Consider the following 144,179-nt stretch of genomic DNA (forward strand, 5'->3'; position numbering starts at 1 on the left):
ATTCTTGACCCTTTTGCAAATAGAAAACAGTTTTTCCTCTTTCTTTCTGTCAATATCCTTTGTGACTGTAAATACCTAAATCAGATCCGCTTGCGGCCTCCTTTCCTCCAAGAATGAGACCACCTTCTCCAGTCTATCCACATACAGAAAGTCCCTTATCCTTGGAATCACATTAGTAAATCTCTTGTAGACTCAGGTAGATGGGCAACAAAATACAAAAGCAAAATATTTCTGTTGGAAGTCCAAAGAGAAGATCCTAGAACCCTCAGTTAGATTTATGGAGAAATAGATTCAACAATACACGTTAATGATCTTTGGTGGTAAAAAATGAGGGTGAAGTAAACTTTAACCATTCGAAGGGAGAAAAGGGGAAGCAGAAACAAACAAAAGGGATGATCTGAAGCATGTGTACTTGGGAACAGCAGACGGACCTGAACTTGCAGCTTGGAAATGCAAATAAACCTGATCCTGCCAAGAGCAAACATTTATTCGCCTTCCTTTCTCCCATCCAGTACAGATTTAGCATATTAGCTTTGCAGTGCATTCAGGCATCATTTGAGAATGTAAATGAGGCTTCCTTTGAGGGCAAGATAGAGAGTCCTGTCAAGTAAAATGAGGAAGTGATTATAGGAAGTGAAGGTTCTGTTAAGTGCATTTAACTACATAGTGCCTGTTGAAGAGACCCAGCCACTGAGAGACTCGCAATGGAAAAGCCTATTAAAGAAGGGATACTTCACATACAGCAGTACAAATTTGGGAAGGTAAGTTCCTTTGTCTTTGTGTGTAAGTTCTTGGTATTTGCGTTCTAAGTTTTGAGAGATTTGAGCAATAATTGAGATGAGATTAGATCATTAATGTATCAAGTCTGGACTCAACAGCAATTTCCAGTAACAAAGTTCCCTTAACATATTACAAGTCACTAAATAATAGACCATTACTGATCAAAATCTAACACCTGGCCACAGAAAAATAAAAAAAGGCATTTGGCCAAGAGCTTGGTGGTAGATAGACCTTAAAAGGAGGGGAAAAACTGACCAGGTTTAGGGAGGGAATTTCAGAGTTTAAAGTCTAGGTGACTGACACCATAATCACTAAAACTTAATTTAGTGAATCGATAAAGCTTATTCAAGTATCGAGGGCAAGAATAAAATGATAGCTTGCAGAGTCACCAAACTACACAGGCTGAAAGAAATGTCCTTGTTTAAAGGTGGATGTTGTGAGGTCCTCCAGTCAAATTGTGGTGGAACACCATGATCGGCATTTAAAATTGTTTTCAAGCTCTCAAGTCTGTGGGGTCCCAGTGTGTTCTCAGATTCTAAGCATTCCTAATGATTTAAGAATTATAATTTATTCATTCAGTGAATCATTTCATCTGGAGATTCTTTCCAAATCCTTTTTAAATATTGGAACAAAGCGCGCTTCTTTTTCAGACCAGCGAGCAAAAAAATTTACAAATTCTGGTATGTACGTTTCTTTACAAACAACTGTTGATAAAAAAGTACTTCCCCTCAAATATAAACACTTGTGCATCAGACTATGATTAGATAGGACGTAGAAAAGTACAGCATAAGAACAAATCCTTCAGCCACAATGTTGTGCCAAACCAGCTAAAAATTAAATTTGAAAATCCAAAAACAAATCCTTCCTGCCTACACAATGTCCATAACCTTCTGACTTCCTCATGTTCATGTGCCTATCTAAACACCTCTTAAAAGTCTCTAATGTATTTGCCTCTACCACCAAAACGGGCGTGATAACACATGCCCTTTAAAACAGGTAGCATCCTGGTAAACATCTTTGTCACCCTCTTCAACAGCCTCAACATCCTTCTTATAGTGGGGTGACCAGAACTGTATGCAATACTCCAGATGTGGACTAACCAAAGTTCTATAAAGTTGCAATGTATTCTCCTAACTTTTGAACTCAGTTCCTTGACTAATTAAAACAAGCATTCCACAAACCTCTTAACCTCCCTATCGACCTGCATAGCCACTTTCAAGGAGCTGTGAACTTGGACCCCAATATCAAATTGCTCAGCAACACTGTTAAGGGTCGTGCTGCTAAAGTATACGGTCTGCTTGTATTTGCACTACCAAGGTGCAACACCTCACAGTTATCTGGATTAAACTCTATTTGCCATTTCTCTGCCCATATCTGCAACTGCTCTATATCATTGTGAATTCTTTGCCAGTCTCCTACACTATCCTCAACTCCACCAATCTTGATATTATCTGCAAACATACTAACCCACACATCTATATTTTCATCCAGGTTATTTATATACATCACAAAGAGCAGAGGTCCCAGTACAGTTCCCTGTGGAACTCCAGTAATTATGGACCTCCAACTCAAATAAATCCCTTTGACCACCACCCTGTCTTCTATGCGCAATCATGTTCTGAATCCGAACAGCCAGTTCACCGTGGACCCCATGCATCCTAATCTTTCAAAGGTCCATGAGGGGTTTTGTCAAATGCCTTACTAAAATCCATATAGACAACGTCCACTTCTCCACTTTCATCAATCTCTCTTCTCACCTTGTCAAAGAACTCAATGAATTTGTTAAGACATGTCTTGCCCCACCAAAAAAAAGCCATGCTGGCTCTCCCTAATTAGGGAAAATGCCCATCTATCTTATCCTATCCCTAAGGATTGCTACGTTTTCATCTTGGTGCATATTAGAGGTCTTAACAGCATGAAAATTGGCCCTTCAACCCATCAAATCAGTGTGAACTACCAAGCAGCCAATTCCACTCATCTCATTTCAATCCTCCTCAGCGACTCCCCCCCCCAAATTTTACCATTACCTGCACACTAAGGACAAATTACAGAAGCCAAATAACCCACAGACTTGTACATCTTTATATGTGTGAAGAAACGGGGGCACTGAAGGGATCCCACATCATGACAGGCAACATGCAAACACCCCTCAGACAGCCCCGAAGATCGGAATGGACCCTGATTGCTGGAGCTTGTAGACCCAGAACCAATCGAAGTGATATTTTCCTCCATTTCTTTGCAATAGTAGATCAGTTTCTATTAACTAAACAAATGGGAGATCCTATTACAAAACAACCTGAGGTAGATATTCACAAACAAGAGAAAATCTGCAGATGCACGAAATCCAAACAACACACACAAAATGCTGAAGGAACTCAGCAGGCCAGGCAGCATCTATGGTTGAGAGTAGGAGTGTCGGGCTTTGGCTTGAAAGAGATGTTGGTTCTGAGTAAGCTTCTGTTAAAGTTCCCTTTTATTTCTTTAACTATATCTAGTGTAGTAAATGACCATTGTGAGATCTTCATGCCAGATGCTGGAGTCTTGGGAGACCCAGAGTCTCTGAGGGAACTACATCCGCTTGAAGTGCATCTGGCTGCAGCTCCTTGAAGACCACGTTAAGGATCCAGCTGGATGACCTTCAACTTGTATGGGAGAGTGAGGAGATAATCCATCAGAGTTTCAGGGAAGTAGTCACCCCTAAGTTGCTGGGTGACTGTCAGGAGAAATAGAAATTTGAACAGGCAGTTAGCACAGAGCACCCCCATGGCCATTCCTCTCAATAGTAAGTATACCGCTTTGGATACTGTTGTGGGGGATGACCTCCCAGGGGAATGCCTTGGAGACCAGCTTACTGGCACTGAGCATGGGTCTGTGGTGCAGAAGAGAAAGAAAGGGAAGAGGGGAGAGGTAGCAAGAGAGGGCTCAGTAGTCTGAAGAACAGTCAAGAGATGTTTTGAGTGTGAACAGGACACCTGGATGGTATGTTTCCTCCCAGGTACCAGGGTCAGGGATGTTTTGGATCGAGTCCACAGCATTTTGGAGGGGGAGGGAGAACAGACAGATGTCTTGGTACATATTGGTAAGAATAACATAGGAAGGAAAAGCAAAGAGGTCCTGAGGAGAGAATTTAGAGAGCTAGGCAGAAAGCTGAGAAGCAGGAACTCCAGGGTAGTAATTTCTGGATTGCTCCCTGTGCCACGTGCCAGTGAGGGTAGAAACAGGATTAGGGCTTCAGATTCTTCAATCATTGGGATCTCTCCTGGGGAGGTATGACCTGGACAAAAGTGATGGGTTGCACCTGAACCTGAGGGGGACCAACATTCTCACGGGATGGCTTGTTAGAGCTACTGAGGAGGGTTTAAACTAATTTGGCAGGGGTGGTAAGAACCAGAGTGAGGGGACTCAATAAAGGATGGATGGTTAAAAAAAAGCAAAGATAGTGTTCAGTCAGGCTGTCAGGAAGGGCAGTCAGAAGATAGGACAAAATTGCAGCCAGCAGGGTGAGTATCAGTGTATTAGGGATGCAGAATCTAAAAGGGTAGCAAATGCAGCACTCAAAGTGTTATACCTCAAAGCATGGAGTATAAGAAATAAGGTGGATGATCTTTTGCACTATTATAGATCGTCCAGTATGATGTTGTGGCCATTACTGAATCATGGCTGAAAGATGGTTGTAGTTGGGAGCTGAATGTCCAAGATTACAATTGTGTCAGAGTGATAGGAAGGTAGGCAAAAGGGGTGGGGTGGCTCTACTGGTAAAGAATGGCATCAAATCATTAGAAAGGTGTGACATAGGATCGGAAAATGTTGAATCCTTGTGGGTCAAGTAAAGAAACGACAAGGGTAAAAGGACTCTGATGGCATATATAGGCCTTACAACAGGAACTAGAAAAGGCATCTCAAAAGGGCAGTGTTATTGTAGTCATGGGAGATTTTAACATGCAGGCCAATTGGGAAAATCAGATTGGTAATGGATCTTGAGAAAGTGAGTTTGTTGAATGCCAAAGAGATAGCTTCTTAGAACAGTTTGTCATTGAGCCTACTAGGGGATCAGCTATACTGGATTGGGTGTTATGTAATGAACTGGAGGTGATTAGGGAGCTTAAGGTGAAAGAACCCTTAGGAGACAGTGATCACAATATGATTGAGTTCAACTTGAAATTTGTTAAGGAGAAAGTAAAGTCTGATGTAGCAATATTTCAGTGGAGTAAGGGAAATTACAGTGGTATGAGAGAGGAGTTGGCCACAGTAAATTGAAAGGCAATGCTGGCCGGGATGACAGCTGAGAAGCAATGGCGTGAGCTTCTGGGAAAAATGAGGAAGGTGTGGGACATGTGTATTCCAAAATTGAAGAAATGCTCAAATGGCAAAATAATACAACCGTGGCTGATAAAGGAAGTCAAAACTAACATACAAGCAAAACGGAGGGAGGGCATACAACAAAACAAAAATTAACAGGAAGATAGGGGACTGGGAAGCTTTTAAAAACCTACAGAGAGCAATGAAAAGAATCATTAGGAAGGAAAAGATGAAATATGAAAGCAAACTAGCAAACAATATCAAAGTGGAGAGTAAAAGCTTTTTCAAATATGAATAGGACTGCAAGAAAATGAGAAATAATAACAGGGACAAGGAGGTGGAAGATAAACTAAATGAGTATTTTGCTTTAGCCTTCACTGTGGAAGACTCTAGCAGTGTGCCAGATGTTGCAGGGTGTGAGGGAAGAGAAGTCAGTGCAGTTATGATAACCGGGAAGAAGGTGTTCAACAAGCTGAAAGTCATCTGGACCAGATGACCTGCACACTTGGGTTCTGAAAGAGGTACCGGTAGAGATTGTGGAGGCATTAGTAATGGGCTTTCAAAAATCATTGGACTCTGGCATGGTGTCAAAGGACTGGAAAATTGCAAATTTCATTCCACTCTTTAAGAAAGGATGAAGGCAGCGGAAAGGAAATTAATGACCAGTTAGCCTGATCTCAGTGGTTGGTAAAATGTTGGAGTCAATTGTTAAAGATGAGGTTATGGAGTACTTGGTGATACAGGACAAGATAGGACAATGTCAGCATGGTTTCCTTAAGGGAAAATCTTGCCAGACAAACCTGTTGGAATTCTTTGAGGACATTACAAGTAGGATAGGTAAATGGGACGCAGTGGATGTTGTTATTTGGATTTTCAGAAGGCCTTTGACAAGGTACCACACATGAGGTTGCTTACCAAGTTAAGAGCCTGTGGTATTACGGGAAAGTTACTGGTTAGACCATTGGCTGATTGGTAAGAGGCAGTGAGTGGGAATAAAAGGATCTTTTTCTGGTTGGCTGCCAGTGACTGGTGGTATTGTGCGGGGGATCAGTGTTGGGACTGCTTCTTTTTATGCTGCGTATCAATGATTTAGATGATGGAATAAATGGTTTTGTTGCCAAGTTTGCAGATGATACGAAGATTGGTGGAGGGGCAGGTAGTGTTGAGGAAACAGGTAGGCTGCAGAAGGATTTAGACAGATTAGGAAAATGGGCAGGAAAGTGGCAAATGAAATACAATGTTGGAAAATGCATGGTCATGCACTTTCATAGAAGAAACAAATGTGCAGACTATTTTCTAAATGGGGAGAAAATCCAAAAATCTGCAATTCAAAGGGATTTGGGAATCCTTATGCAAAAACAACCTAAAGGTTACCTTTTAGGCTGAATTGGTGGTGAGGAAGGCAAATGCAATGTTAGCATTCATTTCAAGTGGTCTGGAATACAAGAGCAGGGATATGATTCTGAGGCATTATAAGGCATTGATGAGGCCTCACCTTGAGTACTGTGAACAGTTTTGGGCTCCGTATCTAAGAAAAGGTGTGCTGGCATTAGAGAGAGTTCAGAGGAGGTTCATAAGGATGATGCCAGGAATGAAAGGGTTATATACAAGGAACGTTTGATAGCTCTGTGTTTGTGCTCGCTGGAATTTGGAAGGATGAGTGGAGGGAGGAATCTTACTGAAACTTTTCTTTCTTTCTTTTCAAATCTTTTATTATTTTTATTATTATTATCCAAAATAACAAGAGTACACTGAAGCAGGTAACACTTGCAATGTCTCAAAGGGGAAAAAGCAATGTTTTAAAGATTGAAGAATGTGGTAACACAAAAAGAAGAAAAGGAAAAAGAAACCCTACTAAAGCAAAGAAAGGTGAGAAAAAAAGAACACCCATTAGTATTCAACCCTGGAGTCATGCGTCATTCAAAAAGCTTCTAAAGCTAAACATCAAACCACAACAAAAATAAATTATACCAAAATTTACAATTAGATCGTGGAGGAGATCAATCAATTAACTCAAATGATAGTAACGAGCAAATGAACCCCATTTTTCTCAAAATCAAACATAGGTTCGTAGGTTCGACTTCTAATTTTCTCCAAACTAAGACATAACATCACTTGAGAGAACCATTGTGACAGAGTGGGAGCCAACGTATCCTTCCACTTCAACAGAGTGGCCCTCCTAGCTATCAATGTAGCAAATGCAATAACATGTTTGTCAGGCCAAGGAATACCACAGATATTTTGAGGAATTATTCCAAAGAGCACAGTTAATTTGTTAGGTTGTAAATTAATTTTAAGTGCTTTAGAAATTGTAGAAAAAATTGACTTCCAAAACTGTTCCAGTATAGAACAAGACCAAAACATGTGTGTCAGTGTAGCTGTCTCAGTTTTACATCTACCACAATAACTATCAACATTAGGAAACATTTTAGACAATCTCTCCTTCGTCAAATAGTAACGATGTACAATTTTAAATTGAATCAGTGAATGACTAGCACAAATCGAAGAAGAGTTAACCAATTTCAGAATCCTCATCCGGTCCTCCGTCATAAAAGTCAAATTAAGTATTGAAACTTTTCAAATGTTGAAAGCCCTAGACAGGGTAGATTTGGAAAGGATATTTCTCATGTTGGAGGAATCTAGGACAAAAAGGCACAGCTTCAGGTTAGAGGGGCATCCATTTAAAACAGAGATGTGGAGAAATTTCATTAGCCAGATGTGGGTGAATTTGCTACCACGGGCTGCTGTGGAGGCCAGGTCTTTGGGTGTATTAAAGGGAGAGAGTGATAGGTTCTTGATTTGGACATGGCATCAAAGGTTATGAGGAGAAGGCTGGGGAGTGGAGCTGAGGAGGAGAAAAGGATCAGCCAAGATTGAATGATGGAACAGACTCAATGGGCCAAATGGCCTAATTCTGCTCCTGTGTCTTATGGTCTTTTGGTCTATAAGAGTAAACAGTCGACATTTCAGACTGAGACTCTGTTACAATTGTCTGACATATCCATGAGGGCCATGTATTCAAACAATCAGGAGTCTCCAGCTGACTCTTTCAATCACCTTAAAAACACCCTGTTTAATGGCATAATGTAATAGTTCTTGAAAAAAAGACAGATGGAGGTGGAGGTAAAAGAGGGAGTGGAGTTGCACTACTTATCAGGGACAATACCACAGCAGCACACAGAGGAGATGTATTGGAAGGATCAGGCACTGAGTCCATGGTGGAATTCAGAAATAGGAAGGGTGCAATCACACTGAACTTCAGCCCCCTAATAGCCAATAGGACATTGAGGAACATATATGTAATCAGATTAAGGGAATATCTAATAATAATAGCGTTGTTGTCATTGGGGATTTCAACTTCCCTAATATAAACTGGAACCTTCTTAGTGTAAGGGGATAAGATGAAGCTGAATTTGTTACGTGTATACAGGAAGGCTTTTAAGTCAATATGTGAATGGTCCAGTGAGAGGAGGAACCATTCTGGACCTGGAGTTGGGTCATGAGCCTCGCCAGGTAACTGATCTTTCAGTGGATGAACAGTTATGGAACAGTGACTGTAACTCCTTAACTTTCAGGATAGCTATAACTAAGGACAAATATGGTCCTAAATCGGAGTAGTACAAATTATGAGGGCAATATTAACAGCGACAAGGAGATGGCAAATGAACTAAATGAGAATTTTGCGTCAATCTTCACTGTGGAAGACACTAGCAGTGTGCCAGATATTGAAGGGTGAGAGCATAGAGAAGTGATCGCAGTTACTTTTACAAGGGAGAAGGTGTTCAAAAAGCTGAAAGACCTAAAGATTCATAAGTCACCTGGACCAGGTGAACTGCACCCTAGGCTTCTAAAAGAGGTAGCGGTAGAGATTGTGGAGGCATTAGTAAAGATCTTTCAAAAAAATCATTGGACTCTGGCATGGTGCTAGAGGACTGGAAAATTGCAAATTTCACTCCATTCTTTAAGAAAGGATCAAAGCTGCAGAAAATAAATTATAGACCTGTTAGCCTGACCTCAGTGGTTGGTAAAATGTTGGAGTCAATTGTTAAGAATGAGGTGTTGGAGTACTTGGTGACACAAGACAAGATAGGACAATGTCAGCATGGTTTCCTTAAGGGAAAATCTTGCCTGACAAACCTGTTGGAATTCCTTGAGGAGATTACAAGTAGGATAGGTAAAGGGGATGCAGTGGACATTGTATATTTGGATTTTCAGAAGGCCTTTGACAAGGTGCCACACATGAGGTTGCTTTCCAAGTTAAGAGCCTGTGGTATTATGGGAAAGTTACTGGTTAGAGCATTAGCTGATTGGGAAGAGGCAGTGAGTGGGAATAAAAGGATCTTTTTCTGGTTGGCTGTCAGTGACTGGTGGTATTGGGCAGGGGGTCAGTGTTGGGACTGCTTCTTTTTATGCTGCGTATCAATGATTTAGATGATGGAATCGATGGTTTTGTTGCCAAGTTTGTAGATGATACAAAGATTGGTGGAGGGGCAAGTAGTATTGAGGAAACAGCTAGGCTGCAGAAGGACTTAGACAGATTAGAAGAATGGGCAAGAGAGTGGCAAATGAAATATAATGTTGGAAAATGCATGGTCATGCATTTTCGCAGAAGAAATAAATGTGCAGACTATTTCCTAATTGGGGAGAAAATCCAAAACTCTGAAATGCAAAGGGACTTGGGAATCCTTGTGCCAAACAACCTAAAGGTTAACTTGTAGGCTGAGTTGGTGGTGAGGAAGTGGTCTAGAATACAAGAGCAGGAATATGTTGCCAAGGCTTTATAAGGCACTGATGAGGCCTTACCTTGACTACTGTGAACAGTTAGGGAATAGTGACCACAACTCCTTATCTTTCAGTGCATTAAGCAAGAATGAAGAAGGGTTAATTAGGACCACCTTTTCTCTGGCAAGTCCATATCAGACATGTGGAGGTGTTTAAAGATCAATTACGCAGAGAACAGGAAATGTGTGCTTCTACTGGAAGGAAAGACAGGATGGAAAGATAAGAGAACCTTGGATGTTCAGAGAGGTGATGAATTTAGTCAAGAAGAAAAAGGAAAGGCATGTAAAGCTTCAGAAGTCAGAATCAAATGAAGCACATAGGATTATAAAGAAGCCAGAAAAGAACTAAACAAGGCAATTCGGAAAGGCGGGGGTGGGGGTGGGGGTCAAGAAAAGTCTTTGGTAAGGTAGGATATATATATGTACATCAAGAGTAAAAGGATAACAAGGGAAAGGATAGGACCACTCAAGAGTAAAGGGAACATTCACTTGGATGCAGAGAATGTGAGTGAGGTACTTAATGAGCACTTTGCTTCAGCATTTACCAAGGAAAATGATATGGAGGACCAGGAGGTCAGTGCCTAGGATATAAATACATCAGGGCATTTAGAGGTCAAGAAAGAGGAATTGTTGGGCCACCTAATGAGCATTAAGGTCGATGTCCCCAGGGCCTGATGGGATGTACCCCAGGTTATTGAAAGGGGCAAGAGACAAGATTGCTGGGCCCTTGGCCAGTACCTTTTTGTCCTCTCTAGTCACAGGCAAGGTCCCAGAGGTCTAGCAATTGGCAGAAAGTTATACCTCTATTTAAGAAAGGAACAAAGAAAATCTTGAAACCTGTAGACCAGTGAGTCTCACATCAGTTACAGGGAAATTTCTGGAGAGAATTCTTAGGGAAAGGATTTATGAGCATTTGGAAGCCCATTGCCTAATTAGCGAGAGACAGCATGGCTTTGTGCATGGCAGGTGGTGCCTTACCATCTTGATTGAGTTTTTTGACAAGGTGTTAAGAGGGACTGATTAAGTTAGGGCAGTGGATGCTGTACAGATGGACTTTAGTAAGGCATTTGACAAAGTCTTCATGGGAGGCTAATCCAGAAGATTAAGCTGCATAGGATCCTTGGCAAATTGGCTGTTTGGATTCAGAAATGGCTTGCACAGAGAAGATCGAGGGTAATGGTTGAAGGGATTTACTCTAACTGGAGGTTTGTAATTAATGGAGTTCCACAGGGATCAGTGCTGGGACTTCTGCTGTTTGTTATGTATATAAAGGAGCTGGAAGAAAATGTAGAAGGGTGGGTTAGTAAATATGTGAATAGGTGAAGTGGTGGATAGTGTAGAAGTCTGGCAAAAAATACAGTACAACATAGGCCAGTTGCAGATATCAGCTGAGAAATGGCAGATGGAGTTTAACCCAGATGAAGGTGAGGTGTTGCACCTCAGTAGGGCAAATGCAAGGAATCAGTACACTGTTGAGGGCAAGGTCCTCAACAGTGTTGCTGTGGAGAGACAATGGGCTCTAAGTTCATAGCTCGTTGAAAGAGGCTACACAGATTGATAAGGGGGTTAAAAAGGCTTATGGAATGTTTGCTTTTATTAGTGGAGGCATTGAGTTCAGCATTCAGGAGGTGAGCTTGCAATTTTATAAAACACTGGTTAGGCCAGATCTGGAGTATTGTGTACGGTTCTGGTTGCCCCACTATAGGAAGGATGTTGAGGCTTTGGAGAGGGTGCTGTAGAGGTTTACCAGGACAGTGCCTGGTTTAGAGGGCTCGTGCTATCATGAGAGACTGGATAGACTTGCATTGTTTTCTCGGGGGCATCAAACACTGAGAGGAAAAAATGGTGATACAAACCATACTCTAATGTACAATTCACCTGGTGTAGGGTAGTAGTGCTGATGAGTTGGTGGCCAAGGTGTTAAATGACACAGAATATTGCAAAACACATAATACGTGTACTGATGACATTGGCTTGTTTTTTATGTTGAGGAAATCATGTTTTTATTCATTGCCTGGGTAACCTGGCTCGCTATTATTTTTGGAGAGGTAGAATCCCAGTACAAAATGACAGCTCACTCCAGATTAGACCCATTCACAGTGTGGAACATGTGCACAAATATCAATTTGACTTCATTTGGAGGTTGGATTTAAACTGGTAAAGTACTTATGACTTGGAAAGGCCAATATTCTTCACCAGCAACTGGTGAAATCCTTCACCCTAGTTAATCCTCATTAATCACTAGTTATGAGTCTTGCCAGGACTATTGGTCCCTGTATAATTCAGGTGGAGTCTGTCCTATTGGAACAGCTCCCTTCCTTCCCAATAATAGCCAATATCTCACGAATTCAACCCCACATCTCCCACACCCAGTCTTTGAGCCACACAGTTCACTCTCTGATTTATTAACACCGTGCCAATTTCCATGTGGCTCAGTTAACAATCCAAAGATTATTACCTTTTTGAATCTGTGGTTTAATTTAGACTATTCAACTTCCCTTGGCAGAACCTCTTTCCTTGTTCTTGCTGTATTCATATGGACCACAATAATGGAATCATCCCCCTCGCACTCCAAATTCTTCTGCTGATCAGATGAGGTGTCCTAAACCCAGGCAAAAGGCAGTCAACACAGCCTTCAGGGCTCTCGCTCCTTACAAAAGAGAATTATGTCTATACCCCTGACTACACTTCCCTCAATTACAACAAAATTTCTCTTCTCTCCCCTCTTTTCAAGGGCTCCCTGAACCATGAGCCACAGTTCAAATACTCAGCCTTTCTACAGTCCCCACTCTCATCCTCATCAGGAGCAGCAATCTCAGACCTGTTGGGCAAGCTCAAGGGCTGAAGCTCCACCAGCATTACTTCTTGGATACCCCCACCTACCTCACTTGCAGTCACATCCTCTTGTCCCTTGTCACAGACCAGTTTTGAAGTGTTGTAGTTAATCTAATGGATGTAAAATGCCTCCTGAAACACAGTGTCCAGGTTACTCTCCCCCTCCCTAATGCACTACAGTGTTTGGAGCTCAGATTCCAGGTCATAATTTTGCTGTGTATTGTCTTAATTTTGAGCCTGAGTTCTTCAAGTAACTAACACTTCCTTCAGATATGATCACCAGAAACCACAACAGAATCTGTCATCTCCTTTTTCATGCAACTGCAACACATCATCCTTATTTTATCTACGTTTGTAATTTGTTGTAATTTGGCACCTTTCTAGTTATATAAAGCTTACCTGTTACTCACCTGTGCCTACTTGTTGAAGCCGTTTGAACCAAAGATTCAGAACTTAGAGCCCACTCATACAATGGCCAATCCAAAATGGGCTCTGCCTTTTCTTACTGAAGCCTCTTGGGCCAAAGCCTCAGTTCTGCATGCTAATGCTGATCCACTCCAGCAATGGCTGCCCCACTTTAACTTACCTCCTTTTTATTAGCTCAAGTGAAACTCACATGTAACAGGACCTCCTGTTTCTACTGTTCCTAGTCTTTGCAGATCTTGTTATCTCTGCTCCAAAGTGAAACTTACACGAAACCAGACCTGCCATTTTTAATGATTCCTGCTCTTTCCTTTTAAAATGGACTTGAAAGGCAGGTTTATCCTGCAGAGGCTGGTGGAAATATTAAAGGAGCTGCCAGAGGAAGCGGTAGACTGAGTAAATTATGCCTCACCACCAGAACTCATCAATAGTTCATTTGGCTGGCAGTGAGCTGCATCATCACAGTCAGATTCTTACTGTACACGTGACATATCATCCCCAATGCACACTGCACTTGAGACAACTACAGTGGGTAAGAGAAAGTCAGCCACCTCTTTGCAAACTGCTGATTTACTAAGAGCATGTGGAGAAGGATGCAGGGATCCCAACAGCTGCATAATAGAGGACTCTCTGACCTATGGGCAGACATCAAGTGCTGCTGGTAGGCGATCAGCTCAGTGAAGGACATCAGTTGGTCTGCCCAAAATTTGTTTCTCTTCCAGCACCGCAAGATATCTGTCAGGGAATGCTGCAGACTGGCACAGGCTAGGTAAGCTGAGGTAAGCACTGGAGCTTCGTGTGGCCAGTGCAAAGACTCTGATGAAGGGCCACAATATGGACTCCTTCCACTATTGCACACAGAGGGACTGAGTTGAGAGGGGGGGCAGCCCCTCAATCACTGAAATAGTGTATCATGACCGAAGGTTATATGAGTGGTCGGAGGGACTGAGTTGGGGAGGGAACCCCTCAAACCTTAAAATGGTCTATCATTATCATGCCAGGGGGCCAAATGAGCAGTAAAAGTGCTACAGTTTAAATCATAACTTTACATTACTGATTGTAATTACCTTGAATGGAAAAGTTTTGTACTGCTTCTTACTTTATATAGATTTTAAAAATTACAATTAAAGTTAATTTTGAAATATAAACAAAACTGTCCATTTGCCTTCACAGACGCTGCCTGATCTGCTGTATTCCTCAAGGAGCTTGTTTTTGGCTCTAGATTTCAGTGTCCACAGCTCCTGGCATCTCTCTCCTCTTCTTGGTTCCCTCCCCCTTCTCCTTTTCCTCAGCCCCTCTCTTCTTCCCACCTCTTTCACAAATCCATTCCCCACCTTCACCCCAATCACTTCCACTCTCACCCACCTCTTTTTCTTTCTCTCCCCTTAGTTTATCCACCTCACCACTGTCTTCACCCCCTTCTCCATGATTGAGCATTGTCCATTGAAGTTTGAGTTGCTTGGCCACCTTAATCGATAAGGAAACAGGCCCCTAGATAGTAGGTAGGGACAGTGGGAGTATTGTCCATCCATTCATGCATGTCACTAATTAGTTGACCAGGCATTTAGCTATAAGATACACATCAGCCAGGAGCTGACTGAGTGCACATTTCGCAGATTTATGTGTGGCGTCCATTGTTGACCAATGAGTAGGTCCCTACCCTAGCGAAGAAACGGTACGATGCCAATGCTTCGGCAGTCCAATCAGGGTGAATTATAAAATAGCCGATCTTGATTACTCTTATTTAAGATAATGCCAACCTTGTGGGCTATGAAGCAGCGTCCAATTAGAATAGTAATAGTGAACGTGAGTGAGGGTTGTTTAGACTTTTTAACATTGGCATGACTACAAACACGGTAATGATTCTTTGTCGTGAATTTTACTCTGTATGTCTGCCTTCCTTGGACAAGCCATGGAGGTATGACACTAGTTGTAGATCTTTCCAGGCTACCAGTCTATCACTTATCCCTGATGTACTATGACTGGCCCCATAACATCCTAAAAGTCCATAAATGTTTGTAAGATGTCCATTGTTAGCCATATGGTCAGTCTGCAAATGTCCTTCACGAACATCTTAAAGCCCTTGATCCCTAGGCCCGCATGCCATCAGTCTGTTATTTTTTTCCTCCCAGAGAGCTCTCGCTCCCACCACAAAACCCAAGTATTGCATTGTGTTCACCCCTGTTAACTCTTTAACTTGCTGAGACAGGTGCTTGTATTCATCCTCCTTCTCCTTCCAAGTCTTTTTGAGGGACTGCTAGTTGTCCTCATACTTGATAGTTACGTCTACTACAACTGCTCTTCTTTTCTTCATAAAGACAAGGTCAGGTTTCGAAAACAATCGGTCCTCTGCCCTTAAATGAGGTTCAACAAACATTTCCCAACAACTGTTCCCTGCTTTCTCTTTCAATTTATCCACGATCTTGTTGTTCCTTTTGATTCTAAGTTCTTGACAGATAGACACCACCCGGAGATGTGCGCCTGAGTCTCGTTAGCTATACCACATCTCCTACTGGTTTTCACTCTGTCTGGCCTTCCCTTATTCCTCGTGCATCTTGTAGGGTACTGGCCACATTTTCGCAGAAAAGCATGAACTAGCTGGTAGCCCTTGGCTAAAACTGTCGATGTTGACCAAGTTCTCTTCCTGAGCTAGTTCCATTTGTTTCAATGTGGCCCTTATCCCTCTAAACTAGTGATCCATAGACCCCTTGCTTAGTGGCATTGGGTCATGACATTAAAAAAAGGGAGGGAACTCCTGCTCTAAACCTTTTCTAACCAAGAACTTGTCAACTGTTTTAAACTGTTGTAGTTTACCCACTCTCCCACTTCATCTGGCAGCTTCTTCCATATAGCCTTCACCTGCTATGCAACAAACCTGCCCCCCCCCCCAAGTCCATTTTAAATCTATTCCTATAGTTTTAGACTGACTTTAAATCTGTGCCCTCAAGGTTTAGACTTCCCTACCTTGGGAAAAAGTCTGAGACCACCCACCTTACCGATGCCCATCATGATTTTATAAATCCCTTGCTGGTTTCAGACAAAATGATCCCAGCCTACTCAGACTCTCCCCATAACTTAAGCTACCCAACCCTGGCAAGGTTCTTGTGAATTTCTGTTGTATTTTCGCTAGCTTAACCACAGCTTTTCTATAGTACAACAACCTGAACTGCACTGACTACGCGAAGCGCAGTCTCACCAATGCCTTGCACAGCTGCAGCGTGACTTCCCGACTCTTATACTCGATGCCACAACTAAGTATGCTATACACCTTTTTCACCACCTTCACATACCTACAGTATGTTGTCAGCTTTGTGAAACTATCTACGAATACCCCTAGGTCTTTGTTTTACAAAGTGCTCTGGGGCCCTGCCAATTATTGCTTAAGTCCTGCTTCGGTTTAACTTGGTAGAGCTGCATGTTTGAGTGCTCGAAGGGGGCGCTGATGATTTTTTTTGCTGGTAGGGGAGGGGAGATCGTTGCTTTGCTGCTGCTTATGCGTGGGGGGGGAGCTGGGGGGGACTTTGGGGTCCTAACATTTAACTGTCATTCATTCTTTGGGGCACTCCTCTGCTTTCGTGGATGGTTGCTGCATGTATATATGTCTGGACATGCCTCTCTGCTGACTGCTCCTGTGGCTCGTCCCACGGATGCCTGGATAAAGGTGATTGTGTCACTGCTCCTCCCACAGTCATCCAGCATGGACGTGCTCTGTTTTACTGCTAATAAAAGCCTTTCAGTATTTACTCTACTTCCAGTCTTTTGGAGTTATTGATAGTGAAGAAAAAGAATTTCAGAATGTATATTGTATACATTTCTCTGACATTAAATGTACTTTTGAAACCTCTGAAACTTACTGAAATGGATCACTTCACACCTGTCTAAATTAAATTCCATCTGGGTTTCCTACTTTGAGTTCAGATATTGTGTTAACTTCAATTAGTCCTGTTCAATGTCAATCATATAATCAATTTTGGCATAATACTATACATAAAGATGAGCTTTCTGTATTCAGTGCACTCGGAAGATCAGATTTTCCTTCATGCTCTGGTGTTGATTGAACTCCTTTTGTAATTTCAGAAAGTTTGGAAGAAAAGTTGGTTTATGTTGTATCCAGGGAGTTCACAGAGCATTGCCAGGCTGAAACAATCTGACATAAAAGAAAGCGGCATCTCCTCGGACAAAGCTAATTCTAAAAAGGTGGATAGGATTATTCGTCTGTCCAACTGTGTCAGCATCAGTCAGATTCAAGGGGAAAACACTCCGAAAGACATGACTGCATTCTGCATTAACACCATGGATAAAAACTGGACATTGGCAGCTCCAAATCATGAGCTGATGGAATGGGTCAACTCCCTCTGTGATCTGGCATTTGAGGTAGGTAAAGTACAGAAAGGCAAAACTTAAATCTCTTATGATTAGATCTACTGATGGCGCAATAAGTACAGTACTTTGCTGCCATTTTTAAAAAATGGTGGAATTCTATAACTCTTGAAATAAATCAAAATAAGAAAGATTTAATTCGAATTCCCCTCATAGAGTTCATTCACCTCAGGGGCAACTAATCATTTTTATCACTAGGATTCTGGTTCCAACTCAATCTGTACTGAGGGGGTAGAAAGACCCTTTGTTTTTGGTTGTAAGGATTCTGTGATTCAATGTGAAATGTGTTTAGGAATTCTCAGTTAGATTGATAGTCATATGGCTATACTAGAGAAATTTTCCCCTTAAAGCATCAATTGGCAAAAGGACGGTTGTTGGAAATTCAAGACTACAACTGCAATATTGTGCAAAAGTCTGAGGCATGTATTTAGAGCTCGGGATCCTAAGACATTTGCACTGTACTGTAATATTTTAATCTATTGCACTGTATTGCTGCAGCAAAAAAAACGCATTTCATGACATATGTGAGTGATGATAAACCTGATTCTGATATGGGTCTGTACTGTGGACTGAGAGTGGGAAGCGGGCAGGGAGAGGGGAATCATGGTTGGGAAAAGAGGAAGGGAGCAGGAACCGCCAGAGAGACTTTCTGTAATGATCAATAAACCAGTTGTTTGGAATCAAATGACCTTGCCTCAAGTCTCAGGGCAGAATGAGTCTTTACCCGCACCACCCTTCAACCCTGGCACTCCTTCTCTGCCAAATGCCCCACACCCCTCCCACGCCATTCCCAACACCCTTCGTTCCTGCCAGATTTACAGACGTGCTCTTTGCTCCACATTGACAAATGCAGCACCCGAGCTAAGGCTGCCTAAGACTTCTGCACAGTAATGTACATGCACTGCATATGTGCTCTTCCAAAGATGGTACAGAGTGTTCCTGTAGCAGGAAGAACAGAGTGGAGGGAGATTCTCTCTGCATCTTGGCCATGCCACATTGGAACCAAGAGCACTGCATGTTAATGAAATATGCAAGAAAAGGGATGAAAGAATGCCTTCCAATTATAAAATGCCTTTCATGTTCCATTCAGGGCACCAGCACTTCACTTGTCAATTAAATCCATTTTTTAGTGAAGTCACAGTTGTAACAACAAACTTAAAACAGAAGATTCCTAGGATTGTCTTTACAACATTGCTCGTCATGTAATGTTGCTAATGTCAATATACATATCAGATTACCCATAAAGTTTTACAAAAAAAATGAAAAGAGGAGGAAGTCCTTTCCACAGATTAGAGAATCTGTGGGATTCGCTGCCCAGGGAAGCAGTAGAGGCTACCTCATTAAATATATTTAAGGCACAGTTAGATAGATTTTTACATGGCAGGGGAGTTAAGGGTTATGGAAAAAGTCAATGACCAGATCAACCATGAATGGTGGAGCAGGCCTGATAGGCCAGTTTGTCAACTTCGGTTCATACTTCGTATGTTCTTGTGTATGCTTGTGCAATAATCAATTCCATTGTTGCATTGGTAACTTTACTGGATAGCATATTTAAAAAAAACAGCATGTGTTATCTACAATGCACCAGGTTGCTGCTAAGCACCAGGATGAAAATATTCACAGCAGTCAGCCTTGGCTGTACAGTACCCTGGGCTCACTCCAGGATTACCCTGTTACAAAGTGGATAGCAGTGCAGCAATATTATATAGAAATAGAAACTTACACTCAGCCTTAACTTTTGTTCTGATCTATTTGTTTTGATGGCTGTATGTTGCCAGAATGCCAACCTGAGGAAGGCCAATGAAGATCTTGCCGCAGCTGGTTCCACATTATCCAATGATACATTTTCAATGAAAGAAAATGAGCTTTACTCAACGATAGCACAAGGTCTGGTAATACATGTGTTATCTACTGTAACGTTATGTAGAGCATATAACAAAGATGTCATTGTTGTTCATGCTAGCATTGCCTAATCATAGAAAAATGTTAATAGCTTTGTAAACTAGATTTGCAGGCGGGTGGGAACTGAAGTGAAGAGGCAGAGGATAGGGCACAAGTAGAGACAGCTTGTGAGGAGTTTGTAAGGAAGGATAGGCAGATGATAGAGCAAAGATACACAGCCTGATGGTTTGAGATGTATCTATTTTAATGCAAGGAGTATCATAACCAAGGCAGATGAACAGAGCATGGATCAATACGTGGAACTATGACATTGTGGCCATTACGAGACTTGGATGTCTCAGGAGCAGGAATGGCTTCCGAGTGTGCCAGGCTTTAGATGTTTCAAAAAGAACAGAGAGGAAGGCAGAAGAGATAAGGTATGGCATTGCTAATTAGGGATGGAGTCACGTTTGCAGAAAAGGAGGAAGTCATGGAGGGTTGGTCTGCTGAGTCAGTGTGGGTGCAAGTCAGAAACAGGAAAGGGGCTGCGTGATTCTTATAGACCCCTCCCAATAGTAACAGGGATATCAAGGAGCAGGTAGGGAGGCAGATTCTGGAATGGTGCAATAATAATAGGGTTGTTCTGACGGGAGATTTTAACTTTCCTCATATTGATTGGCATCTCCTTAGCGCAAGGGGTTTAGATGGGGTGGAGTTTGTTAGGTATGTTCAGGAAGATTCCCTGATGTAGATAAGCCAACTAGAGGAGAAGCTTTTCTTGATCTGGTATTGGGAAATGAGCCTGGTCAGGTGTCAGATCTCTCGGTGGGAGAGCATTTTGGAAGTAGTGACCACAACTCTGTCTCCTTCACTATAGCGCTGGAGCAGGATAGGAGCAGACAATTTGGGAAAACATTTAATTGGGATGGGGGAAATAGGCAGGAACCTTAGAGCAGATGTTTTCAGGGAAATGCATGGCAGAAATGTGGCAAATGTTCAGGAAACATCTGCATGAAGTTCTGCATAGTGTATGTTCCATTGAGGCAGGGAAAGGATGGTAGAGTTAAAGAACCATGGTAGCAAAGTATGTAGAAAATCTAATTAAGAAGAAAAGCTTATGAAAGGTTCAAGAAACTAGGTACTGCCATAGCTCTAGAAAATTACAAGGCTGCTAAGAAGGAGCTTAAGAATGGAATTAGGAGATCCAGAAGGGGCCATGAGAAGACCTTGGAGGACAGGATTAAGGAAAACCTCAAGGCATTCTACAAGTATGTGAAGAGCAAGAGGATGAGCTGTTTGAGAACAGGACCAATCAGGTGCAATTGTGGAAACAAGTGCATGGAGTCAGAGGAGGTATTCCCTTAGTGAATACTTTGCTTCAGTATTCACCAGGGAAAATGACCTTGGCAATTGTGGGATGAATTACAGTGGACTGAAATGCTTGAGTATATAGACGTTAAGAAAGAGGATGTTCTAGAGCTTTTGAAAAGCATTAAGTTAGATAAGTCACTGGGACAGGATGAGATATAACCCAGGCTACTGTGGGAAGTGAGGGAGGAGATTGCTGAGCCTCTGGCGATGATCTTTACGTCATCAAAAGGGATGGGAGAAGTATCAAAGGATTGGAGAGTTGCAAATGCTGTTCCCTTGTTCAAGAAGGGAGTAGAGATTACCCAAGAAGTTATAGACCAATGAGTCTGACTTCAGAGGTGGGCAAACTGTTGGAGAAAATCATGAGAGGCAGGATTTTTGAGCATTTGGAGAGACATAATCTGATTAGGGATAGTCAGCATGGCTTTCCCAAGGGCAGGTCGTGCCTTACGAGCCTGATTGAATTCTTTGAGGATGTAATAAAACACATTGATGAAGGTAGAGCAGTGGATGTAGTGCATATGGATTTCAGTAAGGCATTTGATAAGGTTCCCCATGCGAAGCTCCTTCAGAAACTAAGGAGGCATGGGATCCAAGGAGACTTTGCTTTGTGGTTCCAGAATTGGCGTGCCCACAGAAGGCAAAGGGTGGTTGTAGATGGTTCCTATTCTGTGTGGAGGTTGGTTATTAATGGTAAGACTCTCGGCAGTGTGAAGGATCTGAGAGTTCTTGGGGTCTGTGTCGATAGGACACTCAAAGCTGCTGCGCAAGTTGACAGTGATGATAAGAAGACGCATGGTGTGTTGGCATTCATCAACCATGGGAGTGACTTCAAGAGCTGTGTGGTAATGTTACAGCTATATAAGACCTTGGTCACACCACACTTGTCCCCACGACCCCATTTGGTTAGACCATCTGTGTTCATTTCTGGTCACCTCACTACAGGAAGGATGTGGATACTATAGAAAGGGCACAGAGGAGATTTATAAAGATGTTGCCTGTATTGGAGGGTGTACTTTATGAGAATAGGTTGAGTGTACTTGGCATTTTCTCCTTGGAGCAACAGAGGATGAGATGTGACCTGATAGAGATGTATAAGATGATGAGGGGCATTGATCATGTGGAAAGGCTTATTCCCAGGGCTGAAAGGGCTAACACAAGGGGGCATAGTTTTAAGGTGCTTGGAAGTAGGTACAGAGGAGATGTTGTGGGTAAGTTTTTCACACAGAGTGGTGAGTGTGTGGAATGCACTGCTGGCGAGGATAGTGGAATCGGATACATTAGAGTGTTTTTAGAGACTCAGATATGTACATGGAGCTTAGAAAAATAGAGGGCCATGTGGTAGGGAAATTCTAGGCAGTTTCTAGAATAGGTTACATGGTCGGCACAACATTGTGGGCTGAAGGGCCTGTAACATGCTGTAGATTTCTATGTTCTATGTTCTAATTGCTATAAGATATTAGAAGTAGATTGTATGACTGCTCTGTCATTTATTAGGATCGTGGCTGATCTGGCCATGATCCTAATCCTGCCTGTTCCACTTTCCTGCCTGTTCCCCATGACACTTGACCTGGACAAGCTAAAGTTGCTTTGGTTTAAAGAAGGTTCTTTTCCTTCTTCTTGGGCCATTAGCTCCCAATGGAGCATAGGTCATCCATGGCCTCCCATCTCCATCATCCACAAAGTCGATGGTACGGTTGGAGTTCATCAATGTTTCTGTAATCCATTGCATCCACTGTATACGGGATTGGTGTATGGAGCTTCACCAGAGCCCTGTTGGCCAGCCTGACCTGTTTCCACCTCTCACAACGGGGACGGAGGGTTGGAGTTTGAGAGGCTTAGAAAAGGTTCAGGATGCAGAAAATTATGATGGGCCTAGGTAAAACAGCTAGGAGGGTCCCATTGCCCTTAGTGGTGAGTTAAAAAGTGGAGAGTGGAGGTTTAAATTAATTGGTAGTTGGATTAAAGGAGAGAAGCTTGGATACACAGAGAGGGTGAAGTTGGGACGCAAATTACTCCCCAAAAAAGTGGTAGAGGCTTTGAACTGTAGCGAACCCTTATCACATTTAAACAATATTTAGATGCATAGTTGAAGAGCTATGACTTCGAGGTAGCTCAACGTGTTAGAGCTGTCACCCTTAGATGCCTAGTCAGTTCATAGTGTTTCTGATGCTGGGGAGTCAACACTCCTGTCAGGCTTTTTAGACTAGCACCCCTTCCCTCTACTATCGATGCATTATCAACATTATATACTGGGGAAAGGCAGAAAAGTGGGGTTTAGAGGCATAATAAGTCAGCCAATGCTGAATGGGAGAGCAGACCCAGTGGGCTGAATGGCCTTATTCTGCTCCTCTTGCTTATGTCTTATACAGGAGTGCTGTGGCTATTTGGAAAAATGCATAATAAGAGTTAAAGTTCTGGCCTGTTGCCAACAGAATACATGCATAGATCGTCGGGTCATGTCCTGGAAACGGAAGCAATGTGAAAATGCTTGTTACTCAAAATCACAAGCCTGTATAATCAATAACTGAACCTCAGAACTATTATTTGCAATCACATAACAGGTTAGATTTATTTCATTGATATTAAAGCTTTATATCAAAAGCAATAAAATCATTAGTAGTATTTTCCACAGCTACGCCTGATAACCAATTCACCGTGACCGTGAAGAAGACTGTTGCTTCCACCAGATGCAATCTTCAAGGAAAGTACATGTTCTTCGTTGAGCAGGACAGCCTGATCTTGAAAGATCCTGTGACTAAGAAAGTTATTTATAAGTGGCCTTACCAACTTCTGCGGAGATATGGAACAGATGAGGTGAAGTTCTTTTGCATTTTTATCTTCATTTTACCATGTATTACATTCTTGCCCTGTTCTGTTTGTAAGCAAATTGCAAGGGCTTTTCTGAAATAAAATGTGCCCAGACCAGTGCGGTGCGGTGCAGACTCGAGGGGCCGAATGGTCTACTTCTGCACCTATTGTCTATTGTCTATTGTATCAGCCAGTTCCAATTGAAATCAATTTGATATACACAGCTTGAGATTAATTCTTCATCAGTGCAATGGTCAGTACAGAGGGCAGAGTAATCGATATGATTGGTGTAAAAAGCATAGTGCTACAAAGTGGCCACTTTGTAGTAGATAATATTGCCCATGGTTTTAACATCTGACTATTTCAGAATGAGCTGAAGGTAACTCATCATAGTGCTCTCATATCCAGGCCATTTTAACACCAGATGTTATTTATATAACCCTGGACTGTCTGTTGGAACTGGCATGTTTGATGTTGGAACACGATTTAGGGAGCCATGTTGGGAGTTCTAGGTTTTTGGATCATTGTGGACGTTAGATCTCTGCCTGTTGGGTTTCACTTTCTGATCATCATCTATCGAAGGGTGAGGAGCAGTCATCTTATTGTCTTTCCAGAGAATAACCCACTTCCTGACCACGTGCAGTTTTGTTATGCCTGTTATCTCCCAAATCAAATCTTGATGTGGCTGCATCAGTAATGGGCTCTGTGTGAGTGAGGAGGGACCTTAATGTCTGCACGGAAACATGCAGCACCAGGAACAGACTCTTGTAGCCCTGCTCATTCACAACAGCCAAGATGCTTATCTGTACTAATTCCATTTGCCCGCATTAGGCCTGAATCCCTCTACATCTTTCCTATCTGAGGACCCATTCAAACATCATTTCAACATTGTCATTATATCTGCCTTCAACAACAGCTGCAGCAGTTTATTCCAGATATTCACCACCTTCTATGTAAAAAAAATTACCCGTCAGCTCGCCTTTAAATTTCCCCTCTCAGCTTCGAAATTCCCCTGCTCAGAAAAAAAGCTTTTGACTGTCTATCCCATATATCCCCTTTTAATTGTAGAAACTTTTATAAGGCTCCTCCTCAGTGAGAAAGCATTCTGTCCAATCCTTTTCTGTAACTTCAGCCCACATTCTAGGCAACATCCTCATGAACCACTTCTGCATTCTGGTGCTAAAACGTCCTTTCTGTAGGTTGGTGAGTGTTCCCAATAAGCAACTCACAAAATGCTGGAGGAACTCAGCTGAGTCCCTTCTCCAGGAGTGAGAAGGAAAGGGGAAGATGCCAGAATAAAAAGGCAAGGCGGGGAGGGAGGCTGGCTGGAAGGTGATAGGTGATGCCAGGTAGGTGGGATAAGTGAAGGGCAAGAGAAGAAGAATCTGATAGGAGAGGAAAGTGGACCATAGGAGAAAGGGAAGGAGGAGGGGACACAGAGGGAAGTGATAGATAGGTGAGAAGAGGTAAAAGGCCAGAGGGGGGAATAGAGGAAGATGGGAGGGTATTTTTTTACCGCGAGGAGAAATTGATATTCATGTCATCAGAAAGGAGGCTACCCAGACTGAATATAAGGTGTTGCTCCTCCACCCTGAGGGTGGCCTCATCTTGGCACAGGAGGAGGCCACAGAATGACATGTCGGAATGGGAATTTAAATGTTTGGCTACCGGGAAATTCCACTTTTGGCAGATGGAGTAGAGGTGCTCGATGGATCGGTCTCCCAATTTATGACAGATCTCACCATTGTAGAGGAGGTAAAGGCAGGTCTAGTGGTGGAATACCTTTGGAGATGGCAGACGTTGTGGAGGATGATGTTGGATGCAGAGACTGATGGGGTGATAGGTAAGGACAAGGGGGACTCTATTATTGTTAAGACGGTGGAAAAATGGATTGAGTGCAGAGGAGATGCGGATGAGGGCAGCACCAATAGGCGAGGGAGGGAACCCCCATTCTTTGATGAAGGGGGACATCCCTGATGTCTTGGAATGGAAAACCATGTCCTGGGAACAGATGCAGTGGAGACAAAGGGACTGAGAAAGGGGAATAGCATTTTTATAGCAGATAGGGTGAGAAGACGTATAATCGAGATATAGGAGATAGGGAGGGAAGAGGCATAGTTGAGATATAGGAGATAGGGTGGGAAGCGGTATAGTCAAGTGTAGTCTAACCACAGATTTGTACAACTGCATCATGACATCTTAACCCTTAAATTTGATACCATCAATGGAAATTATTTCAAGCCAAATAAGGCCAGTTTGGCCTCTCTTGTATTTCATTGTAGGCTGGTCACAATCTATTAGTGAATGCTTACTAGTGTTTCAGTGCACAGTGAGTACTCTAACATCAAATGGACAACCTCTTCCATTTTTACAAGCTTGCCTAATGTGCCATTTCGTATCATCCCAAGTTACCTAGTGCTGACCACACCTGGTGTATGGAAATAGTCCACCCAATGCTGCACAGTCTAAACTGAAAAGCAGATGCCTCCTCTTAACCGCATCAAAACCCTGCGTTCCAAGTGGTAGAGGTAACCTTCTACGCCCTATCTGAGGGTTCCCATCCATCTTGCTCTTTACCTTAATTGTGAGGGAGTGTAACATTCGTAAGTACACACTGGCAATCTCCCAATTTCTATGAAGGCTTTTGTGTGCTTTAAGGGACACCTCATTCTGCACTATATTGTTTCCATTCGCCTACCACAGCTTTTTGTCTTGTGGAGTCTACCCTCTAGTCGGAGGACCAACAGCTTATATTCCAGCTGGGTAGTCTCCAATATGATGGCATTAACACCAAATTCTCGAACTTCCAGTAATTGCTCCCACCCCTTTCACTATTCCCCATTCCTATTTCCCTCTCTCCCCTCATCTCCTTTCCTGCCTATCACCTGCCTCTGGTGCTCCTCCCCTCTCCCTTTTTCCCAAGGCCTTCTGTCTTCTTCCATCAGGTTCCCCCTTCTCCAGTCCTTCATCTCTTTCACCAATCAACTTTCCAGCTCTTTACTTCACCCTTGCCTTCTCCCGCTTTCACCCCTCACCCCCACCTTCTTACACTGACTTCTCATGTCTGTTTTCCAGGTCTGATGAAGGGTCTCAGCCTGAGACGTTGACTGTTTACTCTCTTCCATATTTGATGCCTGGCCTGCTGCGTTCCTCCAGCACTTTCTATGCATTACTTCTCTACAACAAGCTTCTTCTTTTCTGAGGTTCCTCTAGAACCTGTACAGAAGCAGTGGCAAATGATACTGAGACTCCCTAAGTATAGAGATTACTTGGTAGCTTTGTCTGTAAGAATTTTACTGAATAATTAGTGTGGCATGCTACTTTGTACATTCCAAATATTGTCACAGTGTAACTGATGATTAAACCTACCTACTGATACCTTACTATGGCTTGTCCTAGTCCCCAGTCTCTGATAAAATGAAACCCCTAGACCCTTGACTTCTTTTAGAGCCAAGCTGGTGAACTATCTACAAGCTTGTATTGGGTAAGTACAGGACATGGCATTTGGTATCAGTAAGGCTTCAGTAACAGTGACCTGGAATCAGGATAACAAGCAACTTTGATTTGACATGGTTTCAAGTTCAAAGTTGCCTCCTTTTTTAGTTTGCTGGAAGTGGGAACAACACATGCAGTTGGATTTGTTACACATGATAGACCTAAAATGTGATGTATATTTCTATAATATAATATAAACCAGATATAGCTTTGTGAAGTTCTATAGCATGCCAAGGTCTGACACAAATCTTCTTTTATGCAGGATTCATTCATGTTCGAGGCAGGCAGAAGATGTGATTCAGGAGAAGGGGTTTTTTTATTCAACTCAAAAGAAGTTGGAAAAATTTACAACAAAGTTGACGCAGTTGTTAAAGCAATAGAATCAAACAAAGAACATCAGTCAATGAAATCCAACTCTGAGACTTCCACAGAATCCGTCAGAAAACAATCAAACATAGCAAGCTTCTCTCAAGACTTGTTCATCCAAACATCTCAAGGTGGAAGTGGGCATGCATTGAAGATTGATCAAGACACTGAGAAAGTTTTGAATACATCCAAGAGTAAATCAAATCAAGAATGGAAAGGCAGTAGCTCAGCCTGTGGTGTTGAATTAAATGTGGAGTTGGGTGGGAAAAACAAAGGTATTTCTGCAGAAGAAAGAGAACAAGTAGTTTATGCCACTGTTAATCACTCTAAAGGTAGATCAAAGAAAGAGAATACGGAAAACATAACACATGATCCTATGGAATACAAAGAAATTGGGAAAGATCATGATTCTGAAACAAGTCCAATCTATGAGAATATTTCTGATAGAAAATTCTCATTTTCCTTCAATATGGAGTCATCTTTCCCCAAAGACATAGAAAAGCCAATTTGCCAAAGTTCAGGGAAGAATATTGAAGATCAGAATGAAGATCCTGACTCAAGTTATGAAAACATTGCACCTGAATGGAGTCAGCAAGTTATGGAAGATGACCAGAAAAATAGTCTAGCCAATCAGAAAATTGATGTGTATGCAACAGTTGATCAAAAAAAGACTAAGGAAAGAGGGGCTTCCCCAAACAATGAAATCTCAAAGCTCACAAAAGAAAAGTTTCCTCCTGGCTTCCATGAGATGCTTTCTGACCTATATGCTGTAGAATTGAGTAAAACACGAGAAGGCAAGGTAGAGAGTGGTGGAAAATTCGACAGCAACAGGGGAAGAAAAGGACAAAAGATTGTGAGGTGAAAGGTGGACATGATACTTAAGAGAGAAGTAATCTCCAAAGTATCCCTGAAGTTACTTAGGCATTAAACATCTGTAATATTCAAAATATTTTCTATTAAACTATAATTAAGGTTTATGACAGACCCAAAATAGAACTGGGCCTATTTCTTTATGCTTAGAACTGTATTATTGTTAACAACAGGCAATTACTCTAAGCCACTGTGGGTTCATGTCAATCAAAAAAGATTTCCCTTTCACACAAATTATTTTTGGCTTATCAGACAGAAGACACTCAGAACCCAATAATTTTGTGAACTGGTACATATATCCTTCTGGTCATCAAAATCATCTGAAACAGTTTTGCTATTTGCCCTTTGTTTGTCCATGGTACAATCTTGGAGATGTTCTTCAGTGTGCACAGAAGATCTGTCCTCCACCGTCAGCAGAATAATGATCTCCTGAAAGGTACATATGACTTGCTCCCGGACTTTGAAGTTGGACCCCACGTGGTATAATCAGCCATGCTTTCAATGGATATCCCTTCAGCCTGCATCATATCAGATCAGAGGGAACTGCTGAAGAAGACCATGAGAAGAGACTAGCAATCATACTCATGATGAACTTTGTGTGGTTGTGCATCATAAATATGTTAATGGAGCGTAAGTCTCACCCTCGATGAGATCTTCCAATCTGATGAGTACATCATTGTCACGTAGTGCTTAAGGAATTAGCCAGAGTCATCGACTCATGTGCCCCCTCATTCTGACAGGCACCATCACAGGAAAACTGCAATGTGAAAAAATATCAAATGACCAAATAAAACTTCCTCAAGCTTATTCTATACAGGATCTGCAATAAGTAAACCTCTTTCATCTATCTCTTACTAATTAAATTCTCAGAGGTACATATTCGATCCTTTGCCCTATTCATTTCCCTGTCCCAGTGTCTGTTTCTATCATGGAATGAGGATGGTGTTGATATTAAGGACCAGATTCTAACTAAGGTCCTACAGCAGTGAGAGTGGTCTTAAGCTAAATTTTAACACTAAATTACAACTATATCACTTATACTGTGCGCATCAGAATATTTGTAAAGTGGGTATATTTCCCAGTGAGTTGCCTGCATAAGGTAAGATAGGGTAGTGTACTTACCTCATAGTTAGTAGGTCAAGGCTTCTAGCTTTACTCCAGGGGAGCAAATAAGCAGTCTTTATAAAAGAAAACAGAATATAATGAACAAACGGAATGAATTGCAGACCCAGTTTTAACATTGGAGACAAACTGAGATATGGCTGTTGGCCAGTACTGCGAACTAAATATTTCTGATTAGAGTGTCCACAGGAACGGTGAAGAAAATAGTGCAGGGAAGGAAGCGGTCTTTGTGCTACAGGGTGATAGAATGAGAGGTGAGAAGGCTCAGGGCAGTTAGAATTATTAATAGTATTTGAAAGTCTAGTGTGGATTGGACCCTGCTCCAGATGGCAGCCGTGCCAGAGAAAAAGCAGAAGTACAGGAGTTAGACAATGTGATGAAACCAGGTGATCACATCATTAGTGAACTTCAATTTACATGAAGGCATACTATATTAAGCATGAAAGTTATCCAGTTTCTGGAACATGCTCAGGATATTATAGAACCAATGAGAAAATCATCAATGAAATATAGATTTGAATAACGGGCAAAAACCGCCTAACATGCATGAACATCTGTCTCATAGTATTCTCACCATGAGCAAGTTTGGAAGATAAGAATATGACAAAAGGCTTCTTAACTTTAACCTGGAAAAATGTGACCTCCATCCGATGAGAGAGCGTTCATGGTAAATTCTATAAATCTGCTTATGGGCAAAATCACAGAGGAGCAGTTGGCGGTGTTCGGAAATTGATTTAACATGATTTAGAACTAGTCCTGGGTAGAGAATTCTATTTGCCTTAAGAACCCAGTCATAGACAACTAAGCAAATAGATTATAACATTAGGGTAAATGGAAGAGCAAAACGAGGCAAAAATGAACAAATTCTGATGTCTGTGAGTACAGCAAAAAAAATGTCAAAATAAATAGCAAGCGTAAAGGGAGAATAAAAAAGAACATGCAAAAGTTAGTACAATCCCTACAAAACTGTTCAATGAGACCGCGAAACCATAAAATATAGGTGCAGAAATCGGCCATTTGGCCCATCAAGTCTGATTTGCCATTTCATCATGGCTAATCCATTCCCCTCTGAACCCCAATCTCCTTTCTTCTCCCCATATCCCTTCTTATTCTGACTAATCAATAATCTATCAACCTCTGCCTTAAGTATACCTAAAGGTTTGGCTTCCACAGCCACCTGTGGAAACGAATTCCACAGATTCACCACTCTCTGGCTAAAGGAATTCCTGCTCTCCTCCATTCTAAATGGACACCCCTCTCTGATGAGGCTGTGTAATCTGGTCTTAGATTCCCCCTCCATAAGAAACATCCTCTCCACATCTACTCTATTGAGGCCTTTCAACATTTGATAGGTTTCAATGAGATGCCCCCCACCATTTTCTTTCTGAATCCCAGGGAGTACGGGACCAAAGACATCAAAAGCTCCTCTTATGATTAGTCTTTCAATCCCAGAATTATTTTTGAGAACCTCCTTTGAACCCTCTCCAATGTCAGCACATCCCTTCTTAGATAAGGGGCCCAAAACTGCTCACATTACTCCAAACAAGGACTCAGCAGCATCTTATAAAGCCTTAACATTATATCTTTGCTTTTATGTTCTAATTCTCTCAACATGTACATTTGCTTCCTCGGCACCAATTCAATCTGAAAATTAATCTTTAGGGAATCCTGCATCAGAACTCCCAAGTCTCTTTGCACCCCATATTTTGAATTTTCTCTCCATTTAAAGCTCAGCAAAGAGGTCACAACTTTTCACCTTAATGGATTAGAAAACGGGAAAAATATCATTGTCCAAAATTTCTGAAACGATGTTTCAAGTGGTACAGATAGAACCATAGAACATTACAGCACAGACAGGCCTTTTGGCCCTTCTTGTCTGTGCCAAACCATTTTTCTGCCTAGTCCCACTGACCTGCACCTGGACCATATCCCTCCATACACCTCTCATCCATGTACATGTCCAAGTTTTTCTTAAGTGTTAAAAGTGAGCCCGTATTTACAACTTCATCTGGCAGCTCATTCCACACTCCCACCACTCTCTGTGTGAAGAAGCCCCCACTAATGTTCCCTTTAAACTTCTCCCCCTTCACCCTTAACCCATGTCCTCTGTTTTTTTTCTCCCCTAACCTCAGATAGACCCATTAAAACTCTTAAAAATAAATTACTCAGAGTAGCCTAATGTGAGGTCATCCTCTGCAATTCTTTATCCTTGTAGGATTGAATTACTTCAGGACTTTGATTAAAATATTAACCTTGCGCCACTTAGGGATTTGCCTTTGATTCCGCTTTTTCAGTAGCACTGACTAGAAGCCTGTGGACAATATGAGCAAAACTGTAATGAGTTGTCATGAAACCTGTAATCTTCATTTCTTTCTTGGAAGGTAAATTTCAGTCTCAATTGAATTTCGATGATAGCTCATAAAAGATAAAGCAAACAATGTAACGTTTTCATGTGCTGATGCCATAAGGCTGGGCGACATCATTTCACTCAATGATTTGTCCATTTACTAACCAAGCAAATCCCTTTCCCACAAAAAATAAACATTGTGTTTTGTGTCTCTTGTGTCTCAAATTCTTATTCACTCAGTCTCAAGTTATTCTACACCATTGCTTCTTCCAAATGTCCTATAGGAAATGAAACATTATTTACACCTGCAGAGTTCCACTGCACAGTGGCTCTACATAGGTCAGTCTAGTCATTACATTACACACTCTTCTGAAATACCTCCATCTCCACATCCTTTTCCATGCCCAATCTGCTAATTGGTATGTCATCTTACTCTCAGTTCATCTCTCAAGGTTGAAGATGACCAGCTTCCACTCTGATCTAGTAAATGTTGTGGTGAGGCCAAAGTAGGAATGGCAGATTATTCAGCAATCTTCTGGGACAGGAGAGCAGGGCATTGATGCACTACTTCTGCCTCTGTATCTTCCTGATGCATGACGTGAGATTCTCAGTACCATTCCAAATGCTCCACTACTCTGAGTGATCATGGGCCATGGACTACCAGGAGTCAATGTAGATTTGCACTTTTTTGAGGAAGGTATGAGGGCCTTTACATATGTATTTTGATATCTATATATATGTATATAGGATGTGCATAACATACACTTTTGTTTTTAATTGATATTGCATAGTTATTTCATGCATATGATGTTTCCCCATTAATTTTCCATTCTTTTCATGTTTTCTTGATGAACAACTAGATGTGAGGAGTTTCCCCATGAGGAATGAGCAGCAGAAAAATAAGATTCAAAGAGCTGTAGGCATTATCAGTAACATAGCAACTCTCTTTTAATGAAAATGGTGAGCTCTCAGAGGTGTTGGTACCACAAAGGATTTGCCTATTATACTTGGGATGATGTAATAGAAAATTCTCATGTTTCCTCTTGGAATCAGCAAACATCGTACGCGGCCGCTAGTCAAACTGTTTCATTACTAAATAGTAAAATATATAACTGTCTCATGAAAGCAAATGTTTCTTTGATTTGTAAGATCATGTAAAACTCATATTATAACACTGATTTTCAATACTATACATTAAATGAAATTGTTGCGAACAAAATATTGATGTTAATTAAAACATTTGTCTCTTCCCAAAGCTGAACGAAGATCAGTGATGTTTTTGGATCTGAATACTCTGGTAATCTGTCCTTTCGTAGCTTGAGAACAGAAAATTAACCACTGAAAATTAAACTCTTGTTTGTGCAAATCTGTAATGTATGAGGGACAACGATTTCTCTGCTCGATGAGAGAGGAGTGACTGCACCTGGATGTTCGTGCATCCATGTGAACATTTAAAATAGAAACAAAATAGGTAGGTCCCTTGGGCTTGATCCTCCTTTCAATAATCTCTAATCTTTAATCTCATCACGATCTTCCTAACTTAGTCCATGAATCCCTTTCTATCCATGTTCTCTCTCCATTTAGAACATAATCAGTGGCTGAGCCTCCACAGTCATCTACGGTGGGGAATTCTCAAGATTCATTACCCTCTCCAGCTGAAGAAATTTCTCATTTCAGTCCCACATGCCCTTCTTTTGAGAATATGATGCCTGGTTCCAGACACTCCATCCAGGTGCATCACTTGTACCCCAATGCTCAAGTCCCTATAGGTAACTGCATGTTTCAATGAGATTGATTGCTCTTCTTCTAAATTATAGAAAGCATATTATTTATAGGGTCTGCTTAATCGCTACTCACATGACAATCATGTGAATCCCTCCCAGTCTGCAGCACCTTAGCTGGACTCCCTCTGTCACAAGTTTACCCCTTTCCTAGGTTGTAATAATACTCAGGTGTGATCTCACCATGATCTCACATAATTATCATGAGATACCTTTATTTCTGTCCTCAAATCTGTATATTTTGCACTCTAAAACATAAAACTAATCCGAAGCAAAAATACAGAACTAGGAATGCGTGTCTTAGTTTTGTGCATGTATTATGTGGTGGTCTGACATATGCCATTCACCTACTTTTACATATAGCCTGTAATGTATTATCTAAACAACAAAGAATGTTTAATCAAAAATATATTTACAACAGTAATATAATATTAAATGCACAGAACTCCTCCCTACTTAGCTATATAGTCCAACTCGATACAGAATGCATCTCAATTTATATACATACATATACACACGCACACACTTACATGCTGTATATACAGACACACGCAGTATACTTTATAATACAATTATACAGACATACATCACATAGTAAATTTTAATTTGTCCCATTTAGGCCTAAAGGTTTAATCGCTCTGGAGGATTTCTTACTCTTCATGGGATAATATCTTTCCTGACAAGGGAGATCACTCTGCTTGGCAGGTTAGATTCGTGGCTATGAAAAAATCTCAGGTTTTGGGGCCTCCTCTGTGGTGGTTTTAGGAGTTGACTCTGGGCCTGCAGGAAGTGGTTTTGACAGCTCTAGACAGCTTTCTTCTCTAACAATTGACTCTGCTCCCTAGTTCCCTTTTTAATGCTTCCAAGTACCCTCTTTTGACCACCTCTGTGGTCCCTCACCAGGACTGCTCATCCAGGAGTGAAACATTGAAATTCTCTATTTGAGGAACCCTCAATTTGTCTCAACTGCTTGTCCTGCTTCCTCCTTCTGAGATTGGGTTTGAGGAGGTCTAAGTGTGAACTCCAGGCACAACCCAGAAACAGCACAGCTGCTGAGTGGTTGGTTGTGGAGTGTGCTGCATTTTGATATGCAAGGATGAGATTTGTGAGCTTCGGAATCAGTGTGTCTTTAGATTCTGGACAAACCTTTCCACCGAGCCACTTGTAGCTGGGAGGTACAGTGCAGGTGTAATATGTCTTATTCCATTCACTTTCTGGAATGGCTCAAACCATGCCATAACAAAGTGTGGTCCATTGTTGCCGTTCTGGAACACCAGTCCTTGAGGAGAAGCTTCTCCACACATGTAAAGTGTGCAAGGCCCCAGTGGAGGCTGTTGGGAACACTTTCGGGCACTTTCTAGTTGCATCCACAACTATGAATTAATTTATGCCCATGAATGATCTGGCAAAATCTACGTGAATCCTCTGCCAGGGCAATACAGGCCATCTCCAGGGATCTTTTGGATGTGTTGGAATCCCAAGCAGTGCACTGTGAGCTGCTCAATCTGCAGATCTATTCCCAGGCCACCAGACAGAACTCCAAGCCAATACTTCCATTTTGTGTCCAACATATAATCCTCCATAACTTCTGCCATCTCCATCCCGCACATTTTTCCCTCCCCCCCACTTTCTGCTTTCCGCAGGGATCGCTCCCTACATGACTCCCTTGTCCACTCGTTCCCCCCCCCCCCCCCATCCCTTCCCACCGATCTCTCTCCCGGCACTTATTCTTGCAAGCGGAACAAGTGCTACACCTGCCCTTACACTTCCTCCCTCACCACCATTCAGGGCCCCAGACAGTCCTTCCAGGTGAGGTGACACTTCATCTGTGAGTCAGCTGCTATGGTATACGGCGTCTGGTACTCCCAGTGTGGCCTCCTATATATTGATGAGACCCGACTCAGACTGGGAGACCGTTTCGCTGAACACCTACGCTCGGTCCACCAGAGAAAGCAGGATCTCCCAGTGGCCACACATTTTATTTCCACATCCCATTCCTATTCTGATATGTCTGTCCATGGCCTCCTCTACTGTCAAGATGAAGCCACACTCAGGTTGGAGGAACACCTTATATACCGTCCGGGTAGCCTCCAACTTGATGGCATGAACATTGACTTCTCTAACTTCCATTAATGCCCCTCCTCCCATTCTTACCCCATCCCTAATTTTTAATTTTTAATTTTTAATTTTTTTTCTTTCTTTCTCTCTTTCCCTCTCACAGTCAATCTTTGCCTGCTCTCCATCTTCTTCTGATGCTCCACTCCCGCTTTCTTTCTTTCAAGGCTTTCCGTTTTATGATACTCCCCCTTCTCCAGCCTTGTATCCCTTTTCCCAATCAACTTCCCAGCTCTTAGCTTCATCCTTCCCCCTCCTGTCTTCTCCTACCATTTCACATTCCCCCTCCCCCTCTCACTTTCAAATCTCTTACTATCTCTTTTTTTCCGTTAGTCCTAATGAAGGGTCTCGATCCAAAACGTCGACTGTGCTTCTTCCGATAGATGCTGCCTGGCCTGCTTTGTTCCACCAGCATTTTGTGTGTGTTGCTTGAATTTCCAGCATCTGAAGATTTTCTCATGTTTGCACTTTCATTTTGAACCTGTCGAAGTGACTGGTATGTATCTCCTCCAACATATTAGCTTTCAGCTTGGATGGAAAAACTCTCAATCCCCACATGAGGCATGCCCATCAAGGGCAAGTTCACCATTACGCTGGTAAAAATTAGGGAACTAAGATTTCTGCTGCACATTCCATCCATTTTGAAGTACAATGTAGACTGAGACAGTATGTGGATTTCGGGTTTCCCTTTGGATCACCTCTGCCGTAATAGGGAAATAGGGAGACATTTGATTTTTGTTTGGGATGATACATCGTGAGGAATGTTATCTATTTTAATTTTTTCAGGTATTTTTTTTTCCAATGTACACAGGTCAATCCATTCGCATTTCCATGATTAGTCCTCCTCTTGAGTTTGATCTTGTAATCGTGTCCTCCAAGTAAGAAAGTCCATCTCTGCATTCATGCTGCTGCTGTTAGAGGAACTCCTTCCTTTGGATTGAAAAAACACTGGTGGCTGATGATCAGTAATGAGGGTAAACTCTCTTCCGTAAAAGTACAGGTTGAAATGTCTTACATTCTCCCGGACGCAAGGCCTCTCTCTCAATCTGTGTGTAATTTTTCTCTGCACCATTAAGAGAATGTGATGCATGGACATTCACTTCCATCTCTCATAAATGTGACATGTCTACACATAAACCATAAGGCGAGGCATCACGGGCAAGCTTCAATGGACGATGTGGATCATAGTGTGTGAGTACAGTGTCTGACATCACCACTCCCTTTATCTTTTGGAAAACCACCTCACAGTGCTTTTTCAATTGTCATTTTTTCCCCATCTGTAGTAATGAGTTCAAAGGGTGGAGCACAGTAGGCAGGTTTGTCCAACTGTGACACATCCTTTGGCCTTGAGACATCCACCGCTGCTTGAATTTTCTCAGCACACTTGTGTAAAGCTTATGCATCAATGGCGTGACCACAGCAAATGATGCTTTGTTTAAAGAATTCACACTAGTTGCATTGTGTCTGAGCCCATAACGTTCTAATCTTTTTAACATTATCTTGAGATTTTTGAGGTGTTTCTTGCCATCCTTATCGGTAACAATTATGTCATCTAGTTACCAGGACAACCTTGAAGCAACTTGCCCACAGCTTTCAGTCGGACTGAGGGTGCAGAGGCTACTCCAAAAGTAAGTCTCTTATAGTGATAAAGCCCTTTGTGAGTTTTTATGCTGAGAAACCCTTCTTTCATCTCTATCTGTAGCTCAGCCTCAGTTAAGTCCACTTTGCTGAAGTATTTCCCTCAAGGAAGGTTAGCAAAGATATCCTCTATTCTGGGCAGAGGATATTGATCTACTTTCAGTACTGGTTTGATGATGGCCATAAAATCAACACAGATCTTGACAGGCCCATTCTTACTGACAACTGGGACAACTGGTGTTGCCCACGGGCTTGACTTGACCTTGAAAATGTTGCAAAGAACGGGCGAACCCAAACGCAGGACACTGGCACGGAGATAGAGTTAGGATGCAGACGAGGGCGTGAGCGTGGCTGGAGCTGAACAGCAAACAGGAGACGGGCGGCAGGCAATACTTGACACAGAGCATTACTGGAGCTAAATGGCAAACAGCAGGCAATTCTTATCTTGACACAGAGAGACAGAAGTAAACCTCAGCACTGAAACAGAACTCAGAACACAATCCTAAGTGGCAGGGAACGTGAATTACGAGGACTTCCGGTAAGATAGCGATTGCTTAGCTGCTCCGAACTTTTGTTCCATTATTTTCGTTATCTTTGCACTAAATGTCTCCATTTTTTAAACCTTAGTTAGGAACTTTATTTGGTTTCTTTTACTTGCTTGTGAACACATCCACCTTACAACGTCTAACAAGAGCTCTAAATCCGGGAGAAAGGAAGTTTCGGCTCTGCCGGCTGAGACCCTGGCTGCGCTGGAACAACACCGAGACGATATTTTAAAGGAATTTAGAACCGCTTTCAAACAGCTGGAAGCCAAACTGGATCGGATCAACGATAGAGTGGACGAACATGCTGAACACTTATCTCGCATCGATTCGACTTCTGAAGATTTAGAAAGTCGTGTTCGATACTTGGAGACTCTGTTCCAGCCTAGAGGGAAAATATAACAAACTCCTTTCCAAAATCGGAGCAGACGCTGTAACCTTCGAATTCTTGGGTTGCCAGAGGCCACCGAACAGGGATCAACCGTGAAGTTTTTCGCTGAGTTTCTCTGTGAGCTATTCGGGAAAGATTTGCTCCCGAACCCGTCTGATCTCGAAAGGGCACACAGGGTCTACGTTCCCCCCGGAATTCTGGGCTCCCGCCCACGACCGGTAATTTTGTGCTTTCATCAAAACCAAGTAAAACACCGTCTGATTATGGAGGCACGTCGCAGAGGTACTCTTACTTTCCAAAATACAATCTTTCGCTTTGTGGAACATGAAATACCACACTGGCTGAAACAATGATCTGGTGATGAGTGGATGCAAACCCGGGATATTTATGCTGCAGGTTTAGATGAGAATCGGGTGTGTCACAATCAAAGGGAATTAGGAGAGTGTGGGGAATTAACAGTCAGGCCGTGACAGGAAAGAATTCCTTCAGCCACCAGGCAATCAAGCTCACCGGCTAATTTCTCATGGATGGTATAAGGAAATGGACAGACTTTGTAAAAAGTGTGGCATTTCCATTTAACAGTAGTTTCCCTTTGATATATTTGAGTTTCCCAATGCCATCCTTGAACACGGCTGTGGCTTCAGCCAGTGCCTTTCTTAATTCATTTTCAGTTGAATCACTGCAATCACCCCCCCACCATCTCTGCCCAGCCCCCCTAGATCACAGCTTAGAATCAGCGAAGGAGAAGTATGTCGACTGCACCAGCGACTTAAGACCCGAAAATCTGCAGGCCCAGATGGGGTCTCCCCCTCCTGTCTACGAGCCTGTGCTGATCAGCTGGCTCCCATCTTCACTCAGCTCTTTAACAGATCTCTGGAGCTGAGTGCGGTTCCGACTTGCTTCAAGCGCTCTACCATCATCCCACGAAACCCACCTTCACAGGACTGAACGACTACAGACCTGTCGCATTGACATCTGTGGTCATGAAATCCTTTGAACACTTGGTGTTGAACCACCTGAAGACCCTCACCAGCAGCCGGCTGGATCCCCTGCAGTTTGCCTACCGGGCAAATAGGTCAGTAGACGATGCAGTCAACCTGGGACTGCACTATATCCTGCAACATCTGGATCGTCCTGGGACCTATGCTCGGATGCTGTTTGTGGATTTCAGTCCGGCGTTTAACAGCATTGTCCATCATACCCTCTGCTCCAAATTGTCTCACCTCACTGTGCAACCTGACCTCTGTGATTGGATTTACAGCTTCCTGACCAACAGAAGTCAGCAGGTAAGGATGGGACAGGTCACCTCGGATACTCGAATCACCAACACCGGCACCCCCCAGGGGTGTGTCCTCTCTCCACTGCTGTTCTCCCTCTACACCAATGACTGCACCTCCTCCAACCCCTATGTGGAGCTTTTGAAGTTTGCAGACGACACCACCGTCATCGGACTCATCCAGAACAGTGATGAGTCTGCATATCAACAGCAGGTGGACCAACTGGCGCTCTGGTGCAGCCGGAACAATCTGGAGCTGAACACGCTTAAGACAAAGGAGATGATAGTGGATTTCAGGAGACATCCCCCCGTTATGTCCCCCCTCACAGTCCTCAGCAGCCCTGTGTCCACCGTGGAGAACTTCGGGTTCCTGGGATCCACCACCTCTCAGGATCTGAAGTGGGAGCAGAACATCAGCTCCATCCTGAAGAAGGCCCAGCAGCGGATGTACTTCCTGCGGTTCTTGAGGAAATATGGTCTGCCTCAGGAATTGCTGCTGCAGTTCTACACTGCAGTCATTGAGTCTGTCCTGTGCACCTCCATCACTGTGTGGTTTGGAGCCGCCACCAAGCAGGATAGAACCAGACTACAGCGCACAGTGAGGTCTGCCGAGTGCATCATTGGAGCCTCCCTGTACTCTTCCAGGTTGAAGAAGAGGGCGGGGAACATCATAAAGGACTCCTTCCATCCTGCGCACGGACTGTTTGAACTGCTTCCGTCTGGTAGGCGCTTCAGATCCCTCCAGACTAAGACTAATAGGCACTGGAGAAGTTTTTTTCCCTACTGCGGTCACTTTGCTGAACAGTTAACTGCCGGTTAACTGTCAGCTAACTATTTCTTGGATTGCACTACCTGTATGTATAATCTATATTTCCATTTATATTTATCATTATTATTGTTATGAGCAGAGAGACAACATCTGCCGGAAGTAAATTCCTTGTATGTCCATAGGTACTTGGCGATTAAAGTCTGATTCTGATTCTGATTCTATTGCAGGGGATGTGGCATGCAAATGGTGGATGGATCTCTTATCAAGTTGTGGTGTCTCAACCACTCCTGACCTCACAATGCTGACACTCCTGTTTTTAACTCACGCAGGCCACAGGAGTTATATTTTCTCCCATTAAAGTTCTTAGTTGGATATCTGCAGACTTCAGTTCAGTATCTTTGGAATGCCATTCAAACTCATTTTGTGGAATAACTGAAACAGAAAACCAGAGTCAATTGCATTTTAATTAATTTGCCTTTCACTTCTGTTGTAAGCCATATTACTTGTCCATTGCTGGTTTTCACATTGCAAGTCTCAAAGGAACCCAATCTTGTGTCTCTCTCAACATTATCAGATTTTTCATCAACAGCATGCAGATTAGTGCTCTTTTGAAACTACAACTTGACTTCTCTTTTTTTATTTCCTGTGCAGTCCATTTATTTTTGTGTGCCTGACATGCTTTTTGTATGTATACTATTTTGTTGCATATTTCTGCAACTTTCATCTGTAAGTCCGGTAAATGTGAGCCCCTATCACAACGGTAACACAATTAATTCGGCCAGGCAGGTTTTTGTTTAGATGTTGCAGTTTTGTTGATGCTCACTTTTGCATCTCTGTCCTGATGAGGGGTCTCGGCCCGAAACGTTGACTATTCATTTTCACGGATGCTGCCCCACCTGCTGAGTTCCTCCAGCGCGCTGTGCGTGTTGCAACTCCGCTTGCTGTTTCCATTGCTATGGTTATTTCAACTGCTCTTTTAAATGGAAGTTGTGCTTCAGTTAGGGCCGTTTTTGAATAATTTCATGTAAGGTTTCACAAACTAAATGATCCCTCAGTGCCTCAAGCCCATCACTGAACTGACAATGCGCAGACAATCTCTTCAATTCTGCCATATACGCTGAAATAGACTCCCCTTACTTCTGGTCCCACTTATGAAACCTCATGCGTTCTGCAATCCAGAATGGTTTCGGTATTAAATGTTCCTGCATTATTTCAACAATATCAGCAAAGTTAATTTCTGCTGGTTTGGTTGGAGCCATCAAACTCCTAAGCAAGCTGTATGCCTTTAAACCCAATACCCTCAGAATAACTGGCACTTGCTTTTCTTTGGCTATTTCGTTTGCCTCAAAATACAGCTCAATTCATTCTGTATACATCAACTACTTATTACTTGTCCAATCAAACACAAATGCAGCCAGCTATTTCCACTTTTTTAAAATTTATAATTATTATCACTGAGCACTCTCTGTCTATCAATCCATGAATTCACCGTTTGCTATCTCTTTCTTTTTAAATCAACTATTGTTACCAGGAAGCAAATGAATGGATATGGTGAGTAAGATAGAGAACACTGATTACAAATAAGCACACTAACCATTTATTTACAGAAAATAGTAAAACATTCAACTAACAAGTACTCATCTAAGCCACCCTAATTTATAAAAACTACAACAATGAACATTCAATAACAATTCAAACTCAACAGGTACTTAATGTTAAGTCTCCCCTAATTATAAAACTACAAAACTAACCATCCAATAAACAAATACTTAGCTAGCATGCACGGAGGCCCTCCCGTATCTGCAGTATACTTTCCCAATGGTTCTTCAGCTCTGGTTGTGACCTCACTGTGAAGATGAGCCCCTAGGGACAAAAAGCCAGTGAGTCTCTCACACATACCTCTGAGGCAGCTGGAAATGCAAGGCAACCAATGGAAAAGAGCTGCTGCATCACTGGAACGTGGTGACCAGTACAATAGGAGCAGATTTTGACTGGCAGGTAAACTAATCCTGGACATTACAACTGTCTTCTGCGCTTGTGAAAAAAGCACGTGCAACCCCAAAGGAGAAGAAAAGGATAGTCATCTTGTGTTCATCTTAAACTACCTCATCAAATCTGTTATGTTTTGCAAAGCTAAAACATAAAACTAATTGAAAGCAAAAAACACAGAGTCTTAGTTTTGTTTTTAATTTAGCAAGACACGCATGTATGATGTGATAGCGTGATGACATATGAAATTCACATATTTTCCTGTATAGTAAGTAATGAATTATTCAAATAAACAGAACTGTTTAGTCAAGCATATATTTATAATATTACTCAAATATTACTGAAATATTAAATACACAGAAAAATTCTCTTCCTATAAAGTCCAAAATACTATTTTCTCTCCTAGTTTTTCAAATCAAAGATGATTTTATTGTCATATGCACAAACTCATACATGTACACGTACAATGAAAAACTTGTTTGCAGCAGCATCACAGGCACATAGCATCAGAAACTCAACTGTCAGAAGATAAACATAAATTACACAAAATTATAGAGGAAGGACATAATTAGAACAAAACAAAAACCAAGTCCATTATAGTGCAAAGTGGTCCTAGAGTCGCTATACTGAGGTAATGATTAAGGTCGTGCAGGGTGGTTCATGAACGGAATGGAGGAAAGGAAGGAGCTGCTCTTGAACCTGATGGTGTGGGATAAGGCTCCTGTACCCCTCCCTATTGGTATCTGTGAGAAGCTGGCCTGACCGAGATGGTAGGGATCTTTGATGACATATTGCCTTTTTGAAGCAGCACCACATGTACATACTTCTGATGGTGGGAAGGGTTGTGTCCGTGATGTATTGAGCTGAGTCCACTACTCTTGGTAGCTTATTACATTCCTGCACAATCAAGTTAATGTACCAGACCATGTTGCAGCGGGCAGGGAACGTCAAACAGCACCTCTATGTGTCTGGGTCCAATCCAGAACAGCGTTCCGGGTTTTGATCCGGTCCGGGGGCTCCGGACTCTGGGTCCTGCAGTTGTCCCTCCAGTCACCCGTGATCTAGTTAGGACCCTCCTGGTTCAAGGAGGCACACCTGTAGCTCATTGAGCTGCAGGTGTTTATAAGGGGCCTTGGGACTGGGACCAGATGGGTGGTCATTTTGTTCTGTTTCCTGTTCTCTGCTGGCTCAGAACTTGTTTCTACATTCTGTTATCCTGCCCGGGCTCAGACCGATTCTTCATCATGCTTCTCTGCCCATACCAGTACTGCCAGGTTGGTCCTCTCCCCCACCTTTCTTCTCATGCGCTGGTCCCGCTTCTCCATTCGGTTTTGTTTTTTGCGCGGTCGCGCTGTCTGCCGGCCGTTTCTGAATTTCCCGTTGTCATGGCTGTTGTGTTAGTCGACCTGGACCTATGTCTGTTCCTATCCCTTGCCTCCGTTGGGCGGCTCTGGCCGATGGGCCATGGCCCGGCGGGGGTTCTGCCCCCTCCTTCTCTTCCGCCCAAATTCTGGGATAGTGCCCACATCCGCCTAGGGGTCCACGTCGTGCCCAGGCCTCCTGTTTTTCTGCCTGGGAGGCAGCCCTACCCGGGACATATGCGGCCCGCCCAGGGAGGGCTCTCCGCCAGCCTATCGCCACCTAGACCTGTCCGTCTGTCTGCCTGCCTGAACCTCGGGGACTTGTCTACCTGTCTGCCTGAACCCGGGGACCTGCCTGAACCCCGGGAGCCTGCCTACATGAACTTGAACTTCGGGGAGCCGCTCCGCTCCGCCTGCCAGAACTCTATCTGCCTGAACCCCAGCTACCCTTAAGTGCCATGGCATCCCCATCCTGTCCTCCCCCTAGCACTTCAGTGCCTGCATCCTGCGTTTGGGTCCATTTGGCCCCTCTTGACACTATGGAATGGTTGGTGACAAGCCAACTTCCTTAACTTCCTAAGAAAATAAAGATGCTGGCCTTCCTTCCTTGTGATTGCATCTATTGCTGGGCTCGGGATGGGTCAACTAATATGCTCGTGATTAGGAATTTAAAGCTGCTGACTCACTCCACTTTGATCCACCAATATAGACAGGCATGTAAGCTCTTCTTTCCCTTCCTATAGTCAAAAATCGGCTCTTTAGTCATAATTATGTTGAAGAAAAAATTGCCGTTGTAGCACACTCATTCATTTGTCCGATCTCACTTTGATAATCTGACTCATCACTACCTGCGATCCATCCAACAAGTAGTCTTGTCAGTGAATTTCTAAATGCTGTGGAACTGTGCTGAGTTACACAGATATGTGTGTAAGGAATACAGCAGAGAGATAAGCATGCAGTCTTCTAAACTCTAGATGCTGCTGTGCATGAAAATCTCAGGAGATCAGCATTTTCTGTGATACTCAAACCACCCCATCTGGCACCAACAATCATTCTACAGTCAAAGTCACTTAGATCACATCTCTTCCCAGTTCTGATGTTTAGTCTGAACAACTACTGAACCTCTTGACCATGACTGCATGCTTTTATATATTGAGTTGCTGCCACATGATTGTGTGATTAGATATTAGCGTTAATGAGCAGGTGTACAGATGTACCTAATAAAGTGGGCACTCGGTGTACGTGCTCCTGTTGTCCATATGGTCCAGAGAGAGTGAAGAGCCAGAGAAATTTCTTGCTTTACCTGAACATCAACTTTCACAATATGTGTACAGGAATATGCACACTCTTCAGAACTTGAATATATTACACCTGGATCCCTTCACCTAAATCACCGGTATAGACTGTGAGCAACGGGAGCCCCAGTATCAACTGTCATGTCACTCCACCAGCCATGGACTACCAATCGAAAAAGTAACCTGTTTATTTGTAGGGTTGTTCACCACACCTGGAGGTTAGGTTGCAAATGTTTTGTCATTAGTCGAGGTGACATTATCAGTGCACATTTGAGTGTTATTTCTGCTGAGTGCCCACATTTATATTGGTCTGACTCATTGTTCTGATCGGTTGGCTGTCACACTGGCCACTAGTCACCTCTGGCTCCTGGCTGAATTATGAGCATCAGTCCCTCAGGTGTCCACAGCTCATCCCTTGGCCCCAATCCTGCAGACACACAGGTTCATAAATTGTCTCTCTTCAGTATGCTTGTTAATAGAATCTTCACTGAGAGCCAAGCTCCTAAGAAATCTTTTGATTTCTTGTTTTGTGGTTCTGCCAGGATTTTTGTAGTTTCCCAGATGAACTTGTCTCCTTCTGGGAAAGAGAAAAGGAATTGATATTTTAAATCAAAGGCACTTTGTCAAAGAAAGGGAAAGAAACAAAGATAAATCAACTAGCAAAGAGGGTAAGGAAGAAATGCACAGGATCTCCTTTACCTTTAATCTGACGAGGGCAGAGTTACCTTGAGGATAAACTGTAGATGGTTGATAAGACCAATAGACCATAGGCCATAGGAGCAGAATTAGGCCTTTCAGCCCATCAAGGCTGCTCTGCTATTTGATCATGGCTGATTTATTTTCTCTCTCAAGCCTATTCTCCTGCTTTCTACTCATAAGCTTTAATGCTCTTACTAATCAAGAACCTAACTGACATGCATGTGCAGTTATGGGCCGAGTGCTGAGAGAGAGATACCAAAGCAGATCTACAGTCCACAGACTTTTAATAAGAACTGTACAGAAATAAAGGAAAATCAATAAATGGTAGGCCAACAGGGCTGTTAACTAGAACTGTCAAACTAAAGCTAGCACTGATACGGTGGCTTGGCAGTAGTAGCTTATTATTAAATAAATACTGCTTCTTAGCAGTGCCAGTCTATTTGGTGGTGTTCTTTCCTGGAGACAGGACAATGATAAGCAGGGAATATTGACTTCTGGTCAAGTCTTGACAAGACTGAAAAGAGAGGGAGGGAGTTACATATCAACACAATGAAACACTAATTAGCTGTAACGTGCACACTCACGATCACCATTGCTAAGCCCATTCTGTAGACCACATGCGAAGACGTGGAGACCCTGCAGCAGAGTCTGTGGTTCTGACAGGGCCCCCCTCCCTAGGTGCCAGTGACCTGTGCCTAGCTGACATCCCAGAATGAGAAACTTGCACAGGCAGTCATGGATGGAACCCAAGGATGTTCTGCAGGACCATACCCCTCCCAATCCATGAGATACTGGACCCTGCCCTGTGAGATGCCAGGAGGTGCTGAACCAACTAGACCAGGGACTCATCAAACAAGTCAGGAGGAGGGGGGAGTGGGTTTGATGGGAACAAGGGGGGAGGTAGTCAATGGCTTGAGCTGGGAAATATGAAACACTTGGTGAATCCTCATTGATGATGGTAGGTGAAATCTATATGAGACCTTGTTGATGGCCTTCTCCACTACAAATGGTCCCATGTAGCATGATGGAAACTTTCAGCTGTCAACCTTCAAGTGAAGATCAGCCAAACTTTCTTCCCTGGCTTGAGAGGCCTCTCCTGGTGGTAGAGCCAATCAGGCTGTTGGGCATGTTGTTTCTGAACACGCCACAGAGAAGTTTTGAGCCATCTCCATGTGTGCTTGTAACATTGGACCAATCGCTCAGTAGCAGGAACGCCAGCATGTGGAGTTGGAAGAGATAAGGCAGTGCGGGATTGTCTCCTGACCTGATTCAGTCTATCAGATTGTTAGTTTGGAACTCTTAAGCAGATGAAAGGCTGGCTGTGACTCCCATAAGAGAAAAGAAAGTCTTCCAAAAACGGGTCATGAATTGTAGTTCTTGATCAGAGATGGTGTCCCAAGAGAAGCCACGTAGCCCGAACACATTCTGATCCAAGAGGGAAGTAGCTTCATAAGCAAATGGGAGCTTAGAGAGAGCATTGAAATGGGCAGCCTTGGAGAATCTGTCCACAACCACCAGAATACTAAAGTTTCCATCAGATGAGGGAAGACCAGTGATGAAATCCACAGAGAGGTGGGATGAGGGGTGATTAGGTTCCCTTTTTTTCCTCTTTGCTATACCTAGTATAGCAAAAGAGTACAGACACACAGGGCACTTCTTCTGGGCACAAGTGGGACTGGCAGAGATGAAGCTGTGGATGTCCTGGGACGTAGGTAGCCACCAAAATTGTCTCTTGATAAATTTCAGGAGATCCAACCAGATGGGAGAAGTGATCCCATTCCAGCAGTTCGGGGTGCACCATGGCAGGGAAAAACAGCCGGTTGGGATGTCCCCCATCTGGGCCTCAATCTGACTGTTAGGCAGCCTTCACCTCCACCTCTATTCCCCAGATCACCAGTGCAGCAATGCACAAGTGAGAAAGGGCAGGCTCTAGTTTGGCATTGTCCTCAGACATGTTGAACTGCTGAGAGAGAGCATCGGCCTTGCTATTCTTGCTGCCAAGATGGTAGGCGAGGGTGAAATTAAACTGGGCGAAGAAGAAAGTCTAGCGGGCTTGACAGGAGTTGGGTCTCTTGGCGTCCTAACACAGAAAAGGTTCTTGTGATCTTTCCATACCAAAAAGGGGTACTCTGCCCCCTCCAGCCACTGTTGCTATGGTTCCAGGGCCTCTGGAAGTTTTTGGTTCCTGACATTGTAGTTACACTTGGCCGGAGTCAAGCAATGGGAAAGAAAGGCACAGGGGCAGCCAGTTATCTGAGGAAGAGCATTGGAGAAGAGCTAACATCTGATGTATCCACCTTAACGATGGTTTGACAGGATGTTTCTGGGTGCAGCAGCACTGGGGCAGAGGTGAAGCTTTGCTCTAGTTTGACAACACTTAGTCTGATTCACTTGTCCAAAAGAATCCCGCAGAGGTCTTCTTGTGTGAGTGAATTTATCAGGGCCACGATAGAACTGAAGTTTCTAATGAAGCAACGATAAAGGTTTGCAAACTCCAAGTGCTGTTTGTCTGCAAATAGCTTGGCCACTCTGACCGCCTGAATTTTGCTTGGGTCCATCTGAACACTGGAAAGAGTGAGAATATAACCCAAAACTAACACTCACACTTCTCTGGTTTAGCTTAAAGATTATTCTCAAGGATGTGTCTGACAACCCTCTGGATATGCTAGATGTGTTCCTAGTGAGGATGGGAATAGATAAGAAATTCCTCCAAATACAGAGAAACAAGAAGGTAGATTGGAAACATCAGGTGGGTGCTAAATCCCAACAAAGGGAGTTTGTAGAATGCCTACAGATGGCATTTTAGAGCAACTTGTGCTTGAGCCACTTGAAGAAAGGCAATTCCTGGATTGGGAGCTGTGTAATTAATCAGATTTGATTAGGGAGCTTAAGGTGAAGGAGCCTTTAAGAGAAAGTGATCATAATATGATAGAATTCACCCTGCAGTTTGTGAGGGAGAAGATAAAGTCAGATGTATCGATATTACAGTGGAGTTAATGGAATTACAGAAGCATGAGAGAAGAGCTGGCCAAAGTTAATTGGAGGAGGACACTAGCAGAGATGACCCCAGTACAACAATGGCTGGACTTTCAGGGAACAATACAGAAAGTGCAGGATAGATATATCACAAAGGTGAAGAAGTATTCTAATGGGAGAATGATGCTTCCATGGCTGACAAGTTAAGTCAAAGACAGCATAAAAACGAAAGAGAAAAAACCCCCAAAATCTAGCAGAAGTAGTGGGAAGTTAGAGGATTGGGAAGCTTTTAAAAACCAACAAAAGGCAACTAAAATTAAACATAAAGAGGAAAAGAATTAACTATGGTAAACTAGCCAATAACATAAAAGAAGATCCCAGAATTTTTTTCAAGTATATAAAGATTGAAGAGAGGTGAGAGTGGATATTGAAGCATTGGAAAATGATGCTGGATAGGGTAGTAATGGGGGATAAAGGAATGGCAGATGCATTTAATAAATATATTGCATCATTCTTCACTGTGGAAGAATCATATTAGCAGTATGCCAGAAATTCAAGAGTGTCAGGGGCAGAAGTGAGTGTTGTTTCTATTACTAAGGAGAAGGTGTTTGGGAAGCTGAATGGTCAGAAGGTAGATAAGTCATGTGGACCAGATGCTGTACACCCCAGGATTCTGAAAGAGATGGCCAAAGAGATTGTGGAGGCATTAATAATGATCTTTCAAGAATCATTAGATTTTGGTATAGTTCCAGAGGACTGGAAAATTGTATATGTCATTTCATTATTTAAGAAGGGAGGGAGGCGGAAGAAAGGAAATTATAGGCCAGTAAGCCTGACTTCAGTGGTTAGAGTCCATTACTAAGAATGTGGTTTCAGAGTCCATTACTAAAGGTGAGGTTTCAGAGTACTTGGAGGCACATGAAAATCAGACCAAAGTCAGCATGGTTTGCTTAAGGGGAAATGTTACCTGACAAATCTGTTGCAATTCTTTGAGGAAATAATGGGCAGCAGAGACAGAAGAGAGTTAGTAGGTGTTGCTTATTTGGATTTTCAGAAGGCCTCAGACAAAGTGCCGCACATGAGACTGCTTAACAAGATGAGAGCCCATAGAATTACAGGAAGGATAATAGTATAGATAGAAGTTTGGCTGACTGGCGGGAGGCAAAGATTCAGCATTAAGGGGGCCTATTTTGATTGCACAGACCTACGGCAGAATCCATTTTTGTAACACTATCAACCTTCACTTTAAATATACCCAATGACTTGGTCTCCGCAGCTGTCAATGGCAATGAATTCCACAGATTTGTCACCCTCCGGATAAAGAAATTCTTCCTCATCCCTGTTCTAAAAGGATGTCCTTGTATTCTGAGGCTTTGCCCACTGATCCTAGAGTCTCCCACTACTGGAAACATCCTCTCCACAGAGCAGAGATACAATCTGCATTTACTTTCTCCAGTGAAGAGAAGACTGCATTGTGAGCATCAGAAGCAATACATTTGTGGTTTAGTGGAAGATTTGATTTTCCATGTGGCTATCAGGAAAACAACTGTCATAATGGAATCAGAGCCAGGGTTTAATGACTCTTTGGAATAATGTACTCTGTTGATACAAACCCCTTCAAAACTGTCTGTTCATATTTCTGTAAAGTAAAATCTCTCTGAGAGAACCATCCCCATAAAAGTAATCAATATGTAACAGCCTCTTCAAATGTTAAAATAGAAAAATTATGGCAATGGAACTAAAATGGCAATGAGGAGGCATATAGGAGAGATAAACATTGGCTGGTTGACAACTTCACACACATCAGCAGGACCAAGGAATTGATTGTGGACATCAAGAAGGGGAAGTCTGTAAAATACACCCTGGTACTCTTGGCTGAGTGTTGGCGCGTGGCCTAGTGGATAAGGCATTGGTCTGATTATCTGAAGGTCACTGGTTCAAGCCTCAGCTGAGGCAGTGTGTTGTGTCCTTGAGCAAGGCACGTAACCACACATTGCTCTGCGATGTCACCGGTGGCAAGCTGCATGGGTCCTAGTGCCCTTCCCTTGGACAACGTCAGAGGCATGGAGAGGAGAAGGCTTGCAGCTTGGGCAACTGCCGGTCTCCAATACAACCCTGCCCAGGCCTGCACCCTGGAAACCTTCCAATGCACAAATCAATGCTCTCACGAAACTAATGGATGCCTATAACCTCTTTGCCGAGTCAGTGGTGGAAAAGCTGAGCACTTTCAAGCTTTGAGGCAACATCTTGGAGTTCTGTCTTGGGCCCAACATGTTGATGCCATCATGAAGGCACAGCAAGAAGGTTACCTCATTGGGAGTTTGAGGAGGCTTTGTATGTCACCAGCAACTTGCAAACTTCTACAGATGTATTGTGTATCACCATCTGGTATAGAACCTCCAATACTGAGTTGTAGACTCAGTCAGTTTCATCACAGGCACAACACTTTCCACCATTGAGGACATCTTCCAGAAGGTGTTACATTTGAATGCATGTAGTATACAGAACAAGGTAGATGATATTCTAGCTCAGTGAAAGACTGGCAGGTACAACATTGTGGGCATTACTGAGCCGTGGCTGAAGGAATATCTTTGTTGGGAGCTTAGCATTCAAGGATATACAAGGGGTGATTGATAAGTTTGTGGCCTAAGGTAGAAGGAGATGAGTTATTCAGACTTTCTGCATTTTCACTCAAAGAGTTGAACTGCACATGCATGTAACGAGAGCTGTATAACATCTCCTTCTACCTTAGGCTGTGAACTTATCAATCACCCCTGCTGTGGACCACCTGGAGGTCCAAGACACTCTCGTTACATGCCTGTGCAGTTCAACTCTTTGAGTGATAATGCAGAAAGTTTGAAGTTAATAACTCATCTCCTTCTACTTTAGGCCACAAACTTATCAATCACCCCTGCTGTGGACCACTTTGACAAAGAAGGAACCCATATGCTCCACGACCGCTGGACTAAGTGTGTACATGTAGGAGGGGACTATGTTGAAAAATAAATGTGCTAAGTTTTCTAAAATTGACTCCTTCTACCTTAGGGCATGAATTTATCAATCACCCCTTGTACATTGTATTGAAAGAACAGGCAGTTAGCCAGAGGAGTTGGGTGGCCCTGTTGGTAAAAATTCAAATCAAATCGTTAGAAAGAGGGTAGAGTTAAGAAATTGCAAAGGTAAAAAGATGCTGGTGGAAGTTATATACAGGCCTTTGAAGAGTAGCCTGGACGTGGAGTGCAATTTTAAACAGGAGATAGACAAGCCATAAAGGACGATATTATGATAGTCACAGGAAATTTCAATATGGAGTTAGATTGGGAAAATCTGGTTGGGGCTGGGTCCCAGGAGAAGGAATTTGTAGAGTCCCCATTAGATGGCTTTTTGGAGCAGCTTGTTGTTGAACCCACTAGGGAAAAGCCAATTCTGGATTAGGTGTTGTACAATGACCCAGATTTGATGAGGGAACTTGAGGTAAATGGATCCTTAGGAGGCAGTGATCATATTTTAATATAACTCATCTTGCAGTTTGAGAGGAGTGCGAATGTTGAATGCATCAGCATTACAGTAGAATAAAGGGAATTACGGAGGCATGAGAGAGGAGTTGATTGAAAGGTGTCACCAACAGGGATATATGGCAGAACAGCAATAGTTTCTGGAAGAAGTTTGGAAGGCACAGGATAGATAGATCTCACAGAGGAGGAAGTATTCTAATAGGAGAATGAGGCAACGATGGCTGAGAAGTCAAAGACAGCACAAAAGCAAAAGAGAGGGCATATAATGTAACAAAAACTAGTGGGAAACTTTTAAAAACCAACAGAAGGTAACTAAAAAAGCAATAAAGAGAGAAAAGATGAAATATGAAGGTAAGTCAGCCAATAATATGAAACAGGATACCAAAGGTCTTTTTTCAGATATATAAAAAGTTAAAGAGAGGTGTGAGTGAAGAGTGAATGTCAGACTGCTGGAAAAAGACACTGGAGAGATCGTAATGGGAGACAACGAAATGACAAATGAATGTAAAAAGAATTTTGCATCAGTTTTCACTGTGGAAAACACCACCAGTATGCCAGAAATTCAACAGTGTCAGGAACAGAGTGAGTGTAGTTGCTATTACCAAGAATCATAGAATAATTTAAGAATTAGATTAAAAAAGAATCAGAGAATAGTGGGATGCCATGGCAGCATAGTGTCTGGCACGATGGTATTACAGCTTGGGATGCTCTGGAGTTCAGAGTTCAATTCCGGCACCATTCTGTAAAGAAACTCTGAGTCCTCCACGCGGAATGTGTGGGTTTTCTTTGAGACCCTCAGTTTCCTCTCCAGTCTACGGATGTACCAGGTAGGTCATTGTAAATTGTCCCTTGTTTATTTTAGGGCTATTTGGGGTTGTGGGGTTGTGGGGTTGCTGGGGTGGAGTGGCTCAAAGGGCCAGAAGGGCCTACACTAAATATTTTACTAATTAAATAAACCAGAATACGGGCTAATGTCACTGACAAGTTATTAAATTTGTTGTTTTGCAGCAGCAGTACATTTCCATACAGAATAACAGCAAAAAACAATAAATTACAATAAGAAGTATATTTTTAAAAATTGTATTAAGAAGTGCTGCAAAAAGAGAGCAAAATAAAAGTGATAAAAAGTGAGTTAGCAGCTACAGGTTCATTGTCCATTGAGAAATCTGACAGTGGAGGGGAAGAAGCTGTTTCTAAAACATTGAGTAACACACAAAATGCTGACGGAACTCAGCAGGCCAGACAGAATCTATGGAAAAGAGTACAGTCGACGTTTCGAGCCAAAACACTTTGGCAGGACTGGAGAAAAAATCTGAGCAGTAGATTTAAAAGGTGGGGGGAGGAGAGAGAGAAACACCGGTGAGGAGTGAAACCTGAAGGGGGAGGGATGAAGTACAGAGCTGAGGAGTTGATTGGTGAAAGAGACAGAAGGCCATGGAAGAAAGAAAGCGGGGGGGGGGTGGGGAGGAGCACCAGAAGGAGGCAATGGCTAGCAAGAGGATAAGGTGAGAGGGACAAGGGAGAGGGGAATGGTGAAGGAGATGGGGGTGGGGACATGACCGTAAGTTTGAGAAATCGATGTTCTTGCCATCAGGCTGGAGGCTACCCAAACAGAATATAAGGTGTTGTTCCTTCAACCTACGTGTAGACCAGGCATGGGCAAACTACGGCCCGCGGGCCATATGCGGCCCGTTAAGCTTTTTAATCCTGCCCGCAGAACTTGATGAAATTATATTAATAAACCTTGTTAACGTTTTCTCCCCGCAATTCTGGCGTTTTCCCAATAGATGACGCACTCTATATACATTGACCTTTGTTGAGGTGCAGCGTATTACTCCACATTTGCGCTTTACTTTGTGACCTTGTGGCGACCCATTTCCTGGCACATCCGAACCGGCTCACAATTAGCCAGCGTTCCAGCTAAGAGAGATCGCCTGCGGGGATTTGCGAGCACAGAGCTCCGCATATTGGCGCGCTCTCACTGTTCTGTCATTGTGCGGGTCGTTGTTGAGTTTTGGCACAGGGGACAATTGAATAAGAAGGAGCAGGACAAGTAGACCTGCATCTCGTACCGTTTTTGAAATAAAGAGTCAGGAGGAGAGTGATGATGATAATATCTTGAAGGATAACAGAATTTTCAGTGCTTTAAAATAATAACTTTTACTATTAAAAAAAAGCTGTATTTTATTCATTTAATTTTCAGTGTTTTAAAAGTCATTTCAATAAATAGCTAAATACCATGGGACTTCAAAGACAGATATTTTGTTGTAATGCATTTGTTCATTTTCAATTGAAATTAAAGCACATGTTTTCTACATATCCCATGATATTTTATTTTCTCTTATGAGGTGTATTACCAAAACACTCTATCCATCTGCTCCTGGTCCGCCCCCCCTGTCAAATTTTAGAACCCTTTGTGGCCCTCAAGTCAAAAAGTTTGCCCACCCCTGGTGTAGCCTCATCACGACAGTGGAGGCCATGGATGGACATATCGGAATGGGGATGGGAAGTGGAATTAAAATGACTGTCCACTGGCAGATCCTGCTTTTTCTGGCGGACGGAGTGTAGGTGCTCAGCGAAGTGGTCTCCCAATCTACATCTTTGTGGAGAGGATATTTCTAATAGTGAGAAGGTCTAGGACCAGAGGGATGTCCCTTTAGAACAGAGATGAGAAGGAATTTCTTTAGCCAGAGGGTGGTGAATCTGTGTAATTCATTGTCACAGACAGCTGTGGTGGCCTTTCAATATTTGAGTGGTTTCAATGAGATTTCCCACCTGATTCTTCTAAACTCCAACAAGTACAGGTCCAAAGCAAACAAACACCCCTCATAGATTAACACTTTAATTCCTGGAATCATCCTCATGAATCTCCTCTGGACCCTCTCCAATACTGGCAAATCTTAGATGAGGGGCCCAAAACTGCTCATAATACTTCAAGTATGGCCTAACCAATGTCTTATAAAGCCTCAGCATTACATCCTTGCTTTTATATTCCAGTCTTTTCAAAACGAATGCTAACATTGCATTTACCTTCCTTACCACCGACACAATTTGCAAATTAATCTTTAGGGAATCTCGCACGAGGACTCCCAGTCCCTTCTACTGTTCAGATTTCTGAATTTTCTCCCTGTTTGCTTAACAGACCATACCTTTATTCCTTCTTCCAATGTGCATGACCATACACTTCCTACACTATACACCATCTGCTACTTCTTTAACCATTCTCCAAATCTGTCCAAGGTCCTTCTATAGACTCCTTGCTTCCTAAATACTACCAGCCCTGCCACCTATCTCTGTATTATTCGCAAACGTGGCCGCAAAATCATCAATTCCATTGTACAAATCATTGACATACAACGTGAAAAGTGGCCCCAACACTGACCCCTGTAGAACACCACTAATCACCAGCAGCCAACCAGAAAAGGCCTCTTTTATTCCCAATCTTTGCCTCCTGACTGTCAGCCGATCTTCTATCCATGCTAATAATTTTCCTGTAATAACATGGGTTCTTATCTTGTTTAGCAGCTTGAGATGCAGCACCTTGTAAAAGGCATTCTGAAAATCAAAGTATACAACATCCACTGACTCTATTTGTCTATCCTGCCTGCTGCTTCCCCAAAGAATTCCAACAGTTTTGTCAGGCTAAGTTATTAAGTATATTTAAAGTGCAGGTTGTCTAGTAAGGGCATCAAAAGTTATGTGGAGAAGGCAGGAGAATGGGGTTGAGAGGAATAATGAGACAGCCTTGATGGAATGGTGGGGCAGATTTGATGGGCCAAATGGCCTAATTTTGATCCTATGTCTTATCGCCTTATGGTCTAAGAAGTGGTACCCACATCATCCAGGAATTCCCCTCTTCACATTACCACCACTGGGGAGGTGGTACAGGAGCTTGAAGACCCACAATCTACCACTCTGCATCGGATTTCTGAATGGTCCATGAACACATTACTTCCTTATTTGTCTTTTGCACAAATTTTTTTTTATTTTATGCCTTACACTGTACTGCTGCTCCTAAACAACAAATTTCACAGCACACACAAAATACTGGAGGAACTCAGCAGGTCAGGCAGCATCTAAAGAAATTCAGAAACAGTCAACACCCTTCTTCAGTACTGAGAAGAAAAGGGTAAGATGCCAGAATAAAAAGGCTGGGGGGAGGAGAAGGAGGACTTGCTAGAAGATGATAGGTGAAGCCTAGTGTGTGAGAAAAGAAAAGGACTGGAGAAGAAAGAATCTGATAGGAGAGAAGAGTGAACCATGCAAGAAAGGGAAGAAGGAGGAGAAACGGGGAGGTGACAGGCAGGTGAAGAATCGAAGAAGAGGGAACGGGGAGGGAAAGAATTTTTTTTTACCAGAAGGAGGAATCGATGTTCATGCAATCAGCTTGGAGGCTACTGAGATGTAATGTGAAGTTTTGCTCCTCCACCCTCATCATGGGAAAAGAGGAGGCCATGGACCTACATGTCGGAATGGGAATGGGGATGGGAATTAAAATGGTCGACCGCTGGGAAATTCCACTCTTGGCAGATGGAGTGAAGGTGCTCGACAAAGCAGTCCCCCAATTCATGTTGTGTTTCACCAATATAGAAGAGGCCACATCAGGAGTACCGGATACAATAGACAATCCCTACAAGAGATTTGGAGGTGAAGTGTTGCCTCACCTGGAAGGAATATTTGGGGCCCTGAATGGAGGTAAGTGAGGAGGTAACTGGGTAGGTGTGGCATTTCAGTCGCATGCGGGGGGGGGGGGGGGTGCCAGAAGAAAGATTAGTGGGGAAGGACGAATGGACAATCACAGAGGGAATGATCCCTGTGGAAAGCGTTGAGTTGGGGGAGAGGGGAGAGGTGAAGATGTGTTTGGCAGTAAAATCTCATTGAAGATGGTGGAAGTTGTGGAAAATGATGTGTTGAATGCAGAGGCTTATGGGATGATAGGTGAGAACAAGAGGAACTTTATCCATGTTAAGGTAACATGAAGATTGGGCATAGTCAAGATAGCTGTGGGAATTTGTAGGGTTATAAAAGATAGTACAGTTTGTCTCCAGAGATGGAGACTGAGAGATTGAGAAAGGGGAGGGAGATGTCAGAAATGGGCTAGGTGTATTTAAGGGCAGGGTGGAAGTTGGAGGCAAAGTTGATTAAATTGACGAGTACATTGATGTGTGCATGAAGCAGCACCAACATAGCCATCAATGTACTGCAGGAAGAATTGGGGAGTGTCGTGGTTACTTGAAATGACCAGGAGACGCAGATAATTATTCGAGAAGTTTAAACCTTTATTTGCAAACAAAGGCTGAGGCAATCAATGAACTTGTCACCGAAAACCCACCGAGCTCCGGTGTACAGCATTCATTATAGTAATTTCTAATCTCAGTTACATTTCGGTTTCATCGCCATACCCAATCAATTTATAATTGCATATCCTCTATATATTAACTAATCAATTGCTGTTGCCTAGCTCTCGGTGCGTCACCATTATTTTTCACCTATTCGCATTGGGACCTTATTCGTGGCCAAGATTATGTTTTCCAGACAACCTCCCTCACATTACATTCCTGCTCGCAGCATCCTGTCCGCCACCATTATCTCGTACTAAACAAAGGCTGAGTGTAATACATGGGATACATCTCAGCTAATAGTGCTGCAAAACAAACAGGTGTTCTGTAAGTGCCATAATATGCAGCTAAGAGAGTACAAAGTATCTGGTGAAAACAACACGTAACAAAATGTGTCTAGTAAAATAATACATACTAATATTCAGTACCTAGAAGTGATTACATAGTATAGTAAATAGCTAATACATAGTGATTATATTTAAGGTATATATAGTGGTTATGTCAGATATATTTCTCAATAGGAGCATCACCATGAAAGGTTTGGAAGACGGACTGTTCTACATAGCCAGCAAAGAGGCAGGCATTGCTGGGGCCCATACAGGTGCCCACGGCTACCCCCTGAGTCTTTAGAAAGTAGGAGGAGCCGAAGGAGAAATTGTTGAGGGTAAGGAGCAGTGGTGCCAGATGGAGAAGAGTGGCAGTGTAGGGGGAACTGGTTGGGTCTTTTGTAGAGCAAGAAGCAGAGAGCCTTCTTGATGTGTGGGGGAAGGGGGATAGAAGTGTATAGGGACTGGACATCCATGGTGAAAATGAGGGGGTCAGGGCCGGGGGAATAGAGCCCGTGAAGTGTCATGGATGTAGGTGGGAAGGGCCTGAACCAAGGGAACATAGGTCGGAGATAAATAAACACGATCCTGATTGAGACAGTGAAAAAATAATAATGTTGCAAGCTATCCAGACAGAACAAGACAGTAAAAGTACAGAATGCAGAATATAGTGTTACAGAGAAATTGCAGCCCAGGTACTGTGCACACTAAGGTGCACGGACAAGACGAGGTGGATGGCATCATGTTACTGCCAAGTCTCCAACCTCCATCGCCAAAAACAGCCAGGATTCTGCACTGTAGGCTAAATAGTTAGCGCTAGGATCGGCGAGGTTTTATTTGCTTTGTATGTTGCTGGGTGAGCGATCAATATTCTGCATGGTGCGGTCAGAAGAATGGATTTAAAAAAGAAATGTAGGAGGGTCGCAGGCAGAGAAGGCACTTGGCGCATCCCCCCAGACGAACAGCAGGAGCCAGCCCCCAAGAGAATATGGACTCAGTGTCTCAGGCGTGAGGCGTCAGGGTGAAGGGAGAAAGTGCCGCCGCCAATTTATGACGAACCCCGTCACAGCTTAAAAATAAGGAGCACTAGGGCGAATATTCTGCAGAGGAAACTTAAACTGAAATCCAATCTCAGTTATTTCATGAAAAAGTAGGCGGACAGAAACGTCGCCCGTTCTGGGGCAAGTACAAACATTGATCATCAGATTTATTTTGCTTTAGCGTTTTTTGTTTTGGCACGAGCTGGCAACAGGATGACTGGAAAAATCCAGCGAGCTGTCTTACTGTTGTTGGTTCCTGCTGCTCTCTATGAAACTCAGAACTTTGCACCGGACGTGGGCGAGGTTCCCAGGAAAGCGAGGGAATATGATGGTGAGTGTTTCAGTCTGTGCCGGCACCGAAATGCAACGTTTACCATGGCTTGTTTTGTTTATTTTTTGTTCGGATAACACCGGTTCCATTTCCAGAGATGGATGTAGTGTTGGATTGGCTGAGTTAACCACCATAACCACAGTGTATTCTCAGATTTACATGTGATTAACCCTTTTAACGCATAGACTGCAATATTTTATTTCCTAACATCGTTTCAAGTTTACCAAATAAGATCTTACTTTGGCATCTGAAGAGATAGCACTTGCAGGGGCGCGGTAGCAGATGTTCCGCTGTTGCGGAGCTGCCTTCGCGCTCCACTCCAGACTTGGCCGAGGAATTGGCGAGTTCTCCGTGTGTCAGCTTGCGGATTTTCTAGATGCTCCAGTTAACTCCAGTATCCCAAAGATATGCTGGTTGGTTATCTAGCTATCGTAAACTAAAAGGCAAAAGAATAAAAGGGGCGTTTATGAACCTTTTAAAGAGAGTAAATTGCATGGCTACGAAATGAAAATACGGAGAGGGAACGGGAGTGGTGGGATGACTCTGAAGTGAGCCGGTGTGGACTTGATAGGGTATTTATCTGTTGCAGTGAGGATGGCGGTTGAGCTCTCGCTTTTGGCCGTTTTACGAGGTTAGGCTGATTTTGCATTCCTTAGCTCAATAACAAAATAACACTGTTAGCTCATTTGGCATGAATTAAAGAATGAATAGATAGAATATTCAGACCTTCCCTCAATTCAAAATAAACCAACATTTCCTTGTTGAATTTGCTGCTTGTACAGTTATCATTTATCTGATAGAGGTAAAAAAAAGAGGAATGCATCAGATTTTCACCTGGCATCATTTCAGTGTAAAAACTCAGGCAATCTGTCATTTCAATATAAAACAGGTCATCTGTCATTTCAGTGGAAAACTCAGGTATTCTGCTGTTCCGGTATAAAGTTCAGGTAATCTGTCATTTCAGTGGAAAACTCAGGTATTCTGCTGTTCCGGTATAAAGTTCAGGTAATCTGTCATTTCAGTGTAAAACTCAGGTATTCTGCTATTCCGGTATAAAGTTCAGGTAATCTGTCATTTCAGTGTAAAACACAGGTAATCTGTCAAGCTGGTTGGTGGTGTTGCCCGACCAGCAGATCTTCCTCGAATTTTAAATGTTATTTCCTTTGGAAACGTTTGATGTTGCATGGCATTATAAACTAATTTCCAGTGAAAGGAAATTAAAGGGATTGTGGGAATAAGGCTCCCACTGATTAAAAAAAGAGCTGTTCTCACTTTCCATTTCCTTATCAATGTCTTGGTCCTCCTTTGCTGAATTCTGAAATCTTCCCAATTCTCAGAACTTTTGGCTTTTTGGCAACATTTAAAAGCATTTTACTATCTTTAATTTCTTGGGCACATTACCTTTTTTGTTTCTCTTTGCTTTAAGTGAATACACTTCACCTTATAGATGGTGTATTAATTTCTTAAATTCTAGCTAAGCATTTTTATTGTCATTATCCAAACTATCACAGCCCACTCACATTCCATGCCTTTGTAGTTTGTTTTATTTAAGATGGAGCCTCCTGTTTCACACTGAACTAAATCACTAAGTTTTTAAGTACAGCTCGATCATATTTTGATCACTCTTCCCCAAAGACCGCATAACCTCATAACCATAACCCTAAAGTTCAGCATCATGCACATCATTTACTTGTGATGTTCTTTGCAGCACACCATGGTGGATATGGTATCCTGCTGAAAGTTCTTCTCCTCCTTCCTCTTCTAGCAGCCTGATCTGCTCTGCGTGCTACTTCTTCATTTTCCCTCTTAACAATATTTCTTGGGGGAATAACCACTTGTGCTGACATGTCTGGGACAGGATTGTACAAGTGCTTTGAAGTCAGTATGTTTCTTTACACACTTACTACCCTATCCCCTGTAGACATTTACAACCTGAAGCAACTTTGCAAAGCAGAAGACCTTTGAAAAATCACAGCAATTGCATAAAAAATAAATAGCAACAAACCTTAAACACTTCATAATCATATTAAACAGTACTGGTTGATTTGTAGGTGTGGGCTCGGTAACAAGGACTCCTTCCTGCTGAACATTTCTTCTACTCTGGCGCTCTAGTATTGGACCTGTTTTGCATTTTGATTGATATTATGTTTGTTCTGCTCTGCAGAATTCTGGAGGATATACACTGCCCTATCTTCAACACCCTGTGCATGTATGCATCTAGGTATCTGCTTATGGAGCAACACATTAATGTATTCTGTAGTCAGATTAAGCTGGTTCAATTTTTTGCCTGCCTAAAACTTTCCACAAAAATATTAAAGCTCTTTATTTCCCTGGGAGTTTTAAAGAATCTGTTATGTCTAAACTCCCACAATTTTTTTTCTGGCATCTTTCCCACTTTGTTCTGATCCCCGAACTAGAAACTTAGAATGAGATTGGTGGACCTGTTGTCAGTATTGTTGGTGGTGACCCAAAAGGTGCACCTGCCCCTTCCTCCTGATTCCTGGGTGCAGAAATGATAGAGTATGACCACAAAATCCCTCAATTACCCACTTCACGGCAAGTTCATTTTTCTGCCTGGCCATCAATTTCTTTGGGTTAAATGTTTAAAAATAATGCAACATGATTGTATTTTACGTAGGAATTATGTAATGCTGTGCGAAACATTAAATGATATGGGGTGAGGGATTTGAAGACGTGCTATTTTATCACCTTCTATGCCAATGTGACTCGCAGTTGAAACTGTTTAACCAACAACTCACAAAGTGCAGCGAGGTGAAATTCTGATTGAATCAAATGCAAGCTCAGGGTGGCTCAACAATTAGTGCAGTGAGCTCAGAGCTCCAGGGACCCAGGTTTGGTACTGTCTGTGAGGAGTTTGCACGTTCAATACGGGACATCTTGGAGATTTGCTAGATGCCCTAGTTATCTCCTGTATTCCAAAGATATTCTGGTTGGTTATTTGGCTGCTGTAAGTGGCAAAAGAATAAAAGAGGTGTTAATGAGCCTGTAAAAGAGATTAAGTTGCATCCATACAAAGAAATACAGAGAGGGAATGGGAGTGATAGGATTAGTCAGAAGAGAGCTGGTGTGTGGTTACCCTAATGTTTTAAAGCAACAGTGATCTGGATTCAATTTCTGGCACTGTCTGTAAGGAGTCTGTATGTTCTTCCCATCATCACTGTCATCACAATGATACCTTTATCACTGTAACGTCATCACACTGATAAGGAAAACAAAATCTTTGTTGAAGGTAACCAAGTGGTAGTAGCAAGTCCTTTTGTAGGAACCTGAATATTCTCTTGCCTGTGAAGATACTCACTGGAATCCAGTAATGCAAGTGTAAAATTCTTAGTTCAAATTCAAGTGTAATTATCATTCAGCCATACGTGAATGCCCATGAATATGACCAAATCAAAGAGTGTTCCCCTGGGATCAAGGTACCAATAGTCACACACAGCACAAGGCTCGCATAGCACACAGCACATATAAGATATCAGTAAAATACAGTCACACAAAAAAAGTCCAAGGCTCTGAGGCCATGAATGTTGGAGCAATCTGCATTCGAACACAATATAACTTGTTACCACTCTGTGAAATATCTTGTCTGTAGCATATCACCAAATTGTATATGTTAATAAAGAATGTTCTGCATAAAGGTTAAATCATGTTCATAATATCTACAATACACACCCATTCTCACATTGAAGATCTCCTTCAACTCCACTCACTTTCTCCAGATCAAAGGTACAGCTGTGGCATCTTGCATGGTCCCAAGTTATATCTCTATTCTCATGGGACACATGGAAGAGTCTTTCAGCCCTTGTTGGACTGAAAAATTTTCTAATGGTACATGGATTGGTGCTGCTTCCTCCACTCATGTCAAACTCTTAAGTTCTGTTGCCAATTCCTATCATGATCTCAACTACGCATGGTCCAACTTTGCCTCTTCCCTTTGTAAATCTCTGTCTCCATTTCCTGGAATACGCTAACCATAAACATCTATTAGAAGCCTACAGACTCCCATTACTATTTTATTATACTTCTCTCTGCCTTGACTCCTGTAAGGACTTAGTGCTATTCTTCATCTCCTCCTGGTATGCGTTCTGATGAAAAGTCTTTCCACAGAGATGCTTCTGGGGTGTCTTCTTTCTTCCTGAACTATGAATTCCCTTTACCAGGGTTGATAGAGCCCCATCTCAACTACTTTCTGCACTTCTTCCTGACCAGCTCTTGTTGAGCAAGGATGGAATCCCTAGTCCTCGTTTTCCATCAACCAGCCTTCACATTCCACAGATCATGCTTAACAATGTTCCACTACCAGATACCCCACCCCATTCCCTTTCTTTTCAGCATTTCAAATCTCCCTGATCTACTCTGTCATCACTGCCAACAACAACTCTCATTCTTACAGGATATTCTCACGCAATCACAGGTGATGTGACACTTGTCTATTCATCTCTTCCCTTCCCACCATCCAGAGACCAAACATTCTCTCCAAGCAAAGCAGGTATTCACTTGCAATCTGATTTACTGCTGTTGGTGTTCATGTTATAGTCACTGCTGCATCGAGAAAAAACAAATGCAGGTTGCAGACTGCTTTGGAGAACATCTGCATTCAGTTTGCAGGAATGACTCACAGATTTCTATCTCCTTCCGTTTAATTTGTCATCTCACTCTCACTTTATTTTACCTGTTTGTGACGTCCTGCACTGTTATAGCAAGGCTAAATGTAAGTTTCAGAAACAACATCTTCCACACAGACAGGTCACAGCCTTCCAGACTGAATATAAAGTATAACACAGACTGACCTACTGGATTTGTCCCTCGACCAGCACTAGACAAATTTTTTATTTCTGTGTATTCTTACCTTCTAACTTATTTCAAAGCTTTTCATTTACTCCCTCTTTAACGGTCCCCATGAACGCATCAGCTGGATTATGTCTGCAGCTTTATCCCCATGGCAACCCTGACCTCACACTGACATAGATATTCTTTTAATTCTCTCCATCCCTTTGCTACTCCCTGTGTCTCTTTAATCATCTGCAGTCTTTGATCAATTTTTGCTCACTTATGTTAACTTGCTCTGTTGCATTCTGTTCTCCATAAAAAGCACTGTATTTCTCCTCCAGGATAAAGCAAATGCCTTCGGTTCCATGTGAGCCGTTTGAGATTGTGGGTAATACAAGTCACTCATATTACAGTAGTGCAGCGATTAGTAGAGTGCTATTACAGCTCAAGGTGTCGAAGTTCAGAGTTCAATTCTGGCATCCTCTGTAAGTTTGTACGTTCTTTCCCTTGTGTCCCCGGGTGCTCGGGTTTTCCCCCACAATCCAAAGACGTACCAGTTAGAGGGTTAATTGATCATTGGCAATTGTGATTAGGCTACTGTTCAATGGGCTGCTTGGTGGGTGCTGCTCCTTGGTGGGACAGAAGGCCTGCTCCATGCTGTGTCTCTAAATAAATAAATAAATTTCCTTGAATGGACACACGGATGTAAGAAAATCCAATGGGCTGATGTACCTGTTTTTCAGTATTGTTGTGCAACAGTTTCTGAATTGTATTCATGCAGGTGGTGACACTGACAAGAATGCTAATTCTGTAAAATATAATTTGGAGAGAAGAGAACACCAGTGTAACATAGTTGACTCCCAGTTTGGTAGATAGAAAGAAGGCCATTTAATGAAATGATATTAAACTATTACATAGCTTACAAACCCTTTGGCTCAAGCCTGACATCTCTCCCTATCGATTGTCTTCTATGAGAGTACATGAAAAGGCTGATCAACTGAGAGAGACTTCAGGAAGTCCCTAATCGAAAGCAGCAAAGACTTATTCAATCATGCATTCAACAAGTCTGGCATCCTTCAGCAGTGTCAACTGACTCTCTTTGGTTTGGTCAACACAGAAATGCCTCAATGTTTATAAAGCCCATTGCATGCATGCACTGTTGTTGAATCACAAATGGTTACAGATTTGAAGGAGGCTATTTGGCTCATTTGAATCTATTGTGCCTCAGTGCAAGAGAAACCCAGTGAATTCCAACCCACCCACCCTATACTTCTGCCACATATCGACAGATTTTCCTCTTACAGGCTTAACCAGTTCCCCTGTGAACTAACCTCCATTATCCCACCTGGGTGGTAACAATCCAGACCTAACAGGTTGTTGCAAAAAAATCTTTTTTTTCTTTCTTCACTTCACATTTACTTATTTCCACAATTCTCTTCATTATGGGTTGTCAGGTGCTCTGGCCTTCTGCCAATGGGACTGGTTCTTTTTATCTACTCTCTCTACACTCTTTATTATTTAGATACCTCTGATAGTTTGATTTTATCAAAGTCCATGAACAGCACATCAACCAGTTTTCCCTAATCGGCTATCTGAATGAATACTTTAAATACAAAACAACAAAGGTCTTGCTTGTTTGCCCCCTCTGCATTTGCCATCAAAAGGACCTTATGATGGTCTTGTGGATCAAGCTCCGACCCTCTGGACCCATACTCCAGCAAACCATTCACCCCCACGATCCGCCACTCAACCCTGAGGAACACAATCTGCTGAATCACTGCCTCCTACCTTGGACATTGACCTTTCTGGCAACTCACCCTCATGGCCTCTCAATTTTTTATACAAATACCACCAGCGCCCACCACTTTCTCACCTCTTATCAGTAGGCTTGCTCTGAAGAAGGCTCCAATCACCACCACACCTCTTCCTGGTTGAATTGACAGACCCTAGCTCAGTTCCTGGTGGCACATCTCACCACGAAGGCATGCAAGGCCTCAGGCATGACTGAGTGCCATGACCAAATAGCTGTGCGGCTCACCATGCAGTGACCGTGGACTGCAGTTACGTTGGGGCACTGGCATTTCTAAGTGTGTATTTTCTCTCCCGCAAATCTCAGAGATACTGATTTAAAATTGTGCCTTTGCACTAACTGCAAATAGAAAGGACAGAAATAAATGAAATAGATGGAGTTTTATCCTAAGATCTACATGCCATTTATTACTACCCAATTGACACCAGAAATCAGAATCTGGTTCATTACCGGCAAATAACATGAAATTGTTTAACTTGGCAGCAGCAGTTCAATACAATACATAATCTAGCAGACAGAAAAAAAAATAATAAATAAATAAATCGATTACATATATTGAATAGATTTTTTTCAAAGTGCAAAAACAGAAATGCTGTATATTAAAAAAAAAGTGAGGTAGTGTCCAAAGATTTGGGAATCGGATGGCAGAGGGGAAGAAGCTATTCCTGAATCACTGAGTGTATGCCTTCAGGCTTCTGTACCTCCTACCTGACAGTAACAGTGAGAAAAGGGCATGCCCTGGGTGCTGGAGGTCCTTAACAATGGACACTGCATTTCTGAGACACCACTCCCTAAAGATGTCTTGGGTACTTTGTAGGCTAGTACCCAAGATAAAGCTGACTAGATTTATAACCCTCTGCAGCTTCTTTTGGTCCTGTGCACTAGCCCCTCCATACCAGACAGTGATGCAGCCTGTCAGAATGCTCTCCACAAGTACAATGATAGAAGTTTTTGAGTGTATTTGTTGACGTGCCAAATCTCTTCAAACTCCTAATAAAGTATAGCTGCTGTCTTGCCTTCTTCATAACTACATCGATATGTTGGGACCAGGTTAGATCCTCAGAGATCTTGACACCCAGGAACTTGAAGCTGCTCACTCTCTCCACTTCTGATCCCTCTATGAGGATTGGTATGTGTTCCTTCATCTGACCCTTCCTGAAGTCCACAATCAGCTCTTTTGTCTTACTGATGTTGAGTGCCAGGTTGTTGCTGCGGCACCACTCCACTAGTTAGCATATCTCACTCCCGTACGCCCTCTCATCACCACCTGAGATTCTACCAACAATGGTTGTATCGTCAGCAAATTTATAGATGGTATTTGAGCTATGCCTTGCCACACAGTCATGTATATTTAGAAAATAGAGCAGTGGGCTAGGCTAAGCACACACCTCTGAGGTGTGCCACATTGAATGTCAGCCGAGGAGGGTATGTTATCACCAATCCGCACAGGTTGCAGTCTTCTGGTTAGGAAGTCAAGGATACAATTGCAGAGGGACATACAGAGGCCCAGGTTCTGCAACCTCTCTATCAGGATTGTGGGAATGATGGTATTAAATGCTGAGCTATAGTTGATGAACAGCAACAGGAATTTAAGCAAGGATAAAAGATCCTGGATTGCTACAGGAGTATTTAATAATGGAATTAAAGAAATTGACTTGGATGTCATTGGAACATCACAGTCGTGCTCCAGTTTCAGACACCCTAAAGCCCATGAGGATGTTTAAGATGTTAATTCTTAGTTTATTTTACATCCATGGATCATACACAGCAAAAACAGCATAATATCATATTATTATGGTGGAAGCACATCGATATTGATTGTTCAAGAACTAAATTACAAGTCTTGGCATCACTTCACCCTCCCTCTTTATAATCCATCAGTAGACTTGTTTTCTCTCAAGATCTTAGACTCTTACTCCCCCAAATGCTCCGCGTAAGGTCAGGCAATGATGACACAGTGGGCACCTCCAGCTGGTGTTAGTGAAAGCTATGAGGATGGGCGCACCTTGCATCCTTGGATTCCTGGTATCTGATGACCACAGGGGATTGGCTGGGGAGAAGGATGCAGGCTGACTTAATGCTGCTTGTTCTGGAGAACCTGACATCGGAAGAAATTGGCCATGGAAGCAGGCTAGCCTGCTCCGTCAGCTTCTGTCAGGGTTCATAGATTCTTTGAATAAAGTGCTCTAAACAAATTTGCCCAACCTTTCTCTCTCATATACTTAATGTACAACATTGATACTGATTCTAACTCGATCAGTAACCCTGGAAAGTTGACTCAGCCCATTGCAATTGCAACTCCCTGAGTGAAGAAAAGTGGCTTAATTGCTCTTCCACACATCTTGCATGTGTCTTTGTCCCCACTTCAGGCTCCCCGACTAGAAGCGGTCTACTTCAATTTGTCTTGTTCCATTTTTTCCTAACTTTCATACAGTCTTGAAGCAGCCCCAGCTGTACACTGGAGTGAATGTTATCATTGTCTGACCACATGTTCATTAAGTTGGGAGCCAACAACAGTCCTAATAGAGGCTGCAATCTGGGTTCTTGAGGGAAAGTGTTATGATTAACTGACCCACCCACTCCCACTGGTGGTCTTCTGGCTTTGGATTTAAAGTTTAAACTGGAGTTTGAACTGTCTGGTTTTCAAAGTCTCACATCGGAGATGAGAACTTTGCTTTTTCTGGATTAGCTTCCCATTCAATCTCCTCAGACTGTTCTCTTCGCTACACCTTACAGTCAGCTCGTTAATCACTGTCTGGTCATCTTCATTACTGCAAATGTGTTTCAGACGGGCTGTTGCGAATTTGATCTGCATCCAAGTGAAAACGTATTTCCACCACACAGTGTTTCATAAAACCTTCCAAATGTGATGCAATCCATGAAAGATGTGGGCGGAATTTCAATTTCGACCTACGTGAGAGCCCGGCATTCAAGGCTTTCTGAAGTATGAACGACACATGTTCAGGAATTATGCAAGCAGGCTGTTTTCACTTGAACTTTTATACTGACAACGTCCACCCATGTGGATGTGCTTTTAAGAAGACAGATGTTTCAGTCAAAGCCTATCCTTTGCCAGTATAACCACACTATGCAAATTTTCTACTGATATCCGCAATTGAGCCCAGCTTGTTACATCAAGTACATATTTTATGTACTGCTGCACCTGGTTTGAAACAGAATGTTACATGTCTATAATTATGCTCAAACATTCTGCATTTATTGACCCACAAATGTTCCTCTTAATGCACAGAGGAAATATATATATATACTCTACATACAGCTTAAGTGGTTTCAGTTTGAGTAGTCAAATGGTTGCTTGTTCGCATTCAAAGTCCTTTTACAATGTATACTTCATGTTTCACATTTAGGAGATATTCACTGCTGTTTCCTCTGCTCTGAATCCACAAATCATGTGCCATTACCTGAGAGCTGGACTTTTAGGGCACCAGCATCATATTGGCTGATAAGTTCACTCTGAATTAAACTACAACAGTATTATGTTTTGTAACTCCAAAACATAAAACTAATTGAAGCCAGAAATGATGTGTGTACTTAGCTCTTTACTTTAGTGAGGTGCACGCTTGTGACATGGTGATGTAATGACATAAGCCATTCACGTGCTTTTACATCCAAATCATAATGAGTTACGTAAACACCAAAGAATGCTTAATCAAACAATATATTTACACTATTCCTCAAATATTACTGAAATATTAAATACACAACAAATAGCAAAGGCTTTGCTTTCTAAATCTTCTATTTTTTTGGTGTTGCAGATCTCCAGGCACCCATTGTCCAGCGTTTCTCCCAGGAGGGTGTGTCTGACTACAGGACGTTCTTGCTGGGAAAGAAGGAAAACACTCTATATGTGGGAGCCAGAGGCGCCTTGTTTGCGCTTAGTCTTATTACAGTGACCCAAGAGGTTAAAGCAGCTGTGAGTAAATAGTAACTATCTTGTAAGACTCTGGTCACTTGTGGACTCAGTAAATGTCTCACTGATGTTGATGCATTGGAATCTATTAACTTGAAGGAAGATATTCAGTTGGGCAAGCCTCCAGCTATGACCACTTAACTTATCTCTATCTCATTGTAGCCTCCTCATGTGCTCCCTGAAACTTGTTTTTCTGACAATCTTTGTGTCAACAACTAGTTCAGCAAGCATGTTTTTTTTTAATATACTGACTATCTCCCAGTTCAGAGAAAAGGTCTTGATCTGAAATGCTGATGTTGGTTTCCCTTTGTAGATGCTCCCTGACCTGTTGACTTCCTCCAGCATTACTTTTTGGCACTACTTTGGCATTACTTTTTAACACTTTTCTTTCTTAAATATCTGGGGATTCCGGGAAGATTTACAAGGATGATTCAAGGAATGCAGGGGCTAACATATGAGGAACGTTTGTTGGCTCTTGGATGGTATTCATTAGAGTATAGAAGAATAAGAGGGGATCTCATAGAAACATTTCGAATGTTGAAAGGGTTGGACAGAGTAGATGTGGAAAGTCTGTTTCCCTTGTTAGGTGCGTCCAGGACAACAGGCCACAGTCTTAGAATTAAAACAAAGATGAAGAGAGTTTTTTTTTAGCCAGAGGGTCATGGATTTATGGAATTCGTTGCCACATGCAGCTGTGGAGGCCCAATCATTGAGTATGTTTAAGGAGGAGATTGATAGGTATTTAATTAGTCAGGGTATCAAGGGATATGGGGAAAAAGCCGGAAATTGGAACTAGATGGGAGAATAGTTTAGCTCATGGTGGAGTGGTGGAGCAGACTCGATGGGCCGAATGGCCTACTTCTGCTCCTTTGTCTTGTGATCTTGTGATTCTTAATTTCTGTTTTTATTTCTGGTTTGCTGTATTGCTGACCCTAATTTTTTACTTAATTAATCTTATGGTCATGTTTTTCTGATTTTAAAATTCTGCCCAACTTTCTGAGCTTCCGCTCATCCAGCTGCGATCAATTTATTTATTATTGAGATACAGTGTGAGTTGGCCCTTCCAGCCCTTCGAGCTGTACTGCCCAGCAGCTCCCGATTCAACCCGAGCCTAATCACGGGACAATTTACAACGATCAATTAACCCACCAACTGCTACATCTTTGGTCAGTGGGAGGAAACAGGAGCGCCCGGAGGAAATCCACGCAGTCATGGGGAAAAGGTATGAACTGACAAGATGAGAGAGCTTCCAACAGCTCCAGTCAGAATCAGGTTTATTACCACTGCTCTACATGATGTGAAATATGCTGCAGTGTAGGGCAAAGATATAAAACTACTATAAATTATGCAGTAAGTAAATGTGTAGGGCAAAATAGGAATAACAAGGTAGTTTTCGTAGGTTCATGGACCAGTGCTGTTGGAACTGCGTGAAGAAAGGCTCTGTAGAAGGATGATTCACAGTATGCAGCCAAATAAAATGGAGAGCAAGCGGTAGGAATCGTTCCATATTCTGCTGTGGTATCGTCAGCTTTGAGGGCAATGACATCGGAAGGAGAAGAGGACAAATTGGCTGTTTGAACTCCAGCTGGTTACATTGGAAGCTTTGGATATATGATCAACCGTTTGACTCTTTCAGTACAGAAGCAGAAGAAAAGGAAATCACTTTCAGAACAAATAATGTCATGGGAATTGAAACTGATGTAAGAATGCACCTGTGTGAAACAGTACCAAACAGTACTCCATAGAAACTATTCCGTTAAAGGAAATAAGTTCTGAAATGTACAGTACTTCAGTAAATCTTCAAATACCATGCAACGCAAAAGATATGTTACTGGAGTAGTGTAACAGTTACAGGGTCCTAGCAACACTACGACCCCCAGAAACAGTGTGGAGTTGTGTGTGAGAATTTAGTCAAGGCAATCAATTATTATGTAGCCTCATGGAGGATTTTGGCACATAAAACATTGTATGGTACAGCTCTGTACAGGGTCTTCAGCCCATCATGTTGTGCCGACCTTATAACCGACTCCAAGATCAATCTCGCATACACGAGGAAATCTGCAGATGCTGGAAATTCAAACAACACACACAAAATGCTGGTGGAACACAGCAGGCCAGGCAGCATCTACAGGGAGAAGAACCATCGACGTTTCGGGGCGAGACCCTTCGTCAGGACTAACTGAAAGAAAAGATAGTCAGAAATTTGAAAGTGGGAAGGGAGAAGGGGAGATACGAAATGTTAGGAGAAGACAGGAGGGGGAGGGATGAAGCTAAGAGCTAGACAGGTGATTGGCAAAAGGGATACAGAGCTGGAGAAGGGAAAGGATCATGGGACGGGAGGCCTAGGGAGAAAGAAAGGGGGAGGGGAGCACCAGAGGGAGATGGAGAACAGGCAAGGAGTGATTGTGAGAGGGGCAGAGAGAGAAAAGAGAGAGAGAGAAAAAGGGGGGGGGGGAGAATAATTAATCAATCAATCAATAAATAAATAAGGGATGGGATAAGAAGGGGAGGAGGGGCATTGATTTCTCTAACTTCCATTAATGCCCCTCCTCCCCTTCTTACCCCACCCCTTATGCCTAGTTTCTTGTCTTTTGCACACTGGTTGATTGTTCATCCTGTGAGTGTGGTCTTCCACTGATTCTGTTATGGTTCTTGGATTTACGGAGTATGCTCGCTAATAAATTTACTCTGAACTCTACATGTAGAATTACTCTACATGTAATTCTCCTCTGTTCTGCAAGAGAACTACACTGTACAAGTAAATGTTGAAGAGACAGGTGATCATGAATGTGTTCTAGTGTAAAACATTGAGGAGATTGTAGGAGAAACATCACAAGATTCTACTGACTTGATTAAAGAAGTGAGTTCGGAAATGGAAGTAACAGAAAACTGTTCTGACGAGAAAGTCAAACACTGTTAGAAATCGTATGAATAGATTGAATCTGTGGAAACAAGCAATTAATGTTTCGGGCCAAGTCCCTTCATCAGGATTCAGAAACTGTTTGTTTCCCTCCATAGGTGCTGTCTGATCTGCCGAATTCCTCTGGCATTTTGTGGGTGTTGCTTAAAACTTCCAGCATCTGATGAATCTCATGTGATTCTTAATAGGTTAATTCTGCAAATAGTATGAATTTCTGAATCGCTCTTTGGAAAAAGAAGAAAGTAGAGTGCATTAATGTGTGATTTGGGCTGAATGGTTAGATTGTGAAACAAGAATGCACTGGTTTTAGCAGCTCTCCGTTTCTCTGTGTGATTTGTTATATTTCTGCGACTGATGTCATTAGACAAAGAACAATAGATGCAATATATAACAGTTTTAACTTGTGATTGTATGGAGATTGAACTGCATTGCCAGAGGGAAAGTGATTTATCTGGACACCATTGTATGGTTCAAAGTGAGAAGGAGCATTCTGTACCCCAAGTCTGTGCGTTGGGAGCATACAGAAACACAGTATTTGAAAAAAAAGGTTGCACCACATCAAACTACCCTTTTGTAAATTCATCAACCTGAAACAACTTACTCTCTCCACAGATGTTGCCAGACTTGTAAAATATTTCTTGCATTTTTATCTTCCTTTCCCCTGAATTCCTGGCCCCACAGTAGAATAGAAGACTTTTCAGAGGCAGATGAATCAAAACCCTGTTTCCTGAAGGCAATATTTAAACAGAGGGCCTTTTTGTTTCATAGTTCTGAAGCTCGAGAATTAATGTTGTAGATGAACTCTTGAGTAATTGTCAGCTGCTGAATAAAACAGAGCTGTGCAGATATTGTTAGGGACTAAGAAAATGAAATTCAGGCTTACATCAATGGGTGAAATAACAGCCCAAATCTAAGAGATGCTGCTTCAGTAAAAAAGGCAGCTTCATCCAGAACTATCTACACAGTGACCTTTTTTTCCTGCCATGCAAGCAAATGTTTAAATCATCAATGTGCGATTAATTTGAATCCTCCCCACCTGGGAGGGTGGTTTGACTCCTTCTCCACTCAGGAAAGCATACAATAATGTCCAGCTAAATCACTTTCCCTCAGGCAATACATTTCAATCTTCATACAATCACTATTCTAAAGAATTTATTTTCCTCGCTCTAAGCAGAAGAAACAGTCTGTCACTCTTTACCCTATTAACACGGTTCATAATTTTAATATCCTCTGTGAAATTGGCACTCTGGTCCTAAAGCATCATTCCCAGTTTCTCCGGTCTGTTTCAGTTATTTGCAATCCTGGTAGAGCTCAATTCCCGTTCTACGAAGAGAGCATTCAAAACTGCAGATTTATAGGTAATTTACACTATTTCAACTTTATTGTTCTACCCTTGAATACCATTCTTCTGTTGAGCACTCTCAATATTATCTTCAAAGCTGCTACAAATTTTAAGTGCACAGTACAAATTTATAGCTCAGCATTCCATTGTACCGATATTAATCAGATGTCCTTATGTTGTACTGTTATACCTGATACATGTGGAATTAGTAAAATCTATTGTATTTTACGTTCTTAGCTAACCGGAGAGTGGGAGCAGCACGTGACCTAACACACCGTGTATTTTTAACAGCAAAGAGATTCACTCTTCTTTGTGGCAGAGTACTACTCTTCCCATAGCAACCACTGTACCCAGGTGAATAATCATTGAAATGTGGCTGTGAGAGCATGTAGTGTACAGTTTTGACCATTAGGTAGTGCTTTAGACTTGTTAACTTGATCATGATTTGAGTATGTGTACTGATCGACTCCTAAGCTAACAAAGGTCATGGAGGGAACCAATATTCTTGAGCAGCACACACAAAGCGATGCAGGAACTCAGCAGTTTAGGTAGCCTCTACAGAGATAAATGAACAGTCAACATGTTAGTCATCAGGACTGGAAAGAAAGAGGGCAGAAGGCAGAATATTCTTTGCCCAAAATATGGCTGAATCATACATTCCATTTCATCCACAAGTCATTTTGACCTTCCAGATGAAGCCTAGCATATCATTGACATTGACCTATCTTTCTTTAGTCTTGATTTTACATTCTGTGTATCACCCATTCTTTCTTCTTGCCGTTTGGTGCAATCGGCTAGTTTTTTTATGCAGGAGGGAGGAGGTGTTAGTACTTTTCTTTGAATGACACCAAGGTTTTCTTTGTTTCGTGGCAATCTGGAAAAGATGAATCTCAGAGTTGTATGCTGCATGAGTACTTTGATAGTAAATGAACCTTTGAATGTTTGATAGAATAGCATGAGACACAACTGTGCACTGACATTGTGTATTTATATTCTTTATAATAGAAATCAATGTGAACTACAGCACATACTAAATCGATTGTGGTATTCCATTCAAAACCTATCTACTGTAACTGACTCAGCAGTTTAATGCATATTGTTTGAAACACAGGCATCTACTGCCAAACATTGTGTCCTCTTCTCTTCAGGCACTGTCCTGAAGGTAACTGGCTCTTAAACCATGGTTTTTGGGCCCTCTGTGGGTTCCAGTTTAAGATGGTGCTGCTGAAGGCAAGCGACAATTTGCAGTTCTCAAAACCAGCAAATTCTTTACTAATAACACTCTTTCTGGAAAAGATTATGGTAAACGATGATTATGGTAGACGATCACCGCCAACATTGAAGAAGCGTGCAAAGGTGGGGCTGAGTCGAGGGTCGAAGCGTGCAGGTGCAGGTGCAGGATAGAGTCAGAGAGAGGTCGAGGCCTGTTTGAGGACGGGTTGGAGCAAGGTAGAGGCTTATTTGAGACAGAGTCAGGGCAGGCGAAGCAGGGAAAAGTCAGAGTAGAGACGATTCAGGGCCATTCACCCAAACCAAGGGCGAGGTTTGGAAGGGTTGGAAACCAGCCAGAATGTGAATGGTGAGGTCCGTCCTAGAGCGTACCGAAGCGACAGGGTCCAGGTCCTAGAGTGAGGAATGACCTGATGTTTGGGCGATTTAAACGCCAGGCCAGATGGATTGAAAAGGCAGGGTGTTGGGACCAGGGGCGAGGGTTGGTCCGGTTCTGCTCACTGCCCCGCGATGTTTACTCTGCTCTTCGCTGCACTGGGGCTGTGGGCCTGCTATGGCTGCTCCCGGCTTCATGCCTGTGGGTTCTGCAGCATTTGTTCTGCTACGTCACGAACAGAGGCTGAGGCTGTGGCCTGCTCTGGGCTTCATGTCTGAGGACTCACTCTTGTTTTAAATGCTACTTGTTTACTTTTATTGTTTACCCGATTTGTTCTTTTCACACTCTCTGCACATTGGGTGTCTGTTGTGGTTTTATGTGGGTTCTTTTGGTTTTCTTATTTTGTGGCTCCTGCAAGAAGATGAATCTCAAGGTTGTATAATGTATATATACGTCTACAATAAATGTACATGGAACTTTGAACTTCTGAACACTGCCCTGGAGCTGAGGGTACACCATGGTTTTTGAGTCCTCTATGGAGTCCACAGACTCTGCTACAGGTGGGGCAGAGGAAGCCTTATGAAGTAGATGGCTGGGTTGTTTGAGCTCCAGTTAGAAACCTGAGGTGCTCAGTCCCTCCCCGGTTGTTTCTTCTGCACTTCAAGCAGCTGTGGAGCAGCGATTCTCACTGGTCAGTGAGGACTCCTGGCTGTTTGAGCCACAGATGGTTCTGACAGCATTGAAGAATTCACACGTGTTGCCTGCGAGTTGCTGGATATCCTGTTCCCTTTCCATCCATCTGTTCACGGAACTTCTGTTGAACCTCAGCCTTCAGGTGCTGACACACCTGCTTTCTCTCCCCTGAAGTGCGGTGTTCGTGGCTAGTGAGCTTTAAGCCAGTCCCTGTGTACAAGAGTTTCTATCTCAGTTTTGACATTGGGTGTTGGGACTATAAAGTTAACTCTGACTCTGTTTGGCCTGCTGAATGTTTGCGGCAGTTTCTCTATTTATTTCTGGACAGCAGGGATCAGGTAAAAGCCCAGTTGGTTTCATTCTTTACACCATCAGGTACCTGACAATAAAAAGAATGAAACCTACTGGGATTTTAGCTGCGCTCCCCATCTTTGGACCAGACATGCCAACATGGGAACAGTCCTTTGGCCCATCCGTGCTCAGCAAGGAATTTTCCTAAACAAGACCTTTCTTTCGCTGCATATACCCATATCCCTCTTTGTTGTTCCTTTTCATGCCTTGTGCACTCCTGCTTTTATAAGACTGATTTGCTAGCTCGACCTTCAACCCGACACGGATGGAATGATTGTGAGCAGATAGGCGTATTCAAACTTGGGACCATTCGCCTCGAAGTCCAACGCCGCTGCCACACCACCACCAGCCGTCATATCCCTCTGAAGCTTTCCTATTCGTCTATCTATCCTATTGCTTTTTAAAATCGGTGTAACAGCTCCTGCCTCTGGCAGTATTGCCCATTGACCCACTATCCATGTGTGAAAGTCTCCATGAGTTCTGGAATGAGTTTGGCTGAACAGTTGCATGTCCCCTTTCCTACTGAATTGCTGCAGATTTCCTGTGATGTATGGAGCACGGGATCAGTTGATGGCCTAGAACCATCAGGCTCCTGAACAAACGTGGACAACATCTATTGAGATGTTCCCAGAAACAATAATCAAATTTTAAGGATGCTCTATCTTTATTTCATTATCTCATGTTCTCATTATTTATTGTTATTTATTTATATTTGCCTTTAAAAAGTTTGTTGTCTCCTATGTTCTACTAGATCTTTTATTGATGCTGTTATAGTTAGTATTCTATAGATTTGTGGAGTATGCTCACAGAAAAAAGAATCTCGGAGTTGTATCTTGTATATGCACTCTGATAATAAGATTTTGCTTTGAACTTTGAGCAACTCTTTGCTCTAAAACCTGCAGATCGTTTGTGGGCATCCATTTTGGGGGTGAATAGTGTGTGTCCATAAATTCCAAACGTTCCTAGAGGCAATATCCTCTACTCTTTTCACCCTTAACAAGTTGTCAATGACTCACCAGAATTATCTGTCCTTTTCTTCATTGGACGGTCCGAGTTTGAAACATCTATTTGTGCATTGAAAAATCCTGCGTTTCCTTCTTTATCAATGCAGTACAGTTTTATTTCACTCTTTAAGAAGGCTCAGTGTGTCCTGAATTGGGTCTGTAAGGTCAGAGACAATTGCTCACATCGCACTGACAAATCTATTCTCTATTTGCTTTCTGCATTCTTTGTATCCCTCAACTCATAGGCATCTGTTTCTGTGACAGATCACGTGGGAAGTTTCAGAAAAGGAGAGGGTGGACTGCACTGCAATCGGCAAGACGAGGGTATGTATTTATTTTCCCTTCTCCCTCCCCCTTCCACACAACCCCCAGAAAAAGAAAGTAAATCAAATAGAAATTGAATTCAAGCAGAGGGGTGTAGATAGGATATAGATAAACCTGAGGCAAGCAGGCTTTTACCCCCTGAGGGTGGGTGGGACTACAACCAGACGTCATGGGTTAAAGGTGAAAGGTAAAAAGTTTAAGGGGAACATGACTGGAAACGTCTTCACTCAGAGGGTCTTGAGAGCATAGAGTGAGTTGCCGAAATAGTGGTGCATGCAAGCTCGATTTCAATGTTTAAGAGAAATTTGGATAGGTACGTGGATGGGAGGGGCATAGATGGCTGTGATCCAGGTGCATGTCAATGGGTGTAGGTAGTTTAATTGGTTTGACATGGACTAGATGGGCCAAAGGGCCTGTTTCTGTGACTCTACACACTCAACATCACTCTTTCTTCTTGCTTTTCCAGACTTCTCAGTGTTGTTGCTCTGTTGTTAGCTAAGAGGAGGAATGGGACTGGCTTAAGAAAAGAGGGATGAAACTTTATTTTATCTCAGACTAAGTTACAGAATCATACAGCAGGAAACAGGCCCATCAGCCCATCAAATCTGTTTAGCCAACAAACACCTACAGTATTTACACTTACGCTTTGTTTTATTTCCCCCATTTTCTCAGCAATGTCCCCTAGATTTGACCACCAATAGGGGCAATTTACAGAGACCGACTAACCCTCAAATCCGCATATCTTTAGGTTATGGTAGGAAACTGGAGCACCAGGAGGAATCTTGTGTGGCAAATGGGAGAAGGTGCAGACTTGACATGGACTGCCCTGGAGGCCAGGACTGAAGCTAGATCTCTCTTACCATGAGGAGAGGCTCCTCTGGCTGCATCACCAGCTGACCTGTTCTAGAAGTGTGAGCAGATCGAGCCCTGCAGCACGTCAAATCTGTGCTGACCATCAAGAACCCCATTTACACTTATCCTACTCTAATCCTGTTTTCATTCTTCCCATGGTCCCATCAAGGCATTTCCCCCCCCCCCCCCCCCACCCGATATATTCAGCTGGGAGTTCTGGTTTGTGGGAGTTAGGGAGCAACAGCACCATCTGCTGCATTACTGTGTCACCCTGACCTCTCCAATCGGGAGGATTTGGGACCTGAAGAAACTGTGAACTAAAATATAAAAGGAAAAGAGGGGATTTAAGGAAACACAACAAAAATCATCAGAGAAATGGAGAAATAAAGAAATGAAGATAGGCAGAAATGCTGGAGAAAAATAACTGAAGGAAATTGAAAGCAGTTTGAGAGAGGGAATGCTTTTGGAACATAACATTAATTTTGCAGCAATAAATCAACCAAGTAGGATGTTGAACATAAAGGCTAGATTGTCTAACTTAATTTGAATGATTTCTAAAACCACGGAGTCCATTTTCATTCACAGCAGAGGAAATCAAAAAGCCAAGAAAAGCTTATTTGTCAGGAAATTTAGCTTTCACCTCTTATTGGGGTGCTATGTGGGTGCAGCTTCTGGGCCAAGTGTCAAATCAGAGGATCACCAGCACACTTATGGGCCAGCTGACCTCAGGACATCACAATTGTGACTTAGTGCATTCATAAGCAGTAGAAGCCGGGCTGTCCTTCACAGCTGGCTGCTGACCAGACAAGGGGCAGCCGTCACCTCATTCATGAACAGACATAAGAACTGAAGAAAGTGGGAGGAGTAGGCCACTCAGTCCCTCAAGCATGCTCTGCCATTTGATATGAACAAGGTTGAGCTGCTCCACATCTTAAATCCTCTTGTGTGCTAGTTCTCCTGTGCCCGCTTTCCCTGAACATTCAACGGTTTAATGACTTCCTTTTTAAAGTAGCCCCAATGATCCAGCCTCCAAAATGCTCTGGGAAAGAGACTTCCAAGGAATCGCACCTTGACTTTAAACATTCATTTCCTTTTCTTATAATTATGTCTTCTCGTTCAAAGTTCTCCCATCAGTGGAATCTCCTCAGTATTTACCATCATCCTGCCTGAGAATCTTGTACATTTCAATAACGTGATCCCTGATTCTTCTAAACTCCAAAGCATAGAGAATGAATTTCTGAGATGGATCGGGTGAACCCTTCATGTTGGTCACCAGGATGGAAGGAAAACAAAGGGATGTAGGGGTGGGGAGCAATGGAAATGGTGGAGCAGATAGGTGAGTACGGGTGGAAATTGGGATGGACTGGGAAGAATTAGATGGTGCAGTTTAATGATGAGGATACACCAATAGTGATGGGGCCCCCACACAATGCTGCCATGATGCAATATTCACACGATGCTTTACAGTGCCAGTGACCTAGGTTCATTTCTCGCCACTGCTTGTAAAGAGTTTGTATGTTCTCCCCGTGATCGAGTTGGTTTCCTGTGGGTGCTCTGCTTTCCTTCCACAGTCCAAAGACATACTGGTTGGTAGGTTAATTGGTCATTGTAAATTGCCCCATGATTAGGCTAGAATTAAACCAAGGGATTGCTGGGCAGTGTGGCTCAGAGGGCTGGACGGGCCTACACCACACTGTATCTCAATAAATAATCGCTGGGACCAAACATCACAGCCCATTGCACTGAGTACTTCTAAGCTGCAGTTTTGATTGTTATTGCCTGGTAGAAAAGAAAAAGCAGGACATGAAAATCAATGTGCAAGTAAATGATGAAATGGACATCTCAGCAGGGACATACACGTCTGAATTGTGGTGTGGTTTGCTCTTTCCCTTACCATACAATCAAAGGTCATGTTCGATCCAATTTCAGTCATTGTGTTAAAAACACATGCTGGGCACACTGATGACAGCACCATGTGTAAAACATGATGGTCAATAACAGCCATCACAAAGTGATTCCAAACAGGATCTTGATGAGCGTAAGTTATTCCATAAGTGGGCAGTAATTCTTCAAAGGGAAAGAAGTTTTCCTTTGCATGTGACTTGCACAGTTATACAGGTGCACATGGTTTTTTAACTCACTGAGTTTCTCAGTGACGAGAACAATGCAACAGTTTCCTAATATCTGCACTGCACCTGTGTGAGAAAGCCTGATCAATGAAATTGGCATCACTTTGTCTATTTTCTTGCAGGAAGAATGCAACAATTTCATCCTTGTTCTGCAATACCTCAATGACACACACGTCTTCACATGCGGAACATTCGCCTTTAACCCGCAGTGCGCCTACCTTGTAAGAGAAATCTGCTTCTGTTGCTAAGCCCGTATATTGTATGGTAGCGTACGGCTCTTGTGTTGGTTAGACCAGCCGAGTTCTGATGGTTTTCTGATTGCCAAATAGGGAATGAGGGGAGTGCTGCTGGACACCTGTCACATAATCTCCCATTCTTAATGTGAATGAAACCCTTTTTTATTGGGCGTCTCTAGAAATGCGACTTGCTAACTGCCACTGGACTCTGCAGCGATAAACCCACCTTTCTCAGGCTCTTTACGTCTAGGGTGTATACGATTCTGGTCCTGCCAAATCCCTGAGGTTGGGATTCTCTCCCACCCAAACCCCGCTGTGTGTGTGAATGCTGTGTGATTTGCTGCCCCTGCAGAGAATAATGGATCAAACACTGCATACAATTATAAAGAAGTATATTTGAGAATGTTAACTTAAGCAAACAGATATTAAAGGAAAGGGAAAAAAACAGAAAGGACCCATTATTCTTAAACAGTCAAATATGCACTTAAGTTGGAGCTCATCTTGCAGTTATTTAACTCACGTGCTAGACTGACGGTCTGCGTGAAAGCACACCCCACGTAAATGTCACTCAAAATCCATCTCATACAAACGGGTCTCCCACGGGAGTATTGGTCCTTCCCCCTTGAAGCCATTCATCTGTTGAAAGGACCTTGTGCATCCTCAGCCATCCTCCTTCTCCCAGCTCCTGCCAAAACAAAATTACCTCAACCCAGCATTCTCCAGAAGCTTCTCCCAATTCCACTGATTGGCTGACAGTACATTCCTAAGTTGAACAACAAAGCCTTTTATCTGAGCTCAAACCCAGAGAAAATTGCTCTTAAGGAACTGCTAAAATGGAATACCTACAGCATAGCAATAAAAATCTCAACCAAGACCTAGGATCCACAGACCCATTCCTTAATGTGTCCATGGCATAAAGAAACGTTTGCAAACCCGTGATCTACATTGTCTACATCCCAGAGAAAGAGATCACTAACTGCTTTCGAGATAAGCCACCTGGAAGTCCAGGCCCCTGTGACATGAAGTCTCACTTGCCCCTTCAATCTCCCACAACCCCATCCCCCAAACCCCACACCATGGTACATCCATCCTAAACCTCTCACCAAATCAGACCCTTGTCTGTATCTGATCTACTGTAGGATGTGTGAGGGAAGTGCTTTTGCCTGTGGAAGACCTACTGGATTAGAGATCTCCTTGAGGCTTCATAGGTCAAAGAATGCAAACGGTGGTCACTGGTCCTTCACATGTGACCTGGTTAACATGTGGTTTACAGGCACTAAACCACTCACATGACCTTTCACAAAATTCACAGCATGCGCCATGTGACTGGAAGACTAAGGATGTCATGTGTATCAGTGTGTGGGAGGCTGGTCAGTGCACAACAGAGAGTGAGGGGGCTGGTGAAGGGTGAACAGCAGTTGAGAGGGTTTGGTGCTCAGTAGTGTGTCAGGAATATAACAACGTCACTAATGCAATGCCTAACGTGTTTTTTCCAGGAGGTCTCTGAATTCGAGCTGCTGAAGGATGAGAATGGGGAGATACTGACAGAGAGTGGGAAGGCTCGGTGTCCATACGACCCAGCTTCGAAGCACAGCACTGTGGTGGCGGGTAACCTCAAAAATTTCTACAATCTTTATTCACAGGAGAAAGGATAACCAAAAGAGTGAGCATTGTCCGTGTAAAAAATCTCCAGTTCACTGCTCATTTCTTCCAGTCTCTGAAGCTGGCCTTATGGAGCCATGGTAGAAGGGTTAGCCTTTCTGTCAGAGGTGTAAAGGGAAGAGAAGGAAGTCAACATCTCAGAGTGGAATGCCACAGGTGCTCCTCAACACAAACCACCAGTTGTGAAGATGCCACAGTGTGTTACATAAGAGGAAGATAAATGTAACCCTTGGACCACCCCTCACTTCTGGGGCTGAAGCAGTCCCATTCACAGGTTTATGATTTGATATTGGGCAAGAGGAGGTAGTGTTTGGGGCTGTACAGTATGAGCACCTCAAAGTGGTAGTTGAGAGAATATTTTATATTTACGATTCTCACAGTATCTCAAATACATATATTTGACCATATCAGGGAGCAAGTATTGAAGATGACAGTGTACCAGTTGACTCTTCCTGTCCTGGCCTGGCGTGCTCAGTGATAGGGAATGTGCGTTAGCATCAGGCATGATTGTATGTTGATATAGGTCGGTCCAGTGTATAATGAAAAAGTAGTTATGCACTAAATCTAAATGGATTAAACCTGCAGTATTTATAGTGATACTGTGCTATTAAGAAGTTTGTGTTACTTTTACCTTAAGGGCCAACCAAAAGTCTTGAATGTCTACAGTCCAGTGGGTCTGACCTCGCACATCATGAAGACCCTAGAGAGGCTGGTCCTGGCTCCCCTCTGACCCCTGGTCAGACCAGCCCTCAGTCCCCTACAATTTCCCTACCAGGGGCACATTGGAGTTGATGATGCTGTCATCTACCTGCTAAACAGAGCCTTCTTCCATTTGGATAAGCTGGGCAGTGCTGTGAGGATCATGTTTTTGATTTCTCAAGTGCCTTCAATACTATACGGCCCTCATAGCTGGGGGAAAGCTCCATTCAATGCAGACTGGCACTTCCATTGTATCCTGAATAATGGACTACCTGACTGGCAGACTACTGTGTGTGTAGCTTCAGAGCTGTGTGTCAGGCATGGCTATCAGCAGCACTGGGGTCCCACAGGGCTCCTTTCCTGTTTACCCTGGACTTTAAATACCACACTGAGTCATGTTAACGTAGAAACACAGAAAACCTACAGCACAATACAGGCCTTTCAGCCCACAAAGTTGTGTCGAACATGTCCTTGCCTTATAAGTTACTAGGGTTACCCATAACCCTCTATTTTTCTAAGCTCCATGTACCTATCCAAAAGTCTCTTGAAAGACCCTATCGTATCCACCTCCACCACCGTTGCACTCACCACTCTCTGCATAAAAAACTTACTCCCAACATCTCCTCTGTACCTATTCCCAAGCACTTTCAAACTGTGCCCTCTAGTGGCAGCCATTTCAGCCCTGGGGAAAAGCCTCTGACTTTCCAAATGATCAATACCTCTCATCATCTTATACACCTCTATCAGGTCACCGCTCATCCTCTGTCACTCCAAGGAGAAAAGGCCGAGTTCACCCAACCTGTTTTCATAAGGCATGTTCCCCAATCCAAGCAACATCCTTGTAAATCTCCTCTGCACCCTTTCTATGGTTTCCACATGCTTCCTGTAGTGAGGTGACAAGAACTGAGCACAGTACTCCAAGTGGGGTCTGACAGGGTACTATATAGCTGCAACATTACCTCTCGGCTCCTAAATTCAATTCCATGATTGATGAAGGCTAATACACCGTACGCCTTCTTAACCACAGAGTCATCCTGCACAGCAGCTTTGAGTGTCCTATGGACTCTGACCCCAAGATCCCTCTGATCCTCCACACTGCCAAGAGTCTTACTATTAATACTAATTCCTGCCATCATATTTGACCTACCAAAAATTATCTGCAAAAATTCTTCAATGACTCAGCAATAGTTGTGTATTTAAAGGGAGGACAGGAGGATGAATACAGGGCCCTGACGATTTTGTCAAATGGTGCAAGCTGAATCATTTACAACTCAACTCAGTAAGACAAGGGATATTGTGATGGACTTTAGGATGAATAAGCCTGCATTGCTCATTGATGGTGAGGACGTGGATGTGGTAAAGACCTGCAAGTACCTGGGAGTGCACCTGGAGAACAGACTTGAGTGGAGCAGCAACAGATAGGCTGTGTACAAGAAGGGCCAGAGATGCCTCTACTTCCTGAGGAGACTGAGGCCCTTTCAAGTACGCAGGCCTCTCCTTCACATGTTCTACCAGTCTGTTGTCACCAGTACAATCTTCTATGTGGTGGTGTGCTGGGGCAATGGCATAACTCGGGTGATGCCAGCAGGCTCAATAAACTGATTAGAAAGGCCGGCTCTGTTAAAGGAGTCAAACTGGACATATTGGAGGCTGAGGTAGAACAAAGGACCCTACAGAAAATCCTGACAATTTTGGACAATGTTTCTCACCCTCAGCATGACACCTTGGCTGAACAGAGGAGCACTTTTAGTAATAGACTATGACAACATCGCTGCTCCAAAGAGTTCTATATGAGTTCATTCTTACCCTCGGCCTCTAGGCTCTATAATGAGTCAACCTATAGGTTGGAAAGTGGTGACCCCCCCCCGTTAGACCAGGCATGGGCAAACTACGGCCTGCGGGCCATATGCGGCCCGTTAAGCTTTTTAATCCGGCCCGCAGAACTTGATGAAATTATATTAATAAACCTTGTTAACGTTTTTTCCCCGCAATTCTGGCGTTTTCCCAGTAGATGACACACTCTATATACATTGACCTTTGTTGAGGTGCAGCGTATTACTCCACACTTGCGCTTTACTTTGTGACCTTGTGGTGACCCATTTCCTGGCACATCCGAACCGGCTCACAATTAGCCAGCGTTCCGGCTAAGGGAGATAGCCTGCGGGGATTTGCGAGCACAGAGCTCCGCATATTGGCGCGCTCTCACTGTTCTGTCATTGTGCGGGTCGTTGTTGAGTTTTGGCACAGGGGACAATTGAATAAGAAGGAGCAGGACAAGTAGACCTGCATCTCCTACCGTTTTTGAAATAAAGACAGTCAGGAGGAGAGTGATGATGATAATATCTTGAAGGATAACAGAATTTTCAGTGCTTTAAAATAATAACTGTTACTATTAAAAAAAGCTGTACTTTAGTCATTTAATTTTCAGTGTTTTAAAAGACATTTCAATAAATAGCTAAATACCATGGGACTTCAAAGACAGATATTTTGTTGTAATGCATTTGTTCATTTTCAATTGAAATTAAAGCACATGTTTTCTACATATCCCATGATATTTTATTTTCTCTTATGAGGTGTATTACCAAAACACTCCGTCCATCTGCTCCTGGTCCGGCCCCCCCCTGTCAAATTTTAGAACCCTTTGTGGCCCTCAAGTCAAAAAGTTTGCCCACCCCTGTGTTAGACTGTTTGTGGTAACTTATTTTCTCTTCTAATATTTATATCTGTGCACTTGTAATGCTACTGTGACACTAATTTCCTTTGGGATCAATAAAGTATCTACCTACCTACTTTTACCCCTGGCCAGTGTAGTCGTTGTAAAAATGATTTGGTTTTTCTCCCAACTCAGCAGCCACTGAGGCACCTGAATCCTTAATCTTGGGTTAATTGGACACCAGTGGAAGAAGATAAAACTGAAAAGATTTTCTTTCTTCTGATATGAGCAACAATCCAAACTATCTTAGGACTTGTGCTGACTTAAAGGCAACATTAGCAGAGCCCTGAAAAGAATCAGCATTTCTGTCCATCTTCTCAAATGAGGAGCTACGTGTGTTGCTGATGAAACATCGGAACGGACAAGGACAATTCCTGCTACCCTCTTCATATTGTGGATTAAGAACAAATCTTTGTTGAATTGAAAAGTGGAATGTAATGAAGCTAATTAGAGGTGCACGCGCTGTAGAATTATGTGTGGGAGTAAATGAGTAACCAACCCTTTCCTTTCCCAATTGGCATGAGCAGATGGAATTCTGTATGCTGCAATGGCTTTCGACCTCCAAGGGATTCAGTTCCTCATCTCCAGGGCAATGGGTCCTTTCAACCAGCAGATCACAACAGAGGCATTAGATTCCTGGCTGAAAGGTGAGCTTTTGATTAATTTTAATGAGATATATACTCAGTGGCCACTTTATTAGGTGCACCTGAACACTTGCTCAATAATGCAAATATTTAATCAGCCATGGGGCAGCAACTCAGTGCATAAAAACATAGAGATATGGTCAAGAGCTTCAATTGTTGTTCAGACCAAACATCAGAATGGGGACCCAATATGACCTAAGTGACCACGGAATGATTGCTGGTGTGGAGCATTTACTGATCTCCAAGGATTTTCACGCACAGCATACTGTAGAGTTTACAGAGACTAGTACGATAAACAAAAGACATCGAGAAAGCGACAATTCTGTGGGTGAAAAGGCCTTGTTGATGAGAGGTCAGAGGGGAATGGCCAGACAGGTTCAAGCTGACAGGAAGGTGACAGTGATAGCGCATCTCTGAATGCACAACATGCAAACCTTGAAGCGTATGAGCTACTGCCGCAGAAGGTCACAAGCTTACACTTGGTGACCACTTCATTAGGTACAGGATCTCTTCCCTCCTTCCATCAAACACTCAGCACCAGAAGAACTCAGCAAGGGGTATTATAATTTGTTGCCTCCTTCAGATAATTTCTTGTTTCCTATCTGCTTTTGTTAACACCCTTTGATGTGAGTAAGTTATATATAGACCTCCTTTCCTGAAAGGCAAAGATTACCTGTACTGTGAGATGGCAAAAAAAAAATCTGATTTAGATTTTCTTCCAAATAGCAAATCCAAACAGTAAAGAAAATGTCAGTACGCACCTCCCTCATGGAACATCCATACCCAGAAGGCACAGTAAGCAGGAAAAAATATTCCTACAGGGGCATTAGATCCTTCGTGACACCAACCACAGTTCCCATCATGAGCTCAATCTTAGGCAAGTTCCTTTCCATAGAGCTATACAGCATGGAAAGAGGCCATTGGTCCCTCATATATGTCCATACTATCAGTAGGTACCTATCTACATCAATCCAATCATCTAGTACTTGGTCCAATGCCTTACTTGACTAGACAATTCAGGTGCTGGTCTGGACATCTCAGAAGTGCTATCAGCAACTCCGCTACCACCTCTTTCTCCACAATGTATTCCAAGTCCCCAACACTCTTTGGGTGAAGAAAGGTCCCTGTCAGATCCTCACTGAATCTTGCCCAACTTACCTTAAATTTTATCCTTTATTTTTATTTACCTCTGAAATAGGGAAAGGTTTCCTGCGGTCTACCCTATCTATACCTCAATCACGTCCCCTCTTACCATTCTCAGCTACAGAGAGAACAGTCCTAGACTCTCCGGTCTCTCCTCATAGCAGAGCTGCTCAATCCCAGGCTATGATCCTCTGTACTCTGCCGAGCACTGTCACATCTTTTCTGAGGCACAGTGAGCAGAACTGCACGTAATTCAGTCTTCGGTGTTGCAGCTTTCGGGGAAGTGGCGCCAGGTATTTGGACCTGAGGCTGGGTTGTGGGGGTGGGGTGAGAGAGGAGGAAATTGGAACCAATGGCAGTAGTAAACTTTATTTTTGGCTTGCGTTAGACTTGGGTTGTGGAGGAGGATGGTCAGGCCGATTTGTGTTCTTGGGTCAGAAGGAGGAACACCGGGCAAATGCATTTGGCTACCAGCATTGGTGTCGGAAGAGGGAGGAAATCATTGGGCCAGGCCCTGGGTCAGGGAACTGGGGGAATGAATGAAGAATCTTAACTTGAGTCCCAGGATTAGGCCAATGATTGGCCAGGGATCATGGGTGCTGGAAAAGCTGGGTTCACACTCGAGGATAGTTGAAGTGATTGGTGTTGGGTTTAGAGATTAAAGCTTCCTATGGTGACATTAGAAGATCAGCAGAATGGTAATTCAGAGAGTTATGAGCAAGAGTTTTGATAGGGATTGAGGGGTTTTGATGTGGGGCGGGGGGGGTGGGGAGTAACAAAAATTGCTGAAGTGAAGTGGTTTGGGGAAGTAGGCAGTTACCAGAAAGATCATTTTATCTCTTTCGAGTTCCTGCTGAGTGTCACTCTGTGGGGAAATCCCCAGAGTGTTAGCAGAATTACATGCAAACACCCCATAAAATATTCATTAACACTTTCATTCCCAGGAAGGTCAACTTTCGGTTGCTAACTACCAGAGCAGACATTGTGTTCTGTGGTTGCATTTCCCGCTCAGTTCCTCGTTGGTTGCAACACACTAGATATAAGCAAGCCCTATAGATTCAAATTACCCTTCCTCACTTCCAACTTTGTCAAAATTTTATTGAGCTACAGTGCAGAATAGGCAATTCTGGCTCCTCGAGCCATGACACCCAGCAATCCCTTGAGTCAATTTATGGGACAATTTATGACAACCAATTAACCCACCAACCGGTATGCCTCTGGACTGTGGGAGGAAACCCATGCAGTTATAGGGAGAGTGGTGTAGTGGCAGTGGTGGGAATTGAACCTGGGCCGCCCGTACCGTAAAGCATTGTGCTAACCATTACACTAACATGCCACCCATATGGTAAGAATTGACTTGTGTTTAGATTTCTTTCATTATGAAAATAATTGGCTGCTATAACAACACTCCAGAAGTACTGCCTTACAACAAAGCTGCAATGATTTGCTTTCTGACTTGTTTGATAACCCACTGGTTTGGCACCTACCTCATGAAGTAATGTTTCCCTCAAACTCTCAGCTTCCAACACCCGGGAACCCAAACCTTTACCATAACCCCCAACCCCACCTCAAGACCCACTAGGGCTTTACTTCTGCATTCCCCTGAAAGTTACGCCTCACTCCAGACATTTGTGATAAAGCCATTAAGGAAATAATTAAATTTGGCTTGAATAGCATTCATTATAATAGTCTAGAAAATCTGCCAGACTTGCATCAGCAAAGTCCTGAGTCTACTGCATTGTCGGAGCTTTACTGTAACATCATCACTGTTCTGATGCTTTGGGGAATCTTGTCTGTGGAACGGTTTCTTTGTATTCCCACGAGATCATCTTCAGCTCCTTCACTCACCCTGCAGTATTTCCACCAATCCTGCATGACCAGTATTGCATCACAGCTGCTTTGACCTCACCAGAATCAGCAAAGTGAGTCAATTTACAAACCAATCAGTGATTTTTTTCTTGTAGTGAAAAATATCATGTAAGGTCAGTGTACATTGATAGCAAAATGGACTAGTCTGACGATCTGGACTAACAGTCTTGAGATCTGAATTCAAATGGCATTTGAGCAGCTGTGGAACTTAAATCTGGGCAGTAATTTGAACCTGGGCTGGGAATTGGAATTGCTTTATTATTGTCAGATGTACCAAGATACAAGCTTTTGCTTGTCTGCATACTGTTCATACAGAATGAGTCATTGCATAATGCATTGAGCTAGAACAGAGTAAAGCAATAACAATGCAGAATAAAGTGTAAAGGATACAAAGAAAGTGTTGTGCAAGTAAACAGCAAGGTGGCTGATCGTAATGAGGTAGATTGTGAGGTCAAGTGTCTATTTTATTGTACAAGAGGACCATTCAAGAGCTCAGTGAGGGAGGGGTGGATAAAGAACAGATGCTGGAATCTGGAGCAACAGACTATATGCTGGAGGAACTTGTGGACCAGGCAGCATCTGCGGGTGTGAAGGGTGTGTCAATGCTTTCGACTGACACCCTTCATCTGGACATGAATTAGGTCAGCATGAAAATCTACTGGATTGTCATAAAAGCTAATCTCGTTCACTAACATCATTCAGTGGAGGATATCTACATCTTTGTCTAGTCTGGCCCATGCATGGTTCCAGATGGACCCATTGTGCTGGGGCTGCACTGACATTACAATACTATATGTGGCTGTGGGGTGCATTGGTAGTCTGAGCGAAGTGTTTAGTTGATCAAGAGCTGCTGGTTGAACTGAAATTGAACTGAAAGTAATGCAGTTTTGTGGAACTTGTAAAAAACCTGCCATTATTTTACAAGTCTCTGTCACCCCTACTATTCATTTGTCTTTGCAAATAAAAAGCTCTCAGACTTTAATAAAATACATGTTTCTACTTAAGATGGATTATGGTTACACACCTCCTATTTTACTGCTACTCTGATATGTATCCATATTGTGCACCATGAACAATGGAAACTGAGATGCCTTTCCCCAACTCCTGCAGAACCAACTTTCATTGGCTCAGCTCTGGTGAAGGAGAGTTTAGGAAGTGAAGTGGGCGATGATGACAAACTATATTTTTTCTTCAGCGAGGTCAGCAAGGAGTTTAACTACTACACTAAACTGCGAGTCTCCAGAGTTGTCAAGGTTTGCAAGGTAATCAATCAGCTGCTGGGAACGATTCTCAACAGTTCCTTTCTATTGGCACTTGGTTCTCAAATTCACTCAGTGACTCCCTGGCAAGAAAAAGACGAGTAATTAAAGATGTGGTAATCAATTAGATGCAACTTAATCTTCTTGTATTTTTTTGTCAGCCCTTTATATTTTAGACAATTATAAGATTGCTTTTGGAAGTGTGACATGATAAACATATTATGAAGATATACCCATTCTCCTTTAAATTAGCCGCACCATGAATGCAATCAGAATCAGACGCAGGTTTAACATCACTGGCATAAATCATGAAATTTGTTGTTATGCAGTAGTAGATTGCAATAAATAATAAAACTCTAAATTACAGTAAGAAGCATATATTATTTTTAAAATGTTAAATAAATGGTACAAAAAGAGAGAAAAAAAGTAAGAGATTGGGCGTTCATTGGTTCAATGTCCATTCAAAAATCTAATGGCAGAGGTGAAGAAGCTGTTCCTGAATCATTGTGTTTGTGCCTTCAGGCTTCTGTACCCACTTCCTGATGATAGCAATGAGAAGAGGGCATGTCCTGGGTGATGGGGTCCTTAATGATGGATGTGACCTTTTTGAGGCATCGCTCCTTTAAGATTTCCTGGATGCTGGGGAGGCTAGTGCCCATGATGGAGCTTACTGAGTTTACAACTTTCTGCAGCTTATTTTGATCTTGTGTAGTGCCCTCCCCAATAGCAGATAGTGATGCAGCCAGTTGAAATGCTCTCCACAGTACACTTACAGAAACTTGGAAGTGTCTTTGATGACATAGCAAATCTTCTCAAACTCCTGATGCCTTCTTTATAACTGCATCGAGATCCTCAGAGATGTTGACACCTAGAAACTTGAAATTGCTTACTCTTTCCATTTCTAATCTTTCTACGAGAACTGGTGTGTGTTCCCTCATCTTACCCTTTCTGAAGTACACAATCAGTACTTTGATCTTATTGATGTTGAATGCAAGGTTGCGGCTGTGACACCGCTCAACTAGCTGATATACCTTGCTCCTATACACTTTCTCATTAGGAAAATATCTCCATAAGGCATTCCCAGTTTAGTCAGAGACTTGTAGAACTACCTGAATATGTAGGTCATATATTGAATGGTGTGCTGATGGGATAATTTGGCTTCCTTCCCTGGTATGTAGCTTTGCCCGTAGGTGAGATTGGGTTGGATGGAGGAAATGGTCTCAGTTCCAGCTTCACAGATTTGCTTTTGAAGAACACAGGGGATTAGTGGCGAGTATGAAACTGAACTGACGTGTTTTCGTGAAGTGAAAATGGACATCAGTAAAATGGAGAGATGAAACTCAGAGTGTGTTTCATTCAGGCACAATTGCAAACTACCAGGTAAACACAACAAGTGTCACTAGGTAAACACAGGGGGTGTGACACCTTGGCAGTATCGCAGACTGCCAGGTAAACGCAGCGATTGCCACACATAGGAAGTATTGTAGGCTGCAGGGTGAGCACAGAGAATGTTTCAAGCTGACAGTATATCTTTTAAACTGTAGTGTAAAATAGACAGATGGGTCACAAACCAGCCGTGATTAAATCAAACCTGTTCTGTATGTGGACACATCTGCACACCACTGTTAATACAATCATGTGATAATCAGCGTAACTGTTAACACTAACTGTCCCACTTTATTTCTCAGAATCTCTATTGACCTTTGTCTGCAGGGTGATATTGGTGGGCTGAAGAATCTACAGAGGCGGTGGACAAGCTTCCAGAAGGCTTCACTCATATGCCGTGATCCTTTGAACAAGCTTTACTTCGATGTGATTCAGGATGTCTTTATGTTGCAGCGAGACATTGGGAACTGGACCAGCACTGTGTTTTATGCAGTATTCAGCTCACAGTGGTAAGTCTAAAAGTGTTTGCAAGGCTCTGGATCCCTTTCTTGCTGTGTGGTGTCCTGGACAGGAACGTGAAGTAACAAAGATAAGCAGCTCTATCAAGACGGAAGCCTTAAGTTACAAAGAGAAAAACGGGTGTGAATGTCTGACCTGCCCCTTGCCACCTTCCTACCTGAGTAATGACAGGTGTGTACATCACTTGACAAACCCTGTAGCGGCTGCTTGAAAAAGCAAATCAAATCTGCCATGAGACTGAGTGAATTGACACTGTACGTAGCAATATTCATTTACTCTACCACACCCCAACTCACGTGGTAAATTATTGTAACCTATTATAAAACACACATCTCAAAAACACTACAAATAGATAGAAAATAGATACCTGGCTCCTACAAACCCTTCAAAACATAGAAACATAGAAAATCTACAACACATTACAGGCCCTTCAGCCCACAATGTTGTGCTAACCATGTAACCTACTCTAGAAGCTGCCTAGAATTTCCATGTCACATAGCCCTCTATTTTTCTAAGCTCCATAAACCTATCTAAGAGTCTCTTAAAAGACCCAGTTGTATCTGCCTCGACCACCTTTCCATGCACCCACTACTCTCCTTTGAGATCCAGCTGAAGCTCAGAGTTCAGCAGATTCTCTCCCTCTGCTGGTATCGCTGGCGAATACAGGTTTTGAGCCTGGTCCTCTTGGGCTGTGATGATGAAAGAGCTGGAGGCACACGTTCCAAAAAAAAAGAACGAGAGATGCACTGCAGGTCAGGATTATCTGTGGAAAGAGCAGCAGATGAGGTTTCAGAAATTGGGCTAAAGTGAACACTAGGAACTGCAAGGGCACCCAAGAGCAGAAGTCAGTATCTGCTTCCGGTCTTTAGCTAAATCCTCTAGCTATTTATATGATGCTTGTGATCTTGAGTGAAAAATACCAAAACACTAAAAAAAAGCTTGTCAGCAACCTGAAGTACACTCCTCAGGCTTTTCAGAAATAGTTGTGAGCTAAATATTTGGTCAGCAGCAAACCTATTTCTTATCTTTGGGGAAAATGATAATAGAGCTGGGACAAGTGTGATGTGAGAATTTTCTCCAGGCAATGTGTTCTTGCAGCATGGCAGCACCGTCTAATTTGCTGGGAAAGGTTAAAATCTTAACATGTCTGCTAAGTGGCAACTCCCAGGATTGTTGCTACAAGCACGATGAGATTTGGGTCTTTAATAGCCTTCACTGCCATCACCACCACCCCCCTCCCCAAGCAAGCTCTTCTCACCCCTGGTAGAGGGTGCCACTGCCTGCATACACATTGTGCCAGTTGGGAAATGTACAGCACTCTCCCCATGTTAGCTGAAACCATACACTGTGACTCCAGCTAGTTGGTGGAGATACAAGGCATCGCAGTTTTGAAATCTGGAGCAAAAAGAAAACGCAGGCTGCTGGAGGGACTCAGCAGGACTGGCAGCATCCATGGAGGTGAATGGATGGCTGATGTTTTGGGTCAAGACGCAGCATCAGGACAGAGAGAGTAGAGAGGGAGGATGGCCAGTATAAAGAGGTGAGCAGGACAGGTGATAAGTGGAACCTGGGGGACGATAGGTGGGGAGTGGGGGGGATGGCACAGATATAAAATGGTGATGATGAGTGAAAACCGCTGTAGTGAGGTCAAACACAAATCAGGAGAGTATTTCACTTCCCTAGCCCAAAGCTAGGTTCCTTTACATTACAAACAAGTTTTCTGGCAAGTCAACCGATGCCTCAGAGATTTCATCAGCCTTCATCTCTGCACTGTTTCTAGTGGATGAAACACCTGGAGCAGAAATGTTTTTGCCTGTGGCCTCTCAGGATCGGCACTGTCCATTTCTTCTGCTCCATCTGCAGGCAACTCAGCAATTCCCTGTTTGTACATCCTGCCTCTGCACTAACCCTGTGGTGCCACTGTCTGACATGAGAGACTTAATTAGAGAAGTGTCTTTGTTTCTCTTTTGTCTTATTCCACTATTGCTTCTTGGTTAACTGGAAAACTTAAGGAGATGGTTGTAATGGGGTAAGGCTGCAGTGGGTAGAGTCGGCTAGACCATCAGCACATTGCATGTCATTGGGTGTAAATAGATCACTGGTAAAACAGTGTCCTGAGCCTTGTTGTTGAATTCTGGCATTTAGTTTACATGCAGCCCTCTTCTGCCCCACTCTCATTAGCTCTGGAGAAGGATTTTGGAGGATTACATCAAAACTCCAGGGATTAGCTCCAGGAGAGGTGTAAGCATAGGAATGGAGAAAAATCTATGTGTATGTATTTACCTTGAGTAGTCCACAGCCAAGCTTGAGATGGCATACAGTGAGCAAGTAGAATGGCTGGTAAAAAGGTGGAAATGCAACAAATTGAGCCTTAAGGTGGACAAGACCAAAGAGATGAATGTGGTCTTTAGGAAGGTGTAAGCTGACTACTTCTTACGATACAAACACAACTCCTTTGTGGAGGGTGTTAGGAGCATCAAGTATCTGGGAGTGGACATAACGGACAATCTCATCTGGTCCCTCAACATCACCTCTTTAGTGAAGGAATTACTGCAGCATCTACACTTCCTGTGGAGACTGAGGTGAGGGAGGCTCTTCCCTCTCCATCCCAACCATTTTAACCAATTATTATAGGAGCATGATTATAGTGTCCTGACCAGCTGGTATCATGGCACTGTTAGGATGGGATGAGAAACAGCTTCTTCCCCCAGGCTGTGAGACTACTGAACTCCCTGTCATCACCCAGGTCTCATCACATAAGAAGCATCAGGAGAGCTATGCTGTTTATTTTTTTATCAACTGGAAAATGGGCTTGAAAATGGCAGATGGAATTTAATGCAGGCAGGTACAAAGTGTTGCACTTCAGTAGGACCAATCAGAGTGGGTCTTGGTAGGACACTGAGGAGTGAGGTAGAACAAAGGAATCTGGGAATACAGATCTATAATTCATTGAAAGTAGCACCATGGGTTGATAGGATTGTAAAGAAAGCTTTTGATACATAGGCTTTCATAAATCAAAATATTAAGTGCAGGAGATGGAATGTTATGTTGATGTTGTATATGAGATTGCTGAGGCCTAATTTGGAGTGCTGTGTACAGTTTTGGTCACCTACCTACAGGAAAGATGTAAATAATGTTGAAGGAGTGCAGAGAAAACTTACAAGGATGTTGCCTGGGCTGGAAGACCTGAGATACAAGGCAAAATTGAATAGGTTAGGATTGTATTTCTTGGTCCATAGAAGACTGAGGGGGAGATTTGAGAGAAGTAAACAAGATTATGAGGGGTACAGATAGGGTAAGTGCAAGCAGGCTTTTTCCACTGAGGTTGGGTGGGTTTACAACTAGAGGTCGTGGGTGAAGGGTGAAAGGGAAACAAGAGGGAAACCTCTTCTCTCAGAGGGTCTTGAGAATGTGGAATGAACTCCAGTAAAGGTTGACGGCAACCTTTAAGAGATGTTTGGGTAGGTACTTGTATGGTCGAGATACAGAAGGCTACGGTCCCAGTGCAGGTGGACGGCAGTAGGCAGTTTAAATGGTTTAGCATGAACTAGATGGGCTGAAGGGCCACCTGCTGATATACATCAGAGTGTATATGTCGAAAACACAATGACAGTGGCAGGTACATGGCAAATGAAATAGCTGGGCTAGAAGTTGGAGAAATGGCAATTTTAACATTGTAATTTCAGCCCACACAGTGTTGCCTCCTTCAGCGTGGGTTTCCTCCAGGTGCTCTGGTTTCCTCACACATTCCAAAGACATTCAGTTAGTGAGTTGTGGGGTTGCTCTGTTGGCATCGGAAGCATGGCGGGTTGCTCAGAAAAATCCTCCACGGCTGGATTTACAGTCCTCCTTGCCGACAATGCGTTTCACTGTACGTTTTGATGTATACATGACAAATAAAACTCATCCTTCTCGTAATTCTAACTTTGCTGATTTTTTTTTTGTTTGCTGTTTCATCTTTAGGAGTAATTCTCTGTCTGCAGTTTGTTCATATGACATCAAAAGTATCCGTGCAGCTCTGGATGGACCATATCAAGAATACAAAACTGACTGTTCTGCCTTTGTTCAGTATAAAGGGCAAGTTCCATTTCCAAGACCCGGCTCGGTAAGGGACACGCATTAAGTAAACAAGAATGAACTGTTCAGATTGGATAGCTGTTGCAGTGGTGATCAACCAGTTGATGAAAAGATGGAAGTGCAGTAGGGTTGGAAGTATAGAGCAGAGTTGTGTAAATTTATGAGACATTAATTTTTAGCTTTTAATTTATTATTTTCAATATGTTTATTCAAAGCATCAGCATAATTTTTTATCTACTCAGTGGCCTCTTCATTAGTGACAGTCCAGTGTGTTGTCTGTTCAGAGATGCTCTTCCACACACCACTGCTGTAATGTGTGGTTATATCGGTTACTATCGCCTTTCTGTCAGCTTGAACTGCTCTGACCGTTCTCCTCTCAGCTCTCATTAACAAGGCTTTTTTGCCCACTGAGCTGCCACTCACTGCATGATTTCTGTTTTCGTGCTCTGTAAACTCTAGAGATTGTTGTGTGTGATGATCCTTCTGAGGTACTCAAATCACCGTGTCTGACACCAGCAACCAGACCACGGTCTGAAACTAAGGTCATATTTCTTTCCCATTCTGATGTCTGGTCTGAGCCTCTTGACCACGTCTGCTTGCTTTTATGCATTTTGTTGCAACGTGATTGGTTGATTAGATACTTGCATTAACAAGCAGGTGTACCTAATAAAGTGTCACGGAGTGTTTGTATGCACTGACTGAAAAGGCAATAATACAAGCAAACAGATTTTGTCACAGGTGCACATCCACTATTACGAACAGAAGTAAATCATTTACCCTTCAAATCTGTTCTGTCATTCAGTGAGATCTGTATCCAGGATCTATCAACTGCCCTTTACACAACTTTATAAGTTCAGTTAGCATCCCCTGTTTTGGTTGGGAGAGAGTACACTCTTCCGACACACCTTGATGCTGAAATGCTCCTCATTTTCTCTCTAGAATGTTCCATTCATATAACCACTTGTAATGGATTCTCCCACCAACTGAAAACGTTCTCCTCTTAGATCCTATCAGTTCCTTTAAAAACAATAAAGCCTAGGTTCTCTCATCCCAGGAATATGTCCAATTTATGTTTCTTTGAGATTTAACGTGAAGCCCTGGTAAAGTTTTATGCTGTGCTTTTTTTCTTAATCAGTGTATAATGTGTCCAGAACTGCAGGTGTACTCCAGTGGAAGCTCACCCAGGCTCTGAAACTGCAGCAAAACCTCACCTACTCCTACTCCAGCGTTTAATTACGAAGGTTGATGTCTCAGGAGCATTCCGATTATAATTTTCTGGACCACAACATTTTATTGTATATTGACTTTTTAATCTGTTTGGGCCTGCCACGTCCCTCATTATCAGCATTTAAAATGTACACAGATCTATCCTTTTAAAACCAAAAATGGCTGATCTCATACTGATCTACATTGAAATTCATCTGCAATAATTTAGTTCATTTGTTTAATTCATAGTGTCTCTCACTCTCATTTTATATTATACTTTATATTGTATCATTGCCATCTTGGATTTGACATTCTCTACTTCGTTACCTGAGTAACTATAAAAAAATGAACACAGTACCTTCCAATTCAAATACAATAACCTTTATTTCTATTTTCAGTTTTTGATTGCTTAGCCATTGTCTTAGCAGGTTACACAATGCCTTCAGTTTGAGGAATTTTAATTTTGGTTAAAAGGGTTTTTGTAGTGGCCAAAACAAAACAGTTGCCGCTGACGGTGACCTTGTGGATTTGTTACACTTGCATGACGTGTCTTCACTCCAATAATGATTGATCCAAAAGTTGAGGATATGTAGTCAATCCTTTATTAGCAATTAGCAAACATACAGTCTTGAGGCGGTGAAACTTACACAACATCCGTCGGCACCCAACTTCGACAAGCAAAGCACGAATATGTGACTTAGTCACTTTGCTTTTACCATGCCCCGCTTGTGTGAGTAGATACCATAATAAACGTGCAACGCAGAATACAATGCAGATAGAGAACAGATACATGGTTCCAACAGTTGTTATCTGATATGCATTCTGTTTATACTTTGTATAGGCCAGGAGCTGGAGTCATTAAATTGCAGTGACTATCACTCCTCCAGCTAAAGTAGCATATGTCATTAAAGTGTCTGATTAGTAGTTGTCGCACTTTTGAGTCAAAAGGCTGTGGGTTCAAATCCCACTTCAGATACTGAAAAGCTTCTATTTTCTATTTTCTAATTATGATTTATAATTTAACTTTTTATTATATTGACTTCGATTTGTACTGCAAAGCACAGAATCTAATATCACTGTGATGATTGTATGCCCTAGTATCAATTGTTTGGTGACAATGAAGTAAAGTGAGACTTGAACCTCGTGCTGCACCATGAACCATTAACCATGGCGCCAAATGCTCTGGGCGCAGAAGTCCACGGTACCAATTCTGAAGAAAAGCAGGAAAGTGTATATGGTGCTCAGTTCAATATTTGATCTTTTGAATTGCAAGTCTTTCTTGCCTGCCTGCTTAATTATTTGAATAAAATGCAATTTAGCTCATTAAATATGACCTAAACTTAAAGCACCATTTCAGTCTCATTAATCAGTTCCATTTTCTCAAGTTAGCACTGTACATTATTATAGAGTCTGACAAGATATTAGGCTAATGGATCTATCATTTACTGACTTCTATCTTTTAATTTTTTCTCAGAGGAGAGCAAACTTCATCTGTAGGTAGGTATTTCATATTAGCAAAACAATAATGCCCATAAAAGGGCAAACAGATTAACATAGTAGAAACACACTCAATAAAGGATTAAAGAATCATGAATTAGTATCTCTGTGCATGTTCATTCATCTAGTAGTGTAACACAGAACATATGAGTACAAGCATAACTGAGCATTTGAGTGAGCACATGAACATACATGGGCAAATACTGTATACACTGACATGCATGTAGATGACATATTGATACACACAAAGAAATACCCAAACTTTTAACTGTCTTTTTACTCCAGCACACAATTGCCAGTTTGCAAGCTAACACTGTCTGAGCTTTGTTGGAGAAACAGCAGGATGTAACACTGAAAATCCAAGCTTTTTATTATGCCCTCTTTCCTTCACAGTGTATCACTAACTGGCATAGGAACCATTCGATTGAGAGTTCACTACATTTACCTGACGACGTGCTGCGTTTCAGCCGAAGTCACCCACTCATGCAGCAAGCTGTCTACCCGATGAATGGTCAGCCAAGGATGATAACCAGAAATGCACAGTATTCCAAAATTGTCGCAGTGCAAGTGAGCTCAATGGATGGAACTTACGAAGTTCTCTTCCTCGGAACAAGTAAGTGCACCTGGTACCTTTTGAATTAGCTTTCTTAGTGATTAATGCTAGAAGCAGCTGGGAAAACAACAGATATTGGTTGGAATCTCAAGACATCCTGACAACCTAACAAAGTGAGGACTGCAGGTGGTGTTAGGGATCTGCAGGCACAGGCTTGGCTGTGCCTTTTATTGATTATTTTTGTGAAATAACCTTTCACCTTGTCTTTTGATTATCCTTTGCTTTGAAACTGATGATGCTGCAAGTTCCAAACTGATTTCTCAGACTAGGACAGTGGTAGCATTATTTGTCATTATAAATTATTTAATTGAAGGAAATTTATACCTAAATGACCAAGGGCTTGACTTCATAGTCTTCTACAAAGTTCTCCAGTGAATTTCATGCTGTCATTTTCACTAGCATTTTATATAAATGAATTATTCCACACGAACTTTAAGGCCAGTAAAGGAACTCATCTAAGGATGATTAGACCTCCAACACTGCAGAAACAGGTCACAACTGTTCTCCCACCATTTCCTCCTTTGAATAAAATGGTGGTTGTCCGTTGTGTCGGACAATGATAGGAAAGAAAGGTTTTTAAAGTAGAAAAGCTGTTGCACTATGGTAGATCCACTCCCTTGAACTCAGATATCCAGGTCCAATGGTATGAACAAGCGTCACAGACTAGGGTCTTCCTTGTTTGCAGTGGATGACCATGACGTCTTCTGTGCCTCTAACACTTTGCTCTCCATGGGGCGATGCAGTACTGCCTTCCTGGCTGTTGGATCTCACCGCAGATTTCATCTGCCAAGTCTGCTGGAGTTGACTTTGCATGTTAGGACAAGCATGTCCCTAGCTCACCAGGGTATGAGGCCTTCGGCTGTCCTCACTTGGATTAGCCCACCTGTCGAAGCAGTTTATCTGGGTGTGGCCACTGTCACAATCAAGTGGCTACTTGGAGCCACAACTGAGTGCTGAGTGTCTAGTGGGGGACCAAAGTTGAGTGAGCTGCCCCACAACAAGTCCCTTCACCAGAGGTGCTACCCCTCTCTGGACACCCCATATACCCGAGTTTGGTTAAAACACTTGATTACTTACTTACTTGCTGTCCGTTACACCACTGGCATTTAGGGCAGCAATGAAGGTCCTCCATCTGTCTGTCCATGGCCATCTCTATTGTGCCCCAGGTGTAGTTCAGTCCTCATTTCTGCCTCAACAGTATGGCACCAAGTTCTCTTTGGTCTCTGCATTTCTGTCCCCCTTCAGCAGTCCGCTGAAGTGCTGACTTGATGATGGAGTTGGCTTCTCCTCTCAACGTGTGCCCAGTCCATCTCCAGTGTTTCCTCATGATGATGTGGCCATGTCTCATTGATGACACGGAAGGAGTAGGGCGTGGTTGAAGATCTTTCTTGGCCAAAAGATACGGATGATCTTCCGGAGGACAGTGGTGTGAAATGACAACAGGTTGACAATGTCCCTCTCTGTCATCCACCAGCATTCTGACCCATACAAGAGTGTGAATGGGATTCCTTATTCCCAGCATTGGAATGCTTCCTTCTACACTGGCAAGAACATTTATTTTAACAGGAGCATTTAAAAAAAAACAGTCATCAGCCATAAAGACTGGCTGGATAGGTAAATTATATAGTGCCATGCTAATTGTACTGATAGGATCAGTTGCTGCCCTATTTTGAGGTAGCTGGTCAAGTGTCAAGTGAAATCAAGTGGTTTATTGTCATTTAACTATAGACATGTATATAACATATATAACCAAATAATGTATATAGAAACAAGATAATGTAGTAGTACACATAACACATGGTAACTATGAAGGTAAGGATAAAATCTACAAATGAATCACACATAAGTAACAAACTAAAAAGAATTAATATTAAATATTGTAAGGTTAAGAATGGATTAACCAGTGACGCTTCAAATACGATGCAGCAGAGAGATCAGAAGCCTGACGGCCTGGGGGAAGAAACTGTTTTCCATTCAACCATTCTTGTTTTTATGCATCGGAGTCTCCTGCCTGATGGTAGAAAGTCAAAGCGGATGCTGGATGGATGGGTGGAATCCTTAGTAATACTAAGGGCCCTGTGTACACCTCGCTCCTGATAAATGTTCCCGGTGGATGGTAGGGAGACCCCTATGATCCTCTCAACTGTTCTCATAGTCTTTTGTAGGGATTTCCGGTCTGATCCTCGACTCCTCCCATACCAGATGGAGATGCAACTTGTCAGGATGCTCTCGATGATGCTCCTGTAAAACACAGTTAAGATGGCGGGGGGGGGGGGGGGGGGGGAGGTCCTCAATTGATCAATTGGCTTCAGAACTGGAGGTGCTGCTGCTGCTGTGCCTTCTTGTTCAGGGAGGTGATATTAAGGGACCAGGCAAAGTCATCTGTGATGTGAATTCCCAGGAACTTGCTGCACTTAACTCTCTCTATGGAGGAGCCACGTAAATGTATTTGTCTGTACCTTCCTGAACTCCACAATGATTTTCTTTGTCTTCGCTACATTCAGGCCTAAGTTGTTTCTTCTCACTCCAATCCACCAGCCACTCTACTTCCTCACTATACTCCATCTCGTCATCGTTCTCGATAAGGCTAGCCACTGCAGTGTCCTCCACAAACTTGATGACACGGTTTGAGCTGGATCCTGCGACAGAGTCGTGCGTCAGCAGTATGAACAGCAGAGGCATTGTAAAAACATCAGGCTTTGTGTAAAATCTGGGAGAGAAAGGATTAATATTTCTGGGATAAAGTGAATGTGATATGTTGTGGCATGAATGAAGTCACTGGAGAATAGTACTGGTCGACATGAAGCATCCTCTTTATTTGACAAAACAAGATGCAGCAGGCATCATATTGAGCAACACACACAAATTGCTGGAGGAACTCAGTAGGCCAGGCAGCATCCATGGAAGTAAATAAACAGTCAATGTTTTGGGCCTAGTTTTTCAGGACTGAAAACAAAGGGGAAAGATGCCAGATGCCAAGGTTTGACAGGGTTTGAGGAGGGTCTTACAGGGTTTGACAGAGTAGATGCAGAGTTTCCCTGGCTGACTCATTTAGAAGCAGGGCTCACTATCCAGAATTTGGTGCAGGCCATTCAGGATCAATAAATTTCTTCACCCAGAGTGTGAGGAAACTTTGGAATTTTTAAATCCAAAGGGCTAGAATTCTCAGATTCTACCACACTCCTACACAGCAAGTATAATTTGCTGTGGGCAATTAACTTGCCTTTTGGGAGGCCTTGGGGATGCGAGGACAACCCATGTAGTCACAGGGAGAACATGCAAACTCCACGCACACAGTGCTGGAGGTCAGGTTTGAAACCAGATCACTGGAGCAGAGAGGAAGCAGCTGTACTAACTGTGCCGCTGTGAAGCACCACAAACTATTGGCAGCTGTAGTAATGCATACAGTAATGTGTTTGTAACCTCATTGCCTAGTATAATTCTTACTCTACCATTGTTATCAAGTCAGGGGACCAACCTGGGTTTAATGAGAAATGCAGAAAGACTTCAAAAGAATAGCAGCAAAATTCCTCAAAATTGTGATGCCAACTTGATTAAACTACAACACAGTTAGTGTTATACAGCAAAGACAGTAACCGGTCAGGTCAAATCTCAACAGTCCTGATCACCTCGATGTGAATGGCAGCAGATAATTAAACCGTAGGGAGGAGGAAGCTTCTACAACATCCCCATTCTTAAAAGTGATTCGTCTGCAAACAAGAATGAAGCATTTTCATAAAGGAGTGATGTGTGAGTGATCCATCTGTACTTCTACCTATTATCCCATATTGTTATAGAAACCAGACTTCAGACAGTCAGTTGACTGTTCACCATTAAACCCTGAGAACACTGTGTATGGCAGTGGCAGTGTCACCGGACAACATCCTGTTCTCTAGCATTCATCCGGCTTCCCCTCTCCAAGCAGCTGATCAATCCAAAGGAGCGGCAGAGACCGATACGATTTGGCACCGACAGTCTCACAGGAATTGCTAGTCAGCCTTTAACTCAACGTAGGACTGCCTTAGGGACTCCAGCTTCTTTGGAGTTTACTCCCAAAGCTTTCCCCATGCGTCAGCATAGCAACAGGGCAGCGGGAGTTAGAGGTCAGAGGTTTTCTTCTACGTGAGTTGCCAACTATGGTTGATGAACCCCATCTGTTCGGAGCAATTGGTTTTAAGGCACCAGTAATCTGTCTTTGCCACTTCTCCCGTCAGTAGAAACACCTTGCTGGGTTTAGTAGCTAAGCCACATGTGAAGGCCAGGGTACTGGTCTTGGATGTTAGAGGCTATTCAAGACACACACCACTGGGAGCATTGAATAGATGGTGGGAGGAGCTTATCCCCTCAACTGCACTTGTCCCCACCCCAACTGGCTATGATAACCTTAAGGAACAGCTGTTCCAGTACATCTACCCAATAAATTGAAAAAAATTGCCCGGGTGTGTTCTATCCACAAAACACTTGACAAATCCCATCTGTCTTGTTATATCAATGTGACGGAGAGATTCAGTTCTGGCAAGCAGCACTTATTCACCTGTAACCTCCTCATTAAGTCTGGCTTTCACCCGGGTGTACTTGATCCCAGATCTCACAATGGGCTTGGGCCAAATGTGGACCACATAGGTGAATTCTAAAGAAGGGAGTGACTCCCTTTGACATCAATCACTCTGGTAAAACAGAAGTCAGTGGACATCAAGAGGAATCTAATGCTGCATCATTCATTTCATGAAGGAGCATGGTTATGGCTGTTGAAGGCCAATAATCTTATCCCCACGACGCTATTGAAGTGGGAGGACAGGCTTTGGCGAAGGATGGTAGGTATCACCTCCGTGTTCCTTACAGGTTATAAGCCATCCTTCATTGCTATTGGAACTTCTAACCTAACAGCACCATGAATATGCTTGCCTGATCAGTGACAGTGTTTCAGGAAATACCTTCATATCCTGGTTGGAGATTATCTCGGGAAGGGTAACAAAGTCTCACCTTCCTAGTTGAATCATCTAGGGCTGATTTGTGAAGCTGAGTAATGATGTTGCAGTGTCCATATGATGGTCCTTTACTCTTCTGAACCAACTCTTTAGGTTCAATACACTGTGTCTCTCTATCTCCTGCAGATGATGGCCGTTTGCACAAAGCTGTATTGGTTGGTTCCCGCAGTTATATCATAGAGGAGAAGAAATTATTTAAAAATATTCAACCCATTCAAAATCTCCTTTACTATAAGGTATGAAAATAATCACAGGATTCTAATTTACTCATCAGATTCTGAAGGTGTGGGTAGGGAACCCACCGTCCAGTTTTTTTTTGCATAAGAACTGCTTTTTGTGACTCCTCTCACTCTCCTAGACTTGCTATGAGGATAGAGTCAGCCTCTGATTATCTTTATTTGAATTAGTGTGTACTGATTATAATGTCCATCACTTGCTGATGAAAGGATGCAATGGTTAATGATGGCCAACTTATTGCAAGTGAGATATTTAGAGATCAGTTACACTCACGCGAGCAAAAGAATAACCTGGACTGAGACATCTGTCAGCAGCTGAAAAATCTGTAGTTTTGGTTGTAATTCCATATGGTTTCAATCAGGAATATCCTCACACCATAATGAGTTACAATGAAGTATTGGAATTCCTAAAAGTTCTATCTCTACAAATAGACTAATTGTTGGTGGGATAATTCTTTATTCATACTTGCTTTCCTTTGTCTCCTCTGAGGCAACAGTTCCTACACTCTCTGTCATTGCATATATCCAGGTTCCCTTCCACTTGCAAGCTATCCTGACCTTTACCATTCCTTCTTTGTAACCAGAACTTCCAACTAAACAGCACTGTCCATACACTTTCACCAGATAGGAGACAGTGTTTCAGGAAGGACCATCATAACCTCACTGAAAGTTAATTGTAAAGATGGGCAATAAATGATCACCTTCCCAGGAACATCCATGTCCCAAAAATTAAATTTGAAACCAAGAATTACAGTCAGTCTCAGCGGTCATGAACCGGGTGGGAGGGAGGGAGAGAGGGATGGAAGATGTTATCCAGTGGCCTTTGGATAGGAGGGAATCAAAGTTCAGTGTGGTGCCATTCACTGGGTGAACAGGTCCAACAAATAGAATTGCACTAAGGTCACTCACATCATGAGAAAAGTAATCACAAATGGAATAAAACAGCAGGCCCCACTGTAAACTGATGAGAGATTGTGATGTGGCTCAGCAAAGATTAATTTTGAAATAGGTTTCAGTCTGATTTGAATATTTCTAGCATTTTCTGTTTTTATTTTAGTTATCAACATTCTCTTTACTCTTGCCCAGGGATTTGTTTATGTTGGTTCTCTCAGTGAAGTTACTCAGGTTGCAGAGGCAGATTGCGAACAGTACAAGACCTGTTACGACTGTATCTATGCCCGGGATCCCTACTGCGTTTGGAGTAAGTCAGCATCTCGCTGCAAGTTATACAAGAAACATTCATTGAACAAGTAAGTATATATTTGTCTGGCTCTGAAGCAAAATTAATGGAAAAAATCGAACCATGTGGGAGAATGGGTGCATTTTCTATCATCAGTTATTCCCACATATCCAATACCAGACGGATTTAGCCAATCCAGAGACACTTGAGATTAGTACGGTCCAACAATTGGTCTAGGAATGGCTACTTACACTGATAACACGTGTGAAAACTTTAATTTAGAGGAGGTTTAATATCACTAGCATATGTCATGAAGATGTTGTTATGTGGCAGCAGTACGTTAAATATACAGTGCAAAAGGAGGGGAACAGAAATACAAAGGAAGTTTTCATGGGTTCATTGTCCATTTGGAAATCTGATGGTGGAGGGGACGAAATGTTGAGTGTGTGTCTTCAGGCTGCTGTACCTCCTCCTTGATAGTGGCAATGAGAAGCGAGCACGTCCTGGGTGGAAGGGGTCTTTAATAATGGATTCCACCTTTTTGAGGCATCGCTTTTTGAAGGTGTCCAAAAGATCGTTTAAAGTGCTTAAATACTGAAAATATTGTCCCATTTAATTCTGTAGGTCAGACGATATCTGAGAAAGAAACACTCAGTGTTGCCTGCAGAGTGTTTCCAGCACTTCCTGCTTTTATTTCAAATTTCCAACATCTGCAGCTTTTGATTTTCCTTGCTCCTCAAAAGTTGCTGATCTCTGAATTCATGTCCTGCTTTGGAAAATTTACAAGATAGAGTTGGCTTTGGCTACCAGCTCAAATGCTAAAACATCAGATGCCATTTGTACTTGCCCTTATCCTGTTCCATTCCAAGTCACTGCAATGATATTTTTAAATAGTTTGGGCAATTTCCTTATAATTCTCAGTGATTTTTGTAGTCTAGTACAGAAAGGGAGATTTCTCCTGTGTTCCTGCTGAGAATTCCAATATGGGATGGAACACAATGGGAATCCAACTGTTAAGAGTGGGCATGTGGAGGTCCTGTCTGCCTTAGTTGCAGGATCTCATTCACAGTATTTAGCTCAATTTCCCTCACTGTACTAAAGCCCCCTGGCAATGTTTCACAAAAGCGGTGGTGGAGGGTGGAGCAAAGCAAAGACCGCAGGTATTTGGAGTTATTGAAAGGAGCCGGTGAGTGGGGCAGGGAAAGTTTGGGACAGGGAGGAGGCTGTGGAAGTGAAGAAAAGTTCCATTCTTTGTTTTACATTCAGGTTCAAAGGTTCATTTAATATCAAAGCATGTATCCATACACAACTCTGAAATTCATCTTCTCCAGATAGCCACGAAACAAAGAACCTGAAAGTCATTCAGAGAGAAACGTCAAACCCAAGCCCCTGCACAATAAAGAATGGCACCTCATTCTGTACAAAGTACACAGTGCTGATTGGAAACTAAGAAGCACGATATTATTAATCAGTGCTGGCGGACTAATTCAATCATACAGCCTAGAAAGAGGCCTTTCAACTCACACCAACCATCTCATCTTCACTGATTTACATAATTCTACCAATTACCCACATGCTAGGAGCAATTACCAGTGGGCAAACAACCTACCCAATCAGACACCTTTGAGATGTGGGAGGAAATCAGAATACCTGAAGGAAACCCTTGTGCTTATGAAGTCAATACAGCATAGTACAATCTTCTCAGCCCACCCTATCCATGGCAAGCTTCTACACTAATCATGTGAGGACAATATGCTCCATTGAGCCCTAATGCATTTAAAGTGGCGTCATAGGTAGATAGGGTCTTAAAGAAAGCTTTTGGCATCTTGGCTTTCATAAATCAAAGTACTGTGTACAGGAGTTGGGATGTTATATTGAAGTTCCGTAAGACATTTGAGAGGCCTAATTTGAGTACTGTGTGCAGTTTACATCTACCTACAGGAAAGATGTAAATATGGTTGAAAGTACGGACAAAAATTACAAGGATTTTGCTGGGTGTGGAGGACCTGATCAATAAGGAAAGATTGAATAGGTTAGGTAGGGCTTTATGCCTTAGAACGTAGAAGATTGAGGGGAGATTTGATAGAGTTATACAAAATTATGAATGGGGTATAGAAAGGGTAAATGTAAGCAGGCTTTTTTTTTACTGAGGTTGGGTGGGACTATAACCAGAGTCATGATTTAAGGGTGAAAGATGAAATGTTGAAGGGGAACATGAGGGGAAACTTCATTCAGAGGGCTGTGAAATTATAGAGCGAGCTACCACACAAATGGTGTATGTGAGCTCAATTTCAATGTCTGAGATAAGTTTGGATAGGTACGTGTATGGTAGGGCTATGGTCCCAGTGTGGGTGTTTGGGACTAGGCAGTTTACATGGTGTGGCACAGACTAGATGGGCTGAAGGACTGTTTGTGTGCTTTACTTTTCTATGATTCCCTATCTTACTATGCATTGCCTAATTAAATATCAGAAGATCCAGGCCATTATCGCCAATGTTCATGACTCCATAGAAAATGTGCTAAAGGTAATGAAGGAAAGTCAGACACTGGGGACAATTATTGGAAAAGTATTGGACAATATATATGGTTTAGCAAGTATACTCTCAGACAGCTGGAGGCTGTTTCTTTGCTGAACTGACTGCTACCCCTAGTGGCTGAAATATTACTATGCATGTGCTTTTTATAATTTATTGTTGTAAAATATACATCCAACTTGAGCTTTTTTAAAATCTTTTTTTCCATATGTGCAAGTCGAAACTGCCCATGATATTGTTATGCATGGGATATACGTATTACTGGTTTAGCATCATCTAATGCCCATTCAAATCAAACCAAATTTCAAGTTTAATTATTCAACCATACATAAATACAGCTGAATGAGATAGTGTTCCTCTGGGGCCAAGGTGCAGAACATAGACAGCACATTCAAAATAGCGAACAAAAAAAAAACATAGTCACGCATAGTCTTCCCTGGTTGCCCATGTCTTGCTAAACTATTTTAAAAGGCATTTAAGAGTTTCCACTGTGGATATGATTTATTTGATTCAAACGGAATAAGGATGGTTGGACATTATTTAAATGGATGTGCTGTCACACCAGTTGTCATCATTGCGGGCACTTGATTTTTAATATGGTTATTTCTGGTTACCAGGCTAGTAACTTTACTCTTATTGCAGAGGAGAGTTGGGGACTTGCATCCCAAGGATTGTATTTCTGATAATGCAATTGTTCAGCACCAGTAAGAGCTCTGTTTAATCTCTGAGTTAAAGGCTGCTGATTTGTTGACAGTATTGGATCCTTGTGCAGTTGACAGAGGAGACACATGTTTACACGTCTGAGATTTGGGTACAATTCCGCACCCTTTCCTCTGGTGCTTTAGAATTTCAATCATTACCACTCAGAATCAGGATCACAATATCACTGACATGACATGAAATTTCTTGTTATGACAGCAGTACAGTGCAGAGAGATCAACATTGTAAATTACAAAATCAGTGGAAAAAAATTCCAAGGTAGCATTCAGAAATCTGATGGTGGGGGTATCTGTTCTGAAATTATTAAGTGTGGGTCTTCAGGCTCCTGTACCTCCCCCGACAGTAATAACAAGAAGAGAGCATGTTCCAGATAGTGAGGGTCTCTAATGATAGATACCATCTTCTTGAGGCACCACCTCTTGAAGATATCCTCAATGGTGGGGAGAGCTGTGCCCACAATGGAGCTGGCTGAGTCTATAATCCTTCTGCAGCCTTGTTTGATCCTGTGCACTGGAGCCTCAATAGCAGGCTGGGATGTAACTAGTCAGAATGCTCTCCACTATCCACCTGTGGCAATTTATAAGAGTCATTGGTGACACACCAAATCTCCATAATGAAATAGAACTGCTGGCATGACTTCTTAGTGAATTCATTGAAAGCAGTATAAGTATCTGTAAGGTGGTATGGCAACTGAAAAACTTCTCATGATACTGAAATAGACTCCATAATATTGGATTGAATCTGAATATTCTTGTTCTTTGCAGTGACTTCTTACAAGACATTAAGAAAGGCAATGCTGCAGAATTGTGCCCACCAAACAAAGGTAAAAGTGGTTACAGAGGATGCAGGAATAATATCCAGCAAAACCTGAGATAAATCATGGTCCCAGACATATACAGGGATTAGCTGTCATGCTGATGGTGAATGGATTTGTAGTAACTTGGAAATCAGTCTTCAGAACCTGGTTCTAATTCCAACCCAGCTGGGTGGTTATGATCCATGGGAATTTAAGACCATAAGACATAGGAGCAGAATTAGGCCACTCAGCCCATCAAGTCTGCTCCACCATTCCATCATGGCTGATCTATTATCCCTTTCAACCTCTGCATTAATTATACTCAGCAACTTGGCCTCCACAGCCATCTGTGGCAATGAATTTCACATATTCCCCACCCTCTAGCTAAAGAAATTCTTCCTCATCTCTATTCTAAATGGATGTGTCCCTGCATTCTGAGACTGTGCCTTCTGGTCCTAGACTCACCCACTATAGGAAACATTTTCTCAACATCCACTCCGTCTAGGCCTTTCAATATTCAATAGGTTTCAATGGGATTCCACCCCCACCCCCCCCCCAGTATTGTTCTAAACTCCTGCGAATACAGGCCCAGAGCCATCAAACACATTAACCATTTCATTCCCGGAATCATTCTCGTGAACTTTCTGTGGATCACCTCCAATGCCAGCACTTCTTTTCTTGAGATTAGGGGTCCAGAGCTGCTCCCAATATTCCCAAATGCGGTCTGACCAATGCCTTATAATGCCTCAACATCACATCCTTGTTCTTATATTCTGGTCCTATATTCTATTCTATTCTAGTGAATGCTAACATTGCATTTGCCTTCCTCACCACCAACTTAACCGGCAAGTTAACCTTTAGGGAACCCTGCTCAAGGATTACCAAGTCGCTTTGCACCTCAGATTTTTGAATTTTCTCCCCGTTTATAACGTAGTCTACACTTTTATTTCTTCTTCCAAAATGCATGGCCATACACTTTCTGACACAATTATTCTGTCTGCCACTTCTTTGCCCATTCTCCCAATCTGTCCAAGTTCTTCTGCAAACCCCCTGACCCTTCAACACAAACTAAATGGTAATTGAGTATTATCCTGCTTATCCAAAAGTTCAAACACCTTTTAATTTTGAATTCCAGTTTAGACTAAATCCAGCAGATTGACATTCACACCATTTGAGCAGATTAAGAGCTATAGCAATACATTTGGTTCTGATTGAGAAATGTTTGAAGTGAAGTAGGCTTCTAACAACTTTTTTTTAAATCTAGTTTTTAAAGCCATTCCCTACTGTTGTGCAACAAATGTTCAGATTTTATCTGCAGAGCCTTGTTTCTGACTATTTTAGTAATTACTCTGACACCGGAAGAATAAGCTTGATAGCCCCTTTTCTACTTTCCACTGTTGAACTCTTCACTTTAACAGGGGTGGAGTTTGTAATTTGGGATTGTTTAAAATGTGACACAAATACCTTTGTGCATTCAGAGTGAATAGTATTCGTAATAATGTTATGTTACATCAACAACAGCATTGGTACTGCATTTGCACCCATGCTGAACTTGTCAATTTCACCAACTTCCACCCTGCCCTCAGATTTACTTGGTCCACTTCTGACACCTCCCTTCCCTTTCTCAATCTCCCTGTCTGTACCTCTGGGGACAGTTTATCTGCTGATGCCTCTTATAAACCTACTGTCTCTCACAGCAACCTGGACTATACCTCTTACCAACCTGTTACTTGTAAAAATGCCACCCCCCCCCCCCTTCTCTCAATTCCTCCATCTCCGCTGCATCTGCTCTCAGGATCAAGATTTTCATTCCAGAACTAAGGAGATGTCCTCCTTCTACAAAGAGAGGGACTTCCCTTTCTCCACCATCAACACTGCCCTCAACTGCATCGCTTCCATTTCATACACGTCTGCCCTTATCCCATCTTCCTGCCAACCCGCCAGAGATAAGGTTCCTCTTGTCCTCACCTACCATCTCATCAGCCTCCGCATCCAGCACATAATTCTCAGTAACTTCTGCCATCTCCAGTGGGAACCCACCAGCAAGCACATCTTTCGCTCACCTCCATTTTCTGCTTTCCACAGGGATCGCTCCCTATGCAACTCCCTTATCCATTTGTCCCTCCTCACTGATCTCCCTCCTGGCACTTATCCTTGCAAGGGGAACAAGTGCTACACCAGCTCCAACAACTCTTTCACTACTATTCAGAGCTCCAAACAGTCCTTCTGAGTGAGGCAACACTTCACCTGTGAGTCCGTTGGGATCAACTACTGTATCCAGTGCTCCTGGTGTGGCCTCGTGCATATCGGTGAGACACAACGTAGATTGGGAGAACACTTCGCTGAGCATCTACACTCTGTCCACCAGAAAAAGTGGGATCTCCCAGTGGCCACTCATTTTAATTCCACTTCCCATTCCCATTCCCATTTTTTCACGTCAGACCATTGCTGCAACGAGGTCAAGCTGAGGTTGGAGGAGCAACACCTCATATTCCGTCTGGGTAGCTTCCAACGTGATGGCATGAACATAAATTTCTCAAACTTTCAGTAATGGCCCCCCCATCACCATTCCACATTCTCATTTCCCTCTATCACCTTGTCAGTTTACCTGCCCATCACCTCCCTCTGGTGCTCCTCCCACTTCCCTTTCTTCCATGCCTTCTGTCCTCTCCTGTCAGATACCCACTTCTCCAGCCCTGTATCTCTTTCACCAATCGACTTCTCAGCACTTTATTTCATTCTTCCCACCTCCTGGTTTCACTTATCACCTACTACCAGGTATTTCTTCCTCCCCTCCCCTCACCTTCTTACTGTGACTTCTCATCTTTTTTTCTCTATACCCGATGAAAGATATCGGCATGAAATGTCGACCGTTTACTCTTTTCCATAGATGCTGCCTGGCCTATTGAGCTCCTCCAGTATTTTGCTTGTGTTGCTTGGATTTCCAGCATCTGCAGATGTTTGTTCTTAATATTTTAAATTTTTTCCCCATCTTCAAGTTTGCTTTGCTAATATTTTCATCCATTTTAGAAGCTGCAGAAGAAATTGTTCTGGTCATTGATCACCGTTCGGATGTGGTACTCAACTGCAAGCCCTCCTCTTCAAAGGCCCACTGTGAATGGCTGACTCCCAACAAGAACATTACGATCGACTTCTATAGTTCAGGACTCCTAGTGACAGAAAATGTACTCGGCAACTATGACTGTTATTGCCATGAAAATGGCATCCGTCAGATGGTAGCGTCCTATCATCTCATGTCCAGGCGATCACGGGTGGCGTTGATAGCATTGATGTTGCCTATTGCATTTGTTGCAGTAGTCGTCTTCTTTATTTTGAACTCCAGGAGGACTTAATTTTACCTGTTCATTACAGTCCATCCAATTAACTGAACATTACCTTCTCTCTGGAGACTAGAACGACTAACCTTGATAACAAGGTTGTTTGTCACAACCGAGGAACATTCGAGCACAACTAATGGAGTCCATTTCAAGTACCTTCCTCTGCCACTATCAGGATGGTAAAATGGACATTATATCAGTACTGCCCAATCAACACTGATGGGGCAGTTGGCTGAACTTTATCAAGCCTGAAGGGTCAACTTAAACAGTCCCTCTGTAACAGGAAAATTATTCCACATGACAATTTTATAGAAGGCTCAAATCTGTACTGTTGCTAACGCAGAATACCTCAGGGCTCCTCTGGAGTCACAGCCTAATTTGATGGCAGCAAAGCTGGTACAGTCTTTTTAGTCTGGTGAGCTGTATCCAGGTGCCTGTTCTGCAGTCAGCTGGTTGGCTGACTGTCAAACTTTAAACTTAATGGACACTGGAGTGTGAAAGTCATAAGGGCTTCTTTCTCCCTTAAACAGAGGCTGACTAGTGAGCTTCACCCAAAGGTACTTGGAAAGAATAGAATTGACCAATCTCTTTTGCAAAGATTAGGTCTCATGAAAATAATGTGAATATAAAATTCTTCTTGGAAAGAAGAAACTAAGTGTCTTATTTATAAATGACCCCACATACCTGTTGATGTAGTACGTTCTAGGATTTTTGTTTAAACAAAGCACAGAAACTTGGTACTGTTCTATCAATATGCCCTTTAAAGGAACTTTATCTAGATTTTGTGTGAACATGAGCACAAGTGACATGGTTACATTGTAGTTTTTAACAGTAAATCTGATTATAGATATTGACTTTAAGACAATGGTTCCTTTTGTTTAGCACTGGAAGGAGAATGAGCTTTTTGATCTATGACGCTGGAGCCAACATTGGTTCCAATTCACTTTTTGATCAATTTTTTATAATTTATTTATTGTACATTAAGCTTATAACTTGAAATTTGTTGCTGTTACTTTAAAACCATATTTATTTATTGTCTGACCAAAAGCACTCCAAATTTAATTGTCATAGAAAATATATGTATACTGACAATTCCACGTTTTGTCAAATTTGCCTGCACTTCCACGCTACATATAGAAGCAGTATCTTTTCATAAGGGAAGAAGGTATAAGATCGGTTGGTACTAATTTAACAAGTGTAGTATGTCGTCAGTTTCCCCCTGTGTGCTCCTTCAGAGAAGAAACTTTCAAATGCTCTTTGCTTACCTCTGATGAGATATTGCCCGCCCGTACAGAATGAGGCACACAGAGGATAAAAGATACTGCTTTGTAAAATAAAATTTCTTTAATAAACAACTGTATATTCTTACAAGTAACCAATTATCCTGCCACATCTTTGCAAATGAATAAATAACAGAAAGATGAAAAGACACAGTGTTCGGAGTGCGAGTTAATGAATGAGAACATCGAGTATCATCTGTGATCCCACTCCGCGGGGATCGTTTGTGGGCAGGCGCCAAGAGATACTGAGCTGTGTGATTACGATAAGATGGTACACACTGGGACAGTAAGGCTGCTCAAGCCATGAGATTTACAAGTGACTTGCTGAAAGGATATGGACTCTACATAAAGATGGCTATGGCAGATATACCAGAACAGATAAACTTTACTGTATCTTGTTCGTTACAAGTGGAGAGGATCAAATGAGATCCTGGACAATATTTCAACTGCATTTTGCATTCAGCTAAGATGTGAAAGTGTTGACCATTACCTGTTCTTTACATTCAACCTGCTAGTGATTCAGGAATTAAGAAATAATGCGAATATAGTAGGAATTTATTCAAACAAGAACCAGTGTTCAGCTCTTACTGTAAATTACAAGCAATACTGTAATCAGTTTGAAGTTAAAGGACAGCTTTGTAAGCAGACAACTCTGCCTACAAAGCACAGGCTGCGGGCCTGGCCTACAACAGGGCTCACCAAGAGATATGATTTGCAAAGTGACCCTGAGATGTTCTTGTGTGTGTCAGCTGTACGCAATACAAGAACGGTGTGTGAATTGACCTAGAGTACCGTACATCAAAGCGGGCAACCACAGCTAAGATATTTCACAACATTCTTACCCAGTTCAAGGAGGTTTGCAGATTAGATTGACATTGTAACTTAGCACATCAAACATGGTCACAGGCACATTTACTCCATTAATACTTGTGATATTTGTGCTCAGCTGAAGGGAGATAATATGTTGGAGAACAAGACCACAGGGAAAGTACAGGAGATGTGGCCTAGATATGGCAAATATTGTGGAGAGCAGCTTAAGTGGCTGATGAAGGAATTCCCTGTCAATAGGAAGATGTGTGCAAAATGAGGACTGGAAGGTCATATGTTGAAGAGCACAGTAAACAATCACGAAATGAGCTGTGCAAAGATGAGGTCAGAGTACCAGGTTCAAACATGGTCAATTCAGAAGAAGAAACACCATTTAGGTTAAGATGCCAGTGCAAGGGAAACTACTGACATGTCAATTTGACTCAGGAACAGTGTCTAATATATCCTCTTGAAGCATGCCATCAATCTCAAGATGGTGCTGTTAAAACTAAAGTCATGTGTTATTGATGTACATCCATACGGAGAAGCTTTCTGGGAAATTTCACTGAAGGAAGTAAACAAAAGAATAAAGAGAACTATGATATGCATTTCATTACAGAAAACCAGAATGATATCACACTTGCATTTGGAAGTAATGCAGTCCAGCAGATGGGATCGTGGTGGATTAGGGAAGCTTATTTAAACCAAGCAATTTGGGCAGCTCATAGGAACCAGAATTACAAAAGATGCTGAAAAAAAAAATGAAGGCAGCTGTTGGAAGACAGTACACGACTGTAATTGAGATCTTTCACCTGAGGGTCAGAGGATCTGTCCTTAGACCAACATGTAATAAAGCACAGTGGCACCTTACTTTCTTAGAAGTTTGAGCAGATTCTGTATGACTTCTAAAATTTTAACAAACTTCTACAGATGCATGGTACTCTCTGACTATATCATGGCTGGTATGGAAACATCAATGCCCATGAATGGGAAAGCCTACAAAAAAGTACTGGTTACAGCCCAGTCCATCACAGGAAAAGCCCTTTGCCACAAAGGAGCACATCTACAAGGAGCACTGCCGCAGGAAAGCATCATCAAGAGCCGAGAGGCAATGTTGCAGCTGTATAGGACCCTGGTCAGACCCCACTTGGAGTACTGTGCTCAGTTCTGGTCACCTCACTGCAGAAAGGATGTGGAAGCCATAGAAAGGATGCAGGGGAGATTTACAAGGATGTTGCCTGGATTGGGGAGCATGCCTTAGGAGAATATGTTGAGTGAACTCAGCCTTTTCTCCTTAGTGCGACAGAGGATAAGAGGTGACCTGATAGAGGTGTACAAGGTGATGAGAGGCATTGGATCGTGTGGATAGTCAGAGGCTTTTTCCCATGGCTGAAATGGCTAGCTGTCATGGTCCAGATTGGGTTCTCTTTAAATTTACCTTGTTTGTGTTATAATCCGGACCATTGACTCCATGTTTTCCTTTAATTCCCTGTTTTTCCATGTCCCTCGGGCTTGGTGATTAAAGGCAATTTACTCTCGACCAAACCTACAGTTTATAAGTTTCCGGCTTCAGCCGTTCGGCGCGAGAGCATTAACAAAGTCATGGAAGCTAGTGCGAGCCAAAGTCATCTAACTGGAGCTAACTAAGCTTCTTGCCAGAGCGAGCCAAGTCTCCTCCTGAAACCAGTGCCAGCAAGCCACCTTCCCTTGTCAGAGCAGGTCTGGCAAGGTTAACCATCCAGGGTGAGTCAGGAGCTCACCACTGCTTGGAGCAAACTCGTGCCCAGTTATAGTATCGTCTATCGTTGTGTGGGCTCCGTATCCGTGTCCTGTATTTAAAAGGGGTCCCGGCCCTGTATCCTGAAGGGTCCTGATCCTGTGTCAAGAAGAGTCCCTGTGTCTAAGGAGGATTCACGGCTCACTGTTTTATGTCCTGTGTCTGAGTCTGTCCCATGAATAAGAAGAGTCCCGGCTCCATGCGCTGTGTCTAAGGAGGAGTCCCGGCTCAGCGTTCTTTGTCCTGTGTTCAAGTATCAAGTCGTGGCTCCGAAGTTCGAGTATCAAGTCCTGGCTCCGAGGTTTGAGTATCGAGTCCTGGCTCCGAGGTTTGAGTATCGAGTCCTGGCTCCGAGGTTTGAGTATCGAGTCCTGGTTCCAAGATTTGAGTATCTAGTCCTGGCTCCGAGGTCCGTGTTCCAAGTCCTGGCTCCAATCCTCGAGCTCCGAATCCTGGCTCCGATTCCCCAGCTCCAAGTTCTAGCCCAGGCCCTGAGTCCTTGTCCATTATGCCTATTCCCACTTCCACTTTGCTCTCCTTGATTTCTCTCTGTTCTATCCTTGCATCACGACTCTCCTTGGAACTAGTAATAAACTCAATTTAGTTAACCCTCCCAAACGTGTTTGTGTCCTGCACTTGGGTCCTCCCCCAGCACCCTTGCCCCCACACTGTGACACTAGCACCAGAGGGCATAGTTTTAAGGTACTTGGAAGTAGGTACACAGGAGATGTCAGGGGTAAGTTTTTTTACACAGAGTGGTGAATGCGTGGAATGGGCTGCCAGCGATGGTGGTGGAGGCGGATACGATAGGGTCTTTCAAGAGACTCCTGGACAGGTACATAGAGCTCAGAAAAATGGAGGGCTATGGGTAACCCTAGTAGCTCTAATGTAAGGACATGTTTGGCATAGCTTTGTGGGCCAAAGGGCCTGTATTGTGCTGTAGGTATTCTATGTTCTAAGGACCCCCACTATCCAGGCCATGCTCTCTTCTCCCCGATGCAATCAAGAAGCAGGTATAGGGGCCTTAGGTCCCACACCACCAGGTTCAGGAACAGTTATTACCCTTCAACCAGCGTGGATAACTTCACCTAGCTCAACACTGAACTGATTCCACAACCTATGGACTCACTTTCAAGGACCTTACAACTCATGTTCTCAATATTATCTAATTAATTAATTATTATTTGGGTTATTTTGTATTTTCACAGTTTGTCTTAATTTGCACATTGGCTGTTTATCAGCCTTTGTAGTTTTCAACTACAAACTGGGCTGTGTGCTCAGTCCACTGCTGTTCACTCTGCTGACCCACGACTGTGCTGCAACACACAGCTCGAAGCATATCATCAAGTTCGCTGATGACACGACCGTAGTGGGTCTCATCAGCAAGAACAACGAGTCAGCTTACAGAGAGGAGGCGCAGCGGCTAACAGACTGGTGCACAGCCAACAACCTGTCTCTGAATGTGAACAAAAGATATGGTTGTTGACTTCAGGAGGGCACGGAGTGACCACTCTCCACTGAACATCAACGGGTCCTCAGTAGTGATTGCTAAGAGCACCAAATTTCTTGGGGTTCACCTGATGGAGAATTTCACCTGGTCCCTCAACACCAGCTCCATAGCAAAGAAAGCCCAGCGGCATCTCTACTTTATGCGAAGGCTGAGGAAAGTCCATCTCCCACCCCTCATCCTCATCACATTCTACAGGGGTTGTATTGAGAGCATCCTGAGCAGCTGCATCACTGCCTGGTTTGGAAATTGCACCATTTCGGATCGTAAGACCCTGCAGCGGTTAATGAGGTCAGCTGAGAAGATCATCGGGGTCTCTTTTACCGCCATTACAGACATTTACACTACACGCTGCATCTGCAAAGCAAACAGCATTATGAAGGACCCCATGTGCCCCTCATTAAAACTCTTCTTCCTCCTGCCATCTGGGAAAGGGCACAGAACCATTCAGGCTCTCACAATCAGATTATGTAACAGTTTCTTCCCCCAAGCCATCAGACTCCTCAATACTGAGTCTGGACTGACACCAACTTACTGCCCTCTACTGTGCCTATTGTCTTATTTATTGTAATGCCTGCACTGTTTTGTGCAGGGGTCACCCAACCTTTCTTGCACCACAGACCAGTTTAATATTGACAATATTCTTGCGGACCGGCCGACGGGGGGTGAAGGGGGTGTTAATCATGACCAGTATATAGGTGATAAGTCAACTATACGTCACTTATAATTGGCTAATACACTCAATTTTGTTTCTAATGAATTTAATATTAAACACCCAGCGAATATTTTCCTCGCATGAGCATAGTGATAATTCAATTATAACTCACTTATACGTCAATAGCATCATAACGTTTTCAGTAACGTTTGGATATTAAACACACAGTGCTTATTTTCCTCGCATGAACATATAAAATCATTGCAACACACCAGTGGGTAAGGTAAGGGCCGGAGGCCTCCATACCGGGGCCGCGGTGGTTGCGGTCCGGAGAGAGTGGCCGACCGACAGAGGAGTGCGACGGGGTGTGTGCCCGCGCCCCTTGTAGGATCTATCGGCTGACAAAAGTTTGGCTCAAGGGATGACTTTCAGTAGATTGCAGCGAGGTAGCCTGAGCCTGAATTAGGTTGTCTGAGAATATTTTAGCACCGGATTCCCCACGAACATTTGGTGTGCCAAACAGATTCAGAGGCAGTGCCCATCTGTCCACGCTCCAGGACAGCAGCAATGGCACTTCTCACCGGCCGCGCAAAGTGGCCGGTTACCCGAGGCCAACCAGTGATCCCGAGCACAAAGGTATCACTGCGTTTAGGCGACTGATGACCTCGTGTGCGTTCAGGTTTAACAGTGGGCATGAAGGAATGAGGAAAGGTGCAGCAGACTTATATTGTTTCATATCGACAAATTATATCATTTCCTCACGGCCTGGTGGGGACCACTGGTTTTGTTCACTTTATGCAGTCCTGGGTAGGTCTGTAGTCTAGTGTAGTTTTTTTTTTGTGTTGTTTTTATGTAGTTCAGTGTAGTTTTTGTACTGTTTCATGTAGCACCATGGTCCTGAAAAACACTGTCTCGTTTTTACTGCGTAGAGTACCAGCAGTTATGGTTGAAATGACAATAAAAAGTGACTTGACTTGATTCTGTCGTATTTCTTCTATTGTGAAAGCTCACAAGAAAATGAATCTCTGGGCGGTGTAAATGACATATGCATACTTTGATAATAAATTTACATTGAGCTTTGAAGCCCACATCAGACTGATACTTGACACGGAAGATGGCAATGTTGATTTGACACACACCACATCCCAGATCATATAATATCACGACGGAAAGTGGAGTCCACAACTGGCAAAGGGCCAGATCTGGAGAGAATGCTGATGGCTGAAGTCATTGTAGTAAAGTAAATATTATTTTGCATAGGAATTACATTCCTTCTGTTTTTTTTTGTTTCTTTTTCACTATTAAAGGAGGGATGTAGCATGTAATACAGCTAAGAATTTAACATGTGACCATTTGCTCTCTGTATGCTGATGATACACCTTCAGTGTAGAACATTCAAAGACACTTTATCACTCCGGAGAAGCAGCCTACTTCATTGGGCACATACAGTTAGAGAATGCTGCATTGCATGAGTTTATATATATCAATGTATCTTTCATATATACCATGTTGCTTACAAACTCATACAACCCAACATCTATATACATATTTAAATTGTCACACCCCGTGCTGAACTTCACACCTTATCGATAGATTCTTGCATTCTCCTCGCACTCTGGGGAACGAGTTACCTTGTATCATTAAAACAAATCTAGATCCATTTCCAGTTTGCTTGCTACTGAGTGCAAACATTCCTGCTGTTCAAAGGATGGCAACTTATTATCCAAATTCTACTCTGAACTCTACCTAGTGAAAAATAGTTAGCCCTTCAAAGTGTGAGTTTGCTTTATACTTTGCTCTGTAACTTTACCCCCTGTGGTAGCCCCTACAGAGGACTCTACTATAGACGCCTGCTCAATAATTCCCCACCACTGCAGCACTGTAAATCATAAACACAAGGGATTCTGCAGATGCTGGAATTATTCAGCAACTCACACAAAGTGCTGGAGGAACTCATTAAGTCCGGCAGCATCTGTGGAAAGGAGTAACAGTCTCGGCCCGAAACGCCAGCTGTATTCTCCTGTCCATGGATGCTGCCTGATTTGCTGTGTTTCTCCAGCCGTCTATGTCTGTCACCGTGGTGCAGTGTTTGTTTTGCCCCACAGAGAAAGGAAAACATGCACATTTCCTCCTGGCAGGCAAACAGAAAAACTGCAAGTCCCTAAGTTCAAATATGCTCTTCATACATTATTAATATCAGGAGAGGCAAATGCTTTGGCAATGTTACGTACTTGTGCAACTACACCGCTTGTGGGAATATCATCTCCCCATTGACAGCAATGCAACTCCATACAGCCCTAGGCTTGATGACATCACTTTATCTTTTGCAATCCCTTCGGCACCCAACCCATGCATGTAGTGTTCCTTGCCTTCTTGGGAGGCTCTGCACTTGTTCATTTGCCCAGCTTTGACATTCCCCTCCAAATGGGCAGTCCTCAACTGGTGCATAGCATTGCCTCCCATACTGATCACTGCACTAACTCCCATGGAGAAAGCAACCAACAAAACATTCCTTTGATGAAAACAGGCAGCACTCATGTTCTTAAAGGTACACCCACATTCACGTACTCTACAGTTTTTCAAATTGATTTCATAACTCACCTTTTCCATAGGAGGAATTCAGTTGCACAATCTCCTGTTCAGCAATTAAGTAAACGACAGGAAGCCTCTGATAAAACAGAACCCCTGCCAACATGAACTTCCAGAAGGGTACCTCTTTCTATCTCATAATTCTCCACAACACTCAGATCAAAATTCAACCAGTGAAACAACAGTTACTTCATTTAACATAATACAGGAATATAAATGGTGCAAAGCTGAGCTTTTGCAATGAATTCTGAACTCAGCACCATGCGTCAAATACAAAACTGCTCTCCATTTCAAGATATCGTGCTCCCTGAAAATGAATGTTAATGTCTTGTATTATGAAACATGTCAGGTATTCAAAGGAGCACATACTTTTTTTTAAATAGCTTTAGACTATAACCAATTCTTATGACAGTGTTCAGATGTATAATTCTAATTTTTAAGATATATCCAGAAATTAAGACAATTAATGAAAACTGCATTTCCCCCTCAGGATTCTACTAGGACTCTTCATCATACATGTCAGATGTCTGCGACTGAAAATTGTTTATTTCATTTAATAGGTTTGCCTGCCACCTGGCATACATCCACATACTTTGACAGGAATCAGATGATGCAAATTTAGGACTTGCAGAGTTATGATTGTTTCTGTCTGGCCCTCGGGTGGATTATTACTTAGACGACAAAGTGAATTATTTCCAATTTGCAACGAGCAGCCAATAATAATTAACGTTAACCTGCTCCTACTGATGCCTTTGGCAGTGAATTCAGAGAGAAAAGAAAGGCACTTTTGAATATCTACCAATGCCCAACACTTCCAAACATTTGAATAACTTTCACTTGCAATGGCTTGTCTTTGCTAGTGGGTGGTGCACTTTAATCAAAAATTGCTAATCGAGATCTTTACAAGTAAAGTAATTTAACATGTCTGAACATTATTTTTTAGTTTTCACCGAACTCATTATAGCTAGTCACAGTGGGCTCAGCTCCCACACATGACAGATGGTTAGAGCATTTGTGTTCCATTAAGTGAATTTAAATTGCCCATAGCTATGTCCTTGTGATAAACTAGTGTGTGTTTACCAAAAAAAGTTAAATTCAAAGATAAATAACAGGATCAGAAAATGTCTATAAATTCTGAATCTTGTGCCATAAGCAAACAGACAATGGGTCCAAAGGATGAGTTAAAATAAGCACAAATGTCCTCAGTCTGCACCAGAAGCTCATTCTGAGCCCATTGCAACCAGATCAGCTTCTCTGTAATTGCTCACAATACTCATTTCTATTGTGACTCCGGCCTCCATCCCAGAACCATTAGATGCCCAATCTTGGCACTTTATCAAACCAACTTTCACCAGACCCACCAATTTAACTCACCAATATTACGCACTTGAGCTGTTATTATCTGAAGTTTTGTCTTTGTGCAATGACTTAAAACAAGGTTTTTCACTTAAATGATAATTAGAATTGCCTTCATTTACTGTCAATCTTTAATGACCTCCTCACCCACATTTTATGCTTCCTTCTCCAGTTACAAAAACCCACAACATCTTGCTGATCTATCTTCCAGTAATGCCTAGCATCTGTTTTCCCCCTTTTGAAATAATTATAATGAAACATTTTATGAATTTTGGCTCCTATAGGGTCTGGAAATCAAAATCCAAAATCTTCAAAAGCCTCAATTTGAATATTGGATTCCTAGGCAAAAAGGTGGTGTTCATCGATAAATACCTGGAGACTCAGGGTGATAGGACAGTGAAAGGGCATTTGGCACACTGGCCTTCATTGGTCGGGACATTAACTATGAGAGTTGGGATGTTAGTTACAGTTGTACAAGATATTGGTGAGGCCTAGAATACTGTATACACTTCTGGTCTTCCTATATTAGGAAAGACATCATTAAGCTGGAAAGAGCTTGAAGAAGATCTACAAGGACTTAAGCACCTAAGGTGTAGGGAGAGGCTGGTCAGGCTAGGGCTTTCTATAGTTGTACAAAATCATGAGGAACATATGTAAGGTGAAAGCACACAAGGGAAATGGGATGAAAAACTAGAGCACATAGGTTTACAGTGAAAGGATAAAGATTGATGGGAGAGGGGGCATCCTTTTCACACAGAGGGTGGGGTGTATATCACTGAGTTGCCAGAGGAAGTGGTTGAAGCACTCAGACTTATTGCATAGAGCAGGGGGCCCAACCTGGGACCCACAGACCCCTCAGTTAATGGTAAGACTCCATGGCATCAGGAAGGGCTGGGGACTCCTGGTTTAGGGGCTACGGGATAAATGTGGGCAAACAGGACTAGTTTAGATGGGCAACTCGGTCAGGACAGACAAGTTGGGCTGAAGGGCTTGTTTCCATGGTATGAGGCCACAAGAATTAGGCCATTCAGTCCATCAAGTCGGCTGGCCATTCCATCATGGCTGATCCTGGATCCCACTCAACCCCATACACCTTCTTTTTCGCCATACCCTTTGATGCCCTGACCAATCAGAAAACTATCAACTTTCACCTTCCACCTCAGACTGTGGCAGATCATTTCAGATTTACCACCCTCTGGCAAAAAAATTTTTCTCCTTACCACAGTTCTAAAAGGTCGCCCCTCAGTTATGAGTTTGCGTCCTCTAGTTCTACATACACCTACCATACGAAACACCCTCTCCATATCCACCCTAACTAGTCCTTTCAGCATTTGGTAGGTTTCAATGAGATCCCCCCGCATTCTTCCAAGTTCCAAGGACTATAGGCCCAAAACTGCCAAATAGTCTTCATATGTTAACCCTTTAATTCCCAGAATTATCCTCATGAACCTCCTCTGGGCTCTCTCCAATGGCAACACATCCTTTCTGAGATAAGGGGCCCAAAACTGTTGATAATACACCAGGTGTGGCCTGTCCAGTGTCTATAAAGCTTCTGCATTATCTCCTTGCTTTTAAGCAAAGCACACCAAATGCAGCAGGCCAGGCAGCATCTATAGTAAGAAGTACAATCGAAGTTTTAGGCCGAGACCCTTTGTCAGGACTAATGGGAAAAAGAAACAGTAAGAGATTTGAAAGTGGGAGGGGGAGGGGGAAATCTGAAATGATAGGAGAAGACAGGAGGGGGAGGGATGAAGCTAAGAGCTGGAAAGTTGATTGGCAAAGGGATACAAGGCTAGAGAAGGGGGGAGTATCATAGGATGGGAGGCCTAGGGAGAAAGAAAGGGGGAGGGGAGCACCAGAGGGAGATGGAGAGCAGGCAAGGAGTGATTGTGAGAGGGGCAGAGAGAGAGAAAAAAAAGGGAAATAAATAGATAGATAGATAACTAAATAAATAAATAAGGGGTGGGGTAAGAAGAGGGGGGCATTAACACATTTTAATTCCACGTCCCATTCCCATTCTGATATGTCTATCCATGGCCTCCTCTACTGTCAAGATGAAGCCACACTCAGGTTGGAGGAACAACACCTTATATACCGACTGGGTGGCCTCCAACCTGATGGCATGAACATTGATTTCTCTAACTTTCGTTAATGCCCCTCCTCCCCTTCTAACCCCATCACTTGTTTATTTATTTATTTATTCCTTTTCTTTTCTATTTTCTCTCTCTGCCCTTCTCACAATCACTCCTTGACTGATCTCCATCTCCCTCTGGTGCTCCCCTCCCCCTTTCTTTCTCCCAAGGCCTCCCGTCCCATGATCCTTTCCCTTCTCCAGCTCTTTATCCCTTTGCCAATCAACTTTCCAGCTCTTAGCTTCATCCCTTCCCCTCCTGTCTTCTCCTATCATTTCCAATCTTCTCCTCTCCCTCTCACTTTCAAATCTCTTACTATCTCTTCTTTTAGTTAGTCCTGACGAAGGGTCTCAGCCCGAAACGTCAACTGTGCTTCTTCCTATAGATGCTGCCTGACCTGCTGCATTCCACCAGCATTTAGTGTGTGCTCCTTGCTTTTAAATTCTTTTCCCATTGAAAAAAATACTAACATTGCATTTGCCTTCTTTACCACAGACTCAACCTGTAAATTAATTCTCTGGGAGTCTTGCTTCCTCTGCTTCTCTGATGTTTGAATTTTCTCCCTATTTACATAACAGTCCGCACTGTTATTCCTTTTATGAAAATGCGTTATCATACATTTCCCATCTGCCACTGCTTTGTCCATTCTTCCAATTTGTCTAAGTCCTGCTGCAATCGCGTTGCTTCCTCAACACTACCTATCACTCCATCTATCCTCATATCATTTGTAAAATTTGCCTCAAAGCCATTAATTCCATTATCTAAATTATAGACAATCAATGAAAAGTAGCTGTCCCAATACTGTCCCCTGAGGGACACTGGCAATCAACCAGAACAAGCCCCCTTTATTCCCACTCGCTGCTCCTGCCTGTCAGCCATTCCTCTATCCATGCAAGTATCTTTCCTGTAACACCATAGGATTTTATCTTGTTAAGCAGCCTCATATGCGGCACCTAATCAAATGCCTTCTGAAAATCCAATTAAGTAACATCCACTGCCTCTCCTTTCTCTACCCTGTTCTTCCTCGAAGAACTCTAACAGATTTGTCAGGCAAGATTTCCCTTCACAGAAACCATGCTGACTTTGACTTATTTTATCATTAGTCTCCAAGAACCCTGAAACCTCATCCTCCATTCTGAAGCTGAGCCTGCTGGCCCTAGATTCCCCCACTATAGGAAAGATTTTCTCCACATTCACTCTTTCTAGGCATTTCAACATTCAATAGGATTCAATGAATTCCCCTCATCCTTCTAAATTCCAGTGTGTACAGGCCCAAAGCCATCAAATGTTCCTCATATATTAACCCTTTCATACTGGTGTCATTCTTGTGAATGTCCTCTGGGCCCTCTTTGATGCCAGCACATCTTTTCTTTGAATAGGGGCCCAAAACTGCTCACAATACTCAAACTGGAGTCTGACCAATACTTTATAATGCCGCAACATTGCATCCTTGCTTTTGTATTCTACTCCTCTCAAAATGAATGCTAATGTTGCATTTGTCTTTCTTATCACTGACTGAACTTACAAGTTAACCTTTAGGAAATCCTGCACAATGACTCCCAGGTCCCTCGGTCCTTCTAATTTTTGAATTCTTCCCACCACCTCATTTAGAAAATAGTGCACACCTTTATTCCTTCTACCAAAGTGCATGACCATGCACTTTGCTACACTATATTCCACCTGTCACTCCTTTGCCCATTCTCCCAATCTTTCTAAGTCCGGGGTTTCCAACCTTTTTTATGCCATGGACCAATACCACTCAGTCAGGAGTCTGTGGAACCCAAGATGGGAACCTCTGGTTTAAGTCCTTCTACAGACACCCTGCTTCCTCAACACTATCTGTCCCCCTAACTATCTTCATATCATCCACAAACTTAGCCACAAAGCCATCAATTCCTTCACCCAGATCATTGACATATAATGCGAAAAGAAGCAGTCCCAACACCAACTACTGTGGAACTCCACTAGTCAACAGCAACCAACCAGAAAAGGCTCCCATTATTCCCAATCTTTGCCTTCTGGTAGTCAGCCAATCTTCTGTCTATGCTAACATCTTTCCTGAAATACCACGGGGTGTTAACTAGCCTCATGTGTAGCACCTTGTCAAAGGCCTTCTTAATATCCAAATAAGCAATATTCACTGACTCTACTTGTCTATCTTGCCTGTTATTTCCTCAAGAATTTATTCTAGGCAGTTTCTAGAGCAGGTTACATAGTCGGCACAACATTGTGGGCCAAAGGGCCTGTAATGTGCTGTAGATTTCTATGTTCTAATTCCAACAGATATGGCAGGTAAGGTTTCCCCTTCAGGAAACCTTGCTGACTTTGACCCATTTTGTCATGTGCCTCCATATACCACAAAACCTCAGCCTTAATAATAGATGAACATCTTTTCAACCACTGAAGTCAGACTAATTGGCCTGTAATTTCCTTTCTTCTGCCTCTCTCCATTCTTAAAGAGTGGGGTGATATTTGCAATTTTCCAGTCCTCTGGAACCATTCCAGAATCTAGTGATACTTGAAAGATCATTACTAGTGCCTCCACAGTCTTTACAGCCATTTCTTTCAGAACCCTAGTGTGTAGTCCATTTTAGTCCAGGTGACTTAACCACCTTCAGACTTTTCATCTTCCCAAGCACCTTCTCCTTCGTAATAGCATTGACACTCACTTCTGCCCCCTGACACTCTTGTATTTCTGGTATTCTGTTAGTGCCTTCCACATTGAAGACTGAAGTAAAATACTTATTTAGTTCATCCTCCATTTCATTGTCCCCATTACTACCTCTCCTGCGTCATTTTCCAGCAGTCTGATAACCACAGTTGTCTCTCTTTTACTCTTTATATATTTGACAAATCTTTTTTGTATCCTAATTTCTATTAGTGGCTAGCTTACCTTCATCTTTCATGTTTTCTCTCTTTATGGCTTTTTTAGTTCTTTTCTGCTAGTTTATAAAAGCTTCCTAATCCTCTACCTTCCCATTAATTTTTACAATACTATATGCCCTCTCTTTTGCTTTTTTTTTGCTGTCTGATTTTTTTCTTGTCAGCCATGGTTGCCTCATCCTCCATTTAGAATACCGCTTCATCTTTGGGATGTATTTTTCCTGTGCCTTCTGAATTGCTCCCAGGAACTCCAGCCATTCCTGTTCCACCATCATCACTACTAGAGTTCCCCACCAATCAGCATTGGCCAGCTCCTCTCCCATGCCTCTGAAATTCACTTTCCTCCACTGTAATATTGGTACATACAATTTTAGCTGCTTCTTTTCAAACTGCAAGGTGAATTCTATCATATTGCGATCACTGTCTCCTAAGGTTTCCTTTACCTTAACTTCCTACTCAAAGTTGGGTCATTACATAACACCCAATCCAGAATTACTGTTCCTGCATTGGGCCCAAATGCAAGCTGCTGTAAAAAGTCATCTTGAAGATATTTCAAAATCCCTCTCAGCAGCTATTTGCAGAACTTAACAAACTGAGAGCTAAATATAATGTATTGTCCATTAATAAGGCAACAAAAAGTTTGATGAGACTGAAGCAATCCTATTTTGAGCAGGTTGAAAAGGCTAGTAAACTCTTGGCCTGGCGTATCAAACAGATACAAACTGGAAGGGCAATAAACTCCACACAATCAGATGAGGGGTGACAACTGTTGACCCAAAAGAAATAAACAATATCTTTTTGAGATTTTACCAAAACCTGTATAGCTCAGAATATTCAGAAAATACACAAATACAAAAGGAATTTCTCGACTTGTTAGGTTTTACAAGTCCTTGACCTCGCTGGAATTTAATTTAGAGGCTAAAGAATTGTCTGAAGCTATAACTAATATGAAGGGAGGGAAAACTCCTGGGCCCGATGGAATTCCGATTGAAACATATAAAATCTTTAAGACCAAATTAATACCACCTTTGCTTGTTATGTATCAGGAATCATTTGACACTGAGTCCCTTCCCCTCCTCTCTTAATATGGCAGCAATTACACTACTGTTAAAACCTGGCAAACCACCATCCCTATGTGGATCTTGTAGGCCAATCTCACTTCTGAACAATGATCTCAAAATTCTCTGTCAGGTATTAGCTAGGAGGCTGGAGCCACTCTTGCCAAAAATGGTCGACCCTGACCAAAATGGATTTGTTAAGGGAAGACAGGGCTTCCACAACATTCGAAGAGTGCTTAATATACTTCATGAAAAATCTGGAAGCTCTGATAGTGCTATTCTGTCATTGGATGCCGAGAAAGCCTTCGACAGAGTGGAGTGGCAGTATCTATTTAAAATTTTAGGAAGATTTGGTATGGGGGAAAATTCGGAAACAGGCTAACTTAGCAGGAATAACTATAGGAGATATAGAACATCCCACAGCCCTGTACACGGATGATGTAATTTTGTCTTGTTCCAACTTGAAACAAACATTACCTGCCTTAATTGACCTGATAAGTACTTTTGCAGGCTATAAAATAAACAACAACAAATCTGCAATATTATTCATGGATAAAGATGAGACACTCAAACCCCCACTTCAAATTCCGTTTATGGTGTCAGAACAGGGTTTTACATACCTGGGTGTTAAAATTACTCCTACTATTGATAACATTATCCCAACTAATTATAACCCTCTCACAGACTCAGTTATTCAACTTATAAACAGATGGACAAAAGTGCCCATATCTTTGACTGGACGCATAAACATTCTAAAAATGTCAAAGTTCCTGTACCTTTACCAATCTATCCAACCTTCTTCTCCATCATCTTTCTTTTATTTATTAAAGAGAATTTTTTCTAATTTTACCTGGAATAATAGACATCCAAGACTCAGGCTTTCCCTATTATATCTGCCGTATGATAGTGGTGGCTTACAGCTACCAAATCTTAGATGGTATTTCTGGGCAGCCCAAATTAGAGCAGGAATGTTTTACTTTGTTAAGGATCACTCCCCTACTTGGGTCTCAATGGAATCCCAGTCGATCAATATCCCTCTAGAAATTTATGTGTATTCAGCAGATAAGAAAAAAAACTGGTCAAACAAACTAAAAACCCCTTCTTAAAAAATACAATATTGGTTTGGCACGAGGCTCTTGCGTATTTGGGAGAGGCATTGCAGTTATCCCAGTTTACTCCTATCTTCAGTAATGATAGCTCCAGCCCGGCAGATCAGACCCTGATTTTAAAACTTGGTCGACCCAAGGCATAGCTAAGGTGTCTGATCCTTATAATGGCAATATATTTATGTCATTTGAAGAAGTCAAGGCCATATATGTAATTCCAACAAAACACTTTTTTAAATACCTTCAGTTGTGAGGCTTTATTATGTCCAGGCAAGGTTACAGTTTGAAGCTCCCTCCTTTAGCTACCCTAGAAGACATCACTCTGAAATTATCTGAAGCTAGGGGACACGTGTCTGTATTATACAATTTATTTGCAAGTAAATGTAAAGAGTCATCAAGCAACATACTACAAGCATGGAGAGCTAATTTGCATGAGAATCTGTCAGAAAAAGAGTGGTCAGAAGCTTGTTCCTTGGTTCAAACGCAATCAGTGAACACTCATTCTAAATTACTACAATACAAATGGATAACCAGACAGTACATTACTCCAGTCAGGTTGCATCACTTTAACCCCAACATTCCAGGCACATGCATTAAGTGCAATCACTAAAAGGGGTCTCTGTTCCATTGTATGTGGGAGTGACCCAAGATAATCTGCTTCTGCTATTTATTTATCTATTTATTTATTTATTTATTTGTTTGTTTGTTTGTTTGTTTGTTTGTTTGTTGCATTTTAAGAGAATTACATAGAATGAATAGAATGTTAGAATAGTAAAAAAAGTGAAAAAAGTGAAAAAAATTAATACTAGCCTTCCCCCTCCCCTTAAGCCTCCCCCCTTAAACCCTTATATAAAAAAAGAAAACAAAAGAAAGAAAGAAAAGAGGGGGGAAAAAGAAGATTGCCTGGATATCGGAGGATCCCCACATGCTCCATGGAGTTCAAAATAATTTTAATTTTAATTTTCCCCAATTACTTTATAATTTTATCTTCAAAGGACCTATATATTTAATCCTATCTTTTGTAGATAGGGGTGCCAAATTTTCAAAAATATATCATATTCATTTCTTAAATTATAAGTAATTTTTTCAAGCAGAATGCAGTTGTATATTTCATTATTCCAATGATCCATAGTTAAATACGAGTCTGATTTCCAAGTAACTGCAATAGCTTTTTTGGCTACTGCCAATGCAATTTTTATAAATTTTTTCTGATACTTATTCAATTTAAGTTTCGGTACTGTCCCTTCAATGTCACCTAGTAAAAATAATATTGGACTATGTGGGAGTTGTACTCCAGTAATTTGTTCCAGTAAAAGTCTTAAATTTATCCAAAATGGTTGAATTTTAAAACAAGACCAAATAGAATGTAAAAGAGTACCAATTTCTTGATTACATCAAAAACATTGGGCAGATAGATTTGAATTTAATTTATTTATTTTCTGTGGTGTTATATATAATTGATGTAAAAAATTATATTGTACTAATCTAAGTCAGACATTTATTGTATTTTTCATACTATCAAAACATAATCTTGACCAATTTCTTCCATCAATTTTAATATTTAAATCAGATTCCCATTTTTGTCTTGATTTATGAATTCCTGGTTTAATTGTCTGTTTTTGTATCAAATTATACATATAAGACATAAATTTTTTAATTTTTCCTTTTTTAATTAAAGTTTCTATTTCATTAGGCTTTGGCATCAACATTGTTTGACCCAGTTTATCTCTTAAATAGGCCTTTAATTGTAAATAACAAAAAAGGGCGTTAGTTGATATTTTATATTTATTTTTTAATTGATCAAATTACATCAATATACCTCCTTCAAAACAGTCACCTATATATTTAATCCCCTTTTGAAACCAATTATGTAAAAGTTTATTATCCATTGTAAAAGGAATATGCCTATTTTGAATTAAGGTTCTTTTTGCTAATAAAGATTTCTTTATCTCATCATTCATATTTACCTTATTCCATAAATCAATTAAATGTCTTAATACAAAAGATTCTTTCTTTCCCTGTATCCATTTGGATTCCCATTTATATATAAAATCTTCTGGTACATTTTCTCCTATCTTATCTAGTTCTATTCTAATCCATGCCGGTTTATCTTCATCAAAAAAAGGATGCAATGATAATCTGCTTCTGAAGAAGGTGCTGGATTTGTTAAGTCAAACTATTGGGAAAAAAAGTGTCCCTTGATCCTAAATTATGTATTCTGAACATTTATCCAAAGGACTTTGTAACCTCCAACAATGTAAGGTCTCTGCTTAATATTTGTTTTTTGGAAGGCAAATGCTGCATAGTCTATTCATGGAAGAAACCAACAACCAGTGGACTCTCACAGTGGCTGAAAGGAACGACTTCTTATCTTGCTCTAGAAAAGATAAGCTATATTACAAAAAACAAACTTGGCAAACTTTGGGAAATTTGGGACATTTTCTACAAGTTTCTGGAGAACAATATTCAGGATGATGAAAGTAAACTGAATTAACTGCTTTTTTAATGGTGGGGTGTTTGTTTTTTGTGTTTTTTTTCTTTTGATTTCTTATGTACTTTATTTTTCCCTTTTCTTTAATTTTGTTGCACTTTAAAACCTATGAATGATTTAAAGTTTTTTCTTTTCATTCTGAAAAAGTAATAAAGTGTTGTTTTAAAAAATGCCATCTTGCAAGCATTCTAGACTCCATCTCTTGGGATCCAGCACCAACCTGATTGTGTGAACCCCAAGGTCCTGAAGGAGTGTGCTGAGCAGCTGTGTGGAGTTCTCCAGTGCATTTTCAATCTGATTCTCAGCCTGGAAAGGGTTCTGACTGTGTGGAAAACATTATGTGTGCTCCCAGTACCCAAGAAGGGCCAACTGAAAGTCTTTAATGTCTACTGTCCAGTGGCCCTGACCTCACTCATCATGAAGACCCTAGAGAGGCCGGTCCTGGCTCACCTCTGACCCCCCTGGTCAGATCAGCCCTCAATCCCCTACAGTTTGCCCACCAGGAGTGCATTGGCGTCGACAGTGCTGTCATCGATACGAACGTGCCAATGGACAGGATCAGAATAAGCTGCAGAGGGTTATACACACATCTAGTCCCATCATGGGCACAGGCCTCCCTACTATCAAGGACACGTTCACAAGGCGATGTTTCAAGAAGGTGGCATCCATCATTAAACGATTCAGGAACAGCTTCTTCCGCTCCACTATCAGACTACTGAGCAATCCATGAATCCGTGAACACTACCTCACTGGTTTCTCTCGTCATGCACCACTTTTATATATCCATTTCTCATGCTAGCTTTATTAAGTATTGCACGTACTGCTGCTGCAAAACAAATTTCACGGCATAAGTTAGTAATACTAATTACACATTGCATGATACTCCTGCCGCAAAGCCACAAATTTGGTGTCATATATTACTGATAATAAGCCTGATTCTGATTCTGATTCTGAATTGAACAAAACTTTGGTGTGGCTGAATTTGGAGTATTGAGTGCAGCCTGTTCAAGTACTTATAGGAAAGATATCAAACAGCTTGAAAGAGTGTTGAGAAAACTTACAAGGATGTTGCTGGGAATTATGGCCCTGAGTTATAGGGAATCGTTGAATCTATGAGGACTTTATAACTTGGAGCACAGGTGAATGAGGGGTATCTTGTAAAGGTATATAAAATTATGAAGGGTATACTGTAGATAGGATGAAGTCATATAGGCTTTTTCCCCTCAGCTTGAGTGAAACTAGAACTTGAGACCAAAGGTTTAGGGTGAAAGGTGAAATATTTAAGGGAAATTTGAGAGGAAAAGGGACAAAAGAGATTTCAGATGCTGTCATCTGACACAGCATACAAGCTGCTGGAGATATGCAGCAGGCTGATTAGCAATTGAGAAGGCTCATTTTGGACCTGAAACTTTGACTATCAATTTGCCTCTACAGATGTCGCTTGACCTGCTGATTTCCTCTAGTAGTTTGCTCTGTTTTTACTTAAAAACAAATAACAGGTTAAACAAATGTGTTTCTAAGCTATTCAAATCAGTGTCGTGTTCTCAAGATCCTATCCTACACAGATAAACAAAGTTGTGGCAAAACGATAGCATAGGATATTAGTAACATATAAACTGATTATTTCCATTACATTTAACATAGCGCAAATACAGCGGGGTGCAATGAAAAGTGAAACTTGGTTGCAATCACATAGTTACAACACACAGTACATTACACATACAGAAATCACACAAGTCACACAGTGGGGAAAATGTCACGTGAAATGTCAGCCACACTTACACCATGTTCTCATGTAAACGTTCACTGTGTAAGTTATTGTAGCAGATGTAGAATCTAAAATAAAGATCTTGCGCTTTCAGTATACTTTATAGTTTCAAACGCTGTGGGTGTAAATACCCTTCGCATACACGGTGCAATTTTACCGACTATTGCAGAATTCTTGCTTTTTTAAAAATAATTTTATGATTATACGCTGAAGATTGCGCCATAAAGTATATTTATTCCTCTGCAGTTGAGAAGAAATGTACCGTAGTGACGAACATGTTTTTGCGGAACGTTTATCCACCGGATGGTGAATGAGGTGGCACCCACGGCCAGCGTGGAGGAACTTTCCTGCCCCCCGCCGCCCGTCTCAGGCCTCCGATACCCGCCTACCCCTCTGTGCCAGGCCTCAGGCCCGGGACCTCCGCCGCCTGAGCCCCTTCAGCGGCCGCCGGGTCCCGGAGGGGTGAGGGGACCCCCGGGGTCTGAGACCACTGTGGGAAGGAGAGATGGCGACTTTCTCCTAGCCTGCAAACGTCCCGTTACCACCGGGCAAGGGAGTCCCGGGAGTTGAGGATTTGTGCGGCTGGTTAGTTGCACTCGATGATCGCTGTTCCAAGTGACAATGCCCGAAGAGCTCCACTAACGTACCTCCGCCGACAAGCCTTTGTGGCCACTGAGTGCACTGATCTGCTGGCAGGACTCGAAGTTTGAAGCTGGTTTCCGAATGTATGTCATTCGGAAGGACTGTTGAGAATACGAGGCTTGTCTGCAGATCCGCCACATCTTTTGCCGATAGACTATGTAACACAGCCAGGAACAGATTAAGAGCTAAGGAGTGAAAGAAAATGATGTACTCGTCTAGACGAAAACCCATTCTCTACTTCACCAAGGAGGACAGCAGGTAAAAATAATGTTTAATAGGAGAAACTGGGGATATCTAAATTTAATTTACTAAAATAGTGTAATATTCTTCAGTGCACTGGCTGGTCACTGATCCAGCACTACATTTAGTGTAGAGACCACTGTTAATTAATTAACCCAACAATTGATTTCTTACATGCTAAATTTGTATTATTAATCTCTTGTGACTAAGTATGTTGTGATACCTCAGCATTTTAGATCAAGGTCTTCGTAAAATCTATTAAAACTAATTGGGTATATGTACTTTTGACTTTGAAATATCTCTAATGTATTGGAAAATAATTGTATAAATTATTACATAAACTAAATAACACTTCAGAAGGGATGGAGTTAGTTCAGGAAAGTGGCACTGAGGGGAATAATCTGCTGTTTTACTGACTGACAACCCAGGGACAGGAATGGTGCTTTGTCTCACATCTTTTATTTATTGTCCCTGTTTATTTTCTTATGTTTGTGTAAACCATTTTAAATGAAAAGCTTCAAAGATCACTTAACTTTGTTCTGAAGCTCTTGAGTTGTCCCTGAGTTTACTGTCTGTGTTGGTTATTGAAACTTGAATGTTCTACATAACTTATTGACTACACTACAGCTACAAAAGGGATCTTTGATCATCATTTCTCAAGTCTGTTATTGACAGATTTTAATACTCTCATACTTCTAGCTGTTAAGTACATCAGGCTGGGGCAGATTTTAATCCACTGCTTCCAGTGTATAATGTGATATCATGTCAGTGTGTTTGCATCAGTAGAAATCCTTCAAGTCAAATGAGGATAAAGGTGAAGGCTATTTCATGAAGTATAATTGGATTTCTGATTTGAATGGCTGCCTCCTATTTTTCACAAGCAACTATTCAAAGTTAGGATGTGTAGGACTGCTCCCTTAAAAACCCTTCTGGACTTTGAGGAGTGGAAGTTTATATTGAACTGCAGACCCATCCTGTTGGATTGATTCTTAAATGGCCTTGTAAGATTTGTAATTGTACCATTATTGTTAGAATCAAACACAGATAGAATTATACTTGAGGGGCACCCGCAGCAGTAAATTCATACATGGTAAAGTGGAGGCCTGCGGAGTCAACCTTAGCAATTCCACCTCATGGCATCTGGGAACCAGTATCTGAATTGGGAGAGCTGTCCTACAGACTATACAAGAAACAGCCCAACATGCTCATACTCAAAGAATCATGCCTTATTCAAAATACCATCACAATCCATGGATAGGTCTGTTAAACCAGAAGGTCAGACACATCTGAAGAAGTGGCATGATATGTGCTGTATGATGGTGACACATATGGGGCATGAGGCTGTAGTCCATTGAGTCACCAGCATTGACTCCAGACTCCACAAAGTTCCATGTGGTCAAATGTTGGAAGGAAACTATCTTTTAATCTACACCGTCCTTTAAGTTGATGAATCATTGTTCCTCCACATTGGACACATTTGAAATCAATATTGAACATAGAAAGGACACAGTGTAATCTGGGCGGGGACCAATGTACATCAGCACTGGACATAGATTTCAGACTGGGTCTCTGGCAGGTAGTGAGTGAACCAACACAAGGGATAATGCAATTTGACCACATGTGCATCAGTCCACCTGTGGCAGATGTATCCTTCACCATAGCATTAACAGAACTGCCCATTGCACTGTCCTGGTGGTGATAAGTCTTGTCTTCCTACCAAGGTTGCTCTGCATTGCTTTGTGTGGGATACCCCTCACTCCGCCATTACTATCAACTGAAGGGATGATCGGTAGTTCAATGACAAGTGCAGCAGCAGACATGTCCAAAAATATGACACCTGTCTATGAAGCTGCAAAACAGGATTTTTTGTGTATTAAGTAGCAAATACTAGGTGCAAAATAAGGAATCTGACAACCAACAACCCCATCAAAACTCTGTAATCCCAGCACAGTTAATCATGAATAATGGAAGACAAACAGTAGGATGAAGTTCCAAGAACTTCCTTCAGAATGGTGAGATCTGGGAAAATTGTCCCAGTATGTCATATTCGCATAAACAGGATAAATTCAGTCTGGGTAATTACTGCCCAATCAGTCTACAGTCATTCATTGGCACATTGATGGAAGGTGCTATCAACAATCCTGACAAGAAGTGCTTACTTCGCTGCTTATTGATTAGCTTTCACCAGGAACACTCTGATCCAGACCTCATCGCTCCCTTGGCCCAATCTCTAGAAATGAGGTGAGACATCAATCAGCTTTTGGCTGAATATGCGATCCATGTGCTGTGGTACATCTGAAGTCGGTGGGCACCTAGGAATATACTCCATTGATTTGAGTCATAGCTCCTACAAAGAAAAATGATTGTAGTTGTTGTATGTCAGTCATCACAAACCAAGGAAGACATCACTACAAGGTTTCCTCAGAGCAAAATATATCTTGATTTGTTTCATTAATGACCTTCTTGCTACCTAAAGGGATGTTTGCTAAAACAAAATACACAAAATTCAATTTCATTAAAAACTCCTCTGTACTTAAATGTGGGAATACCTAAAAAAACATTCAGGCATGAGTAATTCATTGGCAACTAATATTACTGTCACAAAAGTGCCAGACAATGAGTTTAACAACCAATTCCTGGCATTCAGCTTTACCCCAATAATAATGTCCTGCGGATTACCATTGACCAAAAATTCAACTGGGTCAGCCCTGTACAAACTATAGCGATAAGAAAATCTTTGATGGGTATCCATCAGCGAGTAACTCATCTCCTGATGCTTCAAACCTCTACATCATTCACAAGGTAGAAGTCAATAGCATAACGGAATATGCTGTACGTGGGCAGATGAGTTTGGCTCCAACAATTCCCACAACCTTGGCCTCATCCTGGACAAAGCAGCCTGCTTGATTGTTTCCTTATTCACCACCCTAACCGTTCATTCCTTTCATTTAGCTATTGATACTTCATTAAAAATATTTTCCTTTCGCTGTAATGCTGTCCTAAAAGTACAGTGGATTCTGGCTAATTGGGCCATCGGTTAATCATGGCAGCCACTAGTTTGGGACAACTCTTAAAGAACAAAAACTAATTGAAAAAATAGCCAGGATTCCTTTCATTTGTTTGGGATACTATGGCACTTAATTGGGACAGGAGAGGCTGTTGCCAAACAACTTCTAACTAGTGTCAGACACGTCACTTGTGTGGGCGTTTGACACTACAGTGTGCTTACTGCGAACACTTTGAATAATGTCAGTTGCAAGTGCTTGTGTTCAAAAAGCAGCGATTTTTGTCACTGAGAGTCTGCAGGAAATATGCAATAAGACAATACAGACAATTACTCACTGCGGTTTCAAGATTTCGGGCTTGGAGATGCCAGAAACAGCCAGCTGTGAATATGAAATGACTCCGCACTGGTGAAGGGTTTTGGCACATAACATCGACTGTATTCTTACATAGATGCTGCCTGGCCTGCTGAGTTCCTCCAGCATTTTTTGTGTGTTGCTTTGGATTTCCAGCATCTGCACATTTTCTCATCTTTGTGGTCAAACCAGAGTTTTATGGAGTTACAACATTACCTCCTGGCTCTTGAACCCTTAGTTACTTATAATTAAACTAATTTCAGGAGACTGTGCAATTTTTACAGCATATTCATGAGGCCATTCCAGCAATTTTAACTAAGTGCTTTTAGTTCTCTAAGGATTTACATGTATAAATGTGCATTTTACGTGAATTGGCCAACACTTTTAGTAGCTAAGGTAGTCAGAATACACTTACAGCAAAGTAATTAAATAGCCTTAAAGGAGGAAGTACTATATAAAATTACAGAGCAGATTAAAGGATAAATGCCTTAACTTATCATTCCTGCTGGAATTTTGCTTCATCAGAATAAATTAAAAATGGTAGTGGTGGTGGTTATGGAACACTAATAACCCAGTTATATTTAATCATTTAATTATAATTAATAATTAAATAAATATATTTCATAATAACATTGTGATATCCTCTAAGCTGGTTCTGAACATGATCTGCCTTAGAATGTAATCATGGCAATCTGCTTCACCCGAAGTGACCTCTCCCCTGATTGTCTTGTTTTGTCTGGCAGGGCTCCTGCTCTAGTTGGTCTCTCCACTGAGCAGTCAAATTTGTGAGTGTCATGTATTTTTTGCTCTGTATGTATACGTGTGTGTGTTGTGTTTGTGTGTCTTTTATAATATGTGGATATCAGTTGTAAAGTGTGCATGACTATCCAAATATACTTAATGTGCACTTAATGCACCTGTGGTTTTAAAGTATTTCTAACGTGCTGGTTTACAAATGTACGGAATGGTCCGGACTGCTGAGCACCCAGTGTCTTGCCTGAATGTATCAGTATTACAAAGGCATATTTGTAATGACCACCCAGTACGTGCAATAATGTTAGTGCCGCATACGCGAATGTTAATTGAGACCTAGAGGGGATGTCTGTTTAGAACAGAGAACAAGGAATTTCTTTAGCCAGAGGGTGGTGAATCTGTGGAATTCATTGCCAAGGGCAGCTTTGGTAAACTCTTCATTAAGTAACTGTGCTGTGGTCCTTTCCAGGTCAGGCCTGCTACTAAGGATGTTACCCAGGAGATGTTCCATCTTTAAATTGTTTTGTACGTTTGTAGCCCTTGGATTCTTCTCTGTCATGTGGCTGCAGTATAACTGTAGAATAAGCAGCAGTCAAAGCAGCAAGGATGATGCCTCAGTGCATGTGTCCTGCCAGGAGGAAACTGATGATCCAAGCTGGGGCCCTCACAAAATTGCCATCATTGTTCCCTTCAGGGAGCGTTTTGAAGAACTTTTGAGTTTTGTCCCATATATGCATGCATTTTTAAAGAAGAAGAAAATCAGACACAAGATTCTTGTAATCAACCAAGTCGATCACTTCAGGTACTGGGCTTTAAAAGGTATAATATTTACATAATATCGCTGTAGGTTGTTATATCACATAGTAAGAATCAAACTTGTACATATTACTGTATATAGTATTTATGGAAAGTCAAAAAAGAGAAAGTCTGCAGATGCTGGAAATCTAAAGCAACACACACAAAATGCTGGAGGAACTCACCAGGTCAAGCAGCATCTGTGGAAAAGAATAAATATTGGAAGTTTCTGTACCGAAGAAGGGTCTTGGCCCTAAATGTCAACCCTTTATTCTTTTGCATAGATGCTGCCGGAGCTACTGAGCTCTAACAGCGTTTTGTGTGCGTTGCTGGATTTTAATAATAGAATTTCCATTTTCAATAGCAAGGTTCATCAGAGCTGTCTGATGTAACTGGGAACTCTTCAGTATTGTAATCAAACTGTTTTTACATAATTTTCTGATGTCACTAGGTATGTTAGTGACTCCTTTCCCAAGATCATGAATTGTGCTTCTCTTAACCTATAAAAAAGCTAAATTAAATCTTTGTAGCAGCAGTACTGAAACCCAGGGGAATTCCAACTTTGTTTAAACTTATACCGTTAATAGACTGTGTTTTAAGTTAAGCAGCAGGGCCTGGCTATTGGTATAAATTGACGGCAACTAATCACCAGGAAAACAAAACAGTAGCAAGAAAAGAAAGCGATCTGTAATCCATTAGTGCCAATATTCATAGTAAATGTAAAGCACAGTAATTGCTGAGATAAATGTATATTTGACCTGATATTAGCTCCAATTTGTTAAGTAATACTTGACCATATATTTTGGCAATGTTTAGAATAACTGCATTTGTGTCATTCCTAATGTCTCATATTTATCTAGTATTCAAAGAAAATGTCCATAGACATAATTTTTGAGTACCCTCCAAAGGTCTGTATTGTGTTAGAATACTGTAGCAGGATTTCCAGAGAAGGCAATTTCAGGGAAGCTGGGAATAGGAATAGGGGCTGGGGAGCCAAGCCCAGCATGAGCATTAGGTGGAATAAGGCACTGACCCAATGTAAGTTAAGGCAAAGAGATGCCTGCATGTTAAGTGCCAAAATCTGAATTGTTTGACTGTTTTTGTCATTTCATTCTCAAAGCCATTTCATTCTAACTATTCTCAAAGCCAGTTGATTCAGAATAAAGCTGGACCATAATGCACTCAATCAGGCTGGTGAGTGGCCAGGTGTTTAATTAGAGGATGAATTTTAATGGCGATGCCTTCCTCCACTACTTTGGGAGAAGAGTATGTGAATCGCAACAGGCAACAACAACTTGTAAACCATGCTGGGCTGTTTCACCGAAACATAATCTAATAAAATTTGACTGCAACTTTTATAAGATCTTAGGTCAGGTGAGGTGTTCAGTAGAGTATTAAAGAAAGAAAGAGAGATAAAGCAAGAGGTTTGGGGGGGGACCTCCATAGTTTATAACGCAGGCAGTTAAAATAATGTCTCCTGTAGGTGGAGCTATTAAGATCAGAAACACTCAGAAAGACAATTGGAGGAACGCATAGCTCAAGAATACTGAAGAGAAAATGAGGTGGGACTGTGGAAGAACTAGAAAATGAGTTTGAGAAGTTTGAAGTACCTGCACATGCCTTCAATGTGGACGTTTCGTTAGCATAGTTATATGTGGCTTTCTCTTAAGATTATGTATAAAAATCTAGTTATTTTCATGTTTGTTTAATTGAATGCACACTGCATAGAAAAATAATTATGATCCTGATAGCATTCCATGTTGGTGCTGAAAACTGCTTACCACAGTCTAAATCCAGTTTTATAAAATATCCTGACTGTCATTTTGGAAATCAGTTGGTAGATTGGCCCAGTATTTCAATGCACAAAGTATTGGGCAATTATCAGCAAGGTGGTGGAAGAAGTCACCAGATCTTGCTATAACATATATCTGAACATGAACAAGAAGTGAGAGTACAAAGATCTTTCCTTTCTCAGGGCAAGTTTGCAAAATTTGTAATTTGGCTCTGCTCAACATCCTTTAAACTTTGCTCCCCTGCTAATCATTTAATCTCTCAGAATACAGGGAGGTCTGAGACTCGATGACTATTTGATAACCATGGTATTGAAAATAATCGTTTCTAGCCTTAAAGAAAATGTACTCTATATGGATCACTTAATTAATTTTAGCAGCCAATAATACCAGTTTTTAAAAATATTTAAAAAAAACGAATTAGAAAAAGGACCAAAGGATCCTATTTTTTCATTTTGGGATCCTGTGTGTGTTCATGTTAATAACTTTCTGCCCAGATTTAATCGTGCCTCTTTGATAAACGTTGGTTTCTTGGAGAGTGGGAATGATACCGACTACCTTGCTATGCATGATGTGGACTTGCTGCCCCAGAATGAAGACCTGGACTATGGGTATCCTGAGAAAGGACCTTTTCATGTGGCATCCCCAGAACTTCACCCGCTCTATCATTACAAGAACTATGTGGGAGGGATACTCCTCCTCACCAAGCAACACTTTGAACTGGTGAGTAACAATACTGCTTGAAGGAGACCAAGTAAAAAGAAGTACTATAGCTATCATAGTGCTTAATGCTCATCACCATTTTAAACTGTGAAATGGAATTATAAGAATATATGTAAATAAGGAAGTAAGACATCACTAAGCCAAAGGGCTGAATAGCTCTCTGTGTCCTTTAAAGAAAAGTGAAATTTAAGTTTCATGAGCTAGAGCAGTTGCACAGTATTTCAGAATATAATTCTCAAACACTTTTTATAATTAAGAG

The 144,179-nt window shown here is 42.2% G+C and overlaps 3 protein-coding genes and 1 long non-coding RNA gene across 5 annotated transcripts in view; 3 read left to right on the top strand and 1 right to left on the bottom strand.

The window, feature by feature from the left end:
• The first annotated feature begins 682 nt into the window (after nt 1-682).
• LOC132405354 (uncharacterized) lies at nt 683-28,284 on the top strand. Its single transcript, XM_059990097.1, has 5 exons — nt 683-761; nt 17,196-17,492; nt 19,277-19,385; nt 23,386-23,567; nt 27,319-28,284. The coding sequence occupies exons 1-5, from the start codon at nt 705-707 to the stop codon at nt 28,282-28,284; spliced, it is 1,611 nt and encodes a 536-aa protein (XP_059846080.1). The 5' UTR covers nt 683-704.
• A 640-nt stretch (nt 28,285-28,924) lies between these two features.
• LOC132405355 (uncharacterized) lies at nt 28,925-59,675 on the bottom strand. Its single transcript, XR_009515828.1, has 3 exons — nt 59,384-59,675; nt 29,415-29,470; nt 28,925-29,049 (listed from the first exon to the last, which is right to left on the bottom strand). It is a non-coding gene; the product is annotated as an uncharacterized LOC132405355 (long non-coding RNA).
• LOC132405353 (semaphorin-4C-like) lies at nt 58,023-115,640 on the top strand. The gene is made up of 14 exons (XM_059990096.1): nt 58,023-59,144; nt 69,519-69,676; nt 77,854-77,913; nt 81,017-81,115; nt 82,627-82,738; nt 86,732-86,851; nt 90,971-91,122; nt 92,833-93,014; nt 96,988-97,129; nt 100,198-100,417; nt 105,532-105,641; nt 106,728-106,891; nt 110,840-110,898; nt 113,902-115,640. The coding sequence occupies exons 1-14, from the start codon at nt 59,027-59,029 to the stop codon at nt 114,222-114,224; spliced, it is 2,019 nt and encodes a 672-aa protein (XP_059846079.1). The 5' UTR covers nt 58,023-59,026; the 3' UTR covers nt 114,225-115,640.
• A 17,027-nt stretch (nt 115,641-132,667) lies between these two features.
• Nucleotides 132,668-144,179, top strand: part of b4galt7 (xylosylprotein beta 1,4-galactosyltransferase, polypeptide 7 (galactosyltransferase I)) — a 21,779-nt gene continuing 10,267 nt past the window's right edge. The window contains exons 1-4 of one of the 2 annotated variants that reach the window (XM_059990108.1): nt 132,685-135,660; nt 135,865-136,518; nt 141,082-141,414; nt 143,695-143,920. In XM_059990108.1, the coding sequence (XP_059846091.1) occupies nt 136,463-136,518; nt 141,082-141,414; nt 143,695-143,920 (615 nt within the window). In that variant the 5' untranslated portion in view covers nt 132,685-135,660; nt 135,865-136,462. Of the gene's footprint in view, nt 136,519-141,081; nt 141,415-143,694; nt 143,921-144,179 lie in introns of both variants that reach the window. The other variant, XM_059990109.1, reaches the window with a different exon arrangement.

The sequence above is a fragment of the Hypanus sabinus genome, chromosome 15 (assembly GCF_030144855.1).
Source record: "Hypanus sabinus isolate sHypSab1 chromosome 15, sHypSab1.hap1, whole genome shotgun sequence".
Classification (NCBI taxonomy): domain Eukaryota; kingdom Metazoa; phylum Chordata; class Chondrichthyes; order Myliobatiformes; family Dasyatidae; genus Hypanus; species Hypanus sabinus.

Excerpts from the sequence above, each read along its gene's own strand:
- LOC132405354 (XM_059990097.1), top strand. The coding sequence starts at position 705 with ATGGAAAAGCCTATTAAAGAAGGGATACTTCACATACAGCAGTACAAA. Across the intron at positions 17,493-19,276 it reads TCTGTGATCTGGCATTTGAG|AATGCCAACCTGAGGAAGGC; the intron begins GTAGGTAAAGTA and ends GTATGTTGCCAG. Across the intron at positions 19,386-23,385 it reads TTACTCAACGATAGCACAAG|CTACGCCTGATAACCAATTC; the intron begins GTCTGGTAATAC and ends TATTTTCCACAG.
- LOC132405353 (XM_059990096.1), top strand. The coding sequence starts at position 59,027 with ATGACTGGAAAAATCCAGCGAGCTGTCTTACTGTTGTTGGTTCCTGCT. Across the intron at positions 59,145-69,518 it reads GAAAGCGAGGGAATATGATG|ATCTCCAGGCACCCATTGTC; the intron begins GTGAGTGTTTCA and ends TTGGTGTTGCAG. Across the intron at positions 106,892-110,839 it reads AAGAAACATTCATTGAACAA|TGACTTCTTACAAGACATTA; the intron begins GTAAGTATATAT and ends TGTTCTTTGCAG.